General features: G+C 29.8%; 5 protein-coding genes and 1 pseudogene across 6 annotated transcripts; 5 read left to right on the top strand and 1 right to left on the bottom strand.

Annotated features, from left to right (window-relative positions):
* Nucleotides 1-48,525: 48,525 nt before the first annotated feature.
* On the bottom strand, nucleotides 48,526-52,339 carry LOC123259385 (SUMO-activating enzyme subunit 1). Its single transcript, XM_044719854.1, has 6 exons — nucleotides 52,137-52,339; nucleotides 51,611-51,782; nucleotides 50,298-50,554; nucleotides 49,145-49,308; nucleotides 48,871-49,003; nucleotides 48,526-48,785 (listed from the first exon to the last, which is right to left on the bottom strand). The coding sequence occupies exons 1-6, from the start codon at nucleotides 52,232-52,234 to the stop codon at nucleotides 48,623-48,625; spliced, it is 987 nt and encodes a 328-aa protein (XP_044575789.1). The 5' UTR covers nucleotides 52,235-52,339; the 3' UTR covers nucleotides 48,526-48,622.
* Nucleotides 52,340-53,909: 1,570 nt separating this feature from the next.
* LOC123259254 (protein C12orf4) lies at nucleotides 53,910-59,494 on the top strand. 2 transcript variants are annotated; one of them, XM_044719597.1, is made up of 9 exons: nucleotides 53,910-54,610; nucleotides 54,759-55,310; nucleotides 56,192-56,413; nucleotides 56,508-56,711; nucleotides 57,307-57,422; nucleotides 57,568-57,704; nucleotides 57,773-57,893; nucleotides 58,521-58,639; nucleotides 58,918-59,494. In XM_044719597.1, the coding sequence occupies exons 2-9, from the start codon at nucleotides 54,814-54,816 to the stop codon at nucleotides 59,155-59,157; spliced, it is 1,656 nt and encodes a 551-aa protein (XP_044575532.1). In that variant the 5' UTR covers nucleotides 53,910-54,610; nucleotides 54,759-54,813; the 3' UTR covers nucleotides 59,158-59,494. The 2 variants fall into 2 exon arrangements, with proteins under 2 accessions (XP_044575532.1, XP_044575533.1); XM_044719598.1 differs by lacking the exon at nucleotides 53,910-54,610 and adding an exon at nucleotides 54,640-54,682.
* A 324-nt stretch (nucleotides 59,495-59,818) lies between these two features.
* LOC123259481 (leucine-rich repeat and immunoglobulin-like domain-containing nogo receptor-interacting protein 2) lies at nucleotides 59,819-62,523 on the top strand. The gene is made up of 4 exons (XM_044720021.1): nucleotides 59,819-59,985; nucleotides 60,098-60,454; nucleotides 60,516-61,114; nucleotides 62,169-62,523. The coding sequence occupies exons 1-4, from the start codon at nucleotides 59,929-59,931 to the stop codon at nucleotides 62,452-62,454; spliced, it is 1,299 nt and encodes a 432-aa protein (XP_044575956.1). The 5' UTR covers nucleotides 59,819-59,928; the 3' UTR covers nucleotides 62,455-62,523.
* Nucleotides 62,524-73,149: 10,626 nt separating this feature from the next.
* LOC123258848 (homeobox protein SIX3) lies at nucleotides 73,150-115,326 on the top strand. The gene is made up of 3 exons (XM_044719090.1): nucleotides 73,150-75,326; nucleotides 107,930-108,331; nucleotides 114,754-115,326. The coding sequence occupies exons 1-3, from the start codon at nucleotides 74,647-74,649 to the stop codon at nucleotides 115,175-115,177; spliced, it is 1,506 nt and encodes a 501-aa protein (XP_044575025.1). The 5' UTR covers nucleotides 73,150-74,646; the 3' UTR covers nucleotides 115,178-115,326.
* LOC123260241 lies at nucleotides 107,055-107,141 on the top strand (annotated as a pseudogene).
* Nucleotides 109,115-111,372, top strand: LOC123258849. The gene is made up of 2 exons (XM_044719091.1): nucleotides 109,115-109,569; nucleotides 109,821-111,372. The coding sequence occupies exon 2, from the start codon at nucleotides 110,150-110,152 to the stop codon at nucleotides 110,720-110,722; it is 573 nt and encodes a 190-aa protein (XP_044575026.1). The 5' UTR covers nucleotides 109,115-109,569; nucleotides 109,821-110,149; the 3' UTR covers nucleotides 110,723-111,372.
* Nucleotides 115,327-144,179: the final 28,853 nt, after the last annotated feature.

Genomic DNA, 144,179 nt, shown 5'->3' with positions numbered 1-144,179 from the left:
ACAAGTTTATATAAAAATATAAAATAAATAATACTTGAGTTAGAGCTGAGTCTTCTAACTACTACCTTCAATTGTAATAATATATTATACTATATAAGTTTCAAATAATATATCACACTTAATAATATAATACAATTTTGTTTAGAACCTAAGTTACCTAAGTTCATAACTAACGATTCATTAAAGTTAGAAAAGTTTAAACTTATTAGAAACTTTCATGATTACAGAAAATTATAGACATGAATAAATAATGACAATTGCTTCTGAATAAATACAATTCCTGTATTTCAGGATAAGTAGCGATTTATTGAAACATTTAAGCATCGATCAACATCGATAATTCATAAATATATACTTAGAAAAAGTAAAACTCACCGCTTACTCCGTAATTTCATCCACTGTAATTATGTAGTAACAGAAGCGCTTGAATATTTTTATTACTAAAAGTTTCGATACTCGTGTCACTGACCAATAGTGATTTTATGTACATTGACATGCAACTTATATTTACAAAATTATTATATTTTTTTCTATTTAGAATAATACAACACAACAAGTAAAATTAGTAAAATTTTTTCTGTGTTGAGCAGAATAGAAATGAAATAAAATAGAGTAATTTATTTAATTTTTGACAAAAATCAATCTTCATAAGATAATAAACGCCGTATAAATTTATATACAGCATATTAATACGAACTACAATTGTAATGCGTGCAGCACGCGTTAGAATCGCGACATGAGGATTCCCAACCCCAGTGCAATGTTGTAAAAATAACGATGATACATATCTACGTTAATAATAAATAAAGCACGTACTGTGTCCTGTGTATGTACTTTAACCGTTTAGTGAGCAAGTATTTTTATAATATAATTAGCCGAAACTTAGGGGGCACGTGGATGCTTTCGCACGACATGTCATATGTCGCTTACGGTTTTGTCAACTTTCATGTCTAAAAAAACTGCCACTGCTACTATTATTTATTGAAGAACGTCAGAGCATAGAAGCCAAGCCATACATGCAAATATTTTTTATCGAAACCTGTTATTACGACAGTTCAAATTTTTTAGACTCTTGACAAATGTTTATTGGTGTATATAATTTAGTTAAATGTTTTATTTACTCAATATGCGACAAAATTTTTTATTTATGGAAAATTTTACGGTTTCTGAACAGAAAAATTGCTTTATTATTTATCAACTGTTCATATTGATCGATCTTATAAAATTTTTTAGTAGTATACATTTACCATCAGTAATAATATTATTATTAAATGAAGATGACATGGTCTAAAAATATTTTCAAAATATAATTGCAATAATATTATGCATAATTTTTAGTTGCAATAAATATTTTACATTATTTATAACCCCAAAAATAATTAATTTAAATTACCGAGAGTGTGATTTAACAATCAGTTATCAACTGTAATTTTTTTTTTTTTTTTTCAGAGGAAGAGAGGCCAAAAGATTCATTTACTGTAGCAGCGCTTCCAAAAGGTAACTATTTTCTCTAATCAATTAAATGAAATCTACACTGAAAAAAAAATTAACTTGATTCGAGAGGAAAATTCTTGAACCAAGAAAATAATTTTGAAGAGGGGAATTTTCTTGAATCAAGACGAAAAATTCTTAAATCAAGTAAAATTTACTTAAACCAAGTAAAAATTTCTTAGTTTAAGAATTTTTTTACTCAAATCAAGAAGATAAAGTTCTTCAAAATTATATACTTGATTCAAGAACATTTTTTTTCTGTGTACTGGATTAATTAGAATAAACTCAATTTTTTATGCCATTAGAAATTTTCTGATAACTTTGTAAATTTAATAATGGGAAAATATTCATGTCAATACTAGTTTAATCATTGGTCAGGTATTCAATCCATAAAAACATTATTATTCCGATAAATGACAGCATATCAATTACTAGAAATTTTTCCTCATAAATAGTAAGAGCATTAATTTTAGGTGACTATTCTCTCATTGAAACTAATATTTTAGATTATTAGAATATTTTTTAATTAAATTGATTTTCATACACTGATAAAAAAATTGACTTGACCCAAGAGCCAAACTCTTGAACCAAAAATTCCATATTGAAGAAAATGTTTTTCTTGAATGAAGAGAATAAATTCTTGAAACAAGAAAATTTTCTTAGACCAAGAATAATTTCTTAGCTCAAGAATTTATTCTCTTGACTCAAGAAAATCATTTTCTTCAAAATGGTACCTATTCTTGGTTCAAGAGTTTGGCTCTTGAGTCAAGTCAATATTTTTATCAGTGTAGTTATTATAAATATATATTTATTTTTAATAAATTGTAAAAAAGGTAAACATTTGATGTTTTTTTCGGTTTTTACATCTAGAAAATCTAAAAAACTGTATACAGTTTTTTGAATTAGTACTTATAAGTACAAATTTTTTTAATTTTATTTTTTAAATATAAAAAAATAAATGTTCATTTTTGACAATTTTGAAACATCGATATTCAATTGGTGTTATTAATAATTAAGTGCAAAGAATCAGGCAATGATTTATCGACAAATAAAAACGACATTGTAAAGTAATGACAAACGAATAAAAAAACGAGGAACGTTAAACCGAAAAATAGCCCACGATATGGACGTGATATAAAGACGAATGCCGGAGGGCTTTATCGGGTAGCGATGGATTATGGACGTACTGAATTTTGGGGATACGTGTATTGTGAAATGGGGTAGCGGATTTGGGTGACTAAATGTGATAATAGAAGGAGGAAGTTTATCCCAAAAAAGTCGATTTCCTGGAGCATCGCGGATTAAATAAATTTTCTGATTCTCACCCGTTCGTTTATTGGGCAGGAAAAATCTCAAAAAATAGGAAAAGTGGAAGCAGCCTTTGGAAAGAGAAAATGGGTGACTGATGCAGATCTGGAGTTTTAACGATGATCCCAGTAATAACTCGAAGCTTAACTGTGTTATGAGTTGCGGCCATTGCTCCAATCACCAATCATTGGTTATGTCCATACTAATTAACTAATGTTCTTCCGTATGTAAATTACCTTTTAACCATGCGTGTATAGAAAATCCCTCGGGCATCTACCGAGTAAATTTAATTTTGATTCATGGACTTTGTCACAGCGTATATTCTATGTTATTTATCGCTTAATCATTAATTATATTTCCCTTTAATGTTGACGAATATTAAATTGCTATTTTTTTTTATTTTTAACATTTTTTTTCGAATGAAAATTATTGAGTGACTAAATAATTGAAAATATCAGTATATCAATTATTTAAATTGGTTTTTTGAAAATTGGATCGGTTTCGGGTTCATTAGTTTTTTTTATAAATTTAATTTTGATTAAAATTTTTAGATTGTGTGAAATTTCTTTAATGATTCAAATAATTTTAATAAAGATTAGTTGAACAAATGAAATTTCAATCAATTTTTTTTTCTTTGAAAATCTCAAATTTTACCGATGAATAATTTAAATTTTTAAACCGAAAACTGTATTGTTATGAATGAAGTAGAATAATTTTTGAACTAATAAATAGTTTTTATACAATTTAAACTGAATTCTTCGAAATTATAATTGAGGAGGTTATAATTGAGGATGGTTTTACTTGTATCACTGTAGAGTGTTTTACAAGGGAGGGTGGGGAATTATTGTCTCTCCACTTTTTTCTCCGCAATATAATCTCTCAACCCCGTCATTATAACTCTCAACCACTTTTTCGTCCCCACCCCCCTGCATGTCGGGATTTTTTTCTTTCATGCCCGACACACATGTGCTGCGACTGTGGCCGACTTACGCGTTATAATCAGTACCTGCATTTGCATTACGGTCTTAAATAGTATGGAGGTACTTCTATAATGACATTTTACCTCCATAACTATATGGGAAAACCACAGAAAACCCGACCGGTACAGAGGCTGGCAATAAAACGCACATATTCTTAGTTTATAATCATTGAAAAATATTGGTGCGCGCCGGAATCGAACCCTGGTCCCACTCTTTCGAAATGCAGGTACCGAGCCGATTAGGCTATTGCCAACCTTCTTCGAAATTATATTTTTTGGGTCAAAAATTCATCTCAAAAATCAATTTTTTTTTCAGTGTAGAATATTATTCTTTATAAAAACAAAATTGAAGTTTAAAAGTTTCTATTTTTTGTTCAAAATTTTTACAATTGACTCGTCATTTAACACCGCTGAATGTTATTTATATTTGGTATTTACCCGACTTAACCATAAAAACGTGAATGTGAATGTAAATGCAAAAGCATGGATTTTATATTTGAAGAGTATTTTTGTACCGTGGATAAAATAAATTAAACCGGTTGACTGGATTTCAAGGGATAGAGAGTGGAGGCGCATTTAGTGCTTTGTGTATCGTCGCGTCAGATCGAGGCGATTTCGCGAATGATAGCACGCGATCATCGATACCCGGTGTGGGGTCAGAGGCGACTCTACATAACATATAGCCACGAGGATGGATGGTAGAAATCCATCGCCCAGCCATTCGTCCATCTACCGTACTAATCTGTGGTTCAGTCGTAAACCGTTTAAACTCCGTTTCGTGATAAACCGCGTCGCCATTTATACTACACTCCTACTATACTATACTGCATATTTCTCCTTCCATTATCTACTATCGCTCCTGCCAATGCGGGGATTGTTTACTCGAAATTATTTTGTCAATTGCAATTAATATTTGCAATAAGTCATGCGAAATATCTGATAAATTTCGATACTCTACTGTGCCATTGCTAAGTAATTAATTGCAAATAAATAAATATTTAGATTGGATAAAACAAATAATCAAAAAATTTTTACTCTTTTAAATTTCTGGACTACGTACTAAAATAAAATTTATTCTTAGTTGTGTGTTTGAAATTTGTTTAGAGTAACAAAGAGGTTTGGATAATTATTTCTTAATAATTGAAAAATGGAATAATTTTACATTTAAAGTATGCAAAATATTGTGCTTTTAAATTAAAAAGTTAATTTTATAAAAAATTTGAAAATCTTTTGGTTAATTTTTTAGTTTTTCAAGACTATATCTTTAGTATTCATCTTTCAGATTGTAAAAAATATGATAAAAAATCTTTAGCAAAAACAAAATTTCAAAAATCGCACACAGTAAAAAATATTGTGGTAAATATGGTCCAGACAAAATCAGTGTTAAAATTAAACACACTCTGTGTTATTTTAACACAGTGTTTTGAATTTGAAAACTAATTTTTTGTTGACCGTATTTAATACAGAACACTGAAAAAAAAAATTAGGAAAACGGTTGACCCTGAAGGCCATCCCTGCAACTTCCCGCTCATTTCGTACCTAAGCGCTTAAAATTGCATTTATGAAGTTTTTGAGCTCCTCGAGCTCAAAAATCTCATTAAAGTTCGATAAAATGCGATTTTTTTATTTTCAGAATGCTAGAACTTTCGAATGAATAAACCGATTTGCACGCGGTTAGCGGCAATTGATGTAGTTTTTTGAGATCTATAAATAATTTTCAACAAAAAAAAAACACTTTTTTCAATTTTTTTCGACAACGATATCTCACGAACGCATCAACCGATTCTGATGTTTTCGGTGGCGATCGATGCGGGTTTTTAAGGTTAAGAGCTGATAAGTTTTTGAGATTGATCGGTTCAGCCAATTCGGAGATATTCAAAGAAAATAAAAAAAAAAACCACTTTGTTTTTCACTTTTTTTGCAATTCCTCGAAATCTACTGGTCCGAATCGGTTTCAACTTACAAGAAATCTAAGTTTGGCGAAAAACTTTCGAATGACACCAACTGCGATCAAATCGGTCCAGCCGTTCAGAAGTTATAAGAGGTGTGCATACACACACACACACACACACACACACACACACACACACACACACACACACACACACACACACACACACACACACACACACACACACACACACACACACACACACACATATATATATATACATATAGACACAGTGACAACATCGCGAGGGTAGTCAGGGAAGCTTCCTATGACCTTAAAACGTCGAGATCTGATGAAAACTCGATTTTTTCAAAACAGGGTGAAAACAATAACTTCCTAATTTTTGAAAATCTTCGATTTTGTTAGTGGGAAGTTAAAAATGTCGCAGTGATTTTAAAAAAACACTTGTTTTCAAATCTTTTATTGACGATATCTTTTGAACTAATTAACCGATTTCTACGTTTTTGGCGGCAATCGACGGGGTTTTAAGCTCTATAAATTATGCTATGTCATCAAAAGTGATCCGAGAAGAAATGACGAAGTTATGTGAAAAAACACTTTTCGGTTTTCGGTTTTCTTTCGTTCACGCTATCTCTCGAACGAATCAACCGATTTTGATCGGGTTGACGCCGATCGGCGTGGTTTTTCAAGCTTAAGGGCGGATTAGTTTTTGAAGTTGATCGATAGAGCCGTTTAAAAAGATATTCCAAAAACTACTTTCAAAAATGATTTTTTCTTATTTTTTAAGATTTTTCAAGATTTCTTAAAATCTATCGGTCCGAATCGGTTCAAATTCTCAGGAAATCTAAGTTCAGCGTAGCCCTTTCGAATGGCACCAACCGCGATGAAATCGGTTCAACCGTTCAAAAGTTATAAGCGAGTCACATAGTCACACACACACACACACACACACACACACACACACACACACACACACACACACACACACACACACACACACACACATACATACATACATACAGACATAGTGACAACATCGCGGGGGTAGTCAGGGAAGCTTCCTGTGACCTTCAAACGTCGAGATCTGATGAAAACTCGATTTTTGCCAAACGGGGTAAAAACAATAACTTCCCGATTTTTGAAAATCTGAGATTTTTAGCGGGAAGTTAAAAATTAACTTGATTCGAGAGGGAAATTCTTGAACCAAGAAAATAATTTTGAAGAGGGTAATTCTCTAGAATCAAGACGAAAAATTCTTGAATCAAGTAAAATTTACTTAAACAAAATAAAAATTTCTTAGTTTAAGAATTTTTTCACTCAAATAAAGAAGACAAAGTTCTTCACAATTATATACTTAATTCAAGAACATTTTTTTTTCTTTAATACAAAAAGGGTATATAAGATCAAGACTCGTAACCAATAATTTTCTATTTTTTAAAATTGTAATTGTTCAAAGCAGGAAGTTTAAAATTTTAAAAAATATCTTAATAATAAACTTTATGAGTTTGATATTTTATAACTTTAATCATAGAGTAATAAAAGCATAAAAATGATACATTTGGGTAGCATTAAAAAGTAACTAGATAAATATATACACATATAAACATATATCTAAAGATAGTGATGTATATGGGCATGCGAAGGTGGTCAGTTCGCGAATTGCGCTGGACGTACAGTATATAATATCATACACAGAAGAGTAGAGTAGTATACTTTGGAAGCCGTAAATCCCCGAAACGATAGTGAAGCTAAAGATGAGGAAGAGAGAGAGAGAAAGAGTCTGGAGGCCACGCTGGAGCCATTTGGTATCTTGCGACTTTTCGAGTTATCAACAGTGGGTTTTATTAATGACAGCTAGACGACGTTGGCCCCGTGGCGGCTCTTTATGGCAGGACATAAACTCTAAACTGATTAACAGTAGCCAGTAGTTGGGCTTTTCACGTTCGCTACTTCTTCTCCTTCTCCTTCTCTTTCTCTTCCTCTTTATTCGCTATATATTATGCACTATACACGTATATATGTAATTGCGCGTTTCAAATATATATATCTGTACATAAATGTATCGAGTAGGTAGAATATCAAACTACCCTGCGCCTGTGGTGCCTCTCGTTAGCTATAGCCCCCAGTTTATAGGCCATCGTCGCTGGAATTAACATTGCCCAATTAAATTGATAGATATCCAGCCCGGTAGGTATTAAATCCTATATCCCTTAGTAAAATTGTACGTAAATCATTAATCTCTATCTATCTACATTGTTCTCTATATGGATTTTATGCTTCACTATTTATTGCATTTTTTTTACTTTGTTGCAGTGCATTCAATTCAAATCAAGGTTACTAGTATTATTATTTTTTTTTCTTTTGTCACTTACACAGAAAAAATAATTTACTTGAATCAATTGAATAATTTTGAAAAATTTCATCGACTTGATTTGAGTAGAAAATTTCTTAAACTACCCAGATAGCCATCGTGATAGTAACTTGCCAGAAATCTAATGCCGGAATTAGTAGTTAAATTGACGGCAAACGTTGTAGAGTACAAAGTGTGGGTAAATTGGCAGTAAATTTCCGGGGAACTTGAGTACAACTTGAATACAAAAGTTTACCTGGCCTTTATTGCCGTTAAGTTGTACGTAAGTTACCTTCTACATTACCTACAAGTTTTGCTGTCAAATTAACTACCAATGGCGACAGTAGATTTCCGTCAAATTGTAGGTAAATGTCACTCAGCAAAAACTTGCCGTTAACTTAACGTTAAATCGACTGCAATGGCTGATTGGTAAATTTTTGTCGAGTAACTCTGGCTATCTGGGTAAAAAATTCTTCTTGATTTAAGTAAATTTTACTTGATTCAACAATTTTTCGTCTTGATCCAAGACACTGAAACTGTTCAAAATTATTTTATTGGTTTAAGAATTTTTCTCTTGATTCAAGTTAATTTTGCACGACTCATGATGCGAAGCATCAGAGAGTGCTTTACGATCGAAAAATTTTTTTCGCCTCATTTTAGCAACTATTTTTAGTATTATAGCCTTGTTAGTTCACGGAATCAAGATATTTTGCATACTATTGTCGGGATAATTTAATGGAGATTAATTCCATACTTTCTAAAAATTGATTTACTGCAATAGAAACGGAAAAAAACATCAAAATAGGTCAAAAAATTTTCCTGTCCGTCATGTATGAAACCCCGGAAACACTGTAACTTGTGAAAAAATCAATTATTTGAGTTAAATTTTTGTTTTTTTTTTTTAATTCTAATCGACGATTGTAGGTCACTGAATGCGAATGGTTAATTAATTCAGTGTCGTTTAATTACAATTAATAAAAAACGAAAACTACAAGACTGTATATCTATATATATCCATGTAAAATTAACATGGATGGTGATATATCTATATCTATAGATATTATGTACATTTTATTCCACCAGGGGCGTTTGTGCAGTACTTTCCTACTACAGCTGTTTTTTCGGCAATTAATTTTGAACGACTTAAGTTTTTTTTTTTTTTTTTTTATATTTCATAATTAAATGAGCATTATGAGTCGTGCACTTTTGGATTTTCCAAACTTTTTTTTTCTGTGTACAAATGTAGATTTGAAATTGCACAATAATTATAAAATTTTATGTATATTTTCTCATTGCCATTTGGCCTTGGCTTTGACATGATTATAAATAAACTAAAATATTATTATTATTATTATTATTTCAATTTATTTCAAGTAATGTTTTATCTTTTGATGAATTTTTAATAATGAGCTTGTAGGAAAAAACGCATTAAAATTATTTGTTTTCAATAAAAAAACCACCAATTACATTTTAAAATATGTATTTTAGTAGAATTAAAAAAATGAACTACACCAAAATACAAAATACAATTTTTCTTGATTTTGAAATATTAAATTTCTTATATTTTCGAACTGAGTATTACCATTAAGATTTTCGCTGTTCATATTCATTTATGTGAAAGATAAAAATAAAGTTCTCAAAATTTTTGTACCCTCTTCCTACACGTGTCTATACTATAAAATACGCATCAAGCCTTGTAATTAAGTTATCTCTTCAGTGTTCATAATTACTCAATTTTCGGAAGACCTCAAGCTGAACACAAAGGCTTACTTAGAATAATTTTTTTAATTTTTCGTACGGCTTCATGATTTTTTCATATTTCCTAAAACTCTGTTATTTAAACGTCGGTTGCAAAGTAAATTAAGATATTAACGTTAATAATAGCTTCTTCAGTAATAAAAAATTCTCTTTCATATCCAATCATTGCTTTGGAAACATATAAAAAATTTATATCAAAAATATTGATACGATTTACAATGATTAAATTTTTATGACTTAATTTGGGGCAAATTAAAAAAAAAAGGCGTATCGATTATTGATGTAATTTAATTTTTACAAAATAGTTATTATAAAAACAGATAACGAAATTTTTTATTTTTATTTTAATGTTAAATGAATTTTTTTATCAAATTACAAAATTGATTATAAAAATTTTTAAAAGTTAAAAATAAAAATTTATTAGAAAGAATTAATTAATTTATAAAATATAATTAAAAGCTAATTGTGTCAAAGAGATTGTCGCACTAAAACGGACATTAAAGTAAATCAACAGGGTCAACAAGTAAATTGAAAGTGTAACGGGTAGTTAAATAGTTTAAGGGTCATAGAAAATGGAAATACCTGACTTGTCCTCATATATATTTAATTAATACTCAACACGCCCTTTGATCCAGTCGTTAAGAGATTAAAACTATTTTTTAAATAACTTAAATTCGCTGGGTATAATTATTTTATTAATTAATTGATAACAAAATGCTTTTTTTATCTTAAAAAAGAAAAAAAAAAAAAGTTCGTCTTATACAGTAAAAAATTTTTCGTCATTGTGTAAAGTGTAAAAATGTTTGTGTAGAATTTAACATTTTAGTGTGTAGAATTTAACATTTTAGTATGTTGATTCAACACAATAGAGTGTTGATTCAACACAGATTGTGTAAAAAAAGACAACAACATAAATTTTTGTGTTAAACTTGACGAAAAATTTTTTACTGTGTATCAAAAGATAATTCTAGAAGTAATTATTACAAATCGTGAACAGTAATTAAGCTACTTTCGAAGTAATAAAAATACCAAAGAAGCCGAAAAAAATTTAATAAAAAACATATGATTGTTTTAATTTTATGATTAATTTAAAAAATGAAAGTTTGAAAGTTTAAATTCTGTCAAAACTGTTTATTTTAATTTCATTTTTTTAATTTACTAAAAAGTAAAAAGACAAAACGTAAGCCAATTATCTGAGACTCTATAGAGTGAGTGCACTTAGCTGATGAGTGTTCTACAGCTGTACACGCAAATTACACGTTTTAGTTTGCATGTCATGGTGTATACAAGTATTTTTAATCTCCCAAAATGTTTTATTATTTGCTCATATATTTTATTCATGTTTTTTATTTAAAATCTGAAGAAAAATTACAATTTAACTTTCACAGATTTTAAAAGTTTAGAAAGTAATTAAATTTTATTGCTTCATAATTTTTAATTTAAAATTAAACTGGAATTTTTTATAAAATAACAATCATCAAATTCACAAAATTTTGTAACGATTAGAGAGATAAATTAACACTTATTTTAAAATTCATTAAAAATCAATCAGTGTACCTGTAATTAAAAAAGTATAAAAATTTTTTCTTATCAGTCAAAATTCCTGGGTACAAAAATACTCTTTGTATTAATTACAAGCAATTAATATTTCCAAAATTAAAAAAAAAAAAAAAAAAATCCAACGAAAATAATTCAAAAAGTAAAACATTTATCAACTGAAATGAAAACATTTTACACTTAAATTATTATTCAAGCACTATGCGATCCAAAAAAAAAAAACGACCCGCGATTTAATATTTAACTTTTTGTAAAAAATAATCGTCGAAACAAACAGACCGAAAAGATGATGTCAAAAATGATGAAAGTCAATTGATTTTTATTTCCCCGTTACTGAAATCCGCGAACAGCAGTTTAATAAAAAATCATTATGGTGCACCCTCTTTATCACGGCCTTCCTCTTCATTTATTTAAAAAAAAATGCGAATGTAAATGTCTCTGTTTACGTTTCCATTTTATTTGATATGGTGAGATAGTCGGAATGGCAAAGGGCTTAGTTGGAGTCAGACCACGAGAATCAAGGACTTTGTGGGGTCCCACAACGCCCACCTCGGAAATTCACCCCCAAAGAACCCTTTTGTAAAATAGTATAATAATATCATTGCTGTATACAGACGAAAAATATAAAGGGGTACTTATCCTTGCGTATAATACCCTCCTATGTGTATATGCATACGTCGAAGTACATGCATATATTTAAAATAAATATAAATTCGGAGTGTAGGTGTATTATTTAGTATTGTTGTACACTATAACCTACTAGCTATTAACTACCGGCCGGTCCATTATTGCCTTTTCAAAGTAAATTACAATTACCCCGATACGATATACGATACACGATTATGTCTGACTCGCGGCTAATAGCCGGGTTATGACTACTATGGACACGTGACCAAAAATGGTACTTAATGATTGGTTTTTCATCCTTTCAATCATTTTTCTTGTCTGTTATTTCAATTTATTGTGATTCTTTATGAATAGTTAAAAGTTTAATAAATGTCAACAATTAACCCGCAAAAAATTTTCTGAATTAAATATATAGATGGACACAAAAAAAATTATTTATTATTCTTTTTATGTTGTTTTAATCAAAAATTAGCTTGGTGTAAACTAAATTAGCTCTTTAAAAAAGGTTTTTTTACTTCTTACTTAATTCCTCAGACTCAACTCTCTTGTAATAAGAGGATTCAGCAATCATGCGCCACCTGTTGGATATTTTCAACGCTATTTTTGATCGAAAAATTGTATATGGGCATATCAGAAATTTTTTTCAAAAGAACAGTATAAAAATAATAAATTTTATCATTCATTGATTTTTTTATGAACCCTAAAGTGACGTTAAGCCATTTATGTTTACAGCTGTCGCCGTCAATTTGGTTAAAACTTTCACCAAAAAGCAACAATTATTTATTGAACATTATCCACTAATTTATAATAATTAAAAATAAAATAAAATTTTGTTAATAAATGCATGAGATGTATCTAAAGGTCTCGTCACGTTGCATGCGGTACATAATAAACGGGGTTAAAAAATACATGGATGCGTGCTGGACAATGGTCACTTTATTCGCGTAATTGACTCAATGGCCATTTAGTGTAGCAGACGATGTTAAGCAGAAGGGGGATCAGTAAAAGCAAAATAGCGAGATGGGAGTGTCTATTTTACTCTCGCTGTAATCAGCATCATCATCATTATCATTATTATCCTAAGTTATCTAACAACCATCGTACAGCAGATTACTAAACTAATAAAAAATACAGCCAAGAAGTGACAGACAAAAAACATGTTTTTTACAAATATCCGCTTAATTATATCATTAATATCATTTATTTCTTATCAGTCTTTGATTTTGATTTAATAAGTCGTACACTGAGAAAACAGTTCATTTAAATAAAATGAGGCTCGTTAACTATAAATAAATCTCTTATTTAAATATCACAAGAAATATTTATTTGATACAAATAAATTGATTTATTTGAGACAAAGTTACAGTATATTTGAATGAAATCCAGATTTGTTTATAGTTAACAAATATTTCTTTGGTGCTAACAATGATATATTTCAACCAAATCAGATTTGTTAACTATAAATAAATGGTATGTTTGAATATACTCAAAGCAATGATTTTTAGTTTTAGGTCAGGAAAGTAGTAAAAGTAGACATATCGAACGTTTGGGGTTAAATGGGCAATTCTTTTGGAATTATTAATTATACTGAAATTAACAATAATACTATAAAGTTAATCGACGTTTTTAATTTTTAATTTTTTTTTTTTTTATTTATTAAATTAGATCTAGAAAATATTTTTTTTAAAATTGCACTTATAATTTTTCAAGTTTTTTACGATTGAAGTTTTTTAAAAAAATTTCTTTTGTAACAATTTTTTCAATAAAAAAAATTCTAGAAATTTTTAGATGACGGCTAACTTAATTTTCATAAATTAACAAACATCTGTCAATTTTTAGGACTTTTATAATAATAAAATTATCACGAAAAAATTTTAATTAAAAAGTTCCACGTCTAAAAATTAAAAAAAAAATTACAAGTGCATTAAAATATGTGTTTTATCGTTGATCTGTAATAAAAATTAAAAAAATTGACAGCTGTCTGCTAACTTAAACATCATAATTATTAATGTCTATTATAGTTAACTATTTCAATCCATATTTGTCTAAGCATATATATATATATATATATATTTTATTTTATTTATTTCTACAAAAATTAAACAAAATACATTTATAAACTGAGTTAATTTTTATTATTTATTTTTTACAAATCACGTCGAGAAATAACAGTGGCGACCGTAGCGACACCAAGCGTAATTTACTTAAAGTGAGATTTGTTAATAGTTAACAAATCTTTATTTAAATGAAATAAATGAGTCGATTCAGTTAAATAAACCAAAACGAGGTAATATTTGATTCAAAGTAATATATATTTGAATAAAAGAAATTTGTTAACATTAAATATATATTTTTAATTTATTTCAAATAAATCTGCGCATTTGAGCCAAACAAACTGTTTTCTCAGTGTAGGTGAGTTAAAAAGTTTGACAAACTTGTTTTTAAAAAATTTAATGACTATTTTTAATGATTTCGATGATGATTTGACAATTTTTTAAGGAATAGATTTCATTAAAAAATCTGAAGAGATTTCCGTTAGATTAGAAAATTTTAATTTAATCCGTAGGATAGCCAATTGAATTTCCAGTCGGTGATACAGGCAGTGCTTAGGTTCGGATCACTGAAGAGTAAATGGAGGACAAAGTAAGCGTCTCTAGGAGGATGGACCCGAGGCTTTATCGACTAATCTCGTCGCTTGTTCCAAAGACACCGTATTTCGGTTTATATACTTATATTCTGACTCTCTCTTTTTGATCCTCTTTCTTGGGTGTTCTCTTTATCTCACTCGGCGTATATTGCTTCCGGTCTCTCCCGAGAGAGATTTTATATGCATTCAAGTGGCTCTAAACCCCCTCGATCCTAGACGAGTTCACCCCGATTGGCCATAGCTGAGAAACTAGTTTCGAAGTCGATAAACCTGAGCGTTAAAGTGCCTTTTCGTTTATATTATAAATATATATGTATATTGTATGTTGTATAGAAGAGTCTAGCAAACTTCTGGCTATATTTTTGCTTGAAATTTAATCAACTCCGATAATTTTTAGAAATTTCAATTATTCCACCAGTGAGATAGATTTCTTGTCTAATCAAAAAAATTTTCAATTAAATTAAAAAAATTAAATCGATAAAAAAAAAGATTTATTGTAGGTTAAAGAATCTTGACCGGTAAACGAAATTAATTTGTTTTTTATTTGGGAAGAGCATAAGACGCTGGATGTGATTATTGTTAATATTATAATATTATTGTTGTTGGCGTGGTCATATTGACAGTCCAGCTGTTCGCGTCCAATTAGCCTCGCTTGATAAGCTCAACAATACTCGTATTATTACAGAACAACCGTTCTACTGTCTACTCAACACTGATGCTGTGACTATATACATACGTTTACTTGATTCAATTATAATTTTTATCATCGCGGTTAAGTTATCACTTTTTTTATTCTTATTCATTTATTTGTCTATATTTATTGCTGTAAATTATGTTACAAATTTATTAATATTTGATATTAAGAGGCTATGACAATATGGTAAGAATATTACATTAAAAATTAATCATTAGTACTCTTGTTCAGATTCGTACTTTGAATAACTTTGAGATTCAAGTAAATTAGAATATGGGCGATCATCATTTTGAAGAAAAAAGTTAGGTAAAACCAAATGTGCATGCACTGATATTAAAACTACTTGACTCAAGAACCAAAATCTTGAACCAAGAATACCATTTTGAAGAAAATGATTTTCGTGAGTCAAGAGAATAAATTCTTCGCTGATAAAAAAATTAACTTGACTCAAGAGCCAAAATTTTGAACCAAGAATACTATTTTGAAGGAAATGATTTTCTTGAGTCAAGAGAATAAATTCTTGAGACAAGAAAAATTTACTTCAATCAAGAATAATTTCTTGACTCAAGAAAATCATTTTCTTCAAAATTCTTGATTCAAGATTTTGGTTCTTGAGTCAAGTTAATTTTTTTATGAGTGTGCCTTAAGTGCTCATGTCATACTATATGATAGTATGATAGTATGATAGTTAAATTAAAGGTAAATGATAATACACTGGCTTTTCACCAAAAGCTTTCCTCTTTTTATTTTGGATTTTAAAAAAATTTTTTAGTAAACTCGAATCGAAAAAAAAGAAAAATTAATTAATATTTGTTTATTTATTTTTTATTTCTCGTGCACAGTAATTATTTATGATGCGAACAAAACGCCCTCACGTGTTCCATTATATCAACTACTTATAAGTTGATGACGCTGTGAAAACTCGATTTACTAAAAAAATAAACATATAGCCGACCAAAATGGGAAAATTCGGTGTGAATGCCAATAAAAATGTTTTAATTACAACTAAACGAAGCAATATCAAGCTTTGATATTGAATAGGGTTCTTCATTAAAATTTAATGACAGAAGTCGTCTGATTTTTTTCAAAAAATTATTTTATATGTAATTAATATCAATTAAAAATATATTAAAAATTAAGATTTCTTATTACATTTCTTTAATGTCCGATAAGACTAAAAATTATAACTTTAGAAAACCCTGAGATATTTTTTTAAGGTAGCTAATTATAAAATTAAGAACAAAAAATTATCCCTGGAAGTGACTTCCAAAAATTTCCTATAAATTAGTATTTATTATTTGTATTTCCTTAAACATAAAAATACATTTAATTCATAAGTCTTCAAATTTATTCAAGCTATAAAAAAGTAGATTAATATCCATGATTACACAATCCGCGAATACGAAATTATTTTCATTTTTTCTTTAGAGCTCTGAGATTCTAACAAATGATTTTAATTTTCAGAATAAATAACACAATATATATTTTTTTGAATCCCTTAATCTTTCAACATAATTGCAATTTTGATACAACCAATAGAATTAACTAAAGTAAAAGAAAATTACCTGTCAAAAATAATTTTATAGGTACTAGTCTAAATTTTTAGAACATGAGTTGTGGAAAAAAAATATTGTAATGACAAATTATTTGTTTATAAAATGAAATACATTTGACAAACCGCCCACTACCACTTTAATTTTTATTTTGATAACCTACAGCACACTATTGCGCTCACATAACAATACAATAGTTCACTGTTGTAAAATATACATCACATTGAACGCGAATGTAAACGGTGTAGTAGATTTAATATTTGTACACTCTCATCACGAGTGAGCAACGAGTAGATTATAATACTAGAGACAAAATGAGAAGGCAACCGTGCAATGAAAGCACAATTACTTGATACTCGAGATATATTCAAGTACGCAAATAAAAGTTAAACCAATGCTAAAGTGGTATACAACATCTAACATATTCCATGTATGTTAGTACACTCTACTCATATCAATATAAATATATATAACATACGAAAGTCAGAAGTTGTTAACGCACGTGCGTATTACACAAGTCGTAGTACTACGTTTTACCCCTTCCATCATCCAAACACATGAACATATAATTCTCGAGTGGGAATTTATATTATATTCGTGCTGTATACTAATTATGGATTGGCCATATATTAGTGGAAAAAATATATGTGGACGAATCAAAAAAGAGTTGCACTATAATGTGAAGATTGCAAGAGAAATAAAATCGAATTTTTATAAATTAGCACTTGAATTTTAATTTAAACTAGAAATTCGAATAGCGCGCTACGCGCGCGCCTAAATTTTAACCAATAATGAATCGTGTCCCGTTTTTTGCGAGTTTCGACCTTTGACTAACTTTAAGACTTTCATCTATTTTATAATATAGGATAAAAAAATATTGAAATCAAATGCAAGTTTTGGATTATTTCAAATTAAAAAATCAAACTCCTCAAAATTATGTTTTTAGTTTAAGAATTTTGCTCTTGAATCAAATAAAATTTTTTATCAGTGCATTCTTTGAATTTTCTTGACAAGTAATGGTTGACAATTCAAAAACGTTTCAGATTTTCACAAACTTCTTTAAAAATCCAAAAACTTAGATATCAAAATTATATTTTAAAATTTAATTATACTTGTTTGAATTTTTAAGCATTTGTTTTTGAATTAAAAGAGAAACTTCAAATATATATGTTTAAAAATTCAAAAAGATGTATTTTTATTTTCATTTACTATTTGGAATAAAATATCGAGAACAAATTACAAATGTGTTTGTTAATTATGTTATAAAAAAAGTTCAAACAGTTTCTTTAACAGTGTAGGTAAAATAAACAAGTTAAATGAAATCAACAAGTATTAAATTATCTTGTCTGTCAGATATTAATATGCTCGCAGAAATAATGTTTGTATATCGATATCACGTGGTTGCATGACGTCACGCGGTCAGTAACATTACGTACGCGGCACTGACCTTACCTTAAATGCTCGATTCACTGGTGTGTGGTTCTTCGCGATCGCGATAGACCCCAAGGGATTCCCCTCGACTTGTCTCGAGACATCTGTCTTCCAGGTGCTCGACACCTTGTACTGTAAAAAAAGTTCTCGAGGAATCGGAATTTTTCACTATTAATTTTATGGTAATACTGCGACACGTGTGCAGCAAAAAAGCTTACAAGTCTCGGCAATTAATTTTTGCTTGTATTTTTAAAGTTGTCATTTTAATCTAAAGTGATTTTTAATTAATTATAAATAGTGAATTGCAGTCGATATTTGATTTAATGATTTAAGATCTTTTTATCACATATTGTCATATATTTTAATATTTTTAATAAGCCACATATTTTTAATATCTATATTTGTCACAAAATTTTATTTAATTTCTTAATTATTGAGATTAATGTATATTTTAATGATCGTCAATTTAAATAATTAATTATTTACTCATTAGTAAAAAAAAAAAAAAAAAAAAAAAAACAAAAAATAATTGGATAGTATGACATTAAAAATATATAAATAATTCATGAAATTATTTAGTGGAAAATAATTAGTTATTAATACATAAGAATTATGGTGAACATACGGGTATAAAACATTGAATTACCCGGCACCCCTCAGGCTTAAAGTCGGTATAAAACATATTTGTCGTGAAAGAAAAAAATAACAGAGTAGAGAACGCGCGGTGAGTCAGTGGATAAAATAAGGGAAAAAAATATCCAGATCGTGGAAAAACTGGGGGGTCAGGACGCGTTGCACACGTGGCTGAACACGTGTCTCCATACGCTTACACATACATGTATACATACAAAAAACACGACGTGTATGTCATCGGAGTTTATTATTTCCACCTTACGTACGATTAACTTCCCTTACGCATCCACATCAAATCCTCTTTTATTTTAATACTATTTTTGGTTTTTATTAAATGAATAACATAAATAAATTTATTTATGATGGACGCATCTAATATTGCCCTGTGCTGTTGAGGTAACTACTTTTTAGTGTTATGGGTTTGTCATCAAACATTATGCGTTTTGTTTTATTTTTCTTCTCACGCTTCATATAAAAGTATAAACAACATTCAATAGTTTTTTTGTTATTTTCCTTAAGGAATATTAAATAAAAAAAATTTTAATTTCACTGTAAGATATTAAAAAAAACATAATTTTAATTTCTGCAAATAGTTAATGATAAAATAAAAATAACAAAATTTATATTTTAAATAAACGAACAATTATTGATTGAGAAATTTTTACTGTCTAAAATTAGTTAAAAAAAAAAAAAAAAAAATTATAAAATTTTATTTTTATTCTCAAAAATTATTTTTTTGTAATTATCAAATAATTGTGGAAAAACTTTTAAAGGTATCGAAAAATTATAAGAAACCTTTTTTTGTAAAAAATTTAATTTTCTACTTTAATAATTTAAATGGTATGAATAGTACAAATCTAAAGACTTTATAGTAGAGAAATAATTTCATACATTAATAAGCAATATAAGAATACGTATATAATTATATAGTATATAGATTAAGATAGCCATAACAATATATAGCCTGGCATTGTGTACAGTTATAGACGGGATGCAGCAGCGAGTACCGGTCCCAGTAATTGCCGAGAGGACCGTGGTCCAGATGCTCCCCAATCAGTGGTTGTCCCGATTGAGGAGTATTCCGGTCTCCGGTGTTGTGTAGTACGTATAACAGTGTAGAGGTAGAGGGTGTAGGGTTATAAGCCAGTGGGAGAGCCACCGCTGCCGTGACCGTGTTGAGAATGCCCGGTTAGTTCCTGACCATACGCATGGTAGCACCGTTTAATTGGCACTGGACACAATGGATTATGGAATGGTACTATCCACTCGACGTCAGAACCATTTCACTCGTTTATCCCGTGCCGTGAACCTGACGGCGGTCGAGACTAGACGGTAAATGCGAGACGTCGAACGCCAAATACCCTGCTGTACCCTCTACCAGAGTAAGGTCTGAGTTTTGTCCGAGGGTGAACAATAATATAAGCGAAGAAACCGTAGGAGGGTAAAAGATCTAATCAAACAAATTCCTTTTTTGGGAGTCTTTGGTTTTTATTTACCGACTTTGATTGTCATTCATTACTTTTTTGTGTGTTATTAATTATTTATTTATTAATGAAACGTCATTTAATAACTTATTATGGATTAATTATTATTTATTTATGATTTAAAAAGTTTGTTGGATTATTCGATAAATTCACAGTGGTCATTTTTTAAAAAAGTAAATTAAATTTTTTTTAAATCGATGAGTACTTTGTGTTTGATGGGTTCTTTGAAAAAAATTATTAAAGCCAGATCCTCTACACTGATAGAAGGATTTAGTTCTATTTAATAAGATTTAGTAACAGATACTAAATAATTTAGTAACAAACCTTTCATTACCAAATATTTAGTAATATAGGTACTAAATCCTTTATTAAAGCCCATTTAGTTCAACCAAATAAATATTTAGGAGTATTTAACAACCAATTTATTGGCACTCAAAGAAATTAATTTTTTAGCTAATTTTAGCGTGTAACCCAACTTTTTAACTTAAAATAAATCAAAAAAATAATTTGAATGAAGTAAAGATATAAGGTATTATAAAGAAAAGACTATCATTAAATTATATTTTTTTGTTTGAGACATTTATAGAATTTAAAATTAAACAAGTTTTTAACATATCAATAACAGACAAATTGAAAAATGTATACTAAACTCCACTGAGGAAAGACGTGAATAGAAGTCATTTATTGAGAGTATGTGTGTTTTTAAAGGTTTGATAAATTTCCCAAAATCGAGCTAAATAAAATAATCTAAGTCAGTGGTTATGTATCACATAAACATTGGAATTAATAAAGCATAGCCATTTACCGACAATACTTACCTAAGAAATCCACAGATTCGGTAGAATCTGGCGCCAAGTTCCGTTCAAATCTGCTGTAAACGGAGCGCCAGACTACCGACTATGTTTACTGTAAGCAGAACGGTATTTTGAGGTTTCAAAATTTTATTTAATTCTACGGTACTTTTTTTTCCTAAATTGTATATTATAACAGTAATTCATACTTTATTTGACTGTTATTAATTAATTATATTCACTTATAACAATTAATCTACTTGAAATTATTAAATTTAATCAGCACAAACTATAGCAACGCAAAAATTTCGATCCTGACTTTTTTTCGATGGGCAAAGTGATCTGCCACAGACTAAATAGTTCGAGAATGCATAGTAATCTTTCATTAGATGGGAAACTACAGTAAAAAAAAGATATTTCACAGCTTGCATCTACACCCGCCAGGGTGCGCTGGAATTATTTTTACATGAGCTGTTGTTTTAAGGGGATAGTTTGCTATAAAAAATGAAACCAACGCGAGATTTAAGTTGGTACCAATTGTAAATTTTTATTATAATTACAAAAAATACTAAAATCCGAACAAAAACAGTTTCACTGTAAAAAAAATCGCGCCAAGTCCACGTTCATAAGACTATTAAGAAAAAAGAAATTTGTTTTTTTCTTTACAAAAATATTTAAAATAAAAAAATTAAAAAATCCAAGTAACCGATATGATTGTTTATGATTTTCGGAAATTAAAAAAAATTTTGTTATAAATTTAAAAATTAAGAAAAAAATTTTGGAACGTACTTGGTGTGCGTCATTGTGTATTTCAATTTTTTTAAAGTCCTAGTAAATAGATTTTACGAATTTCATTAAAAGTAAAATATTTTGCAACCGCGCACACTAAATATGTTCCAAATTTTTTTTTTAATTTTTAAATTTGTAACAAAATTTTTTTTAATTTCCGAAAATCATAAACAATCATATCGGTTACTTGGATTTTTTAATTTTTTTATTTTAAATATTTTTGTAAAGAAAAAAACAAATTTTTTTTTTCTTAATAGTCTTATGAACGTGGACTTGGCGCGATTTTTTTTTACAGTGAAACTGTTTTTGTTCGGATATTTAATACCTGTTACTAAATATTATTTGGTGGAAATAAATATTTATTTCCATGTAATAAGACTTTGTTTATATAAAGAAATCATTCGTTAAACTGTAACAAATAATATTGATGGGTACAAAATATTTATTTCTCCCAAATAAATGAATAAAAATTTTGTTACTAAATTAGTTTAGTACCCCATACTAAATTCTTCTATCAGTGTACAGGTTTTCTACAATTTTGGCACTCAAAAGTATAATCCATTTACTGTAAAATTTTGACAAATCAGCTATCCGTTAATTTTACACTCATAAAAACTTTTTTCAAATTAACTACAAATGAGACTAAAAAGCATCCGATTCAAAACTCGTAAATCGCCCGTAAACAAAATAAAAACTATCAGATAAAAGATAATTCCATTTATAAATCTAGTAACATAATATTCACTGCTCCAGTTCCCGGTTAAATTCAATAACGCCGGTCATATTGATAATGATCAACGACATAATTCTCTAATATATCTCAAATACTTTCCCTCTCTATCTCACTCTCCTCGGTCGCCATTTTTCTCAATATTTTATTTCTTCAGCTCCTATTCTATAAGATCGGAAACTAGGAGCCACTCAATTCAGTTCCCTCGCATTAAACCATCGAAAGGCAGTAACCGCCTTAAATTTATCGCCGGAGCTATTCCGCTGGCACTCACTGTCTATCCTAACCTCTACTCTCCTCCTCATTCTTATCTTTATCCTCACTAGCTTTTTGCTTGTATTATTATTATTTATACAAACACTCCGCTCTCGGTTCTAGACTACAGAAGGATAAATATCGGTAAAAAAAAAAATAAAGTAGAAAACAAGGAAAATAAAAATATAAATAAAAATTGCCCTGGACTATGGACAGTTGCAGTTAATACGGTAGACTGACCCACGACAATCGCCATCTTCTGAACTAGTCTCTCGTTACTTCATATAATCCTCGGTTTTATTTTTATGTCTTTTTTTCTCGTATTATTATCATTATCATTATAATCATTATTATTATTATTATTATTACACTCTTTTCTTTACTCGTTACTAAGCCATAAAACTCGACCCTTCAATTCGCAAGGATGACACCCTTCCACGCGATGTGAGGCTGCCGCTGATCCGAATAGGAGTAAAGACTGAGAAGAGACTACAGAAAATCCATCGGACAATTCAAAGTCCGTGTCCAGAGAATCGAAATGATAAAAAAGAGAAAATAAAAAAAATCAGAGACAAGACATAATTCAATAGGGTTCTTTGATTTTTTTTTTTAATGCTTATATTCATTCTCGCCCTCACCCTTTTTTTTCGCGTTACAACACACATAACACATAACGGTCAGTATTCAGCTCTGGTATGAAAAATCCATAATATAAAAATAAAATACGAAGCTTGGAGGCTTTGAATTTGAAATCCAGTGGAGGTTGGGCGCCACCGAAGAGATTGGTGTTGTGTAGCTTGGAATTGAGTCCAGAGATGTAAAAGGGCGCCAAGTGGTACAACGAATGAGAAATAGAGAAAGGACACAGGACACAGGACACTCATGTGTCATTTAACAGAAATACCTCCGATGCGACCGACTGATTTACAATCCACCCCACGACCCCTTTCATTGTCGCAGTCGCTATGCTAAATTTCCTTTTTTATTCATGGAACATTTTTTTGACTTTTTTCATTCCTAATGTAATTGTTTTTTGAGGTTATCTAATTTAAAATTACCAGGGAAGTTTTTTTTATTTTATTAAAGAACGGAATTGTTTGCTGCCATATAGAAGAATATTTTCTGGGTTTATTTAATTAGTTTTTTATCTGAAGACTTATTGAGGTAATTTTTTCGCGGAAAATTGAATATTTCCACGTGAAACTTTGTGGTAAAAATTTTTGATGAATTTTTATTATTATAAAGAAGATTAAGTTTGAATAATTAATTATGTAACATTGATTTATTTTTATTATTGCGAAGAAGCGGTATGGGAAATTTTTATCAACACGAAAATGAGATTTATTGGTGAAAATTGCCGTTTATTTATGTATTGCATTTTTTGTAAAGAAATAATTTTACTTTTGGCAGTCGTCGCGACAGTTTCGTACTTTATTTTCACAATTTCCACTACTGCTGACGTAACACCAAATAAATGTGTAACCGAGTATTTTGGGTTACATATTAGTTATATAGTCCAAGAGTTGTGGCCATTGCACATGGGAGTTATTTATTGTTTACTGTCAGGGTAGATACAAGAGAAAAAATTCATTTAAACAGTCTTTTTAATCGACTTTTATTTGAGAAAATCTAAAAGTGTCTTAACAATTTATCTGATTACACGAAGTGATGTGAAAAAATTGATTAATCAAAAAATCAATTGCTTGAATTATAAATTAAATTTTTTCCAACTTTGAAGATAGATGTAAATAATTGTTTTAAAAAAAAATATTAATTTAATTTTATATACAAAGAGTGAAAATTCTTTTTTAAAGATGAGATTTTTACTGTAAAAAATATTATGTAAAATCAACACAATTTATGTGTTAAATACGGTCCACACAAAATTAGCGTTGAAATTTAACACTCTTTATATTACTTTAAGGTAGTTCGGTCATTAATGCAAAATTTTAAGTTTTCGAAATTTGAAATATGGGTAATAGAATACGCATTACATGTGCTGTTGAAATTTGAAACCAATTGACCATACCAAAAATGAGATAATTGTAATTGAAAATGACAATTTAGCACAGACAGTATAAGTAGAAAGTGAGAAAATCATAAATATTAATGGTTATTGCATTGAAAGGATTTTAAGATCGTTTAAAAAAACTGATACCTGTTAGAATAATATATTTAAAATAATCCAAAGAAATTTTGAAAATTTTGACCATGTAGTTTTTTATAAATTGTTAATAAACTGTCTAGTTAAACAAAAATAATCATTAGTAAAAGCGAATCAGAGATAACTCGTAAGAAAGGTAGCACTAGCGAGTGAAAAGGAAAGAAATAACACAAACTATATGTCCCGACCCGATAAAAAATATTTATATATAATTATATATATTTATATATAAATTGGTTATATATGATTATATATGAAAAATGGCCAAATATAATCATATCTAATTATATATAACAATATTTAATTATATATTTATTACATCTAATTAATTATTGGGTTAATTTTATGGATAGAATATTTAATATGGTCCTACGCAATTCTGTGTAACCAATTAAAATGCAAAAAAAAAATATCTAGATATAATTTTATAGCTATAACACTAGCGGTCACCCATCCAACTATTAACCCTGCTAAATGCTGCTTAACTTTGGTGAACTCCGTGCGTCTTGAAGTATCTGTCTGCTGTGCTGCTGTCTTAGATAATAATGATTCTATGATCTACATAATGTATCATATGAGTTTATCATAAATGGAATATAAAAATTGATTTTAATATATATTTGGATAGTCATTATTCATAATTTATTTATTTTACCGAATTTCATTATAATATAACACTTATTTAAATAATAAAATAAATAATGATTTTACTATTAGGTAGTAGCAGAGCAGACCAAAACATCTCATAGGAAATGTGACAAATTTTGTATTTCAGAATTATTCAAACGTAATTATAAACATCATTTTACACTTTTTGTGATTACCAAAAAAAAATTTTTATGTCTGTTAATTATATATAAGCATATATAATTATATATAATTATATATGGGACTAAATACAATCTTGCATGGCTGTGTATTGCTCCATATATAGTCATATATAATTATATATGATTATATATAACCTCATATACAATTCCATATATAATCATGTATGATTATATATAATTCTATATAATTGTATATGGAACTATATATAATCCTGCATGGTTGTATATTGCTCCATATATAGTCACATATAATTATATATGATTATATATAACCTCATATACAATTCCATATATAATCATGTATGATTATATATAATTCTATATACTTATATATAATTGTATATGGAACTATATATAATCCTGCATAGTTGTATATTGCTCCATATATAGTCACATATAATTATATATGATTATATATAACCTCATATACAATTCCATATATAATCATGTATGATTATATATAATTGTATATAATTATATATGTGATTCCATATATAATCATATATGATTATATACAATTATATATAATTATATAGAAACATTTTTTCTCGGGGAGTGAACTACCTTAAAACAAAAAATTTTTAATACAGACTGTATTTACGCAAATACACAATATTTTTTACTGTGTTTATGAGTTAAGATGTACTGTAATGTATTGAATAAATAAAAAATTTTAATGAAATTATTTGATAAGAATGATTTAATTTAGCGAATAATAGTGTAGATAGGATTACATAGGATATATTCAGCAAACTCCAGAGAGATTAGATGGTTGCTTAGGGTGGAAGGCAAACGTACAATACATATGTACAATGCACGTCCGTTCGTCGGTCCGTATCCACAATGCTCGAGTAATTATATACCCAAGTGTCAACATAGGGTAGGATAATCAAGATAGTGGCTATGTATCACGTACCGGATCATCATCTTATCATGAAAAATAACTGAGCCCGCCCATCATCAATATTATGTTTTTATTTATGCACATATAATAATCGTTGAATTATGATAAACATTACTCTGCTTATTTTAATGGAAAAAGCGCTGATGCGTGACAATAATTGATAATTGACTATTAATAACTGGGCATTGACGTAACGCGTCATGTGGGGGTTTCAATTAAATGAAAGCAAGATATAGAGGGAAAATATAGTTCCATTAAGCGACAATGTTTAATCAGAACTCTAAAGCACGTATCACGATAATTGGCTTTGCTGTTTACATTAACGGTGACCGTGATATCAAAACAAGAACAAAAATTAAACAGAGCCAGTAATTGTATCGGGCTCGCGCTCACTCTCATCTGCGAGAAGGCTGCTGTGTTAAAAAGAATTTCTCGGTTCAAGAGTGCTGATGAGTAAGAGAGAGATCTCTTCAATGGGGTTCAACCTGGAGTTTAAGTAAACATGTCAAGTACAGTCAGTCCATTAATTAGAATACCACTACATTCGCTCAGAGTGTATATGTATTTTGCCCAGACAATTGATGTGATGTGTGATGGAGCTCGGCTTTCGACCAAGTGATTTCGCCCCAGGCGAGTATTTTTATGTGTACTGATACTTTTTATCATTGTATTTTTATTCACACCAGTGATCTGATGCATGGAAATTTAAGTTTGGATAGTCCGGTAAAAAATTATATTTGTTTTAGTGGATGTTTGGTTAGCAGATGGATGGTTGAAACTTTACGTTACAAAGAATTTAGTGAGAGCTTATTTAAAATACATTCAAGAAGGTTATTATTTTTTCAGTTATAATTGATAATAATAAAACATGTAGAACAAATTTTTAAATAATTTTTAATCTCCATAAAATTAATAAAAACTAGGGTTAGATAAATGTTACATAAGTCAAATTAAAGAAAATTTCGTCAGCTTCAAAGAGAACTTTTCGGAATTCAGCTATTGCTGATTGCTTCTCAATCAAAAGTTATTTAGAAATAAAATTATAAAAATCACGATTTTTATGATTTTTTGTAATTTAAAAAATTTTTAAGTGACTACCATTCCTAAACTAATCGACCAATTTTGCCCATCTTCAAACTCAATCAAGGTAATCGTCTAAAGAATATGTGTGACAAATTTCATCTAGATCCGTCAAGAACTGTAGATACAATCGTGGCAACATCCCACGTTATATTATATGTATATATATTTTAACTAACGTTATTTTTTAGCTTTGCTCGACTAATTAAGAGATATAACGACAAAATTCCGACATGAGGACCAATGCAAGAGATTGATTTCTATGAAATCTACCTAAAAATATCCGATTCCAGACAATATTTGTGACATTGATCAAATTTATGAGAGAATTTTCTATTTACAAATATCGATCTAAAATGTCTAGAAATCAGTTCTAACCATTTTCGCCTCATCCAATTCCTATTGGAAACAATAAGAACTGTTAAAAAGTCTTCTTTTGAATTCTTTAAATTTCTCAATAATTCCATTTTAATTTTAAATTATGTTATTTGATTTAATTTGATTCGATCGATCCTAAATTTGACTTTTAGTAAATATTCCAACCAAAAAATAATTCATCAAAATTCAATTGAATTATAAGTACAGATTATTATCATAAACCACTCTCATTCATGTCCTATTAGCAAAGTAAAAAAAATATCTCTGTGAATTTGAATATGTATGACTGAATAAGTAAAAATGTGCTTTTTACCTGGAGTCATAAGCTTTCCAGCTTTTAATAGCAAATTTTTTATGCACTAGCTTAAAAAACGTGATAATAATAAGCATAATAAAAAGTACACATATATATTTTAAAATTCTGGATTTTAGTTATTCTCGAGAGAGCAACAGGCCATAATGGAAACAAAGATTTTGTCATTACCCGAAAAGGTAAAAAAGTTAAGGGACAAAACGAAAAAAAAATTTCAAATAAATGACGTCGAATAGTCCCGTATCCTCTCGAGACTGAGCCTGGCATCAATATATGTCTAGATGTCTGTATATTTGTGTATAAAATATGAATATACATAGAAAGGTATTTCGACACTCATCTGCTAGCTATTCGACTCGCGGCGTCTAAAGTCTATATAGAAGGACGATTATATCCTCAGCTGTTCTAGAACAGGAAAGAAGATCCTTTAATGCGATACCTTAGCTGTTTTCCACTTAGAATGTCGCTTCTAAAATTGTTCTCATCCTTTTGGGAACCTCAGACTCACTTACACCTATCCGGAAATTGTACCTGTACTGTCTTCCTTTCAATTCTCCATTAAAGTAATGAAGACCGAACGATCGCTGCTGTGCATTGTAATATCGTTGATTCGTGGATCCGCCAAATTATTATTATTATTATTATTATTATTATTTTCCGTGGATTTTATTTTCATATGGCAGTTAAAACTTTAAACAAACCCTATTTGTGTCCTTTTACTCATGCCTCTTTTCATCCTTTTACCCCTTGTCACTCGCTATAACCACTAACTTAAAATATATACGTAATACACTCGGCGGCTGGTACTACTTTGGTGAAACACATTTTATTGTTTTCTTGCGCTTACTACCCACTCGTTTCGGTTATTAACTCTTTTTGCTTTACTCACTTTTCTCATCGTTTCTCTCCTTCACCGAAATTACAACCGTGACGCGGCAATATACTCATTTTTGCAATTCATCCCTACTTACGAATAATATATATTTTTACCCACTGTTTCAAATTTTTCTTTAGTTATTTTTCTTTTGTTTTTAATTTTCAAATAATTACCGGGAATTATAAATCTAAAATTATCCCATTAATTTATATTATTACAATAATTTATTTCCTACACTGAAAAAAAATCAACTTGATTCAAGAGAAAAATTTTTGAACCAAGAATATAATTTTGAAGAGGGTAATTGTCTTGAATCAAGACGAAAAATTCTTGAATCAAGTAAAATTTCCTTAAATCAAGAAAAATTTCCTTAAATCGAAAATTTTTCTACTCAAATCAAGAATATTAAGTTCTTCAAAATTATATACTTGATTCAAGAACATTTTTTTTTCTGTGTAGCCATGACAAAATTCTAATTGATATAAAATTTAAAAAAGTTTGGAAAATCCACAAGTGCACGACTCATAATGCTCATTTAATTATGAAATATAAAAAAAAAAAAAAAAAAAAAAAAAAAACTTAAGTCGTTCAAAATTAATTGCCGAAAAAACGGCTGTAGTAGGAAGGTACTGCACAAGCGCCCCTGGTGGAATAAAATGTACATAATATCTATAGATATAGATATATCACCATCCATGTTAATTTTACATGGATATTTATAGATATACAGTCTTGTAGTTTTCGTTTTTTATTAATTACAATTAAACGACACTGAATTAATTAATCATTCGCATTCAGTGACCTACAATCGTCGATTAGAATTAAAAAAAAAAAAATTTAACTCAAATAATGGATTTTTTCACAAGTTACAGTGTTTCCGGGTTTCACACATGACGGACAGGAAAATTTTTTGACCTATTTTGGTGTTTTTTTCCAATTCTATTGCAGTAAATCAATTTTTAAAAAGTATGAAATTAATCTCCATTAAATTATCTCGACGATAGTATGCAAAATATCTTGATTCCGTGAACTAACAAGGCTATAATAATAAAAATAGCCGCCAAAATGAGGCGAAAAAAATTTTTCGATCGTAAAGCACTCTCTGATGCTTCGCATCATGAGTCGTGCAAAAAAGCCATAAAAAATTTTTTATTCTTAATTTTTGCAATAATTTGTTCCAACTTAAAAAAAATCAAAACAGCTGAGTTTTAAATTGCATTGATAATAAAAAACTTAGAGGTTTAGAGAAATAAAAATAAAATTCTATTATTCAAGTAGAACAAAAAAAAGTGATCGCTATCGATAATAAACGCCTTTGATTTGAATGCTTGTTTTTATTCCGAATTGAATGAATCGGAATTAGTGAGTTTCATTGTAATAAAAACTCACCTGGACACCATCGAGAAATATATGTGGTTAATCTTGATGTATAATATACGAATATAATATTTTATTAAAGTGCTGTACTGGGATTTTCTATTTCGAGAAGTTACACACACGCTACTTGTGTCACGTCACATTCAAGTTGACACACGAAATGTCAACCAGGCAATCGCCAGGACATTTATGTACTTTGGGTTACTCGCGCCATATGTTGTGTTGGTCGCGTGCCTTCACGAGGGCTTTCCTATTCAGCTATAATTACCTACTTCACTTTAATGAACGTCTAATATTGTCCACTTCCACTTGCAAATATATATATATACAAATAAAAAAACCTCTTGGCATTATTTTTTTCGCGTCTTTTCTGTCTGCCGCTATTGACTCCCACTTCTATTATATACTTAACTATATTCTGTTTTATTGTGATTCTACATAGGCAATACGTCGTGTGCCGAGCTTTTGTCTCGACTGACTGATATTTTGTAATTATGTTATAATTCTTGTAATAATTACGATCGAGCCTCTTGTCAAATTGTTAATTTTCGATCAGGAAATTTTTATGTTATGGCTATTGGTTTTATCATAATAAATTTTTTAGAAATTAAAAATTAACTTTTTTGGCTTTATCAAAGTTAATCTAAACCAAAACTTATATACAATTTTAAAATAAGAATTTTTTTCGAAAAAATTCATGATTGTCAAGATTTATGAAAAAAAAAAAACAAATAATTAAGGAAAAATGTAATAAACATTTAAAGAAATTTTAAAAATATGTTTTTTTAAATGAATTTTTTTTTTTCACTAAAATAAAAGTCACATAATTTGAAGTAAAAAATTAAAGTGGAACAATTTTATTTCTGATTTTTTGGAAAAAGTTATTGAATAAAATTTTAAAAATTTATTTGTAAAAAATTTATAAAAAATGTGTATTTAACGAAAAAAAAAAATAGTAGTGATATAAATTTTATCGGTAATAAATTTTTTTTCAAACAATTTAATAAAAATAATAAATAGAAAATTTATCTTTCAATAAAACTCATGATAGCAGAAGTTATTTAATAAAAAAGTAAAAAAAGGTAAACGTAAATTTCCGATGACGAAACAAATAAAAATACGCCTTGAAGTTTATATTCAGAGACAGAGAAATCACTCTAGTATTTGAGTTTATCTGTAAAAATAAATAAAATAAAGAGCTAAGAAAGTTGATAGTAAGGAAACGAGCTGAGAAAAGTAAAGCAAAGCAAGTAAGCAAAGCGAGTGTGCCAAAATACAGTAGTTTCCAGTCGATAGAGCTACTACGAGCGCGAATACCAATATAGCGAATCTCTGGCCGTGACACATTGCGAAGATCGCACTTGGTTGCCAACTACGACAGCTTCATTCCTACATATCTCGAGCTCGAGTTGAGTTTTCCCATGTCTGTTTTCTATTCTGTCTTTCTCTTAGTTCTCCGCGATGCACAGTATATAAACCCCTTGCCACCCTATCAGTTATAGTCGTCTTTCAAACCATCCTAGCTTTTCTCATTCTCAGTGTACACCTATATATATCCAGGACGTATACTCGACTACTCAATGGGTTCTCTTCCTATTCTATTCCGTTGAATTTAGCATCCAGTTGCCGCTGCTATTTAAATGACAGCCTCTTCTACGTAAATCGTCTCTATTCGAATTCAAATGAGACCTCGTTCACATCATGCCACGCGTCATATACCTCTTCTATTCTAGTACCACCTACATCTTTTTTTCCGAGCTTCAACACGTCAAAATCCACCGCCTACTATCCTTCCGACCGTACATTTTTCCTTGTATGCACTCAAGTTCAAGTTGAGGGAAAAAGTTTTAATTATACGGAAAAAGCTTAGTCTTGAAAAAATTAGGATTTCATATTTTTTTTATCATTTGCCAAATATTTGATGAATAATGTCAAAAATACATTATTTTTAATGTGATTGAAATAAAAAATATTCATGTGAATGTATCTAATGAATTGTCAAAATTAATTATTAGAATAAATTATTATTCAATCAAAAGAAGTTTATTTTAAATTCTTAAAACTTAACTCACTTGAGAAATTCATCTTTCAAAAATTAAGAACAAAATTTTTTAAAGCTATATGGAAGGATTTTCTATTTATTTTTTGGATAAATCAACTGAAAAATTCTATTGACAACATACAAAAATTTTAGACAGTCAAATAAATTATACTTGATGAAAAATTTTTAAAAATAAAATAACTTGATACAAAAGAAAAATTTTTGAACCAAAAAAGTAATTTTTAAGAGTTTCATTGTGTTGAATCAAAACGAAAAATTCTTAAACCAAATAAAATTTACAAGCTAAGAAAAATTTCTCATTTTCACAATTTTTCTACACTGATGAAAAAATTAACTTCTCAAGAGCCAAAATCTTGAACCAAGAATACCATTTTGAAGAAAATGATTTTCTTGAGTCGGGAGAATAAATTCTTGAAACAAGAAAATTTTCTTAGACCAAGAATAATTTCTTAACTCAAGAATTTATTCTTTTGACTCAAGAAAATAATTTTCTTCAAAATGGTATTCTTGGTTCAAGATTTTGGCTCTTGAGAAGTTAATTTTTTTATCAGCGTACTTAAATCAACACGAAAAAAAGAAAACTCGAAAAATTACAGTATAAAATGTAAAATCGGTCCCGTCGTAATCGAAACTAGAAAAATTACAGTTTGAAATAACATTTTTCTAAATTCAATTTTTTTATTTTATATTCAGAGCTTTCAATGTAAATATTACATTCTACACTGTAATTCTTATAAAATCTGTAATAATTACATTTGAAACTGTAATTTTTCCAGTTTTCATCACGAAGCGCCACGTTGCATTATACAGGGTGTCCCAGAAGTAACGGACGCCATTGTAGCATCTGATAAACAAAATACAGTCGACGCTCTCTGTATTGGACCTCTCTGTGTTGACCGCTCTCTGTATTTGACCACATTCTTCTTCTGTATTTGACGATTTTACACAGCTCTTATGGACAAGGACGAGTCAAATACAGAGAATTGTCCTGTACGGGTGAGTCAAATACAGAGAGCGATGTAATTGAGACGAAAAGTCCTTAGCTATTTTTTAATCAGACGCATAGATAATTAATTATTAATTAAAATAACGTCCTTTTATGTGTTAGAGAGAGAGCACTAGTGTCCAGTCAAGTGCGTTCAAAACGAAGACGCTTGCACGTGTAAATGTGTAAGTAAATGTGTGACTACGTTAGCTATAGAAGCTAGTTAGTCATACAGTTAGTTGTGTCTTTGTTTGGCACGTACTTTACTAGACACTGGCGCTCTTTCTCTAACAAATAAAGAGACGTTATTTTTAATTAATAATTAATTATCTATGAGGTTAATTAAAAAATGGCTAAGGACTTTTCGTCTCAGAATTATTTTTTCCATCAGATGCTACAATGGCGTCCGTTACTTCTGGGACACCTTGTATACTGTAATTTTTCAAGTTTTCTTTTTTCCGTGAAGATTTATAAGCCACAAAATTAAAATTAATTTATTGATGACTGATATGAACTATGATTTATATATTCAATATTTTTCCATACATATGGTATGTTTAATTTAATACTGATGGCATAATAAAAACAATAAATATAATCCAAAAGTATAAACAAAAATAAATTAACTTTAATCAGATGCGAACTTTTACCGAATATTGAAGCATTAATATAAACATTAGAATGCTTGACAAATATTAGCCATCCAATTACGAAGCTCAATGAATACGCAAACATTATCAAAGCATTAAACACAATACTAATGCCCGAGCTAACTGGACCGGACAAGAGTTGGCAATTATTTGAATGGACAATATAAGGAGCAGAGTAGACAATATAAGTACACGGCTTAAGACTGAAACTGAGTCTAAGAAGCAGAAGCCAAGGGGGTGAGAAAGATGGCAATATTTCAACAATGAATGGCCACAGGGGACATGCGGTTGAAATTTGATTAGCGTTAATTATCACAAGGTACTCAGTGCTCTGAAGGAAGCCTTGACGCTACTCTCATCTGAGACTTGTGTTTGTCCGCTTGCCAGTGTATCCGGCTCGGCTAGCTGAATTATTCAGTTAATTTCCGGTAAACCGAGATTTCACCTCGTACTTTGGTAACATACATAAGTGAACAACCAGAAGTAGGATAGGGACAAGAAGGAACAAGAACGCGTAAGAGAAGAACATTATGGATAGATCTAAGACATCTCTTATCCTTGTCGAGCTGAATTGAGTTGCCTTGAGTTGCCTTGAGGATGAGGACAGTGACTGAGAAGACATCGTCGAAAGCACGGGTAACGGATCAGACCTAAGTACGTACTTAGCAAACCTGGAAGCACTGCCGGAGGCGCCTTAATCACGTAATTGCTCGCTAAATCCCGGAGGCTTGGCTCTTAGTGTAACCAAAGAGAGTCGACGGTGTATAGATGGATAGACGAGAAATTTCAAATGAGTCTATCTGCACTCCGAGACTAAAGGCGGGATAGACAAACTAAAGGTGAACGATAAATCCAGATGAAGATCGTGTAATAGAGATGAAGATGATGCATTATAGTTTGCTCCATCATATCTACTAGTGAATTCTATCTGCAAACTACAAAGTAAGAACAAACGGCCTCCGGCTCGATATCTTCTTACTTATTCATTACGCAGAGCCTTTACTTTACTTTGGCAATAGAATGGAAAATTACAAGAGCGCATCTTCAATGAGATATCCTACGTCAACGTGCCCTTGATTTCTGTTTCCGAGAATTCAAAAGTTAAAGGTCATTAAATTTATCTTTAGAAGTAGAGTTTTTGTTTTTATGACACTTTTTGGAGTTATAAGCTTTTTTATCAGATTTGTTTTTGCACGACTCATGATGCGAAGCATCAGAGAGTGCCTTTCGATCGAAAAATTTTTTTCGCCTCATTTTAGCAACTGTTTTTAGTATTATAGCCTTGTTAGTTCACGAAATCAAGATATTTTGCATACTATTGTCGGGATAATTTAATGGAGATTAATTCCATACTTTCTAAAAATTGATTTACTGCAATAGAAACGGAAAAAAACATCAAAATAGGTCAAAAATTTTCCTGTCCGTCATGTATGAAACCCCGGAAACACTGTAACTTGTGAAAAATCAATTATTTGAGTTAAATTTTTTTTTTTTAAATTCTAATTGACGATTGTAGGTCACTGAATGCGAATGATTAATTAATTCAGTGTCGTTTAATTACAATTAATAAAAAACGAAAACTACAAGACCGTATATCTATATATATCCATGTAAAATTAACATGGATGGTGATATATCTATATCTATAGATATTATGTACATTTTATTCCACCAGGTACGCTTGTGCAGTACCTTCCTACTACAGCTGTTTTTTCGGCAATTAATTTTGAACGACTTAAGTTTTTTTTTTTTTTTTTTTTATATTTCATAATTAAATGAGCATTATGAGTCGTGCACTTTTGGATTTTTCAAACTTTTATTTTGGTGGGAGGCGTTCAGTTTAATTTGATGATTAATTATTAAACTTTTGAGTATGGAATTAAATTGTTAAATTCACATAATAGTTCTAAATTATAAGATTAAACTTTTTAATAAAAAAGGATTCCATTTTTGTAAAAAAATTTTTTGAATTATAATAAATTAATTAATGATTTTAATTTAAAAAAAAAAAAAAATCATTGGAACTTAATGTACGTTTTTTTGAATGAAAATAATAATTAATGATTAAATAAGATTTGTCTAAGCTCTATGATTAATGATATTTTAGCAAAATAATCATAAAGAATGATATCCTGAGTTAATGAATTAATTTTATATGTATCGGAAAATATAGGGTGAATAACAGATGTAACAATCGTCGTATATTTCCAATCGAATGCTCTCATACAATGTCATAAGAAATTATTATATGCTTAACGACTTAGAGTTTGAGTTAATATAGCAATTAATGTTTCACCAGAGTTATTTCACGTGTCACACGAATAAGTTATAACAGAGGGTGTCCGGGGGATGCTGGTAGCAGTGCTTTGGATTATTTGTACCCTTGTCAAACGATCTAGAAACAGTTGAGGTTGAGAGAAATATCGCTGAGTTTTTATATATGTCCAATATACAGGGTACAAATATAAATATAAGTATAAGTATAAATATACATAAAGATTTAAGCTCCCTCGGTCTATTTATTCCCCACTCAATATTCAATAATTCCGAGTGTCCAGAGCGTCCAGTCCCCTCGAATAGGCTCAAAGTCATTTACAAAAATGTATCTTCCATTGTCTCTTTTTCTGCTGGGTGACATTTTTTGGCCATCAACAAAGCGCATTATCGTCCAACGTGGATAATATATATCCGAATCAAATCGGAAACCCGAGACATTACGTTCCGGTGGACGTCACCGCAAATCGAGGTTAAGCACTTCCGGATACCCCGAAACTTGTACAAAAATATCTTATATTGATATCATCACTATCTATTATGAGTGTACGCACAATAAAAGTTCCTATTTACTTTAATGTTACGGTAATTGCTTTGGCAACTGCCAATACAATTACCAGCGAGACTAATTTCAGTGAAATGTCGGTAATTTATGTGATGGCGCAGCTATTTTTACTACTTTTAAACTTTTGGATTTATTTTACGGATTTTTTATTCAATTCTTAGTCAATAGTCTCAAATTTTTCCTTAAAATGTTCAACAATAAAAGTTTATAACTAACGAATCGACAGAAGCATTCCTCGTAGGCACATAATTTGCTACAACGACGCCAGATGGTGTAAGTAATGAAATCTGACTACTTGCAACCATTTCGTGAACCCGTAATTCGACATGAAAATACTTCTTGGAATGTGTGTTGATTACAATTGTCAAAGTGATTTTATAAAACTAAAAGTAAAGTAATCAAATTAAATTTTCTAGAAATAAACATAAAAATATATCCGCCGAACATTGGAAATAATTAGCAAAATAAAATACATCTTCAGCCATTTAGGAGATGTATGTTTAGATATTATAAGCGAAGCTAACCTCATCTACCATGCAGCTATTACGAAACGCCTTGACAAATTTTAACGTTTTTATATCTGAGCATGATTGCAATAAAAAGTCGATGGCAAAAGCACTTGCCTTTTCGATTGTAGAAAGAAATTTCCATGCAGTGGAAAAATTGATAAAAGCAGGTACTGATATAAATGAAACAAAACAGAATAGAATAGAATAGAATTTTATTTGTATCACTGTGTTTAGTGTTTTACAAAACTGTTACCTTTTACATTTATATGCTTATAATTGAATATTTACTTTTTTTACCAATATCTTTGGTACACTCTTTTTTTTATAAATGAAACAACTGATCGAAACTGCACAATTTACGCAAAAATGATGGAACTTTTTCTCCAGCATGGAGCCGATCCTAATGGCAAAAAGAAAAATTAGGAAAACGGTTGACCCTAAAGGCCATCCCTGTAACTTCCCGATAATTCCGTTAATACCTGGCCGCTTTTTTGAGCTCTTCGAGCTCAAAAATACAATCTGTGTGTTGTTTTAAACTCTCTGAGCTCAAAAAGATACCTTTTCTATGCTTTTGAGCTCTTTGAGCTCAAAAGTCTGATAGAAGTTTCATAGAACACTATTTTTTGAATGTTCATACCGCAATAACTTTTGAATGAACCGATTTTTACGCGGTTGGCGGCATTCTACGTAGTTTTTTAAGCCTTATAAATAATTTCTAAGTTTCAATTGGTCAAACTAGAAATTTCGGAGTAACTCTGAAAAAACACTTTTTTCGGTTTTCTTTCGTTCACGATATCTCTCGAACGAATCAACCGATTTTGACCGGATTGGCGGCGATCGACGTGGTTTTTCAAGGTTGAGAGCTGATTAGTTTTTGGAATCGATCGGTTGAGCCGTTTAAAAGTTATCCCAAAAAAACCACTTCAGAAAAAATTTTTTTTCCTACTTTTTTTTAGATTTCTCCAAATCTCTCAAAATCTATCGGTCCGAATCGGTTCAAATTAACAGGAAATCTAAGTTTGGCGAAGCCCTTTCGAATGGCACCAACCGCGATGAAATCGGTTCAACCGTTCAAAAGTTATAAGAGGTTTACATACTTACACACACACACACACACACACACACACACACACACACACACACACACACACACACACACACACACACACACACACACACACACACACACACACACACACACACACACACACACACACACACACACACACACACACACACACACACATACATACAGACATAGTGACACCCTCGCGGGAATAGTCAGGAAAGCTTCCTAGGACCTCAAAACGTCGAGATCTGATGAAAACTCGATTTTCGAAAAACGGGGTAAAACCAATAACTTCCCGATTTTTGAAAATTTTCAATTTTCTTAGCAGGAAGTTAAAAATCTTGGTGGTTCGGACCTAATTCCGTTGGAAGAAGCATTGTATTTTGGAAACATAAACATGATAAGAGACCTAATAGAATATAAAGCGGACGTCTATTGTATCCATCACATTGAAAGTGGAGAGACAGTCATCCACAGGACTGTAAAATTTAACAGAAGTATAGATATGATTGGGCTGCTGATGCGAAACTACAAGGCTAATATCAACATAGTCTCCTTTACTAAAAAATCTCTTTTGTATTACGCCATTACGATCAGAAGTTTAACCACCGCGCAATATTTTATCAAATTAGGGATTGAGGTCAACCTGGAAAATTCTGACGGTGATACAACTTTGCAATACGCGGGTTACTATTTGAATGCTGTAAAAGATTCAATCAAGAAACGCGTCGTGAATTTAAGAGCTGCTGGTTGCTATGTCAGCAAAAAGAATCTGTTGGCCGTTGATTGGGAGTCTCCTTGTGTGAAATCCTTCTACGACAAGTGTTTCAGACGGATTGAGCTTATTTCTATCCTAAAACATTGAAGTATCAATTACTTAGAACTTTAGAACGGAAAGAAGTGTTAATTACAATAGAAGATATCATTTTTAGTATTTTCTATGGGGTACTATCGTATACTTTTGTTAGGAAATTGTTTTATTATTTGACTATTTTCATCAATTTTATGCAAAATTTTCTATGTTTTTAATTTATTGGACTAATTTATGTGAAAATATTTATGTAATCGATAGTAAATATGATTTTTAAGATGACAATAAAGTATATTCATTTTTATTGACGTATTAAACGAAAAATGAGTTAATATACCATTTAACCCTCACATAATTTAAGAAACATTATGTAAAAAAAGTCATCGTAGCGTTTAAAAAGCCCGGAGGGATGATACGAAAAAAATTCATACAAGCAGAAATGGCCACTTTCTATAAGAAATATATTACATAAAAGCAAAGTTGAGGCAGCGAAAAATAAAAACCAGCCAGAAGCTAAGTACAAAAAGCAAAAAAATAAAAGAAAACAACCCCTTAAGTCTCTTTTCTCTTAGAATCTTACATTCCAATAACTTTAACGTTATTTCAGGTTCAGATTTGCCTGAAATTTGTTTCTTGCCTCTACCAGAAGCCCATAAATATGTAATGCCTCAACTTCCATCTCTCTCTTTTTCTCTATAATTTTTCCTCAGCTCTTTTCTTATTTTTCCTCCACCTTTTTGGCTTGTAAAACGGTACGTGTTTGCAGCTTCGTAGGGTTGTAGCTTAAGGCAATGCGCTGTACTCGGTTTGGGATATATCGAAAAGAGAATGGGACACGCGGTAAATCATTTGTCCCGAAAGAAAACACAATGCAATATCAGAGACGTGCAGAAATATAACTCGGTTTTTTTTTTTTTTTTCATTTCTTGTTACCATGAAGACGGCGAATTGTGAACACCATAAGTCAACGTTATATTGCCAAAAATACTTTAAAGTGCCACTCAGCTTCTATGTACGCATATTTTGCACATATACCTTGGGATATATAAATTTATATGTGTTACATACAGTGTCGAGTGAATACATAGACGGTATAGTTGGAAGACATAACTCGGTGCGCCCTTTATGCTAAGGATGATATTTTATCACTGGAAGACGCTTTTGAGATTAAATCAACCGGATATTATACGTATAAACGAATAAGGTGACATAAAAGATGCTAATTAAATTTTATTTTCAATAAAAAAATTTTATTGACATTTTTTTATGATTTGTTATGTTGTGTGAGAATAAATAAATAAAGTACGTCGAGTTGAATTGAAAATGAAAAATATAAAATAGGTTAGTTGGAATTTCTCCCCTTTTTTATATTTAATCAGTTGTTGAAATCCTTCAAGAGGTCTTTTTGTGTACGCGTACAACAATTGAGAGATTCTTAATTAAAAGTTGCATGGTGCGTTGCAATTGTAAATAAAAAAAGTATGAAAAATGTGTGCTTGCGAACACTGTGCATGTTGATGGTGAAGCCAACGTTCGCAGGGAATGAAAGAGAAGATAAGTATCATTGGAAAGTAAAGTAACTCTCAAATAATACTCAAGATTCTGTATAATAGAATTGTAGTAGTTCCCCGAGGAAAAATTACTTTTTCTATCACTTTTTTAGGTAAGATAAATCTTCAAGTTATTATCAGTGTTATTTATTGTAACTTATATACGGAAAAAAATAATAAAATAGCAAAAAAACAGGAACAAAATTCGTACTAGAGTTAAGAAAACTAAAATAATGCTTTCGAAATCGAACAAAAGCTATGAAATATTATCCCTAAAATACTATACAGTACAACGCTGTAATTTATGATCTATGTACTTCCGGTTACAGTGAGATACGGAAAATACTAAGCTAGATTTTATACTTGATTCATTTTTGGTCCTATAAATTTTTTTTACTGATGAAATTTTGGAAGAATAATGATTTTGTTTTAAAAATATGAGTCAATAGACTGAAAAATTTGATAAAAGAGAAGAAAATTTTAAATGTTGATATAAATTCAGATCATGATTTTTTTAATGATACTAATTTAATTGCAAAAAAAAATTTGGTAAATCCAAAAGTGCACACCTCAAAATCTCATTTTTCACAGTATAATTGATTAAAATAAAATATAAAAAGCAAAATAAAAAAAATAGAAAACTTTGCTATGGTTTAGTGGCACCATAATTCTAAGGTGAAGAAAAAAAATACTACAATAAAATGTATAGATAGATGTACAAAAAAATACATAGTCATATATTAGTTTTTTATAAATAATAATTTAACGACAGTAAATTGAACGTTCACATTAATTGAGAAACTCCGTCGTGTGTTACTTTAGATGATAAAAAAAAATTATTCCGTCACGATCATTTTTTCAACCAATTTTCAATTTTCTTAGCGGGAAGTTAAAAACCAATTTCAGTTTTAAGAAAACTGCTTTTTTTGAAATTTTGAGAGTAGAGCACTACTTCAACGCTTCGCTTATGAGGCGTGCAATTGATTTTATCATATAAATACGCAAGAAACAAAATTTTCTTTAAATTATCTTGACTATATTAATGATATTTACTGATTGCTCATTAAAAACAATTCAACATTTATAGAATCTCCAAAAAGTATAATCATCCAATTCAACCCAAGACTGAAAAAGAAGCTCCAATTAAATTTTAATCTCGCAAATTAATTAAATCCTCGCGTAACAGTTACAATTATCCCTTAACGTCTTGAATATTTATCCGTCTAATCCATTTAATAATCAGATACTTTTATTTTATTTAGTAATCCAGGAGGCATTCTAGGACCGACAAGTCTATTCGGTCCGTCACGAGCCATTAATACAGAAGTAACATAAAGGAGAAAGAGAACTCAAGACCCGAATGCCATTTCCACATCTCGTTTACACAGCTCGGGACGGTTGTTCGGCATTAATTGCGCCGTAGGGCATGTCTTAATTGACAAAGGTCCTCCTGGACGGCACATTAAAACATCTCCATGTCTTTCAGCGGCTAAACATCCTCCCATTTTACTTTTTACTACTTTATTTATTTTTATTTCATTCATGTGAATTTTAATTAACCAAAAAATCTTAACCCGAACCAAAATTAAATCCACGGTTAAAAATAATTATTTCAGCAATAAAATCCGTGTTTTAAACCCTGGAAAATAAACGGAGAGATTTTGTACAAACAATATAGGTAATAAAATAATAGAAAGGATGAAAATAAAATAAATAATGATTGAGAAGCATGACTCAGACAATTATATCAAGTACATCATAAGGGTTTTTTATTAACCCACCACATGGTACTAAACAAAAGGGCCGATTTCATGAGGTCAGCCACTCGATCTGTCTAGCCAAACAGACAGTTACCTTTTATACAAGTTTACAAGCATACTAGTTAAGTAGATGACCCGCAAGTGCTTAACCATTTCAAAATGAATACTTCATCTTCCGTTTCAGTTATATTACATCTATATATTATTATTATTATTATTATTACTATACAATATATGTATGACTTTACGAGAGCTTTAGCCACTTCTATTCACCTTACATTCACAAAAATATATAAAAAGCTAAATAAATGGCAATAGTAAAGAAAAGTAGCGAAATTTTATTTTGTTAATACCATTTTCCCTACACACAAACTTTGAATATATTCATGGACTATGAAATATTTTATTTTTGCTTGGTTCATTGTTATCTTTAAAAATATTATTTTTTATTTTGTACTTTTATGGGTATAATATAAATAAAAATTACTAGCAACCTTGCAGTCACTATCTGACTGTCGTAACTTGTGGACTATAAATAAATAAAATTTTGCTTTATTAATTAATGACTTTAGTTAAATTGCATCGTACTTTTTTAACTATTGACATTTTTAAAGATATAAGCTCATCCCGATGTTACACTCATCAAGAGCTTTCATTTGAGTACCCACATGCATTTTGATATATTTTTCATATATACATATATATAATATATATAAATATATGAAAAATTGATGTGGGTACTCCAATGAAAGGTCTTGACAAGTGTAATGTCGGGATGAGCTTATATCTTTAAAAATGTTAATAGTTCACAAGATACAAGGTAATTTCTTAATTATGTATCTAGAGATAGAGTATTTTCGAATGCAGCCTAAAAACTTATCATCATAAATTGATTATCGGTGAGAATGATATGATTTGCAATGACACTAAAAAAATTGATTTTATCATATGACTATCCTGGAGACAAAATTTTTCTTATTCTTTTAATAATATAGATTTTAAAAATATAAGCTCATCCCGATGTTACACTCATCAAGAGCTTTCATCTGAGTACACAGATAAAAAAATGTTCTTGAATCAATTATCTATTTTTGAAGAGCTCAATATTCTTGGTTTGAGTAGAAAAATTCTTGATTTAAGAATATTTTTCTTGATTTAAGGAAATTTTACTTAATTCAAGAATTTTTCTCTTGAATCAAGTTAATTTTTTTTTCTGTGTAGCCACATGCATTTTATATATTTTTCATATATGCATCTATACTAATAAATGAAGAGTTCTTTTGTCCGGTTATACTGTAAAAACTACTGAACCGATTGGAATAATACTTATACCATAAGATGCAGCGTGTTTCGGAGAAGGTTTTAGTATATGATATGGTGGTGATTACTTATCCGGAACCTATATTTTTTTGACTTAGAAATAATGAATTTTTATTGTAACTAAATTTATTCTATTCGATTGTCATTTGTTTAAAATAAATTTTTTAATTCTATTGGTTATGTTTACATACTAGGCAGATTTCTTCACTTATGAGACCTGCAATTTCTTTAACTGATACTTTCAATGCTCACTAAAAATTTTTTTTTTCATATCAGTTATTATTCATTTTTGTAAGAAAGACACGGGAATGTTATAATGATTGTACATTGAAAGTAACAATGAATATTAGTTAGAATAATTACATGGATAAAAGGTGCATGCCAATTCGATAGAATTGGGAATCTGTGCAAGTCAAAACAATACTCTAATTAAATTTCAAGTCTAGATCTAAAAATGCAATTCTATAAAGCGTCCAGCGGAGCGGGCGACTAACAGCTAGTATATAAATATATGAAAAATTGATGTGGGTACTCAAATGAAAGGTCTCGATGAGTGTAATGTCGGGGTGAGCTTATATCTTCAAAAATGTCAATAGTTCACAAGATACAAGGTAATTTCTTAATTATGTATCTAGAGATAGAGTATTTTTGAATGCAGCCTAAGAACTTATCATCATAAATTGACTATCGGTGAGAGTGATATGATACCTTGAAAAGGCACAACTCCAGATCAAGACCTTTCCAACGACACCAAATTTAACCATAAAAACCCATTTTATCATATAAATACACTGGCTACAAAATTTCGCTTATTCTCTTAATAATATAGATTATTTTTTAGATCTCGTTCAATAAAATAAAATTATTTTAATTTTTTTATTTTGAAATTAATATTTTTACTGAACTTAATGGTTAATGTGTGAAGTAAAGTAAATTTGTAATATGGGTTGGTACAAATTGAAAATACTCGCTTACATTTCTATAAGGAATGTAATGTAAAGGCATATAAAAAGTTAATAAAAGTTAAAGAGAGTGTATGAGGCGATAAGATAACCGATAAGAGAAACGTGTGTCGCGAAATGGGAGTTGTTTAGTTTTTACATGGAAATCAACGCGTAAGAAGTTTTCTCACGTATCTAATTTTTGTGGTCATAAAGATGACATTATTAACACGAATCGTGAAGCTAAAAGCTTGACTAGACTGCCTTTATGGCGGAAAAGATGATTGTTTATTTGCAAATACTTACAATATAAAAATTGTTTGACTTTGCTTTGAATTAAATTTTCTAAAAATTAAGAGTTCAAGAAATTTAATGCGCATAATGGCTGTAATTACTTATCAGAAGTAAATAATTCGGGTATACCCGCGTTTAATTAATTTTTCTCCCCTCCGGGAGGAAAGCGTCAATTTTCCTCCCTATGCGCTACACGAAAATGCCGCTTTCCGCCTCCGTCGAGGAGAAAAATAGTATTCTCACCACGGGCAGGAAATAAGAAAGCCTTAGATCACATGTTTGTCGACCTCGGCTTCGCCTCGGTCAACAATTACATGTAATCTGAGACATTACTTATTGCCCTAGGTAAGAAATATACTATTTTTAACTTAATAATGAAAGTTAGTAAAGTACCTGAGTCCATTGTTACTGAGATAGTAAACAATAACATAAAAAATTAATTAAAGTGTCATTACTCAATGATAATTCATTTTTCATATAAAAAAATTTTTTACAAATACTATAGTACGCTTTACTATCTTTGATTTTATCTTAATGTTCGACATTATTACTTTATAGTACTTTGTTATTTTTTAATTGATAAGTAAATGGTCGATATTTCATTGATCCACAATAAAAAAATGTAATAAATTTGACATGCTATAAAATTTATTAAAAATATTAATATTAAAGCAAAATTATTACTGCAAAGTCATTTTTGAAAAAATGTATATCTAAAAAGTTTGCATGCAATTAATAAAATTATGGAAATTTAATTATTAAAAAAAAAAATTATTCTTTTTAGTTTTGATACTTGTAATTTAATAAAAAATTTGAAAAAGAAGTCCAATGAACTTGTATTTTGTTAACAGACGAGTATTAGTTCTTTGACCTAATATAAACTCTAGAACTCGAATCATCATTATTAAAAAATAAATTAATGATAATGACAATTTACTTTATTTGAAGTTGAAGCTTTTGATTGGACATGATGAATAAAATGAATAAGAAGTAAATAAAATTTTCAAGACGACAAGAAAAATTCCCGATACTGGTAGTTAAATATTAATGCGTAATAACAAAGTTGCCCGCATTCCACATTCCAGAAGCACCTACGTGTCAATATCGATCTAGTTAAGTACGCGGTGAGTACCTGGGGCCTGGGAAGAAGATTATAGCCAGTAGACAAGAGTACGCGACGGTAGACAAAGGTAGACGTCTAGGGTGACGGTCGCACTGGGGTATGAATAAATTCCGTAGGCTGACTCATGGAAAATAACAACGTCTGCGGCTGAGCTACACTACTTACCGTTTAACTATTTACGTATTTACCAGACTGTATGACTACGCTGCTATCATGTGTACACTTAGGTATTGACTGTTCTGTCAACTATATCTGACGCTAACTTATCAAAGACAAATAATAAAAAATTCATGGGAATTCACAGGATATAAGGTAAAAGACCCAATACCGGAACGATTTGACAATTATTATTATATATTTCATCTCGTACTCAATCAAATTAAACAAACTTTTCTTTATTGGAAATCTCAATCTTTTTTTTACATAATAAAATATGAATGAGACTTTAAATTATATTGGAAATATTGAAAAAAAAATGTTAATGATGTCAATAGTCTTAGATTTCTGACTTATCAAGGTCTCTTAATGGTTTTGCTAAGAAATCACTCGATGATCTTAAGCTCATAGAAACCTAATGGAAATACTTTTCACTAAAATTTTTTTTTTGTTATTTAAAATTTACTGTTCGTCTATTGGTACACCCAAAATGAGCTAATACCCAGTATCGGAACAGTCAGCCATATTGATATTATTTATTTACATTTACGATATATACTGTGTTGATTGTTTACATCAAGCTCAACAACAAAAGTTTTTGTGAAATAACATTTAATACAGAAAGTAATTTTATTATAAAAATTGTTTCAAATATTCGTAAATTTTAACTTGAAGAACAAAAGCAAATTTCTGTTTAGAAATTTTCTTTTTTACATAAGTGTCGTCAAGTATAATCTCGAATCGTTTATTTTTTTTTTTTTTTATTTTTAGTAAAAATGTATGTGATTTTTTAATATTAAATAATTATTGTTAGTTTCACTATGCATACATGTCATTTGAGGTAGTAGTAGGATGCCGAAAGTTAAGTCGAAGATAAAATTTTATAAATTAGTTTTACAAATTCAGAAAAATTCACATAAAGTATTATGATTTGTTAATTAATTATTTAATTAATTCTGCTTACGAAAAGCGGACTCTTTAGATTAAAAAAATTAGTTTTATTTATCGTTCCGGTATTGGGTCAGCCATATTCCGTTATTGGGACTAGGCATTTAAGGTGTTCCGATACTGGGTCTTTTAGACTTTTTCAAAAAACATGTTTTTTTTAATATTAAATTCGACAAAATTGATAAATTTAATTATTTTCGTGTAACTACATGTTTATTCTATATGATTGGATGAATTATTATTACTAATGAACCATTTGAATATTTTCTAAGTAATAAAAATCAGTTATGTACCCTTCGTCGTTCCAGTATTGGGTCTTTTACCTTATGTTAGTTTATTCCGGGAATTTTTTATGAAATTTTGAAAAAAGAAATTTTACAAAATATTTTTTTTAATTCTAAAAATTTGAATTGTTGTACTGGGAGGATTTATGGAAAATTTTTTAGGACGATCGGAATTAATTTAATAAAAATTCTAGGACTGCCGGAATAATTTTTGGAAAATCTAAAAGAACCGGAAGGACTACTGGGATATTGATTCTGAAATTATTATTGAATGTAACTTTGTATTTACGAATTATGAAAAAAAAAAATTTATTTACTTAAAAGAAATTATTTTTTATTGGAATTTTCAAACGGAGTTTCGTACGATACTGATTATTTTATTTATTTTACCTTTAGAATAAATAATAGTTTAATAGCCGAGCTGCACAACTTTGCCGCACATTGTGTGAGGGTTAAATAGGAACAAGTTGTTATGCGGAGGCTCTTTCTGGGAAACAGCCTTAATTATTTCTTGGCCCATTATTCCACCGATTATGGCACAAGTGGGGCTTGTTTGTGCATACAAATCTCCTCTGCAATAAAATAAATTAAAAATAAATATTTAAGTAACTAAAAACAAATAATACTAATCATTTTTTAAATAAACAATGAACTTACTCAAGTAAGTAATTAATCTTATCTCCCAAATTATTCTTTTCAATGATAGCACGTGCTTCGGAAAGCAAAACATTGCAATCACGTTCATTTGGAAGCGGATCTCTGCGATGTTTCTCACGATAGTTTAACAGAACTGTGAAATAAAAATTGATTGGTTAAATGTTAACGGTATTTATTATATTATTATTAATTTATTGTTAGTTATTTATTAATAACTTTATTAATTATTAATTTATTATTAATTATATTGTTGGAAAATAAAAAATTAATTTACCTTGGAATAAATAATAAGTCTCAGTATCTTTAGGCAGTTGTGTAGCATCAAGAATTTTATGAAATGGTACAAATGTTTCTTCGTTTCTGACGTTGACAGTAGTGCTTTCGACTTTAGACTTGTCTGAACCAGATTCTTTGGTTTTCTTTGTTTGCACTACTTCCCTGTAATGATAAAAAAAAATATTTATATTAATAATTAATAATTAAGGTAAAAGCACCAATTATTGACACTATAGAAGACATGGTTAGGATTTCATTTTTTTTTTTAACATATTTAAAATTAAAGGCCAGTTTTTCAATTTAAGATAAAATTTTATCCAAGATAAAATTATTATTGCCAGTATATTTATAAATATCAAATATATAGATATATTTTATCATTAGATAAAATTTTATCCTGGATTGAAAAACTAGCTCTAAGATTGTCCAATTTTTTGTTTTATATAATATTAATTAATTTTTAGAGAAACAAAATTAATGCTTTTTAATAATAGTTTCTCAAGTTTAATAATTAATTTTAATCGAAAAAGTCAATCGTCCGTTGATATTGTTAATTTTTAATACTTAATTTATTCATTATAAAAAATGCTTACTTTGATTAGTTTAAAAGATAATTAAAAATCAGCTATTAATTTGAATGCTTACTTAACCAAAATAATTTAAATACTTTACACTGTCGAGTTGTTTCAGAATACCAGAGTAAGCTTTATTATTTTAATTATTGAATATCATATATTTTTCTCAACTATTCATTTTTTTTAATCCTAAATTATAGTGATTATCTAAAAAAATGAACGATTGTTATTAATATCGTAGATAATTAAATAAGATTTAAATAAAAATAAGGTGTCAATTGGTGCCTTTACCTTACATAAAAATTAATTGACCAATTCAGTACGTTCTTAGTAAATTGATCCAATAATCCTCAAATTTAAATAAGTAATACTAATTTTATATAATAATAAGCAAAAAATTTATGATGCTGAAATCAGCAGACATCTGATAATTTTTTCAATTTTTATAAAAAATCAATGGTGACAAAAAAACTATTTTTAAAAATTCTTACTTGTGATTTTTTTTAATTTCTACGTGTAGAATTATTTTACTCAATTTTATAAAATATTTTTTTTACTTGATAGAAATAAACTCACATAACATATTCATGGATGATCAAGTCAGAGAAAGTGTAGCCAAATGTTCCCCAAACATCGCCGGCGAAAAACTTAACACCGTAGTTCCGGCAAATATCATTCAACTTTTTAAGCTGAGTGATAGTGCATTCAGATGCGCAAATGACGTCAAAGTCCTTGAAGTATTCGTCATTTTTACTGTCAACATGATCCTCGTCGGCTGAAACTTTTACCATTGGATTCAAATTTTGCGCTCTAGATACTGAAGCTGTTGCTCTCTGTCAAAAAATTCATTTATCAATCATGATTAATTTAGTAAAGTCATAAATTACCTATTACGTAATGTTATTATATTATTTATCAACACGGAACAATTATTGATGTTATCAATAATTAATCTATTATATTCTATTAATTAATTAATATCATATCTATATTATAATTAATATTATATTAATTTAATATGTACTCATTATATGACTAACTATCGGCCAATATCACTTATCTCTAATTTGGCTAAACTCTTTGAGAAAATTATACATACTAGATTAATAGAATTTTGCTCTAAAAATAACATTTTATCAGAGAAGCAATTCGGTTTCGTTAAAAATAGAGGTACAATAGATGCTCTTACTTTTACCACAAAAAGCATATACAGTAGAACCTCGCTAAGTCGAACCTCGATAAGTCGAAAACCTCCTTAACTCAAAGAAATGTTCCATTCCCTTTCCCTTAAAAGCCTATTAAATGCCTATTAAAAGCCTGTAAAAGCCTATTCTATGAAAAATGTACAAATACAAGATCTAAGTTACTAGTTCTACCAAAAATAAACAAAACTATTAGTACACAGAATGCTTATTATGTAGCAATTAAATATTATAACAAACTCCCTGCTGATATGAAAACTATAGACTGTAGTAAAAAATTGTTAAAAAAAAAAAAGTTAAGTTCCTGGATAAGAAACCTTAATGGTTAAGATGCTTAAAAAATGTAATGGAAAATGCGAGTATTTGATTGGATATTTCTTTTTCTGATAATTATTTATAATTTTGTATTTCTCTCTCTATAAATTTATTACTTTTTGTACTTATTATCTCTTTGCATTGTATTATCGACAAAAATTTTTTAAAAAGTATATGTATTATAAAATTGTTATTTTTGTACTGGTTCTATACACAGGTGTCTTTACACCTCGATATAATTCCTTACCAGATAAATAAAAATGTATTTAATTATAATGGTTCTTAGGGAGCACTTGCTCTAGGATCAAAATTAAATAAATAAAATAAATAATAAATAGAATAAAAAATATCAAATAAACTAAATGAACTTACGTTTGTACCAATGTCATTTCTAGTAACAAAAAATTGGGAGCATGAATCACCGGTGTCAACATTACGGTGATCTAGGAATGTTACTGACTTAACACCAGCAAGGATTATGTTTTTAGCAACTTCGGCGACGAAGCCATTCATTCCGATCAAAAGCACACGTGCTAATCGTAATCTGAAAACAAAAATAAAACAAGCTATTAATTTATGCGCTTAAAATAATTTCATGACATTAAAGTTAGCCGTCTCTTGACCATTTTTTAATTTTATTTATTAAATATTATAAAAATTTATTTTGAAAAAATTATTTACAAAAAATTTCATTTTTAATTTTTACACATCAATTTTTTTTGCTATAATTTATTTGTTACAAAAATTATCAAATAGTTGCTAAATTTATTTTCATAATAATTTCTAGATAATTATTTTATAAATTTCCATTTGTTTTAAATAAATTAATTAATTATTGATCGACTTTGATTATTGCTAAAAGAGCCGGCAAATTGTAGGTTATAGATTATTGTCTCACCTTTTCTGTGATTCCAAACCCCATAAACGGATTTGCCTGTCATATAATTCAGCTTCCGCGTCAGTAAGCATTTCAGTGCCGTTTTTATTATCACCCATTGTTTTATTATTTAATTAAATCAATTATTATTTATAAAATCAAGGATCAAAGCCAGATAAACACAAGCTGACGCTAGTTTTAACTACTGACTGAAGTATCATACGAGTTCAGCAGTGCAGCCAACGAGTTTTTAACCAAGAAATTTGAAACAGCCAATTGCATTCGCCCGCGCGTGCGCGTGCGCGCGCCATCTTACCAACATTCAAGGCTTGTTACTGGTCGTTGGTAGAAGAGCTTTGTTTTTCATCGGCTCAGCTTCTGACGAGTGTTAACCTTCTGAATGATTTGTCATTTGTCGTAAGCGTCTCTCTCTGCGAGTTGTGTACATTTAAATAAAATGCGGTTATTTTAATAATATTCACTTTACTTAAATATTTGAAATAATTTTTTAATATGACTTTGATTAATAGTTAATTTGTAGTGTTTCAAACTATCATGGCGTTTGCAATCAATCAAGTTATGGTTGCACTTTGAATTAATTTTTTTATTTATTGTCTTAAAGTTTAAAAATTCATTATAATTTGACGAATCACTTGACTTTTGTTGATTCTTAAATGATTTTTTTAAGAAATGACAATGTACTTGTATTATGAAAAGAAAGTTAGCCAATATCATGAAATTTTTAGAATTTTTTTTTATTAAAAAATTTATGACAAAAAAATTTTTTTTTAATTTCATTTGTAAAAAATTTGAAAAATTATAAGTACAATTAAAAAAATTTTTTTTTAATTTTAAATTAATAGATGAAGCAAAATTAAAAAACCGAAAATATCGGCTAACTTTATTATTATACTTGTACTTTTTAGTAGCAAAGAGTCAGAAAATGTTCGGGATATAAATATGATAGAGTTCATGATACTAGGAGTAGCTGACACAGGTAAAAAATTTACAATACTTAAATTAAGATACTTTGGGCATTTTTTTAAATAACTAAATTTTGGAAAACAAAATTTAAAAAAAATTTTTCAATTTGTAAAAAGTTACTGATAAATTTAAAAAAAAATAATTTTTTAGAAATAATATATTTGTTTTTATAAAAATTTCGAAAAAATTAATCTCTTGTAGTTAAAATTCATTTTTATAATGATACAAATGGCGTACTTTAAAAATCAACTTACTTTTTTTGACAAACTAGATAGTATTAGATAAAATGAAAATTAAATTAGTATATATTTGATCATTTTAAAAATTTTCGTAATAAGTAAATTATGACAAAAAAAAATTTTTTTAAAATTGACATGTAGATATGAAAATAAAGTTAGCCGACATCTAAAAATTTTTATAATTTTTTTTACTAAAAAATTGATGACAAAAAAATTTTTTTAAAATTTCATTTGTAAAAAATTTGAAAAACTGTAAGTGCAATTAAAAAAAAAAAACATTTTTTAATTCTAATTTAATAAATGAAGCAAATATCAAAAATGTCGGCCAACTTTAATATTATCATGTAGACATTAAAAAAAAAAATAAAAAATTCAATATTTTAAAAATAATTTTTTGGAACAAATTTGTTTGTTAAAAAAAATAAAAAAATTGTCAAGTGACAGCTAATAAATTTAATGTCATTTAGATGAAATAATTATTTTTGAGAAAGTACTTGGTCCAATTTTGTGTAATGTAAAAAATAATAGTCGAGTTATTTATACAGTCACGTTCTATTACTTTTGCAGAATGGTGATAAAAAGTGTTTAGCATCAGTGATTGACAAGCAGAATGTAATCTATTAACTTGGAGCAGACTTCGATTCCTGCAACAGCAAAGCAGTTTGATCATCATCATCATCATCATCATGACCACCATAGTCATCTGGCATCGGCCGGTAGGGAAATAGCAGTTAAGTGATGTATTTTAGCTGATGGATCAACCCTTCTGCATAATATTTCTCTACCGAGGTTTGTTAATGCTTTCAATTGCATTTCTTTACAATTCTGATTGATGCATGCATATTATATATCCGAACTTTCCCGCTTGTTCTGTCGGCAACATCGGATGCGATTATAAAATGTTGAAAAGATACACAACATTACTTGATACAATATTTTTGTGAATACTATTAATATTTTATAAACATAATTAATTTTCATTGCATAAAAAATGATTTTTTATAAAATTACTGAAATCTAGAGAAAATTGTAATGTTGGTACTTGGAATGGGCGTAAAAAAAATAGTAAACATTTCAACTGTCAAATAATTTTGCAATAATTCCATTGTACAAAATGGTTTTTTATTTAAGACAATTATTTAAAGTGTAACAATTATTTTTGTAGTGAAAAAAGTTTTTAATACTCAAGAATTAATTATAGTTTTTTTTATTTTGATTTTTATTTATTTTCGTCTTGTAGGTTATGTTACCTACATGACAGATATTATTTTAGTAAGTAAATTATTTAATTATTTTCCAATTAACAATTTTATCTTACTTATCATTTTTGATGATTAAATTTAGGTAATTATTTTTTCTTAATCTAAAGTAATTTATTGAAATAATTTTATAAATTATTAATTTTTATTTATTTTTCTAGGACTGAAAGTGCTGGGGTTCGAGATTATAATTTAATTAATTTATAAATAACAAAAATGTCTGAGGACTACCAAGAAAAAATATTTTTATTCCAATTTCCCACTTGTACGACCAGTCAAAATTACACATTGGAAATACCACTAAAGATCCCATACAATGGATCAATCAAAGAGTTGACATACCGAATAATGAGCGCATTCAAATTGCCTTGTTATGTCGAGAAAGATTTGTTAGATTCTCTGGAGCAGACAGTAAAAAACTGGACTCAAAATTACTATGACGAGCGAGACGAGAAGTTGATAAAATCCGCCAGGAGCGGAGAAATAGATTTAGAAAAGATAATCAAAAACTGGGAAAAGGCTTACAGAGAAAAGACAGCGGAGTATGCTCAACCCATGGGGACTACTGACGAGGAATTATTCGCGGCAGCTTACCATAAACTCGTACACTCGCCTTCCCTGGAACCGATTTTACAAGCTGAACACAAGTATGGTAAAGATGTTACTGATGTTATTCACATTAAAAACTCGGAGTATGATCAGTTGACACAAAAGTAAGTTTTTTGTAAAATTCAGTTGTCAATAATGATTATTAGCCCTCGGAGTACACTGGGGGTCATTTTGATCCCAGAATTTTTTTTATTCTTAGATATTTCTCGAAATTAGGTTCTTAATTAATTTTTTCAACATTAAAAACTATTTAATTCAGAATAATACACTGATGAAAAAATTAACGACTCAAGAGCCAAAATCTTGAACCAAGAATACTATTTTGAAGAAAATAATTTTCTTGAGTCAAGAGAATAAATTCTTGAGTCAAGAAATTATTCTTGATTTAAGTAAATTTTTTTTGTTTCAAGAGTTTATTCTCTTGACTCAAGAAAATTTTCTTTAAAATGATATTCTTGGTTCAAGATTTTGGCTCTTGAGTCAAGTTAATTTTTTTTATCAGTGTAATGATTGTATTCAAAAGAGCATTGTTTTACCTGCCAAATGTAACCAAATGTAATAACCTGAATTCCGATAAAACACGGAAAAAAGAAAACGTGAATAATTACAGCATAAAATGTAAAATCGGTCCCGTCGTAATCAAAACTAAAAAAATTACAGTTCGAAATAACATTTTTCTAAATTCAAACTTTGAATATTAATTTTCAGAGCTTTCAATATAAATATTACATTTTACAATGCAATTCTTATAAAATCTGTAATAATTACAATCTAAAATTGTAATTTATCTAGTTTTCATCACGGAACGCCACGTTTAATTATATACTGTAATTTTTCGAGTTTTCTATTTTCCGTGAATGCATAATTTTAGAGATATAATTCTTCGAAAGTCAACTGGGGTCAATTTGACCCCGTGTGTACTCTAAAGTTCTATTCAGAGGTGTGTACTCCGAGGGTTAATTATTGGATGTTATTTTATCTTCAGACAAACAGAAGAAATGCGAGTAGCTGTTGAAAAATTAGAACTAGGATCGACTGAAAAATCTATTAATGAAATGGCTGCAAGACATTTTGAAGAGCAAAGTTTATTGCAAGGTCACTGGGGATCTAGAATAGACGCATTGAAGTTGGAACAGAGGAGACAATATCGCAATTGGATCATGAGATTACTTGAAGAGCAGCAGACAAATATGCTGCCGACTCCAGTGTAATTTTATTTAAATTAAAATTTTTAAATTTAAGACTTGATTAAAAATAATTGACCGAAAAATTATTATTTATGAAATTTTTTCTTTAATTAGAGGATCGCCAGTAGTTCCAATGCCTTTTGTACCAGAAACATTGGAAACCGTAGAAGCTAAGGAAAAAATAAAAACATCAGATTATCCTCAACTGGAAGAGAGTTTCACAATCCACTTAGGGTCACAAATGAAGCAGATGCATAACATCAGAATTTTAACCGGCGATGTTTTAGATTTCTGTCGCACTAAGAGTAATTCTGCAAGGTATTTTTTATTTATTTAAATCCTAAATTTATAAAATAATTCACGAGTTACACTGATAGAAGGATTTGTTTAGTTAAAAATATTTGTTAATATTTAAAAAATCATTTATTAGAGTCCACTTTTTAGTCCTTAACAAATATTTCTTAATATTTAAAAAGATTTATTAATATTTAATAAATGAATATCAGATTTATTAAATGCAAAAAAATCATTTTGAATACTAAGAAATATTTGTTTAATACTAAAAAGTGGTCTCTAATGAATGATTTGTTAAATATTAACAAATATTTTTAACTATAAACAAATCCTTCTATCAGTGTAGACAGACACAAAAGTAAATTTGTATCATAATATAATATGTAATTGCGTTTGTTAGCCTATACATATTATGTGTATTATAAGCATAAATTATATTAATTTGTTAATCTTATCGCTTGTTTATCAAAGTTCCATGTTTACGAATTTCTATACAGAAACTTTTGAAATTTTTAAGTACCGCTATCTCAAACTTTATGATAAAAACATTAAATTGGGATTAAAAAATCTAAAATTTCATTTCTGATGCATAATAATTAATATTAATTTATTTTTTAAGTATGGAACCAACTCCCCAAAGATTGCAAACAGCATTAGGACTGTACTCAAATGATTTGTGTGGAATTGTCGTTCTAAGCGACAATCATCTAGGAAGTTACTCTGGCATAACTAAAGGTTTCAATACGAATAATTTTAAGCATAAATTTATTGCTATCAATTAGTATAAAATTAATCTACTTTATCGATAAGCATAAAAATAATTTACGCAATAATCCATTCAACCATCACAAGACTAATCTCGATGAACTTTTATTCGTAGAATTATCAACTATATGCCAGCTTACTACGGAGTTCCATTTTCCATCAATGGAAGAGCAGTTGGAAAAAATACGTGATGATGTCAAAGAAGCTGTCGCTTGGAGACAAGCTCATCATAAAGATACCAACGATTTACCAGTAATTTTATTTAGTTATTAATTTAATTAATGATTTAATGTTTCATTATTTTATTATCAATTATACAGGTCAAAAAGTCAACTTTGAGTAAGTCATTACAGACTGGTGATGTTTTTATTACAAGACATTCCAATTTAGCTCAGGTTCATGTTGTATTTCATATGGTTATTAATGATTCACTTAGATCAGGTATTTTTTCAATTTATATTTTTCATTGACAAACAGATATTAATAGTATATTGTGTGACTAGGGATGAAACAAAACGATTTCAGACCAGTGAAGTTGCCTGCCCGAGCGAAGCGAGGGCTGGCATCACTCGGTCTGAAATCGTGTTTCATCCCGCGTCACACATTATATTTTTCATATAAGTTGCATTAAAAATGCTAGTTTCAATGTCTGGAGCCAACCGGAACTAAATAGTTTCAGACGAACAGCGAAAATACCATTTTATTATGAAACATAATAAAATAGAAAGTAATAGTTTATTTTTTACCAAACATTATTCGTAAATTGACAAGTTTTCTTTTATCATTCTTATTTATGCTTAATAACAGAATTATAATATGTCAGTACAGTTAACGGTTAGAATGACAATTATAAAGGTATAAAATAAACAAACAATTGATAGGATTGAAAATAAAGCTGCAACTTCACCTCGCGGACAGAAAATCGTCATTTTCTGTCCGCCGGGAAGAAATAATTGATACCTGCCCGGCACAGTCGCATTGGTCTGAAATTGTCTAGTTTCGGTTGGCTCAACAGGCATTGAAACTCACATTTTCAATGCAGGTTATATGAAAAATTTTTTTTTTTAGGAGATATAAATTCAAGACATCCAGCAATATTGGGGTTAAGAAATATTTTAAAAACAGCTTGTTGTAATGACGTTACAACGCTTACTATTCCCGTCTTATTAGTACACGAAATGACAGAAGTATTTTTTATTATTAATATCTTTATTTTTATTTATCACTCGCACAAGGTCTTAAAACTTGACCTTGAATAATCAAAAACATTTATGATAAAAAGTTGTAAATTTGCAATTAAATTAGCAAATTTAAAAATGATCCAGTTGTTGCATAAATACAATTGTAGATATTTTTTTCTGTAATTTAAAATCTGAATTTTCTTGTGCGAAAATTTATTTATTCATGATTATAATTTTTTAGTGTTATTAATGAGGAAAATTTTTTTTTTTTTTTTTTAACTTAGGATATGACAGTAGCCTGGTGTACAAAGCGCGCGGAACTTGTTTACAAGTGTGTAAAAGGCTTTATGATCGAAATGGCATCATGGGGAGGAGCTGAACTCAAAAATTTACAGTTCCTTGTACCCAAAGGCATGTCCGAAGAAGTTTTTGGGACTTTGGCAACGATGTTACCCAGTATTTTCCGTGTATCTAATCCGTTGGTATTCAAAGTATCCAACGCGCCAGTTACTCCGAAAAAATAATTTTATTTTTACTGCTTTTTTAAAAATGCTGGGTAGATTTTTTTTAGTAAAAAAATTTAAAGAAGTATTATCACGAAATTATTGAAAATATACAAGAAAAATCTGTGATTATTTGCTCATTTTTTATTATAAATATTAATTGAAATCAATGAAGAGTTTAATTAAATTCAGTGCAAGAAGATAAGATTGCTGAGTGCAATAAATAATTATAATGAGTGATTGTCACTTCATTTATAATTCAATTTTCAATTCATCACAAATTATATTTCTTATTTTTTTTTTATTTTAATACTATTACTCATTAATAAATTTTAAATTGTAATTAATGTAATGTAATGCTCATATATTTTATACATGTATATAATAAATAAATCTATAAAACGCCATAAAAATACTTATTTTAGGTCACCATCATTTGATAAAATTAATTGTCGGGAAACAAAGCGAGAATATAATGAGATAACACTAGAGAATAATAGAATAAATTTTTATTTAAAAAATAAAGTTTGAGAGATGAATTTATTTATAGGAATAATATAAATATAAATAATGGGTATTTATAATTATTATCACGTGTTATCTTTAAAAAATGGTACATTAACCCCACAATAATGAACTTATGACCTACTCGCCAAGTCTCGCGCGGATCTTGAATCTCGGGTTTTAGTTTTAAGTCGTCATTCCTCGTTAAACTCATTGGACTTAGATCCCGAGTTAATCGGGATAAAATTACTTTAATTTTTCAAATTTTACTTTAAATTTTAATAAAAAATGTGGTTTAATTTTTTGGTTTTTGTTGTGTGTATTTTTGGTGTACAGTCGACTGTGGTGAGTGTTTATTTTAATTTATAAATCAAGTTGATCGAATTAAATACTGAAATTAATTTAAATGAACTAAAATTGTCAATTTGTCTAAATTTAAAATAATTCATAATTGCAGGTGGATTTATCGCACAGAGGATTAAAAAAAGAAACTTTTTTCGTTAAAATTCAGCAACAGTTAAATCTTCATGAAGTGACGGATTTAATATTAAAAGGAAATCAATTTGACAGTTTCCTCGATTGTTCAACGAATCTAGATCATTTGAAATCGTTAGATCTAGCAGAAAATCATTTGCAAAGATTTTTCTTTCTTTGTAAAGAAGAGTATAATTTGGAGTATTTAAACGTGAGCCACAATCATCTGGAATACATCGACGATTTCGCGTTTAATAATCGAACGTCTAAATTAAAATTGCTCGATCTTTCGTGGAACAAATTGAGTGTCATCAATGAAACTATGATCGAACATATGAAGGTATTTATTAATTAAAATTTCTAATTTGAATTTCAAGTCAATCATCTATTATTTTTTCTAGATCCTGGAGTATTTATCAATAGCGCACAATCCTATTAATGATATACACGAGAACGCCTTTATAAATCAGCAACATTTAGTGCATCTAGACATGAGTAACGTCTCAGCTTCATTTATACCAACTTCATTATTAAGACCGCTGACGAAGCTATCATTTTTGAACATTTCGTTCAATCCAATCGATACTTTGCCTTTTTTACCAGCATTGTTGACAGAACTTGATATCTCGGGTACAAATATTCTATTCATCAGCGAAATTTCGCTGCCTCATTTGTCGCGGTTCCATTTGAACCACATGCCGAATGTAACAGAAGTTATATTAAACGACTTGGAAAATATTACCATGTTGGAAGTATTGTCATTTGAGAACTGCAAAATGCTTACGGAATTCCGAATCTGGCCTCCTAATAGCAGACTTTTACCACATTTGAGGTACTTGTCTTTAAAAGGAAGTGCTCTGGAGACACTGGATGAAAATCTGAAACCGATTTTGCAGAGAACGGCTGTTGTTGATCTTCAAAATAATCCATGGCACTGCGATTGTAGGATGCAATGGATAAATCGATTGAATCTTTCCAACGATCTTAGTCGTGAAATCAGGTAATTTAGTTTTAAGGTAGTTGTAGCGTGATAGGTATTTCAACAGAAAATTATGAAATTTTTTTATTGAAAGATAAATATATTAATAATTCACTACCAAAATTTCAGATCAATTGACCGCACCGTTTTTGAGTAATTAATTTTCGAAATTGTTTTTTTTACACGTAGAGGTATAGAGAGATGGTAAAGTTAGTATGAAATCTTCCATACCACTCGAGTGGGCCAAAGATTTCATACTAACTTTATCATCTCTCTATACCGCTACGTGTAAAAGATGCAATTTCAAAAATTAATTACTCAAAAACGGTGCGGTCAATTGATCTGAAATTTTGGTAGTGAATTATTAATATATTTATCTTTCAATAAAAAAAACTTCATAATTTTCTGTTGAAATGCCTATCACGCTACAACTACCTTAAAAGAAGGGTTTACATTTTTTTTGTCTCTCGGCCTCTATTGGACAAAAGAAAGTATCTCTGTCATACTTGTACAATAAATGGAATCTTAAAATACATTTTATGCATAAATAAATGCAAATTTTAAAAAAATCGCTTCATTCTTCGACAGATAATTTAATTATCTATCGAAAAGCGAAACGTTTTTTTCGAAATTTGATCTTATCGTGAGCAAAACACGTTTAAAAATTAAATATTAACTGCTCTTTTAATTAATTAACATTTTATAGCTGTTAATTAATTTTTACAGCGCAATATAATACTTAAAAAAAATAGTAATAAAAGCTCTATTCGGGATTTTGGTCTTAGGGTGTAATAAAAATTCTCTACAATCGGTATTAAAGATTGCTTAATTGATAAATTGACTTATCGTGAATTTTTGTCGGTAAGTTTTTTATTTCTATTAAAATCCGAGTGATGTCGCTTGAAGCTCTTTGAAGCTTTGAATAGAGTTTTATTACTATCAATGAATATTACAATAAATATTAATCAACAGTTAAGTGTTGAATAAATTTCTAATTATTGAATCAACCACGAATCAATGAAAATTTACAGATACTGTCATAAATAATTAATAATCAAAATATAATTAATTACAGATGTAAAACACCAGAGGAACATGCAAGTAAATTATTATCAGCAATACCAAACCGCGAGTTAATATGCGTTGAAATATTAAGCTCAGCTTATCTAGCAATATGGACATCAATATCGATCATAATACTCGCACTCACCCTTGCCGGAATGTACCTCTTATGGCGAAGTCCTCTCCGGCAATGGATTCTCCCGAAACGCGGGGGTGACACAGTTTCATATAAAAATGTAAAGGAGTCCTCAAACGATTTGATAAGAATTCTAGTCACCGATGACCACACCGAGGATTGAAGATTAAATTCGAACAAGAAAAAAATTGTAAAATATGTTATTAAATTATAGGTTTTGTTTTTTTTTCTACCTGCGTTGCTTATTTATCCACGAAAGGTTGAGTGTCTTAAAGGGCGCAAACAATAATTTATAACGTATTATTCAGCGCGTATGGATCTGAATAGATGCTCAACATTGACGTTGATGCACAAAAGCCAGAAAAACATTCTGATTTACGGTTCATTTAGTAAACTATTACCAAAGCGAACCATAATCACAGCCCCATTTCACCCTATCCTTACACGAGAACAACAAACGTGACTCTGTGTCTTCACTGTTACTTTTTTCCTCTCCGTTGTACCTAAATTTAAATTGAAATTGTTGATACGGGAAAAGAAAAGAGATAAGAGAGAGAAAGAAGAGTCAAGTCGAATCTTTTGAATGAAAGTTCACCGTGCGAGCCATTTCCTACACTTTCAATCAACCAACCCCTTTAACAAATTACTGTGTACTTTTTTTAGCTTCAACGCAGTCGCAATATTCATATATATATATATATTTTTATATTTATATGTATGAAAAGATTTTTTACCACAAAAGTAAGGGTTGACTGCTTTTAAATAACTTCAAGGATTCTTCATTTTATTAAAAAGTATTTGTCGATTTTTTCTTTTATTTCATTTTATTAGACTATAACGTTACGATCCATCAAGCAAATTGATAAGCTATTTTTTGAAAAACTCTACCCATGTTTATAATTTTATGAAACGAAATTACAATAAAAATTAATTTCCTTTGTGGTGGATAAATTTTAAAAAATCTTACCACAAAAAATTTTATAAGTTAAAATTTTTAAATATCAAAACTTTTAGACTTTTAAAAAATTTAATTTTAATAACAATACTCAATAATTAGATTAAATTCAAAACCATAAAAAATTTATCGTATCACATTTTCAAATTATTGATTTTTAATTTTTTCTTTATCGTCATTTAATAAGTTAAGAAAATTTCAAAAATATAATTTTAATATACTCTTATTAAAAAAACTTTTCCATGCAATGCAAATAATGAATATTTTTTTTTATTCTGTGGTTTGAGAATGGTCAGATAAAATGCGTTAATATATGTATGGATATATGCGTATTAAGATCGTCAGAAGCCTTGACATGAACGGTGATCGCGTGCGATGTAGCGATGAGCCTTTGTGCTAAAGTATGATCTTCCTACGGGAAGCATATCGAGTTACACGTTATACGTGTGCTCAAACCCATCATATTCATATTATCCATATAGTATGTATTATATACTACAGAAGTGCAGTGCATAGCAGTAACAGTAAGCTACTTCATCATATACATAATATAATACAAACACATATATGTTAAATTCGCTGCTTATGTGTTATACGTATACAGAGCCCGTATCGGCTCTCGATTTACAATATATAAAGTCTGTATTGGGATAATATTGCATACCAATGTCATATTTGATGACCCGATATATCTAACCGTACTTCTTTCTTTGTATGTGTTATATATATATATATATATATATATATATATATATATATATATATATATATATATATATATATATATATTTATATATTATACCGCTGCGAAGATGTTTTTAATTTAATCAAAAGCTTGAAAATGATTTGATTAAATGCAAATTTTTCTTACATACAAATAAAATTAACTCCGAGCTCAAAAATATAATTTATGTGTTATTTTGAACTCACCGAGCTTAAAGAGTTAGCTGTTCTATGCTTTTGAGCTCTTCGAGCTCAAAAGTATAATAGAAGTTTAAATAAAATACCATTCTTTAAATTTTCAAACTGCAATTACTTTTGAATGAAAATTTTTTTTATTTTTTTTTACTACAATACTTCTGTAAATCAATATAAATATTAAACACATTCTATCAACAATCCGAACATTAAGAGCACAATAATTTTTATTGTGCATTTTTACTGCTCAGTATGAAACTGATAAATAATATTTAAGTCTTCAATTATCAAATACAGATTATGAAAACACATATTATACAAATAAGCGAAAGTATTATTAATAACTCATAAAATAGTAGAATATCCGTGATTACAATAAATTTATAAAACGAATTGATATTTTTTCCAATGAAGCGCGAGCGTAGTGCGATCCTGTAAACAAATGGTGTTATAAAAAACAAAATGAATAAAATGAAATTAAAGAGCATTGTATCGGAGATTGTGGATGTGAATTGTCAAAAACCACAGTAATATGGATATTTTGTTTTTTAATGGCGGTGGTGACGTTGCCAAGTATTTTTTGGCCAAGGGGATTTTATCTGATTAAACCGTCATGGAAACATGGGGTTACGCGTGTAAGCTGGGCTATACGCGCGTCCATGGGGAACATCGAACAACTGAATAATGAAAATAAAACCCACGATGTTATCGTTAAGCACTGAGGGATTACCAACGCATCAGCGCGTCCCCGATGAACTTACTCAGTGCGCAACGTACTAGTACTAGTACCTACATGCTACACTTTATACTCCACTCTTGTATGCTATCCGTACACTCCACCGTTAACGTTATACATTCTATGCTCACTTCCAAGTAAATCTATCACATCGTACTTTTACATCTATATGTAAATATGTTTTCAATTTATTTACATGATAGTCGGAAAAATGTACACTCGAATTCCGTCAGAAAATATCAAACCTTTTTTTGCCATATATTTTTTAAAATTTCAATTTTAAGAAAATACTTCGCTTTTTTTTCTTTATTTTTCTTCACTGATTAAAATTGTAACTTTATTTAAGAGAAAAAATCTTGAAATGAAAAATAATTTTTAATCTAAAAAAGTTTTCTTAGCTTGAATAAATTTTACTTGATAAAAAATTCTGTTAAAAAATTTTTTGTTCCAAGATTTTTTTTCTTGAATCAAGTTAAATTTTTTTTCAGTACATTTATTAATTTTTAATATACTAAGTGAATAAAATTTAGCGATGAATTAACGCTAACGCATTTACGATAAAGTTATCTCCCATACTATACGCCTTTCTAATAAATACGTACCATGTATTCTGTATTATGTTTATATATATATAATATAATGGAGGACGACCTAACAATAATATTAAGCTCAATCCATTGGTACAGTTACGTGTTGTATCATTGTGAGCACCCTTCCCAGAGCGTCAACACTCAGCAAATCATCCCTTGTTGCCAGCAGACATTTAGTATGATTTAGTATATACATCAGCCATCACCACCAGAAAATAAACTACTAACTATATAGCAGTATATATGAGAAAAAAAAATAAAGAGTATTTGACTAGTTTTAGGGGTAATGGCCGAACACATATCAGGCATTATTCCAAGGTGTGAAGGTTTTGCCCGCAAATACTTGGACAATAAGTATAAGTATGAACGAGTAGAATGTAGAATGTGAGATTCAAAATATAATATATTGAGTTGAAATACATCACAAGAGAGAGTAGTTATAGTGTGACTAGTCTATAGTATTGAATACGGAAAGCCGCTTACGATTGGATCAATGCCGACCGATCTATACATCCTGAGTGTGATTCACAGGAATACAGTAGATCTTTCAGAATCATACTATTCTGTTATGTCTGTGTCCAAGTGTCTGGTATGGAGAATGCCAAATCGCCAAGAATTTCGGTAGCTTAAGTACATTATTATACATAGTATATATATTTTGTGCGTGGTCCAAGTCCATCTCATGCTTTCTCGCCTTTTTATTTTCTACCTAAATATTTTTATAATGGACATTATCCACGCTTTAGATTTTTGAATGAATTACATATTGTCGTGGTACTAGTGATCCGATTTTTGAGATACTTATACACTGGACTGGACTCAGTGAAATTAAGTCTTAGAAATGCGACACGAGGCACACGTTCTTATTCATTTATTTAGATTTGGTTTTTAGTTGAATAAATTTGGACAGAGAATTGAAAATAAAATACGAAATTTTTATAAATAAAAATACAAAAAAATTTTTCATCATTGAGTAAAAAAAATTAGGGTTAAAATATTTAATTCAAATTACTTTGATGAAAAATTTTTTACTAAATTTTGAAAACAATCTAATATTTAATAAAATTTCCTACTTGATATTTCTATTTTTCTTTTTCTTTCAAAGCGCGTTTCCATTTTCCATTACTGACATTTAAAGCAACTTCAATAATCAAATCAACTGGTTTAATTTCTCCAGAGCTCGAGTTTAAAACAAACTCAGACATACATCAGTCCATTAACTTCAAAATTTCATTTAATCAAAACCCATTTATGTCTGTATAATGTATCTGATCTGAATTTGCATCTAAATCCCTTATACAAACTCACAAATGTTTACTATAAAAATAAATTCATAAACAACTTGGTAGAATTAAATTTTTTTCGGCTAAAAAAACAGTGATAACTTTTTGAACAAAAAAAAATGGATAGGATCACTGGTCCCAAGAGACAACTTTTCGTTAGCTTTTCTCACCGTCACCGTCTGTTGTCATTCTTGATATGTATATGTGTGTATAATAGTACGCACTGACATTACGGGAAGTAAAAATACAGTTAATCCCAGTCCCTTGGCAAATGGTCACGTTCTTGAAGAAATATAACTCGGTCCTCAAAGAAGAGAACAAGAATGAGAAAAATAAAAAGCAGGAGTAGCAAAAGCACCTGAGTCTTGTCCAGAGTCATCTCACTCAATTTTGACGTTGTATCGTAGATTTTAAAATTTTCTATACCTACACCACTCTCTTCAGCAGGTTTGGTCTCCGTAATTACTTCCAGATGTGCCAAAATTTCATCGGTATTTTTTCCCATCACTACCAGAGTATACGTTGAATGTAAATTTTTGTACGAAGCCAAATACCAAAACTTCAGACTAAAGATTTAAAGGTACGCATGTAAAGGAATCTATACAATTAACACCAATACAACAGCATTCAGCTTTTCACAAAACTGAGAGCTATGCACTTTACATCGCCTTATTATAAATTCTCATGGTCAAAAGTATCGTATCTTTCTTGATTTTAAAAAGTACCTTTACTTGTCTACGGGTATTAAAAATTCATGAGATATGAGACATGAGACGAGAGCTCAAGATACCTGCATAAAGTTGGTCCTGGACTATCACGTACTTAAAGTACTGGGTACGCACTTAAAACTCGCACACATAAATCCAAGTAAGACTCTACGCTCAATACTCTTTAATTACTCTCATGGTCTTGTCGTAAGGATTTAAAATTCGTTTCACAATATCTACCCATGATCCAGCCCAGGTATTGATTCAGTTGAGTGTATTTTGTATTGTATTTAAAGTTTGCTGAGTGTATTACAGTATTAGGATTGGAAATTCCCCGAGACTAAGATCAATGACTGTTTATTTGACCCCTGACAAGCACACTGGGTAAAAAGTACCCACCCCAAAATTTTATTTCATTATAATTCTTTGTGTATATTTAAACTTCGATAGTATTTTTATCTGTTTCAATTGGCACTAATTAATTTAATATTATATTTATTTTATAGAGAATTTTTTTAGCTTTCATTTAAAAAAAAAAAAATTCTCTAACTTTATTAGGGACCAAGATATTTGAAATTGAAATATGTTGGGTACTTTTCACCCTCAATGCCTAAAGAGGTATACGGTTTAGATGTGTGCTTGTCAGGGGTTAAAGTTATTTTTGGAAAAAAGAATCGTAAATACCTGCAATATGCAACAATATTTATAAAAAATTTTTATTATTCCGATTATTATTATTATTATTATTATTACGACACTGGAAAAAAAATTAACATGATTCAAGAAAAAGAATTTTCGAGTCATGAAATTCTTCTTGATTTAAGTAAATTTTACTTGATTTAAAAATTTTTTCTGCTTAATTTAAAATGAAATTTTTCAAATTGTTTTTCTTTTTTATCATTGTAATATTATTATTATTTTCATAATTTGAAAATTATTCATAATTAGTCTATATTTAAAAATCTAAGCTCCTATTAAATTATATTTAAATTATTTTAATTTTTAATACAATTTTTGCTCATTAAAAGTAAAGATCATTTCGAAAAAAAAATTTGAGGAGATCCAGGTTCGACTCCTGGCTTGGTCCTGATTCCTTAAATTTTTTTCAATATAATGTTTTCTTCCAATGAACAAAAATTGTATTAAAAATAGAAATATTATTATTTTTTTCCGAGTATTGAAGTATAATATAATAAGAGATTAGTTCCTTGAATATAGATTGATTTGTCAAAGTGGAAAATTCCATTATTTTGATTTTATCGAATAATTATTTAATTTATCTATTTGATTAAGTTCAATTTGATTGATAGCAATTAAAGCCTTAAAAACCAATCAATTACTGGATAGATATAGATATATAATAATCAAGAGTAAAGAGGATACAAGAAGAGAAGCGATGTATGAGAAACCACAAGTAAGAAAAACCACAAGTAAGAGGATGGAATATTACAACAAACACCTTGGGGGTCTTTAGTGACTATTCCTTTACGTAACAGCAACATATGACATATTGAATGTTTATACATATTACATGTATTAAAACTATATATGGTTGGGGAATAATATCAAATTCCCGGTCCCAAAGCACTTCCTCCGTCTAGTTCTTGGCGCCACTGAGACCAAAAGCTCCTTCGTCATATTCTCCAATATTTTCATTAAGTAATAGATATTAATGCATGCTTTATAAAAAATGTTATTCTTGTCATATCCTTTTAACCTTGGGAAGTGGAATTTTTCTATTTGGTTTATTAGGTACACACATGTTTTCATTTTTAAATATTTAATATCGTATTGTCGAGTACGAGACCGTGGAGATGAACATAAAATGATTGCACATTAAATTTACGTTTAAACTTTACGATTCATTGGTACATGGTATTATTAGAATAAAATCTATAATACGCGGACACATATTTTATATATAAATGTGTGTATTTATATTATATGTGAGAAAAAAACAGATACAACGGGTAACAGGAGAGTGTACAATAAAATGATTGTATTTGAATTGAAGCGTAAAATTATTGGTACATCTGTGGAATGGATTAAAAGCACAATAAATTCAATATAAATAGTCTCCAATGATTGAAATAACCGTCCGCAATATTAATACATTAAATTTATTAATTTAAATATAAATTAATGACAATTTTTCATTTTTTTTTTTAATTTTCATTTATTTAATTTTTAACTAAAAAATACACTCAAAATTTTTTCCTTTTATTACGCCTAAAAAATTTTTTTTTATCAAAATTTTTTTATAATCTTATTTTTTTTTTTTTTAAATAAAAAATTGATAAAAATTTATTTTTTTTGTCAATCATTTCGAAGATTAAATATTAAAGTAACATAATTTCTTCAAGCTAACTCCCGTCTCCGCCTTCAGAAATTAAAAAAATTATAACCGAGCATATTTCCCATTAGCCCTCATTAACAACTTTACTTTTAAAAATGCAGTCAAAGCCCCATAGATAAATAGTACCACATAATATTTCTCCTAAAAAAATGAAAAAGTTAAACAAACAGAAATTAAGTTGCAGCGGCGCCACAACAGATGCATTTTGTCATCTTGAGCAATTTAAACCTGACACATAACATATCTTTCTTCTATTTCTCCACTATACATCCTACTTATATATATGAAACATATAAAGTATAAAGTAGTAAAGAAAATTTACCTCAGCCTCCAGCTCGAGCTCGAAATTTCAACGTTTATACACACACTCTGTATAAATCTCGTTCCGTTTCTCTCAGCGTTCTATATACTTATATATATATATATATATATATATATATATATATATATATATATATATATATATATATTCATAATACAGTATACCAGGAAAGCTTGAGTTGGTTATAGCTTGGGAGCATGGGGTTGGATGCTCCCGGGTCTCCTGAGCAAACATCTTGGAGTAGAATGCCGAGACGCATTTCCTCGGCGCCACTTGCATCGCCAAGTTTACAACCTAAATTGACTTCTTGATCCAGTGACAAGCTGGCAATATTAAACTCACTCCTCAGTCCTACAAAAATCACCGAGCTTGCAAACTTTCGACAAATTTATTTCCCCTTACTAAATTATTTCAACCGAATTTACAGCTCCTTATTTGTTACATAATATATATTATATTTTATTTTTTTATTTTTAAATTCAAATATCGGGGTACTCAAAACCTGCTAGCTTATTTATGAGATCGACCCCATTAGGAAACCGTTAAATAATGAAACCACCACATTATTTGAGTTCATAGTTTGCGAAACTTAAAGCGGATTATCCTCAGTACATATAAATTTTTCGTGTGAATCGGCCTCATCTAAATTTACTTACATAACTTTTATTTTTAATTCCAGTATTTAATTCTTGCCTTTAGAAAATATTTAAAGATGCACTTTAAAAGTTTGGAGTGAATTTTAAATCTTAATTTGCTATTTGTAATTCAAAATTTTTTTAAATTAAATCAATCAGTTGACTTATTTTGAATTTTGAATTTTTTCCCCCCTCTCAAAAATTTTCTAGAACCAAAATTATTATCAATCATAAACTGCAAAAATTCTTAACTAAAAAAATAAAATTTCTAAAAATTAATATGTACAATGAAGTCAATAAAAATACAAAAATTTTAAAGCTTACCAAAAAAAATCTACTTTTGAACAAATCCGTGTTTACTCCCAAAATTTCTGCAGTGTCTATAGGATTAAAAAAATTTCCCACGCAACAAACAACAGACCCAAACCAGCAAGTGACTAATTGGGCCCGTATATTTACTTGCCATTTAAACCATGCCTGCGCTTCAGGGGTCCTTTAACTATTTGCTGGTTGCCTATTGTCGGTTTCATCTTTCAGCTATCCTCAGCTCTTCTCTGTATCTGTTTTCCTATTTTTTGTCAGTCATCTTCGGTCTTAGTCTAGCCATTCGGAGTGTAAATTTAGGTACTGTATAGCGTACATACAGCCCATATTCATCCGTTGTCTAAGTCTAATCACTAACTTCAATTGCATTTTAGCAACCTAAACCAGGGCAAATCCGTCGTCAACAGAGACAGATCTATCCACTAATACTAATACTTCGGCTAACTCCATTTAATATTTATACGCTGCACTAAAAGCCAAAGAAATAGGCTTTTAAATCCTCTTCTAACTCAAAGATTCGGTGTAGGTGTGTTTTAAATTTTCCCAGTTCAAGTCTGCTCTAGAACCTGGAACATTTGTTTTGGATTTTCGATGCCAATATTTTAAAATATCATGCCCTATTTTATATTCAAAATTATACAGTTGTTTTAAATTTGGCTTTTAGTTACACTGATAAAAAAAAAAATTCTATTAAGAAAATAATTTTGAAGAATTAAATTACTTTGACTCAAGCAAAAAAATTCTTCAATTGCGAAATTTTTCTTGGTTTAAGTGAATTTTTATTTTTGCTTGTAGATAATTTAATAATTTAAAATTAATTACTTGTCAGTTTAGAATTTAGCATGTTAATTGCTTCCATATTCACTGCAGATTTCGCATCTAAGCTTATGACATGACACTCCATTCATTCTCTGATGAAGTCAAGAGTCCAAGTGAAGTTTTGAAAAAAATTTGATAGATTGTTACTCCGGTCATAAATGAAATGAACATTTATAACATTTACAACTGGAAAAAAAGAAAGAAAAAGAAGAATATACCGTCATGTCTTTTGGAAAACTTATATGCATTATAATAAAAGGTATCTTGGGTAAATTACTTCCAGATGTTTGTTTTGTACCTCCATGTCCTTTTTTCGTATGGTATATTGAGTACTTGTCTCTTGTCGAATCAATGTATCCACTTCAACCTTCAGTGCTAATGTCATAGATCCTTTCACAGCCTTAGTATGAGTTTGTATTTACAATATCATGTTTGTTACACGTCTTTTTTTATTTAAAAATAGTTTTTTATTTTTGTTATTATAGAATAATTGAATTAAATTATTATATAGTGGCAGGATTGTAATTCATATTTCACTGAAATTTGGAGACTGGAAATTCGAATATTTGGCAAGACTGGATCCGGCCGGAGGGATGGAGAGTCTGATGTATGATTTTCATCCCTGTGTGTGATGTAGACTGCATACATAAATCCGCGATATGGATTTATGCATGGGATATGTATACAGCACGCTCAATAAACCGTGCATGTTGTAAAGTATGTGCGTCGCGACATTTTGGCATCGAGACAAATTTTGATATCTGCCGACGATGAATTTATTGGAATTTTTTTTTTGTTCGGTGTAAATATATTTTTATATCCAATGATATTTGGTAGAAAGTTTTTTGTATAGAATTTTGAAAATTTGAGTTTTTTAAAAAATACAATAGATAAAAAATTCAGTTGGCAATAATTTTTCTGATTGATTTAATTATTTTAAAGATATAAATATCATCAATTGATTTCTTAATTTAATTTATAATATTTTTGATCATTGAAAAAAAAATTCATTTGATTTAAGAAAAAATATCTTGAATCAAGTGAATTATTTTGAAGAATTTGATTATTTTTAATCAAGTAGATAATTGATGGACTAAAAAATTTTTCTTAATTTAAATAGATTTTCTAGAACAATTTTTTTGGTTTAATATTTTCCTCTTGAATCAATTTAATTTCCTTATCAATGTGTAATTTTTCGATTTTAATCAAAAAATTAAAAAGAATCAAAAAATTCGTTTTTCAACGCTCCAAAACAAATTCCCAATTATAAACCCTAAAAAAAAAATCAAATAGTGCCAAATCTAAAAATGCCTCCAAAACAACATTATCTATTAATTAACAAAGCCCAAATTTATCATAATCACTAAGACTGGACATAAACATGCACTATCTAAAGTTTATGTGGCAAAACGTAAATAAAAATTATGATTGCCGTCTCCACTCCAGTGAAATATTATCATATCATTCTGGAAGTAAAGTGTAAGAGTGCAAAGAGTAACACATAAGGACATGAACACTTTTAGCAGCATTATCAGCGTGCTCAGTGATGGTGACTGCTGACTGCATCATATTTAACCCGTCAGCAACTGGCACCACATATTGTATATATAGATTGGCGAGAGTTGGAGGTACAGCGTTGGACATACGACATGGAGCAACACCAATATAAATAGAGCATACTAACAAGCAACAACACAACAGAGAAACCTCTACTCCGGGATAATACCGGGAGCTTTATTCCCAGTGTGGGGATAATTAAACTCGCACAATACCGAACGGTAGTCAGGAGTGTACAGGAAGAATAGTTGCCATGACGACGAGGATGGGATCCGGCCAATCGGGTTGAGTTCTCTGGGCGTGGCCTCCTGATTGGCTGCCCGGAGATCCCCTCGTTTACTCTAAAACGCAAAGCCAGGTGTCTCTAACGTGGGGGTGAATCCCACTCCTGGTAGTTCCTTTCCTTTCCTTTCCATTGCTGGTAGTGCGGAAAGTATAGAGTAGTGTGTATGCTCACTGCAACGCGACCTATGTAGGTAGGTAGGTAGATAGATAGACAGCGGACAGGGGGTAGGGGATAGAGGATAGAGGAACGAGTGCGAGATATAGGAGTATAGGAGTCTGGGTACATCGGGACGGACAAACGTATCATGTGGGGCAGGGCTGAGCCCGAGATGCCGGGTTGTAAATGAAACCAGTTTGCTATCCGATACGATCGAGGCAACAGTAGGTCTGCTGCTTAGCTTCCCGAAGAGATAGTTTACCTGATTTCATATCATATCCTGCCTACCAAAACAACCGAACCTATTTTTGTCATCACCAATTCGAGCACATTTGATCATTCGCTTCCAAAAGGAACATCAGCATCGGTTTTTTTTTAAATTTAAGTTATCAATCAGTTTGTTGTGATTTACACCAGTTGGTTGTCGGAATCAAACGTCAGAATGCCTTATAGCTGATGTCTGATAGTTGGTAAAAAATAAATAAAGTTTTATCGGTTTGGATTTAAGTGATAGAAAGAAAATATGTTTTGACAACTTTGGATTTAAAGACAAATTTTGGAAAAGTGCTGTGTAAATGTTGATAATAAGTCAAAATGACTGACTCAATAAATGTGGTGAGAACCTGAGCAATATGATAACGAAAACGGGAGGAAATAGTAGTTTGATTTTGTGTAAATTAAGAACTGTCGTAACTAAAAAAGTGATCTTGAATGTATAAAGTTGGCTATCATCCGTACCATCGCAAGATGTCAGCAGTAGCACCAGCTGGAGCTGGATCCGCAGTGAGCAACACTAATGGCCCGATAGTCCCAGCCCCAATGTTCGCGTTGCCCACATTGTCCTTCACGGTCACCCAGGTGGCAACTGTCTGCGAAACCCTGGAAGAAAGTGGCGATATTGAGCGACTGGCAAGATTCCTCTGGAGCTTACCTGTCGCCCATCCCAACATCCAAGAGCTCAATGAAAACGAAGCGGTGCTGAGAGCACGTGCTATTGTCGCGTACCACTCGGGGCATTATAGGGAGCTGTACTCGATATTGGAGCGGCATAAATTTACCAAAGATTCCCATGGAAAGCTCCAGGCGATGTGGCTGGAAGCTCACTACGCGGAGGCGGAAAAGTTGCGCGGAAGACCACTTGGTCCCGTGGACAAGTACAGGGTGAGAAAAAAATTTCCTTTGCCCAGGACCATCTGGGATGGAGAGCAAAAGACTCATTGTTTTAAGGAGAGGACTAGATCTTTGTTAAGAGAGTGGTATCTTCAGGATCCGTATCCTAATCCCGGGAAAAAAAGAGAGTTAGCCGCTGCGACGGGGCTTACGCCGACCCAGGTCGGGAATTGGTTCAAAAACCGACGGCAAAGAGATCGCGCTGCTGCTGCTAAAAATAGGTATGTTTTCTTTTATTTTTTAAAAAAGTGTTTTTTAAATTGAAAGATTAAGTATTAAAAATTTTTTTGTGCTTGATTTTATACTAAAAAGTGTTTATTGAATTTCATTTTAAGTCACAGGTAATAATTATTGAACTTTTTTTAATGATACTGACAATTTCTAAGTTTTTCATTTAATTTATCAATCAAATCTATGGCAAAAAAAAAATTTTTTAATTTATTAATATAAAAATTTTTTTCTTAAATTTTTATAATTTGGTTGTTAAAAATTATTTTTAATTTATTAATATAAAATTTTTTTTCTTAAATTTTTATAATTTGTTTGTTAAAAAATCTCAAAAATTGTCTTTCTGTTAATTAATGAAGTCTAAAATTAATAATTGTCTAATGAAATTCAACAAAACATTATCGAAAAATTTTTTGTGCTTCTTAGAATCAAACAATTTTTTTTTTTTTAAATAATTAGTTTAAAAAAAATTATTTCAAAACTGTGACATTAGATAAAATTTTAATCGTTTCGAATTTCTATAAAAATGTTATATTCCAATAAACAATCGAAAAATTTTGGAAGTATTAATCGTAAACAACAATAAAAATGAAATAACAATTACGAATGATTTAGCGGTTCGTCCCTCAAACAAAATAAAAGTTCCCCGATTAGATGCGAAACGAATATGCTGGCTAAGTTGTGGCGTGTTATCCTTGACAAACAAGTACATGTATTATATAGAGTATAGAGTTTTTTGGGAGTAGAGATTGTTGTACCCATTAGAGAATACGGTTCATACCAGCAGTAAGTTTCTCAGTCCCCTATGTGATGTCCTAGTGATGCGAAAACTACGAGTACTAGTAGAGAAAGTGGAGATAAAAGGACGAGGGTGGTGTAATTTCATTTAACTCGCCGACGGAGGGTCGCTGCCGACGGCGAGTTCTCTCGATTTTCAAATTATGTATCTTTAAAATTCAATTTCGGAGCTTTCTACGGTTATCATAAACCAGCCCGGAAATGTGTCTTAACCTCGTTTTTTATAAAATAACCACTGAAAAATAGTTTTTAATTAATTGTCTTTAAATTTTCATTTAATTCTGGTCTTTTGTTGCTTCTGTTTCTTTTTTTTTTAGATTGCGATAAATATATATTATTTTAGACATTATTATTGAAAGAGCATGCATTGTTTTCTTGATTACTTCTATGGTTCCCGGTACAGGTGGCTTTGTAATTTGGCACTATTTTAGTCATTATTCAATTATTTGTCAGTGACAAAAGATTTTCAACACTGCCGGTTTCTGAAAGCTTCTAAGTCTAAACTAGCATATGATACAATATAATAACAATAAGCATAATTAGAAGTACTAGCATTATATTATATTATTATTGTCCTCTTGCTGGGTGCACCGGAATTTGCCTGCCAGTGATTTATGTCTGGAATTTCCCAGGGAAACTTTCTTAAATATACGGGTCTTAAACCATTACTTACAATCCCCAAATAGAATTGTCAATTGTATAGGTCAAGAGGTATCTATTAGGGATGGGCGATGTTAGCAAAAAAAATCGACATCGGACTATCGATTTTCGAAATTTTTCACCATCGAACCATCGATGTTTTGAGAAAAACATCGAAACATCAATTGTAGATATCGATGTTGAAAATGCGCGCGAAAATTCGAAAAAATTATACTTATAACCAAATTTGGCGTAAAAAGAAATAATTTTTAATTATTTTAATTATTATTGCCCTTACACCCTCAAAATTTTGACTAAAATCCAAAAAACCCTAAATAAGGCAAAAAATTGCGAAAAACTGCAGCCACAGCGATGAATAAAATTTTGTGGACCTAGATCAAGCATGATTTTTATATATTTCAATTCACTGAATCTGAATTTGAACGTTAATTAGCCCGTTGAGCCGTCAAAATTTGAAAAAATAGCAAAAAACTAAAAAAAATGACAATAAATCATGAAAAATCGAAATTATCAAAATAAAAAAATTTTTTGGATTCAGATTGAGTATGATTAAAATTCAAAAAAATCTCAAAAACCAAAAAAATCGGGAAAATTAAAGTTATAAATAAGAGAAAAAAAATCTATTAAACATTTGTAGATCATTTAAAGATTAAAAAAATTCGATACAATCGAACGACAGACTGAAATTCGAAAATATGGTTATTTCGTTATTTTTGAATTCTAAGATCATATTCCAGCTATGAAAATGCACTTGCAAGTCATTAACAATTGTGTTTAATAGATTTTTTTTCCCATATTTATAACTGTGTGGGGGTCATATCTTCCACCATTTTTTTGTAAATTAATTTAAATAATTATTATTTATAATTATTAATTTTAATTCATTATCAGTTATGATTATTAATATTATTTAATTATTATTTATATTTATTAACATTATTTAATTATTATTGTTAGCATATAATTATTTAGTTAATTATTATTATTATTATTATTATTATTATTATTATTATTATTATTATTATTATTTATTAATAATAGTTAGTTAATATAGTTTTATTTAAGTTGAAGTTTTTCTACAACGATATTAAGTATTGTGTTAGAAAAGCCTTAGTTATGTCGCATCACCATAAATTATACCAGATTATAATTTACTTGGTGATTCCAAACAACTGATAAAATCTCGTCTGCTGCAAGAGCATTTTTGGGAAATTTTATTTTATTATAATTGTATTGCAAGTAATAAAATTCACATTTGCAGCTGACCCTAATAAAATTTATTCTAATAGGATGAGAAATATGTGAAATTAGTCGATAAGAAGCTTAAGGATTTTTCCCAAATATTTCCACAAAATATTCTCAATAACATACCTTTTTCTAAAGAGCAATTAAGGGATTAAAAACTCTATACCTATACCTATATATCTATTTCTCTCTCTCTCTCTCTCTATCTATCCCTTTTAACTAAAATACTTCTACTTTTCTATAATTTGAGAATCTATCCTGTACATGTACCTACGTATATCAATTCTATAATTTGTGTGTACCTAAAGAATCATTCCTGTACATGTACCTACGTATATCAATTTTCCATACTTACATACAACTAAGTACTCCTACCCTTAATATATTTTCTATATACTTCCATCGAGTACCCCCTACCCCAGGAGAGGTCGGAGGCCGAGATGGACACTTGAAAATTTTCAGTTCTACCGAGTGACCCCCAAGCTTCGTATCGGATAATCGTAACTTCACCTCGTTTTAAGTACACGCGTGTATTAGCAATTAAAGATATTTAAATAAAAATTATAATTGTATATCTTCGTTTACTTCACTAAATAACTCAACGCCCTTACATCCCAAAACTGTAATTTTTACGATTTTTTTTTTGGTATTTTCAGATTTTTTTTTTAATTTTTAGCGCGCGCTAAAAAATTTCTAGTAGAAATTCATTTCGATGTCGATGGTTCATTATTCTACATCGACCATCGATGTTTCGATTCCAAAAAAAATCGACCAAAAAAATCGATGTTTCCCGGAAAAAACATCGATAGTCGAAACATCGATGTATATCGCCCATCCCTAGTATCTATATCCTTCTGGTACAGGTAACATGAGGTAGAAGGTAGAAGGTATCTATGACCTGAAGTATCTCTTACTCTCACTGCAATTGAGGTATGAAGTACACATTACTTGAATAAGTACGCCCGGATTCGTACCAACTATAATACTGGGAAAATTAAAGAATTAATAATTACTATGTATTGGCTTGGAAATTATTACAAAAGCAATCATTGTCCGTCGATACTATAGTATATGATAGCTTAATATATGATAGCTTATTGTTCGAATTTCAGTTTCGATCTCTGTTAAAAAAATATATGCTAATATATATAGTAAGAAAATTCCGGGGAATGAAATTGATAACGAGAATTAGCTTTCATGTTACACTGAATTTTTAAGCCGAGATTATTTAAATCTTTTACTAATGAAATAGTTTGGTGGATATAAAGGCGTTCTGAAAATTTCGGGTAATATAAACGGTATTTGAATAACTTTCAATTGTGTTTTAGTCGGATTTTTATTTTTGGATAATTTTAGGTGTTCGTTATTTTTTTTTTTTTTTTTTTTTTTTTTTTTAAGGAAATAAACAAGTATTTCTAGGTTAGAAATATTTATTATTATAGTAATTGATTTTTATTTTGAATAGTTTTTTATTTTTAATAACAAGTGAATTTTTTGCATAAAATGAATTTTTCAATTCTATAAATTTATCATGAGTAGAATTTTTTTTTAAATATTTGATTTTGATTTTTTTTTTTGGGTAAAAACTAAAAATTTTTTTTTAATTCACAAATAAATTTAAAAAAATCAATTAAGGTAAAAGCCCCAATAGATGATCATCTACCAGTATATGAGCACTCCATGTATTTGTATACCTATATTTGTGAATATAGATATACAGATACATGGAGTGATCATATACTGGTACGTGATCATCTATTGGGGCTTTTACCTTACCATAAATTAAAATTTAAAAAACTTTTCATAACATTGAACTAAAAAATCTAAATTGTTTTTATTTGAAATTACAATCTTAAGTTTATAATTTATAAAACTTATATATAATAATACCGTTCAAATTTTAAATATTTTAAAATTATTGTAATTAAAAACAAAATTAATATAATAATATTAATTATTATAATTAATATCATAATGAAAAAAAAAAAATCATATTAAAAAGCCAAAACATTAATCTAAATAAAAACTGGTCATATACTCAATAAAAAGATCCATAGTCGAAGTTAGTAGATGAACATATATTGACAGTACTTAGCAATGTATAGAGGATAAAGTCCTTGGGTATGGATTGAGCGCCGAGGATAGGAGTTACGATATGGACACACAAGTATATAAAATCCCGAGTGCAATTTATATCTGTATATTCTTATAACCAGAGTACGAAAAAGAGAGTATATTTTCGCGGTCCAGCGAGCGAGTTATTCAATATGCTCAGCCCCGAAAGCCCCGGAGCAATCTTCCTATATATTCTTCATCTATCTATACAGCACATATTGCACATTTATATACTACACTCTATACCATCCATACACCAGTCTATCTCCGGCAGCAAAGCACTAACACTAAAATCTTTTCTGATCTCATCCCATATTTCATATTTCATATCCTCCGTCTCTGACTCTATATCGTCTATGCTTTTACGAGTCTCCGTCATATCAATCCTGGTCGTTGAATTTTCTTAACTTAATCCACAATATTTCATAAATTTTTATTATATTTAAAAAAAATTACTTCACAAAATTATTGAAGTTCTTCACAGTTAAAACTTTTGTCTTTAATCAACGCAAATTTTAGGTTAAAATATTATTACGGACGAAAAACCAAGTATTCATCATCTTTTAAGTGTCACTGATTAGATTTTTTCCTATAAATAGTCTCATGTCAATACTTAGACTGTTTACTTTACTTAGACTGTTGACGGTTAAATTTTTTTATTTTTAAAATTTCATAATTTTCAAATCAATTCATTATGAAAAATATAACTAATGTCACGACAAAAAAAATTAAAATATAAAAAATTTGTTAAGAAAAAATAAAAAAAAAATAATGAAATTGTTTAAAAATTATTAATTTATTGGAAAAAATAAAAAAAGTTTAATTTTGTTATTTTTATTTAGTACAGAAAAAGTACACAAATAAACTATAGTTCACTGTGATTAATAAAAATTATTATATTTTTTATCAATTTATTTATAATTTAACACAAGCTTTGTATTGGTTTTTAATTAACACAAAAAGTTTTATTGAAAACCGAATTACTTTTTTTTATTAAAGATGAGATAAGTAGCACAATAAAAATATTCCTTTAGCACACAAAATTTTCAACAGATCATTTTCGACTCAATATTTTCACTATTTTAATTCTGCTTTCTGCTTTCTTTTTTCCCAAAATGATACAAGTTAAAAGTCTAAAGACTAGACTAAATTTCAAAACTTGAGCGCCACAAAAAAGTGAGAATCCTCACAAGACAATGACCTGAAGTCTCGGGTATTAGAAATAACCCGCGGGCCACGTATATCCAAAAGACAAAGACGATGATTAATTTCACGTTGGATGTCTAAGGATCATTAGTGACCAGACTTTATTCCATGACACCTGCTCCAGCGCTACAGCTCTCCTGGCTTTGCACACTAAAAACAAGAATATAATAACAATAACAGTACAAAAATTCGTGCCGGCGAGTGTCTGATGAATTATTGCTGTGTTATACCGGTTTCCAACTTTAAATCAAATTCTCGAATATATTTTTCTTTTATTTGCTATTATTTTATTTTAATGCTAATTAAAATTTCATTTTTATTCACTTAAAAATAAATTCTTTACATTATTCTTGAATTTCACTTGAATTTATTTGTATGTCTAAACACAAACACACACACACACACACACACACACACACACACACACACACACACACACACACACACACACACACATTTCTAGTCACCACACATGCTCTTAATTGCGAATTTACCAAGAGCTGTTTCAGACAGGATATTTTTATCCTCAATAGAAAAATAATTAGTCCCATAGTGACATATCCACATGGACTACCGTCCTGTCATTTATGATCATTATTTTCTCTTTATATAGTAACTAATTAACGCGTAATACAAAAGGAGAGAGGGGTTGAAGCTGTCGATCTTGGCCGTTATGTTTGATTTTTTCTGGAAGCTTCTCGCCCTATATTCACACCACAGCATATTACGAAATGAACTAATTTGTTGATCAATTACATTAAAGTTCATCATCACGTCATCTTGTTTTATTTAGATCATTTTATCCTCACCCTAATTAGAAGTTATCATTGGTATGCAACCCTAGCTCGTATTGCCACTTACAAGACATTGATTAATTAACTATTTGATTTACATTAGTAAAAAATTTCCACTCTTCAACCCTCAAATAGACATTTTACTTTTTTTTCCATGGAAATTATTGAAATTAAGATTTTTATTAGGAAGTGGAATTTTTCACATGAAACTTACGATGTTGACATTGTAATTTTTTTCAATTACACGGAAAGATATTTTCTTTAAAAATTACAATTAAGCCACGGTAATCGTGGGGCATTTTCAATCAATAGTGAGTCATTCCATGTCAAATCGACCAATAGTTGGAATCGACCCCTTTCAATTTGGATAAATTTTGGTCACAAGTTTTTTTTTATCATAAAACGAAGTTCTTCCAAAGGAAAAAAAATAGAAAATTTTTTTTCAAAAAATATGCAAATTCAAAATTTCGCGATTTTTCCAGTTTTTCAATTTTATTTTTTCAAATATCTGGAATGCTATTATAGATACAGGAATTGCCTTTCGTTCGTTTAAAAGGGGACACTTAGGGGCTATTGAAAAAAAATTCTGAAAAATGCCAAATTTGTCCAATTTTGAATTTTTGGAAATCGTCAAAAATGATGATCGACATTAAAATTTCGGCTCAATTTATTTTGTTTAATACCTTGTTCTGATCTTAAAAACCCTGAAATTCTTAGAACTGAATTTTGTTTTTATTTTTTTTTTTAAATATGAATTTTTGAATTAAAAAAAAAAAAATTAAGAAAACGGTTAACCCTGAAGGCCATCCCTGCAACTTCCCGCCAATTTTATACCTAAACGCTTGAAATAGCACTTATGACGTTTTTGAGCTCTTCGAGCTCATAAATACAATTTTTGTGTTATTTTGAGCTCTCCAAGCTCAAAAAAATAGCTTGTGTATGCTTTTGAGCTCTTCGAGCTCAAAAGTTTGATAGAAGTTTGATAAAACACTATTTTTTGAATTTTCAAATCGCAATAAGTTTTGAATGAATGAACCGATTTTCACGAGGTTGGTAGCATTCGACGCAGTTTTCTAAGCTTCATGAAGAATTTTCAAGTTTAAATTGATAAAACGAAAAATTTCGGAGTAATTCCGAAAAAACACTTTTTTCGGTTTTCTTTCGTCAACGATAACTCACGAACGAATCAACCGATTTTAACCGGACTGGCGGCGATCGACGTGGTTTTTTTATGTTAAGAGCTGATTTTATTCCAAAAAAACCACATTTGAAAAAATTGTTTTTTGTAGTTTTTTTGCGATTTCTCAAAATCTACCGGTCCGAATCGTTCCAAAGTATATTCCAAATCTAAGTTCAGTCAAGCCCTTTCGAATGGCACCAATCGCGATCAAATCGGTCAAGCCGTTCAAAAGTTATGAGAAAAATTTTTAAGTGAAATCCATTGTGCATATTTTATTTGAAAATAGTGAAATTCTTCATTTAATTTGAAAAATTCTTAAAAGGTGAACTCTTTCTCTTTATCCTCAAATTTTATTTTCTAAATTCGCGATTAAATTTTTTGAATCATAATTATTACTTAGCAAGAGTAAAATTCCAATAAAATAATTTCTTTTCGGTTTTATCAACAACTTATGACCATAAAACATCTGATCACCAACATATAACCTCCGAATCCGCGCATCCATTGATAATTGACAATAAGAAAAACAACGCGGCGAAAGTCAAAGATATAAATCGCTGATTGAGTATGAGTTTGCTCGTTATGCCGTGGAGTTAAAGGTCAATCGATACTCAAAGTATCCGACACCGCTGATCGAGGTATGTATACATACTTGTATGTACAAATGTACATACAAGTAACAACATATTACGAACTGTTGTCCGCCGATTACGTTACAATAACGATTATTAAGGATCCTTCTCGGTTTCCAATGGCTGGGAGCTAGGCAATGTCTAATTTATTTGGATATCTCGAGTAATATCTGTAATTGTTGTCGATTATTCGATGAGGATGATGGAGATGCTGTAGGGATTTCCTCGAATATTTAACAGACTGTACCACCTGTGATATTGAATTCCAGAGTATTGAATATCCAGTTACGGGGAATAAAGGAAAATAAATAAAGGAGCCAAGAATGAGTATAAGAAGTAGAAGAAGAGTTTCTTTCCAGGTACCTTGTACTCGACATAACACGGAGCTCGAATCGAATCGAGGGCATCCTCACTGTTTTAGAGACGTGTTAGTTTGTGTATAGGTATAGGTATAGGTATAGGTATAGGTATAGGTATAGGGTATAGTAGGATATTACTGCTGGTGCGGGTGTATCAAATGTCCCATGTGGTTTCTCGTCGTCTATGGTGTCCAGCTACCCCAAAGGCTGTTTCACGGTTAATTAAGCGGCTGACAATCTGACCACGGGACGGTTTAGCGGCCTTATATTAACAAAAAGAGCCAATAGAGAGAAGAAAAAAACAGAGATGTAGATGTAGACGTTGCTTTATTTTATTTTATTTATTATAAGTATTGGGATGATGAAAAAAATGCTTTCAATTCACTGAAGAATTCTTGCGATGATGCTTGATATGTCTGAAGGTTTACGTTACTGAAATTGATACTACGGTCATTGTACCTATACTAACCGAATTGATCAGGTTATTATTATATTTATATTTGTACATGTAGAAAGGTTTGTTCTTTGTATTTGATTTAATAGATAGTACCTTTTTATTATTACATCGAGCTGAATTTGGCTGGAGGTTTTTTACGTCTATATTATAGTGAACAAACGATCCTACGATGATTTAGCAAATTTGTTCGGGTATTTGAAGGTTCTTGTTCCTTGGCTCAAGGCTTGGTCGATGATACTCGATTGTTTTATGTGAGCCGTTAAATTATTAGAAAAATATGTTGTACATTGTCTATGAGGATTCATATTTTAATGATTAATGATGTTTTAATTTTAATTTGAAAGTTAAAAGTGTATGTGCTTGAAAAAAATTCATTATTTTCGATTTTGAATTTTTAATTAGTTTATGATTGATAAAAGTAGTTATTACAATGATAAAAAATTAATTTGACTCTGAACTTTTTGATGAAAAAAATTACTTTAATGTTGTGAATTAAGTAAAAAAAAAATTAGAAAAACAGTTCACCCTAAAGGCCATACCTGCAACTTCCCGCCAATTCCATTCCTGGGCGCTTAAAATTGTATTTATGACATTTTTGAGATTTTTGAGCTCAAAATATAATTTATGTGATATTTTGGGCTCGCTGAGTTCAAAAAAATAATATTTCTATGCATTTAAGCTCACCCAGCCCAAAACTATGATAGAAGTTTCATAGAACACTATTTTTGGAATTTTCAAACCGCAATTACTTTTGAATGGATCAACCAATTTTCACGCGGTTGGCGGCATTCGACGCAGTTTTATTATATAAGATATTTTCACGATTTCTCTCGAACTAATCAACCGATTTCGATCAGCTTGGTGGCGATCGACGTAGTTTTTCAAGCTTAAGGGCGGATTAGTTTTTAAAGTTGATCGATAAAACCGTTTAAAAAATATGAAAAAAAAACCACTTTCAAAAAAAAATTTTTTCTTACTTTTTTTTAGATTTTTCAAAATTTCTCAAAATCTATCGGCCCGAATCGGTTCAAATTTACAGGAAATCTAAATTTGAGGGAACTCTTTAGAATGCCGTTTAGTAGATTCCGATCGGTTTAGTCGTTTAAAAGTTATAAGCGAGTCACACAGTCACACACACACACACACACACACACACACACACACACACACACACACACACACACACACACACACACACACACACACACACACACACACACACACACACACACACACACACACACACACACACACACACACACACACACACACACACATACATACATACATACATACATACATATAGACATAGTGACAACATCGCAGGGGTAGTCAGGGAAGCTTGCTGATGAAAACTCGATTTTTGCAAAACGGGGTGAAAACAATAACTTCCCGATTTTTGAAAATCTTCGATTTTCTTAGCGGGAAGTTAAAAATTTTGTTTGATTAGACTTTAAAATTATTAAAAATGATATCATTAATTCGAAAATTTTCTCTTGAAACAAATTACTTTTTTTTTATCTACACAGTAAAAAATTTTTCGTAAAATTTAACACAAAAATTAGTGTTGATGACTTTTTTTACACAATTTGTGTTGAATCAACATACTAAAATGTTAAATTCTACACAAACATTTTTACACTTTACACAATGACGAAAAATTTTTTACTGTGTAGCCTATAATTTATTTTATTCTATTTACACTGCAATAAAATTTGACATTGAGAATAAATGAAAATTTGTTTAATCTAACAATAAATAAATTATTTTCTATCAGCAAAAATTAAATTACGATAATAATCATTTTTACGAATGAACAAATTTATTTACAAAACTCCATCACTTCACGATCCATTTGTTCCACATGCATAAAAAACACGTAACACGTAGTACTGACATATATAATGACATGATCGTTTACTTTACTAGCGACTCATTAATTAGATTTTTTATAATTTATCACAAATTCTGATACTCACCTCGATCAAATAAAATAATCACACCTTACCTTGTATTGAATTTGATAGTCTCATTAAAAAGCGATTAGCAATGAATGTTATTTACAATAAATAATAATATTACTATAATAACTATTACAGAAAAATACAATAGTCATTGTAAAATAGTTTAGGGTGTATCGGAGGCGGGAGGGGGGTGGATGGATTTTAACGCAAGGGCAAATATACGTCTGCGAAAAAGGGTGCCGACTGAAAGGCAAACAGTTTAGCTGGAAACAATTGACTGCAGATTGAAGAGGGTCGGGTAGACATCTGACGATCGATCTGCACGCGTTCTAGAGCTCTAGACTGGATGTTGAGGTCTCTCTTTCTCGTTCTTTTTCACATTTAATTCTCTTTTAGTTTGGTTGTCTCACGCCTAGCCAAGTTACATCTGTTCGATCAAAATAGATTTCAAGTTTTCCAGAGCTAAAGAGTTGTTGTGTTGTGTGTTTGAATCGTGTGTGGGTTCTTGAGTTCTCTAGATGTGTGCAAGCATCGACATCCACGATCGGCAATTGTTGCCACCCTGTTGTGGAATCATCCACCATTCGAATCGGCTCTTAAGGGTCAAAAAAGCTCAACATACTTCTACTTTATGCTCCGAGGGTTATACTTACACGCAACGGTATTTCATAAGAAGAATTTATATTTTATTATTTAATACACTTTAGAGTCTATAGCCTTTATACTGAGACTAGTGATTGCGATTACAAAGTATAATGTAGAAGTAGAAGAGTGTGTTTCTAGATTACCGCGGTGATGCGACGCAATACCCTTCCGCGTGTCTAGCGTGTCAATTAGCCACGGTGGTGTACCGAGGTGGGAAACGTTACGGATTTAAACATAACAAGTTTTATTATACATCTACATATATACATAGGTAGTTCAGATAAATTAATGCTTATGAGTATCTGTATATGTAACTTGTTTCATACACTCTACACGTGTAACCAACAATCATGTCACGATCGTACGACCGATTCATGATAATAATTCTAATCCGAGAAAAAAATGAAATCTTTATATAAGAAACCGAACCGTTTCGGATCACTTTCGGTTAATAGCTTCTTGCGAGCACTCTGATGTATCAATCATCATTTAATCTCTACGTTAAATTGATTCTTTTTTTTTTAATGCTAATCAAATCCATTTTTTTAAATCAAAGTTATTATTATTATATTTTAAAAAATTTTGAACTTTAAAAATTGTTTTGAATTTCTATATTTCACATTGAAAAAACGTGAATATAAGTATTATAAAGCTTAGACATGAAAAATTCAAAGAGTCAGTAATTAGCTGTTTCACAAAAGCACCGGCATGTTGAACGAGAGTAGCCACTGTGATGATTTGTTCAAAAATAAAATCTAAAAAATAAAAAAAGCGAGAAAGAGAGCGAAAAAAAAAAAGGAGAGAATGTACACTACTATAGTTATAGTAGATGAAATCCACTTGGTGTTGGTGATTTGTCTGGTCTGAAGGACTGGACCCTGTCTTTTGTTAGACTCCGTCAAAACAGTATTGTCCTGAACTAATGATCCTCATCTCTTATCTCTTCACCATTCTTAAGCTTTTTTTTTTAGTTTTATTTTGTTAATTTAAAACGTGAAACAACTTTTACACGATTCTACATTCTCTAAATTACTTTTTTAACCACAATATAAGTGTATCTTATTATTATTATCTAGTTAATGACCGGTGTCAAAAAGTTCCTAAGAAATTGATTTTTTCTCTCCTTAATCTCGCTTAATTATTATTATCAGTTGCCTGGATAATTGAATTTAATGAAAGTTTATTTAGAGTTTAGCTTTTGAGATTTATTGGCTGCAATATTAAATCTGGGTGATGAAATGAGCATTATTCAAGTTTTAAGTGTTTACTTTGGCTTATTCCTTATTTAATTTTTTTTTTATCAAAAATTAAATGTGGTATCAAATTTTTTAATAATAAAATATATCTTAATGTAAAATATTTCATTGCAGTGATATAAATAATTATAGCGAGAATGAGATACAGTTTTTTTGAGGCGTGCAATAAATACAGAACAAGATCTATAGTGCGTACTTTATCCATATTGAATAAGTGAGCGTGTATCCAAATATAAATATAAATATTGAGCAAATATAAAATTTAAATTGATAAGATTGTACGTAGGATTTGTAGGCGAGAAGATCAAACGAGTGTGTAAACATACTAAACAAGTGTCACCATACCAGTCACTATAAGGCAGCATACAAGAGATGCTGACCTGTCCCTTGATTTTTTACGCTTTTTCAATCGCTCCACTATCTCAAATTCACCCTTACTATAAAAACAACTTTATATAGATAGATAGATATAGATATACGTGTGCATATTGAGTATACTTTGCCTACAGGATTAGCATTCAGATTAATCCGGTTCTCCTTTTAACGCATACACGTTTGTCTACAAGTCCAAACACAAACAGAAAAGTCTAATGTTAAATTTAAATCTAAGAGGATCTCGTTTTAAAAGGATTTCATAATATAACTATTGTTGTTTTATTTTTACTCAACCACTTTCAATCAGTGATTTTATTTTTTTATGATTTATTGATAATTTAAAAAGTAATAATTAAAAATTAATAAAGTCACAGGGTCAATGAACATTATTTAAAACTCGAGTAATAATAAATATTGTAAAACTTTTTTCTCGGGTCTTATAAATAAAATACTCGTAAGATTGAATCGTTTCGTGTTTGATGAAAATAAAGCGGTAATCTTAACATTTATAGGTTGTTGCAATAGTAAGAGTAAGGCTCACCCTTCGTTATTTAATATTCGTCAAGTCATCGTCTAAGAAATGAAACAAAAAAATAACTTTTAAAAAATATGGCGTCAAGTACATTATGTGTATATTAAAACACAAGACTCGGCTGGCTATATATACACACACATATATGTGTATATTAATATATATTTGACAAGATGATGTTTTGAGCGTAACATTTACATAAGTATGTTCATTTTGTGTATATTCATCTTAAAGACTAAATGAGCCGCACCATAGGTGCCGATTCTTGATAAAATTTATACCGATATCTTCTACTCATATATGTATATATTTATCTATACATGAGTGTAAAAGTTCTTAGATCATTTTGGGTTCTAAAATAAAAAGATCGATATATATTAATATACTAATATATATGTATATGTATGAAGAGGCGGATTAGTTAAGGCGTGATTAACTTGTCAAAAATCATGGAGTCATGTTCCGAGTTATTTATTATTAGGTGGATAGTGATCGCTGTTAACAATCGATCAGCTCTGCAATCAAGTTATTATTATTTTTATTTTCACCACATGCACGTAAATAATTAGCAATAATAATTGTAATAATTAATAGATATTTTCTTAATTTTATCACGCTCATTTTTTCATTTTTCATAGATCAGAGAAAACGAACTTCGAACAATTTTTTTTCAGCAAAAATATTCATTATTTTAATTCTTCGTAAGGATTCAAAGAAATTACATATTTTGAATTGTAATTTGCAATTTTTTATTTTTAATCAAATTATCTTTATGCGTTCTTTCCTACACTGAAAAAAAAATTAATTTGATTCAAGAGAAAAATTCTTGAACCAAGAATATAATTTTGAAGAGGGTGATTGTCTTGAATCAATACGAAAAATTCTCAAATCAAGTAAAATTTCCTTGAATCAAGAATTTTTCTACTCAAATCAAAAATATTAAGTTCTTCTAAATTATATACTTGATTCAAGAACATTTTTTTTCTGTGTACGTCGCCAAGTCTTGAAAATTTTTTATAAGGTCAAATTTCTCTTTAAAAAATTTTATCATAATATAAATAATAAAAATTAAAAAAAAATTAATAATAATAATAATAATAATAGCTAAGTAAATAAAGTAAAAAATTTCACACAGTAGCAGTAGCACAAAAGTGACAATTTGATAAATGAGAGACTGTGTCGGTGGATTTATAATATATTTTTTATCTAAATTTAATATTTTACCGTTGTCCCTGTCACCAGACGATAAACAATAAGTGTACAAAGCTGACGGACAAGATATATATTGTAGAGTCTCCGGTGGAATGATAATTTAAGCGATGACTCTCAGCTTCTTCGCATTCAATTACTAAATAATTGCCGGACGGAGAGGGAGTCGATGATGATGATGATGATGATGATGATGATAATGATGATGCTGATGATGATGAGAGCTTCTGCTGGGAGAGGAGAGAATAATAAATACAAATAAAAAGTTAAAAATGAATCTTCATACCTATATACCAAGTTATATTTTATTATTTTTATTTCAACCCTCGACTCATCTCGTTACCGCGCGAAAATCGACGGATGACCGTGACTTCTTGTAAATTATAATCCAATTTATTATTGTCATATTTAATGGCGTATTTGCCGGGAGTTTATTATTAAATTGAAATTATTTATTGTTTTCATTTTATTATTTATTATTTATTATTCATAGTGTTAATTAAATGGTTTAATTGTTTTAATTTGAATTATACGGCGAGCAAATTTTTTATTAATTATTAATCATTTCACGATCAAAAGTATCTTTTGTTATTATTATATTATATCATTATTTATTTTTCTTTTATCTGGCTTACAATAGATGTATCCGAGACGTGCTTATTAAAATTTTTGATGCTGATGCACAAGTCGGGAACGACTTAGTCATCTTTAGAGTATAATCATCCTGTACTTTTAACCTTGTACATAACAATCGCATAATGAAAACCTAAAAATTTAATAAACATTTTTAAAAAACATACATAATTTTTTTTTTAATTTAAGTCGAAGAAAAATGTAAATTTTTTTAGGTAAGACTTAGTCTTAGTATAAATATATACGTATTATAAATATACTTATGAGACATTTATTCATAGAGGGTTATCGTATAAACCACAGTAAAGCTAACAGTTGAAATGTCGTCGACCTTAATTATACCGAGGAAACGACGTACGATTATTTCGTGACAGCAAGGAAATCCTTTCGAAATTTATATCCATAGTCGTGAATTTATTTCGTCATCTTAAGAATTAATGAATAGATTTTTTGCCGTCTACAAATTATATCTGCTTTCATTCTATGGTTGGTTTTAATTTTTGACACCATTTTGACGTTTATGAATACTGTTGAGGGTGTTAGTGCCTGTGTCTGAAAGCTAATTCGACATTTTCTATCAAAACTTTCATTTATTAAAGTTATGATGATTTTATTTAGACTTAAAATTTACAAATAAATTTGAAATTCAATTAAAATTGAAAAATTTTTAATTTACCCAAAAATTATCATCAAAGTTTTTTAAATTGATAATTCAAAATTAAACTAATAATTAAATTTCATTAAGAATTTAAAATTTCAAAAATTGATCAATTTTTGTCTGGAAAATTTGTATATATCGTCGCGGTAATAATCAGGGAAGCTTCCTAGGTCCTCAAAACGTCAACATCTGTTAAAAACTCGATTTTTAAAAAACGGGGTGAAACCAATAACTTCCCAATTTTTTTAAATTTTCAATTTTCTTACCGTAAAATTAAAAATTATTAGCACAAATTAAGAAAACATTAAAAACTTCGTCAAAAAATTCAAATTACTTTACAATCTAGTGTATAAAAGACACTCTTAAAAAAAGTTAAAAACACGTTAGTAAAATATTTAACCAAAACATAAAGGATCTTTCAGGGGATCACGTGATCGCGATGTACGTTAAAACGTGAAATTAATCGGAGCCTCGATATAAAAGATAGCCAGTATAATTACTTACCAACATTACATTGGATGATGTTACTATCTGGCATTTTTTTATCTCCTCACACCGACACATTTATGTAACACACATACATTTTTTTTCTGCCGTTATTTTCGCCGCGTAAATGCATTCACCTTGATAAAAATCTATCGTGTATATATATATATGCGTGTATGTTTGCATTGTTACGGAAATGAGGACACGTGTATTGTCCAGCAATATATTTTTAATATTTTCAATGGAATATAATACTTTTAATAAAATCTTAAATAAACAAACTGAATCCTTAAACATATAAAAAAAAAAAAAATAAATTACATACATAAATCTCGGGATTGCAATGGCTACAAAGTTTCTCGTTACAATTATTTTTTACTTACCGCTCAGCTTTCTCTGATCTTTCCCATACTCATAGCCTTGCATATTACATACCATCTACATATATGTTGTGGATATGTGATATGTATTTTATTTATTGAAAGGGAATGAAAAAAGTAATCAAGCAAGTGAGCTAGCTTGTACCTCTGCTCTAAGAGTATATAGTTGGTGTAAAAGAGACTCACCTGCAACTCTGGAATCGATATCATGCCAGGTGTATAACCTCGCGCATGCTATTGACGCTTAACTCCGCTCCGCGGGCTATACCTGGAAGCCCTGTCGACGAGAATAATTTCACACTCGGTTTCACCGCCCACAATACGCCATACCAAGTAATACACATATGACTTTTATCAAAGACTATTTTCTTTATCCTTTATTTATTATACAATTTATTTGATTAATTTTGGTTAAAATTATAATTAATAATTAGTTTTTGATATTTGTCCTGAAAACTATTACACGTTGAGTAAATTCGTTTAAAATTCAACTCAAAATGATTGCTACACTGGAAAAAAAAATTAACTTGAATTAAGTGAAAAATTCTTAAACTAAGAGAATAATTTTGGAGAGTTTCATTGTCTTGAATCAAGATGAAAAATTCTTAAATCAAATAAAATTTACTTAAACCAAGAAAAATTTCTTGGTTTAAGAATTTTTCTATTCAAATCAAGAAGATGAAGTTCTTCAAAATTCTTTACTTGATTCAAGTAAATTTTTTTTTCTGTGTAGAATGTGCAATTATTTTTTTTTCTTAACGAGGTTAGAATCCCGTGAAAATATTTTTATATCAAGGGATATATGGTCATCTCAGGTTACATATCAGAATAGGAAAATTGTTTTCTATTTTTTTATAAATATTAACATTCTTGTAATGAGACAATTCAATAATCATGTGTCACCTATAAAAGATTTTATATACAACTTGTGATCGAAAAAATATATACACAGAAAAAAAAATTAACTTGATTTAAGGGAAAAATTCTTGAACCAAGAATATAATTTTGAAGAGAGTAATTGTCTAGAATCAAAACAAAAAATTCTTGAAGTAAGTAAAATTTCCTTAAATCAAGAAAAATTTTCTTAAATCAAGAATTTTTCTACTCAAACCAAGAATATTGAGCTCTTCAAAAATATATACTTGACTCAAGAACATTTTTTTTTCTGTGTATGAGCATATCAAGTCATATCAAGACATGTATAGATATATCAAGTCATATCAGAATATATGTAGACATATCAAAAAAATTTTTCATGGGCATGTATGAATAAATTTATGAAAGAATAAAATAATAATAATAATAATAATAATAATAATAATAATAATAATAATAATAATAATAATAATAAAAGGATGAGAATAGAATCCTTATTACAAAAATACAAATACGAATGAGTATATAAAGTAGAAGAGAGTAGAGAGTAGATTGAAGCGGTGGTGGTGTATTTTATCGAATTTGACACTTCAAGAAGCCGGAACATTGAAAAGGGACCGCGTAATATCAACTCGTTGTTACTCGGTGGGTTTTGTTGCCAAAGTTGTTGTACTAGAGGAAGATCGTTGCCCCGAGGGACTCGGGGACTCGCTAATTTCCACTTTGGACTTTACGATAGTGCTCCGAAATAAAACCAGATAAAATCGCCGTCCTAGTCAATTCCCGCGGGATTTTCATAAGTTTTTTTTTTTTTTTTTTTTTGTCAATTTACAATAACAAGTTAAGTAGTCCAAAAGGAAATAAAATAGAATAGAAAAGAAGGAAATTTCATACCACTATTTACTATTTTGTGTGGTATATTAAATTATTTTGCAGTACTCAACGTCCACGCGGACTCAATAGAGTGATAGATATTGACGGTGTCGATTGTCGATCAATTGAACTGAACGGTCGACGGTCGACAGTTCTTTGCGGGTATATTATATATATGGGTATATGTGTGTATGTAGGAGGTCAATTTATCGTTCAAGAGGCTATTCTTGACGCGAAATTGCCTGAAATTGGTTTACAGGCTCTATGGAAGCACACTACTGCATCTACACGGCTTAGAAATTGATTCGTTTCTCGAGCCAAAGAAAACGGAGACCCGCGAGTCGTTTAATTTTTCCACCCTTGGTCCGTTCAAAATCACTTTAATATATACTCGAAACGTTCAGGATATTTTTTTACGTGTATTTACAATTCACTATTGTGCAAATCATATTTGGTCAATTTTTCAAAGCTATACTTTATGTCAGAAAAATTGACAAATAACATAATCTTATAAATTCAGTTTATTTTTTCTTTGTCGCAACTAGAGTTTAGGGACTATAAATGTTTTTCAAAAGGTTTAGAATATTTTAAGTCCTGTAAGTTTAAATTCATACTTGGAAATTCTTGTTCAACCTTGTTCAACCAGGAACATAATACTGAAATTAACAGACATCTGATCATTACGTTTAGTTTTATTAAAATAATTAATTGCTAATACAAGAATAATTTTTTTTATTAATCTAAAGCTTAAATTGATAAAATTAGTAGTTTTTAATTAAGTTAAAAAACATTAAAATAAAAAAATTTCAGTAGTTATCTCCCATTACAATTGAGTAGCTTCTTCCAACACAAAAATTTCTCGACCAGCTTTAATAATAATTTACAACTTGCTAATGAAAACCATAAATCAAACCATAAACTGTAGAAATAAAATACGTCAACAAAAATGAACCACTGGCAAACAAATAACGAGTTCAGTAGCTCGGATTACTTTGATAAAAGAACATAAAACATAAAATCAAATAATTATATGTGATAATGAAGACAACAGGTTCGATAGCGAGTTAATTGTTGGTAAACGTGTCGTAAATCTCCGAAACGAAGACATTTATGATGGGTTTACATCCCTTATGATTGAGTTTTAAATCATCGCGTAATTTACGACTGATCTTATGTGTAAAAACTTTATACACATAAAAAAAATTTTTTGTTATAGCCATATCAAGTAATATATGAGAATTAAATAATTTTACAGTTTTTTCTTGTGTACATCAGCTGAAATATTTTCTTGAACAAAAATTAGTTAAGAATTCAATCAAACTGAAAATTCTTGTCGGATAAGCTTCTTAGGAGAGTCAAGAAATAAATTTTTATTCTGTAAATCAATACCTTAAAATTAATTATCTTGTACTGTAAGACGATTTAGCAATCATGCGCCACCTATCGAAAATTTTCAACACTAACTTTTATCGAAAAATTATAAATTGAGATATAAAGTCATATCAGGCCTGGTGGGCATATAAAAAATTATATATGAACTTTTTAAACCATATCAGAAATTTTTTCACGGATAAAAAAATGCATATTTTATTCTATTTTATTCTGTGCCATGAATAAAAGCACATCGATCACGGGTCGGCGTAATTGATAATACAAAGTGATCTGATGCGTAAAAAGTTGTGATGACAATGAGTTAGAGCAATCGAGGAGGGGTATGGGAACGAGAATGGGGGTGCCGTGTATTATCCATTACATCGAAGCTCGGACGAGTGACAAAATCTTGGCTGGTAACTTAGTGACATCCCTTAGGGTATGAAATGTTACCCCTATCGTCCAACGATATCCCTCTGTGCTACTTCGGTCTCTCGCAGTCGCAGATCGGTCAGTGGTGCATGAAACAGTTAAGCATCGACAATGTAAGCCAATCAAGAGACTAAGGGCGGCGGGTATATCACTGTACCGGAGTCCCGTGGTAATCGTCTGAAATTGCGTTAAATTTAAATTTTTGCTCAAGCTCGTCACCGTTCCTGGACTATCTATATATATAGATAAATATATAATAATATGCCCTGTAGCTCACCCCAATACGGAACTACACTCTGTACCGAGCTCTACTCTGTTCTCTACTCAGCCTCAGGGGATTCGTGTCTTCGATGTCGAGTCTTTGATGCCATAGGAGATCTACAATGCTTGCCTGATGATTGGTTTCACATCACAAGCGGATATATTTGCTATCTTTAAACGTAAATTAGTTTATTTTTATTATTTTTCTTGTTCATTCACATGACTTAAAATTTTTTTACGGGTTCAATATGATTGTTCGCGAAAAAAGTTTTAGGATCTTTTCAAAGAATTTTGTAATGGAGAGATTAATTCCAACAATTTTCTTGATTATGATTTTAGTTCGATTTTTGGTAAATTTTTTTTTTAAATATGAAAAATTTACAAATTTTTAATAATATTTGTCATATCGTTTTTTTTTTGTAATTAGAAAACAGAAAAAATATGAGAAATTAGTGTAGAATCATGTGAACATATTTTATTAAAGATTTTCAATAGACAAAAAATTTTTATTAATATATTTATAGCATTAATACTAATTCAAAAATTTATTTTTACAAATTTGAATGATTATTTAAAAAATAAAAAAAATCTAAAAAGAGCATTTTATCGACAAGGTTTTCAATTACAAAAATTACTTCGAACCTCAACGAGATTCTAAGTGTGCACAAATCAGTGCCTCAATAATTCCGTTTGAAGGAATTAAAACTCAGAAGCTCAAATTATCTGGACTAATTCACATTATTCACATATACATAATATATAATATATAATACATCTACTCAGCCGAGCGTGAAATAATACACAGCAGATCTTAGAGGGGTGGGATGAAGATGAAGAACAAACTAAAGCAAATAAGCTTTAAGCAAAACGAGCAAACCTCGTCGACTAAAAGGCTTACCGAGTAATTTGCGACGGCTTAAGGCACGCCGGCCAGCCAATCTGGTCCTCCCTCTTTTCCCCGTTCACGTGTGAAATCTTATACCATCCAGCATAATACATGACTACATCCAAAATCCAGCATCCTGCATCCTTTATAAAGGATAGCATTAGTTTTATTCCCAGCGAATTCTCCAGTCTCCGAAAAATAACCATTATTCGTTCTCCCGTTCAACTAATTTAACAGAAAAAAAAGATATCTCGGTTCAAGAACGATATTTTTGCTTACAGAATATTTGAAAGGAATGTCTTAATTAAAAAAAAAAAATTAGAAAAACGGTAGACCCTGAAGGCCATCCGTGCAACTTCCCGCTAATTCCATTCCTAGATGCATAAAACTACACTAATGATGTTTTTGAGCTCTCCTAGCTCAAAAATACAATTTATGTGTTATTTTAAGCTCTTCGAGCTTGAAAAGATAGCTTTTCTATGCTTTTGAGCTCTTCGAGCTCAAAAGTCTGATAGAAGTTTCATAGAACAATATTTTCTTAATTTTCAAACCGCACCAACTTTTGAATGAATCAACCGATCTTCACGCGGTTGGCAGCATTTGACGCAATTTTTTTAGTTTCATGGCGAATCTTCAAGTTTGAATTGATAAAACTAGGAAATTTGGAGTAATTCCAAAAAAACACTTTTTTTTTGTTTTCTTTCGTTCATGATATTTCTTGAACGAATTGACCAATTTTGACTGGCTGGACGGCGATCGACGTAATTTTTTTATGCTAATAGCTGATTAGTTTTTGAAATTGATCAGTGCATCCGTTTAAAAGTTATTCCAAAAAATGTCGGAGTTATGTTAAAAAAACACTTGTTTCCAAATATTTTATCGAGGATATCTCTCGAACCAATCAACTGATTTCTACGTTCTTGGCGGCGATAGACGCAGTTTTTCAAGCTCTAAAAATTATTCTATATCACTAAAAACGATCTGACAAGAAATGACGAAGTTATGTCAAAAAAACACTTTTTTCGGTTTTCTTTCGTTCACGATATCTCTCGAACGAATCAACCGATTTTGACCGGATTAGCAACGATCGGCGTAGTTTTTTAAGCTTAAGGGCGGATCAGTTTTTGCAGTTGATCGATAAAACCGTTTAAAAAATATGAAAAAAAAACCACTTTCAAAAAAAATTTTTTTCTTATTTTTTTTGAGATTTTTCAAAATTTCTCAAAATCTATCGGTCCGAATCGGTTCAAATTCACAGGAAATCTAAGTTTGAGGGAACTCTTTAGAATGCCGTTTAGTAGATTCCGATCGGTTTAGTCGTTCAAAAGTTATAAGCGAGTCACATAGTCACATAGTCACACACACACACACACACACATACACACCCACACACACATATAGACATACAGACATAGTGGGAAATTAAAAATATTCTTGATATTGAAACCTTTTCTTAAGTTAAATAAAAAATTCCCATATTTTTCAATAAAAATATATTCAGGCTTAATTTAAAAATTAATTATTTTGAGTGGACAAAATTAATTTTTTTTTAATTCTAATTTTTAATACAATTAGCTTGAAAAAATTTTTTTTGAATCAAGAAAAAGGACTCTTTCATTCAAAGAAAAAATTTTTGAAGACTAATATGTTGTTGGTTTAAAATAACTTTTTTTTCTGTGTGAAAATAATAAAGACTCATCCCGTCGGATTTTCGATCGGTAATTTGAATTCGGAGCATCGTCTAAGCAAAACAAAATAAAAAGGCACTTACTAAACGGAACTCTTTGAAAAATGATCCAGATTCAATCGGTTGTTCCTTTCCACCTTGTGGATCATCCTTAATATTAAAGAAGCTAAAGATAGTGCGGCTTCTAGTCACAAGTCACAAGTATCCGCTTCTATCTCATTCATCGTTCTCTTCCGTACAGTATTAAGTATTATATTAAAATTACCCGAAATGGAACCGAACACGGGACAACAACTTCGTGTGGTTTTACGGGCTGTCGCCCAGAATTTGCTCCACTCCGCGAATTTCGTTGGTGAATGCCTAATTGACCGTGCGAGAGCACTGCAAGTATAAGTAGAACCTTCTTCTTAGGTTTTTGTACACTTTTATAGACACACTTTTTCTAATATTATTTTTTACCTTACATTTGATATATAACGGTTAGATATACCTGTGGGCACGGGTGGTCGTATCGATTTCTCATTCTATTTGGATTCGTCGACAAAACCGATCCGATTACTCGGTTACGTCCTATCCTCCGAATTTTTAGATATAGATATCCTATTTTCAGATTTTTTAAGAAGGACCATCCATGTATTAAGTCACGCGATTTTCCAGATTTTTAGACCTCCTGGTCACGTTTTTAACTTTTTTTTACTTTTAATCCAATAAAATAAAATTAAAAAATTACTTCAATTCAAACCAACTAATAAATTAATTTTTCAAACATTCTTTATCCAGTATTCATCAAGATTAATTCTTCAATTTAAACTATAAGCTCCGAAAATTTATAAAGAAAAAATAAATTTTAAATCAAGAAAATAATTGAATATCTTACTTTTAATTACGCATTAAGTTTCTTGAGTTAAAAAAATTTTTCAAGATTATTTTTCTTGAAAAAATTCATTTTTAATCTGTCTAATTAGTTTTTTTCTTATTATTGATTTAAATATTGGTCAAGTGAAATTTTTTTTAACATTGTCATATGTAGTCTAATTAACTAAAATTTTTTCTTCATAAGTTCAAAATTTAGTGACCTAATGTCCTTGATATCAGTCCTAAAGTTCCGTTGGTCAGCTTATAAATTTAAACTATAACTATAACTAGCTCGGGTGTCTGACACTTAACCGATCTATATAAATCTAGCGAGATGGGTGGTCACGGGTTGAACAAGCCGGGGTATTGAGTTCTATTGATAAATTTATAATTCGGTGCATAGACCTAGAAAAGGCCTTCAACTTCCATATTAGATGAAATGAGATGATGTTGATGTTGATGTTGGTGATATTGATGGTGTGCTTTAAATTTTTATCGAGTAACTAAATTTGGCCTGAGTGTTTAAAACTGAGCAAAGTATGGGTCGGCAATCCACTTGGAGACCCTTATAGATATGTATATAATATTCATCAATCTCTTGAGTCGATCTCGTTGATGACGGGCTCTTTAAAAGTGACGCGTGCGCCTTTTAGTGAAAAGACATGACGTAGCATGTAGTTATTAGTAGCCCTTGGAAACAAACGAAATGTTTTATTTTATCAACATCGGAAATTTTTGGAGAACGGAGAAAAAGATAGGGGCTTTGTTAATTTATCTGATGGGCAAGCTGTGAGCTAAGAGCTAGCTGAGTGAAAAGGTGAAGGTGAGATCGATTAGACTGTAGCGGGTTGAAGAACAGCCATCGATATCCGGGAAGGACGTCGAGAGCTTCCAAGCTCACTCTCGACTAGAGTATTTGCCCTCAAACTCAAACATCAGCCAACACGAAAGCACGGCGTACTTGTGCCTTCTGCGATGTATGTACAGAGGTATTAAATTGTATGGGAGCTTAACGCTGAACAAGACTCATCACTTTGGCCCTCGAGCAATGCTCAGCTCCCAAATAATCTTGTCTTCTTTTGTCCACGCCCGCTCGGTACCGGTGATATATTTCTCTTGCAAACTTTAATGCTTACACATTCTCGACAAAACCGAATCGCTTTTTGATTGCAACATTTATTATTTACCAACAAATCAACGGGATTTTGATTTAAATGCAGGGCAAGTTCGTTTGTTTCAAGACAATATGCTTGAAAAATTTGTTTCTTTTCTTTAAATGTTTTTTTCTTTTTTTGAAACTTGGTATGGATTTAAAAAAAACTATTTTTCATTAGTTCAATTATGAAATTTTTTTAAGACTATTTTCTTTATGTTTATTTCTTTCAATTCCTCAAAACTATTTTCTTTTAATTTGTTGTTTTTAATTTATCAAATTTATTTTTATTACATTCATAAAAACTATTTCTATTTTTTAAAACAAAATTTTTATTTTTATTTTTCACAATTTTCCACGACTATTCTACAATACTCTTGGAGCTACTTATTATTATTTTTTTATTAATTTTATTTTCCAATTTTCTAATTTAATTTTTCTTTAGTCTATTTTGAACCAACTTCTCAAATTTTTTTTCCTCTTCAAAAATCCTCAAAATTATTTCTTTCCAATCTACCTTCAAAAATTCGTTAATTCTTTCCAAAATTATTTCCTTGATTTCTGAAGCATAAACAGATATTATCTCGCCCACATTTTCCTAAAAGAAAAAAAAAAAAAATTGTCTATAATGCTTCCGGTTTCCATGCAACCGAATGACGATCTTTTTCCACACCAAGTAACGGCTTAATTAAGTATAAGCATCAGCCCAATTTGCGATTGTTTTCTTTACAATGTTACCATTCATCGCATACATTCATTCCTTTAAGAATTAGAATGTTTACATATACTAATCTATTTATTTTAAATATTCACAGACCTGTGCGCTACTTGTCTTTATACACATTATATTAAAATTCCCACACATAATACAGGACATACCAAAAAATGAATGTACCATGTTAAATTCGATCGTGCGTACTGTTAAATTGCTGTGATGTCTAGGGTCTTAATTATACCGTCGTTTATTTCGGATGGCTGCTAAAAGGACAGATAATTTTCCTGGAGATAGACACAGACTAAAGTGAATGAGAATGAGACAAGACCGGGATGAAAACTTGAATATATATCTATAATAATAATAATGTATTCAAGAATAGTCGAGTGAATGATGAGTCTTGTTCATCTCTCATGTTGTTGAAACAGAGGCGCCCTCGAGCGAGGACAACGAATTTAACGGTTAGGTCTTGTCTCATAAAATTCACCTAAAGACAACAGAATTACACATTATTATTATTATTGTTATTTTATGTATAAATATATGTAGTAGGTAATCTCCGGATGCAGTTACCTTCACAGGATGTTGTACGGTCACTTTCTAGGATTCAATTTTAATTATTTCACAAAGTTACTTACTCTCTATACTCTTGAAAAACAAATCTGTGGATTTAAATTTTAATTTTATGAGAAAATTTTCACGGGAATATCTTTCTCATGGATGATGATAGAATAATAAGTAAAAGGGCTTTGTAGACATAAAACAAAATGTAAACACTAAAAAGTTGTAGCTTCCAATTTAAAAGGATGATACGAGGAAGACATAAAGGAAATTCGGTAAAAAACTGTTTGTATTTAATAACTTTTAGTTTGGTTTTTAAAATAATAAAATATCAATTTACTACACGTATTTTCTTTGCAAGACTATAGTGTCTCTTTGGGGTTCAAGTGGTATGTAGGATATATATGTATATATATAGAATAGTCTTTGTAGTTTTTGTATTGTGGATTTATCTAGAGTAAAATAGGACGCACTTAAAAGCGGTCAACATATCGGAATTCACCGACAGGAGTGAAAACTTGTGTAAGTGAGGAAATGGATATAATAGGAAATATAATAGACAAGTGGCTTGCTGAACAAACATTTGTCGCATTCTCTGCAACTGGTCTGCTGTTTTGTGTTGAAAGATTTTAAAAAGATGTATTATATACTTAAACTTTTAAGTAAAGTGCAGCTAAAAAGTTGCCCGATCGCAATATCCGATAAAATCCTGCAAATCATTCGACTACCTGTTCTCTTCACTCGAATGGTAGAGGTTCGGCCACCATTTTCAATGTGTTGAGTATCGCCAGTCGAACGCGGTTTTTATTTTGGACACTGCTGCGTATTTTAAAACTCTGAAATAACAAAATTACCATCTGTTATTTTCGTTTGAGTTTTTAAAGGCACATGTTGCATAAAAAACGTTACGTGGTGGTCACTTTTCATAAGAATGTAGATTGAGTGACTTGGAGAAATTTTGAAAATAATGATTTTGAAATTAGCAAACACCTGACTATTTTTTAGTTTCATTTAAAAATAAAGAAGCTTTCAAATAATTGTGGAAAAAATTTTTAATGTGAATTTTTTAGTTAAATTTTTGGTAATCATGTCGAAGAGTAATATCAATTTTACAACATTGTGAAAATTTTAAAAATTATTGAAAAATAATTGCATCAAATCGTGGATCAAAAGTAAGAACTTACAAATTTAGAAAAATTGTTAAAATCACGACATCAGAACTTACTTTTTTTTAATTTGTTCAATTTTTCACATTAAAAAAAAAATAAAATGATACTTTATAAACTGATTTGTAAAAAATTTAAATAAAAAGTTGAAGAAATTATATTCTTTAATAATTTTTTGGTAACTTCAATATTTCACCCAAAGTTTGAATTTCAAATTTTCATAAATAATTTTTTTAAATAATGTTTCAAAAAATTTTGGACATTTTTTATTATTCAAAATAAAAAAATAAATTTCACACACAAAAATTATCAAAAATTATTCATACGATTCTAAATTAAAAAAAAAATACAAATTTTTCTAGTTTTAATTTAAGAAATTATAAGGAATGTTTTGAAGTCTTAATAAGTGAATAAAATAATAATAAATAAAATAAAAGAATGAGCATCGGATACCCCATAGTATAAAGCACACGTGTAATAAAAGAAGGAATAATATGATCTAAAAGAGAGTTGAATGTATAAAACGTTGGAGAAAGAGATGAAGCCGTCAGAGTCGCTGGAAGGGGCCATATCGTTTTAACGTCTCTATTAGCGGCTATTAAAAACGAGCTGGGGATGAAAAAATGCCTGGGGGTCGGGTGGGGTGTAGAGTAACGCGAGCAAGTAAGAGCAAGTAAAGAGCGAAAGAGTAAAAACTATTTTATCGTACTCGGGTACGAATACTACAAGATAATAATAACAATAATAACAATATAGCAGCGATAGTAAAAAATGAAAAAGAAGAGAATGAGAAAAAGACAGGGTGCATGCATGGACCGTTTCAAATCGCGCCTCTGCTCGGCCGTCGTTCCATTCCGTCGTTCACATGAACGATGCACACCGTGCCGAGGTATCCAGTTACCTTTTGTCGTAGGCCAAACCGGGCTCAGATTTTTCGGCGATACGTACCCCCATTGTGCATCTGGGTATTTAGCCGTATACTGTTATGTGCCAGGGCCTGTACCCTGTGCGTAGTTCAGCTAAAGGTGGACAAGGGACTCGAGACGAAGATGCGGAAATTTTGTTTTAGGGGGGAAAAACCAAAATCCGTTCGGGTGGTGCCTATATATACTAATATAATATGAAAGTAGATATGAGCCTTTTTTAATAGTGTACCATGACACGTCGGCCAGATTCTGTTAAAATGATATCCCGTTCTTTGCACTCTAGACCTTTTTATTCTCCGTAGGGGTGCTTATTATTTTTATAACATTGTTTATTTTATTTGAAGTCAAATATTATTTTGTTGCACAAAATTTATTAATTATTTGTTTTGTTATTATTTATGACAAATTTTAGAATTCTTAAGACACTGAAAAAAAATATTTTTGATACAAAAAAATCACTTTCAAGAAAACTTAAGGGGCACCCCTAGTGTGGCAGCCTAAAAAAAGGCGATTTTTGGGAATTAAAAAAAAAACTACTGTATCCATTGTTTTAAAATTTTAAGGGTATATTTATATATATTTTAAGAATACACAGTAAAATTTTTGAAGAAAAAAATTAAATATTTTTTGAGTTACACGCGATCTCTGAGGGCACTAAAAAAAGAAGGCCTTCCACTGCTGCAGTGATTCCGACCTTCTCCGTGGATCAAACCAAAAAAAAAAATTCTCGTTGAACTAGAAGGTATTGTTCGGACAATGACCTACGGCCAAAAAAATATGTTAAATATTGACAAAATAGCGACGTTTTAAAAAAAAAAAATATGAATTTTACCCAAAATTTTGGTCGTTTTTGTTAATGAAAAAAAAAATTCTTAAATACGCTCAAATTGAAAATCTTGAAGCAAAAATAAAATTTTAAATCAAATAATCTCTTAAATCAAGTAATTTTTTTTTTTGGGTATAAATATTTTTTTTCTTCAAGAATTCTAGCAAAATTTCATCTTGTGAATATAAAACGATATTAACCGTAAAGTTTAAATTCGAATGATAGGTTCACCGACCGAGTAAGCGGCATTATATCCCGTCCATCGTAATATAATTGGCAGAGACCCGTGGACTTTAGTACGTCCGGTGATATGCTTTGAAAAAGCGTCTTGTCATCCCGCGTAAATGCACGCGCCGTTACCACACGCATCCGGACAGTGCACCTGATACCCAATTTTACATTTACACATATGTATTCACAAATTTCGTGCTACCGAATTTCGGTTATTTTTTTCCATCATCTCTTATATCCTTAATTCACTTTTTTCAATATATAACACATGTAATAGCAGATACAGAATAGCATCAGCGGTGTCTTTGGAGTAAAAGTCCGCAGCATATAAATGCCTTCTTGATTTGCTACACCCTTCTCGTTAATTTTAAGTGGTCACGTGTGAAATGATTAATTGCCGAATTTAACATAAAATTATTTTACGATCATAAAAAAAAATTCATAACTTCCAACAAAACAAACAATTTATTTGAGTTCTTAAAAAATTAATCAAAACTGAAACACTATTGTAATCTCTATTGCAAAAATGTAAATGTACAAAAAAAGCAATTTATAAATAATAATAATAATAATAATAATCAAAAGTTTGTTAATTTATTTATCGAAACAAATAATAGTTAAATAAACGAGAGTTGACACTCGTTTGATGTCTGATGGCAACTGCATGTTGCAAAATGTCAAATAAAATAAACTACTTGAAGCTCAAAAAGAAAAATCCATAAAGACTGAAAGCGATAAAAGACGGCTGTTGAGTTTCACAGTAACGAATATAAGGGACAGACCGATTAGTAATGAAAACAGTTTATATTTTTTGTCTTGTTTTATTTATACTTTTACTGCCATTTGTGTTTCGTTCTCGAGTTTCATTTACGCTCTAATGTACATCAACGGGAGTTTATACTCAGGTTTTTAGTTTTTTCTCCTTTGTTTTTTTTTTTATTTGTTTCAACTCTGCCGAGAGATGGGATCGATTCAGTGTCGCCGACAGCAGAGGAATTGTAAAGTGGAAGCACGAATTGTTTCTTCTTTTAAATCATTTGTATATACAACATTCTTTTTGAGCTTAATTTTAGTAATACAAATCTTTATTTTTTTTTTTTTATTATTATTGTTTTCGATGTTCACTGAGAAAAAAAAATACTTTTACTCAATTAACAATTTCTTGGTACAAGAAATTCGATGACGATCAAATATTCTATTATTATTAATTATTAATTTCTGAAGAGAAGAGCACCAATATTTATCTTTGAATAATAGATAAACAAGAGAATAGCTTTATTTAAATTAAATAAAAATTATTTTAATCAATTTAACAAGTTCTTGAACTAAGAATATATTTATTTTAAGATTAGCATGACCCCTGCGCAAGGATGACACGCAAAATCGTGAAGCGTTCCACATTTTTACAAGTATAAATAATGCTGTGAAGCAGGAAAGAATAGGAGTTACGGTAATTATATATTCTTGAAAATTTTCAAGAACATGAATTTTTGTATCAAGAAAATTTTCTTAATAAAAGTTTTCTTTTTCTCAGTGTAATTCAACATTTTTTTGGTGTGAGATACTACCAAGTCATTGAGTGAACCATTTATTTACTTTTCAATTATGTAAATACATATTATAAAAATAATTTATATTTTTCAACTCATAAAAAACTGAGTTGTAATTTATGAAACTCATTTTCTTACAATTTATTTTCTTGGCTCAAGATTTTTTCTTTAAACCAAGTCAATTTTTTTTATCAGTCTACCAATGTTCAAATTTAACTAATATAAATTTACAAAGAAGCTCAAAATAAATTTATTTGAGAATGTAAAGTTACTCTTTAAAAAGTAATTTTTTAAAATTAATTTATGAAAATAAAATACGATAGGCGGTACTTTAATTACCTCTTCTGCAGTACAAGTATCGTAGTTAATTATTGTAGTGTTATGAGCAAGTAACGAGCTGTAAAGCGATTATTATTAACACTCTGTTACTCAGTAAGACAAGAGCTGGGAATGTGTCGACATTTAACACCTCGCACTTTAAATAAAATAAAAATATCATATCTTAAATCTTGAGAAATAAGCAACTTGCATAAAATTGTAAATAAAATTATTTAAAATTCAAGAACAATAACAATAATTTTTAAACAAAAAATTCTTTTGAGTAAAAAATTTTAAATAGAAGATTTTTTATAAAAAATTCCAGATTGCAACAACAATCAGGCCCAGGAGGTGCAGGTTCTAGACGACCCCTCAGTCCTGGAGGAGGAAGCGACTCAGAGGACTCTGACATATCGCTCGGTGGAACTTCGCCACCCTCGCCGTCTTCGACCCCGCCATCGCAGTCCCACCACCAGCCTTCGCCAGTTTCCTTGGGTCCGGTGGCACCTCTTCCACCCCCAGGTCTCGGATTCAGGTACGACCCGACGCAGACCCAGCTTCGGTTCAACCACATGACCGCCTTCAAGTTTCCACCGACGGGGTTCAGATTCGAGCCCCACAGTCCGCAGCACAACCACCCTGCGATTCCGAACGCGGGAGGAATCTTCCGGCTGACCGAGACCAGTCCTTTCCAAGCCGTCGGGCCCAGGGGCGATCTTGGCTCGAGGTCTGTATACCGAAATATGGTTAGAGAACGATATTTGCATTTGTAATTTGTAAATATTTATTGTAAGTTTGTACTGTAGTTTCCTATCCTCTGTAGATAGTTTTATTTTTATTTTTTTAATTTAACTTTTTGTACCTAGATTTATTTTCTGATCCTGATCCTTGTAGAAATTGCTTATATTTTTATTTTTATGTTTGTAGAGTTTAGTGATTATAACCACACGGAGAAAAAAGTATTGCTATTACCACGATACAGTATAGTGATGATCACAATCCCCGCATGACTATACTTTAGATGAGCATATGCCCAATCTAGTGGATCGTGATTATCACGATCCACATGGATTCGGATATCGAGCGTCTATATTGCTATGGTTTATAGATGATTAGTTGTCTTTAATTAAATATTAATTATATTTTATTGCAGATTATTATTTTTTTGGTATATTATTGTTATTAACATAAATAAAAATTCCTTTTGTAGCTTGATTAGTTAAAAATTTTTGTGTAGATTATGACAGTCAAGAATTGGGTTAGGTTTATAAATGTTTAGATAATGACTTACAACAGTATTGTTGAAATTTATCTTATATGACTTTTTTTTTTTACAAATATTATTATTATTAGCCTAGAAATTTGAAATATCGAAATATTCATTTAAAAGAAGCAAATATTTTTATCATAAGAAAAAAACTTTTAATGGAATTTTTACTCCTTTATAAAAAAGACTTTGATGAAAACAAAAATTTTATTTATTTAATACAATATATAATGTACATTATATTACACGTCTCGTTCTCGATGATAACTTGTAGTAGTACTGATTATGTGTAAACCTCACAACGTTTAGAGTTTAAATTTGAAAAAATTTTGGCGCGCTGTGCGCCATCTATAAGCTATAACTTACCTGTTACCGACTGATTCTCCTCATATTTTTTCGTTGTGCGTAAAGCAAACACGTTTACGAGTATCATAAAAAATTAATTAATTAATTAAATTTCAACAATCCGACTATTCAACGATGAAGAAAAGGAAACACTCAAGATCATCATCAAGGGAAAGACACAAAAGACATAAAAGTCGAGACCGATCTGATGAAAGTTTGCAAGTAATGCAAAACCAAATAGATAACCTCACTAATATAGTGAGTACACTGGTGACCACAATAAGTAATAATAATAAAAAAGATCTACCAGAGAAAGAGAATATATCTCCACCTGAAAAAAAATCCTGATACTGGTGAGTAAAAAAATTTATAGCTAAAAATATTCCACACGAATATTTAAGCATAGCCAAAATATCTACACGATATTTGGCTGGTCATACTCTCGACTGCGTTCAACAAGAACAAATTAAGTCTTGAGTTGCACAATAAGTGCGGGCCTGTCAATAAGACAAAACAATTCATCTCTTTTAGATTATAATTCTTATTGAAAGAATTATTTTACTAATTTATCTTTCCTTTCTCTGTCCTCTGTTCGTATATGCAGCTCCAGTGATCACAAGTGACGTTGTCACTCCAAATTCTGACAAAGAACAGGACAACAGCGAAGCTGTAGACCCGACAGAGAAAACTGACAGCAGTGAGAAGTCAGAGACTACAAAAGACTCAGTGGCCAAGGAGGAAATTTTAAAGATTTTAGGTGATGACTCCAACTCGTCAAAACAGCTAAGGATCGACTTTCAACCTGAATTAGTCACTACATGGACTAAATGGACGCAGGAAGGACTGCCGGAGAAAACAAAGGAATCAATCCTAGAACTTTATCCTAGGAAAGGGGTTTTGTTTACAGAAGCCCCTAAAGTTAACCTAGAAGTCATGCCGGTGCTGTCAGAAATTGCTGTCAAGAGGGACAAGCACTTCCTCGAAACTCAAAACACTGTAGGCTCCGCATTATCTGCGTTAGGAGCAGCAATATCGATGGTTTTAAATAGAGAGTCAGACGAAATTGATCAAGAGAAATTTCTTGAATATTTGTCTCATACGGGACAACTACTGACAGACGTATTCTTTCAACAGTCCGTTGCCAGGAAGTCATTTATTACACCTCTGCTTTCTAAGACTATAAAACCAGCGATAGACGCCTCTAAGGCAGATGAATGGCTCTATGGGAAAAATTTCACAGAGCAAGTGAAAGAGGCTAAAACCATAGAAAAGACTACAGCGGGCATAAAGGCCGCAGATAAACAAGCAACAAAATCAACCTGGTCAAAAAACAAAGATCAGGGAAACGGGAAGAACCCACCTGCGAAGTACAGGCAGGTGGGTCAATTCCTAAAGAAACCAACGATCAAATTCAGGAGCCGCACGCAGAATACGTCTCAGAGCACATCACAGAGTTCGTCGAGACAATACAGCAAATCGAAGAGCCAGTACACGTCGAGGAAATAACTGACCAGGTAATTGCAGGTAGACTGAAGTTTTTTGTCCAAGAATGGGCAAAAATTACTTCAGATCAATTTATTTTAAATTGTTTGAGGGGATACCAAATACTTTTTAAAGAGCCACCATACCAAGATACTCCACCACCAGAGTATCATGGCAATGTCGAAAGAGCAGCTTGTACGTGCAATTATTAACAATAAAAATTAATATGGCCAGAAGATAATAATTGTTGTAACTAAGGAAATAAAATAATAAGAATAACTAAGATTGCAGGTTATTTACGCTAAACATCTACAAGTTATCATCGAGAACGAGACGTGTAATATAATTGTACGATCAAACGAGCCCGCCGAAGGCGGGCGAAGTTCGATCGAAATTATGTTACACGTCTCGTTCGAAGATGATCAGTCCCTCCCTACAGAATCCCAACTATTTACCCATGATCATCTTCCTTTCTTGGCATCTTTTAGCATTACCAAGCACGTTATTCTTATTAACAAAAAAAAAAAAAAAAAAAAAAAAACGAGGAATCTCTGAACAATATGAGGAGAATCAGTCGGTAACAGATAAGTTATAGCTTATAGATGGCGCACGGCGCGCCAAAATTTTTTCAAATTTAAACTCTAAACGTTGTGAGGTTTACACATAATCAGTACTACTACAAGTTATCATCTTCGAACGAGACGTGTAACATAATTTTGATCGAACTTCGCCCGCCTTCGGCGGGCTCGTTTGATCGTACAATTATTTTTCCTTATCAACGCAGTAGAATTATATACTATAACCACGGACACAGCATTAACACAGTTAACATAGGAAGATTTATTTCTTTACTAGCCTTCAAAAATCGACATAAGTTTTTCAAGATTTCACTCGAGTAATTTATCAACAACCCAATCATCTATATCGCTATTATTATTAATTCACTAATTTATGTAATTATCACCATTTCATCACCAAAATTGTAAACAAATCCACTCGTAAGTTTCAGACTTGGTTATGCGTGGTGGCGCTGGAGGCGTCGTGGATCGTGATAATCACGATCCGTTTCGTCGTAGTAAGGAAACGTTTCTTTATGATCGCAATAAGTTTTGACATATTCACATACCATGGCAAGTTAATGTAAGAATCCGAAGTATTGAGTGTATCAGGTTATAATATTGTGAAAATGACAATATTGTTTTGAGCTTATCACAATACTACGATCACGATCCACTGGATTGCTACAATAGCAATACTTTTTTCTCCGTTCAACATTGATAGAAGAATTTATTAACTCTTGATAAATTAATTTAGTAAGAAAAAATTTATTAATTTATCAAATATACTAAGAGAAAAAAATATTGATATTAAGAATGTTTTTTTCATCTTAAAATAAATACAGAAAAAAATTAAACTAATAAATTTTAGTGAATTTATAATAAATAGTAATTAATTAATAATAAATACTATTTAAAAAAAAAATCATAATTTTAATAGATAATTTATATTTTTTATTCAAATTTTACATTTCAATAATGATATAAAAAAAAATACCATTTTAAATTCATGTTTATTAACAGTGTATTTATTGTGTTTATCGAATAATTTATTAACTGTGAATAAATATTCATTAATTATTCTGGTGTTGAAAAATCATTAAAAAAATATTAAGTTAAAAAAACTTATTATTTAAATTTTAAAAAATTCTTTTACACGGAGAAAAAAGTGTTGCTATTATCACGATACAGTATAGTGATGATCACGATCCACGTATGACAATACTTTAGATGCGCATATGTCTAATCTAGTGGATCGTGATTATCACGATCCCCATGGATTCGGATATCGAATGTCTATATTGCTATGGTTTATAGATGATTATTAGTTGTTTTTGATTAAATGTTAATTATATGTTATTGCAGATTATTTTTTTTTTAGTTTTTTCGTATATTATTGTTATAAACATAAAAACGAATTCCTTGTATAGTTTAAAATTTTTGTGTAGTTTATATGACAGTCAAGAATTAGGTTAGGTTTAAAAATGTTTAAATAATGACTGACAGCAGTTGGAATTTATTTTATATGACTTTTTTTTTTTGATTTTTAAAAATATTAGCCTAGAAATTTGTATTATTGTTATATTCATTAAAAATACGCAATTATTTTTATCATAAGAAAAATATTTTTTAATGGAATTTTTATTTCTTTATTACTCCATGTACTTTATAAAAAAAATAACATATTTTTGCGTAAAATAGTATGGGATCAAATTATTTATGCTAAAAAAACCTTTTATGAAAACACAAATGTTATTTATTTAATACAATATATAATGTTCATTGTTTTTCTTTATCAACGCAGTAGAATTATATACAATAACCACGGACACAGCATTAACACAGTTAACATAGGAAGATTTATTTCTTTACTAGCCTTCAAAAATCGACATAAGTTTTTCAAGCTTTCATTCGAGTAATTTATCAACAACCCAATCATCTATATCGCTATTATTATTAATTCACTAATTTATATAATGATCACTATTTCATCACCAAAATTGTAAACAAATCCACTCGTAAGTTTCAGACTTGGTTATGCGTGGTGGCGCTGGAGGCGTCGTGGATCGTGATAATCACGATCCGTTTCGTCGTAATAAGGAAACGTTTTGAGATATTCACTATACAGTTGAGCGTGGTATTCAGTATTCACTGTTTCGAGCATAACTGTATTCGTATGGTGAATATGACAATACTGTTTTGAGCTAATCACGATACTTCGTTCACGATCCACTGGATCGCTATAATAGCAATACTTTTTTCTCCGTGTATCAATGAATAGTTTTTTTTAGTAGAAAAAACTATAGTATTAGTGCATGAGTTATTTTTTTTGTATATTAATTTAATTAATGTTAATTTTGTAAATATTTTTTTTAAGTGTCTTAAATGTAGTGAATGAATGTATGTAAATTAGTTGTAGTTAAAAGTAGTTATAGTGTTAATTGTTGATATGATGACAGGGTAAATGTTACTAACAAATGCAATCAATCAAGTGAGAATAACAAAAAGAGTTTTATTTATAAATATATTTATATTGATGATATTGAACATGATAAATGATAACGCATGAATATTTATTATATATTAAAAATAAAATTATAAGTGATAACTGATAATGTACTGATAATGATTAAAAGTTATTTAGTTAGATTAAACTTTTATCGAACTGTCATTTATTATAAATTAAATGAATATTGGTTAAATAAAATATTATCGAAAAACACTTTTTGCCCTTTTTGTTACTACCTTCGATGCATGCATGAAATTTTGTGACTAAAAAAATTTTTTAATTGAAGGATAAGAATTTTAATGTTATCTTTTCGAGCTCAAATTTTTGATACGCATAAAAATTAAATAACTTTTGAACTAAAAAAAAATCAAGTAATTTTGATATAAATTTTTTCAAAGTATTAAAATTTTTTAAGTTGAAGCTTGAATTTTAAAACAAGAAGAAATTGAGTAAATCTAAGCTCACATTTTCTTTTGATTGTAAATAGCTGATGATATTTCTTAAATCTTTTGATTGTTTTCACTATTCTGTTAGCGAAATCTAAATATTGTTATAATATTTATTTAGATATGTTTATACTCTTACATGTACTTTATATTCTTACATTTTTGTATTTTTGCCATTCGGCCATTGTTTGGATTGCCTTGGCATTCAAATTAAATAAATAAATAGAATTTTCAAAATATGAAAATTTCTTAATTTTGAGATTTAATCTTTAAACTAAAACAAAATATTAGATAAATTTGAGCTCCAATTTTTAAACTCAAAAAAAAAAAATTACGCTAATCTGAGCTGAAATTTTTCAATAAAAAAAATTCTATTCAATTAGTGCTTCAATTTTTCATCTCAAAATATTTTTAAAGATAAAATATCATATCAAATTCTTGATAGAAAATTATCCTTAAATTTAATCGCTTCAATTTTCGAACAAAGCAATTATAATTTGTAAAAAAAAAAATAAATAAATAAAAATAACTATAATCTTATAGATTACCAGACCCATTGGGTTTGCCACCACCTCGACTGCACCCGCACGAGGGGCTCCTTCACCATCCTCACCACCCACAGCACCAGCTGCCAGAAGGAATCTCCCGACTGTCTTCCGAGGGATCTCGTCTGTCTGACGGCGGAATCTCTCGTCTCTCGGACAGTCTGAGCGAGGCACACAGTCCTCCACTGGTGGCGACCAATCTCTCGGTAACAGGCCCGCTAAGAGTCGCGGTTCCGAGTCCACACACGCCCTCGTCCCGCGGAAGTCCACCTTCGAACCACCAGACACCTTCGTCTCAGCAACAGAACCAGCCGTCCTCCGCTCCGGCAGCTACCCAGGGACTGATCCGCGTGGTGACTCCTCCGACGCAAAGCAATCCGCCGAAACCGCCACAAATTCACAGGCCATTCTCACCCGCGTGATACCTCAGCTCAGTGAGTTGTAATTTGTAATTTGTCAAACAAATAACGCCATTGAGTTGTCAATAATTCATTCAATTATTTAATAATTGAATTTTTCCCATTTTTCAGACATTTAATGTTTTATTTTATTTTATTTCGTAGTCTGTAAATATTAAATGAATAAATAAATTATATTATATATCATATAAAAAATAAAAAAAAATTTAATTAATATGAGCTTTTAGGCCAAGCTTTTGCTGTAAATATTAAATTTTTAAAAAATTATCGAGTAAATTTTTTAAATTATTTATAATATTTAATGGAGGAATAAGGGTGTATATTGTGACGCTGGTAGTCCTTTAGGAGATATTTGGTCGCTCGAAGCACCAAATGTTTTACCTTATTTCTTATATTATTAATTATTATAATTATTATTGTAAGTTATTAAGTTTATTATTAATAAAAATGTTTCTTTGAGAAACATCGATCGCGCAATTATCTTCTAGATTATTGTAAATACTATTATTATTAATATTATTAAAAATAATTTATTAATTACGAAGGATCACCGCGAGTGAACTAGTGGAATAATTATAATATTTAATTACTAATTTGAATGGTGAATTTTCTTTTAGTAGAAAACTTGAGGTAAAATGAAAAATTCTTTGTATGAAAAAATTTTTTGGAATAAATAAAAGTATTTGGACATTTTAGTAAAATTTGTGACAAATTTTTTTTTTTAATTTTACACAGAGAAAAAATGATAAAAATACCTATTATTTATAAGAATTTTTTTAAAGCTTACACAGTAAATTTTCCAATAGTGAAATTTTAAATTTTATTTTTCTGTTCAAAAAGAAAAACTATCAATAAAATTAAATATACATAAACTCATTCTGCCTCAAATTTAATTTTAAAATCCGCAAGAGATAAGACTGATTCGCGGTGAAATAAAATTAGTGATTCTTTGATATGCAACAACGAAAATTGTTGTGAATTTTGTGCAAAGTGGCAAAAAATTAAAAATTTAGAAAATTAAATACCGAACTTTTCTTTAAATAAACAACTTTTGTTTAACGAAACAATTGTAAAAATTATTGGAGTAAAAATATAAAAAACAAACAAAATCAATTGTAAAAATATAAAATGATAAAACATGAGTAAAGTAAAGAGTAAAAAAAATGTTGCACTAGTTAAAAATAATTGTATAGGTAATTCTTTATAAATATTGAACATACGTCTAGATATATGCATAGATTAGGTCATAAATATAAAAATTATACATATTATATATATATACGAAAATTGAACAGAAATTATAATAAACAATTATTATTATCATTAATTATTATTATTATGATGATTATTATTACTATTATTATTTGCGCCTGTAAATAAATTCACGCGAAAATATATTAACAAATTATTATAAATAAAATGGAGTGCTTATTTACAGAACCAATATTTCCTGTTGTGTATTAGTTATAGTTATAATAATTGAAATAATATTAAGTTTTATGTCGACACGAATTGACATGTGGGCGTGGGTGTCACTTACTATTTAAACCAATCACAAGTCTGGCATTGCTTGTGTAACCGATCCCATAGGTTGACGCGGCGCCGCAAGCTCATGATATGCTAGTAAAAAGTTTGTATCAACATTATTATCCTGCGCATGCTCCTAATCCTGAATTACGCAAGGATGAACAACTACCCTACAGTACATTTTTATTGTTAAATTTACAGAAGCTAAAAATACCTGGTTTAAAAATATTGTTGAGCTTAAATTATGAATATTTCGTCTGCAATTATCAGTGGTAAGTAAAGTAGCTTTTAATAAAAAAAGCAATGAGAAAATTGAGAATAAAAGTTCTCAAAATTAATATGCAATGATAATAATTAATATTTTGCTTTCTATAAAGAAATTTCACTAGTAAAGATCGAGTTTTGAATTTTCAAACAATTTTTGGCCCACATTTTTAGTATGCATGTAAATTATGAGTTTTAAATTGAATTCATTGAATTCGATGTAAAACACCATGAAAAAAATTTACAAAAACAATATTTTCAATACATATTTTTCATATTTTAACACATAATTTTTTATTTATTTTTTAATGAAAAAATTATGAAATTCTTTGACATAAATTTCTTGGTTTCAGATTTTTTTCTATGAGATAAAATTAATTTTTTCAAAGCAAACCAATATTCTAATGGAAAAAAATTTTCCATTGTTGTAGTAAAAAAATTAATTCCTTTTTCATTAAAATAATTATTAACCCCAAATATGTCGTTTAATTTCATAGATATTATGATCATGATAACAATAACGATAATTTTACCGGTCTTCGTCAAAATTTGTCTCTGACACACTCGTGTCCAATCTCTATCTCTGCCTCTACCTTTACATTCTCCATCCAATATTTCAACGTATGTCTCCAATCGATCACCACCACACAACACACAACATACACATCGACAAAACTAGTATGAACTCCCTCCATGAAATGTCACCCTCTTCCCCCCATTATTGTCGAACGTCACGCTTTCCGCCTCGGCTGGGCGTGTTTTGACAGTTGCTGCTCTGACACCTCTAGCACATTCATTAAAAAAGTGGTTCTCACTTCCACCGAGCCATCCTCTGGCCACCCAGTTCCAAAGATGGCTTTTCAAATCCATGAAAATTAACCCGTCAGATCTCCAGAGCTTCAAATTTCCTCCAAAGTTTCGATTCAAAATCAAAATTATATATAACAAAATCATGTGGATGATTATATCAAAATGTGAAACTAGATATTGAAACAGATGATTTTAGAAAGTTGAGAGCCACGAGCCCAGCTGTCCGGATTTAGATGTTTAGGATAATGTGGTCGGATATACAACTAAATAATCTAGTCCAGTCTGCTCCGTATTAGTAAGTGCCAAAAGCCCCGTCAGTATATTATATTTACAAATTGTCTGTTTAGTTAGAGAAGGACGGGTGATATATAATGTATATACATATGAGAATATTATTTATATTAGAGACAGACATAAATAAGAACTAGAGCAGTCTATGCACTGTCAAAAATAGCGGAGTGGATGATTTTTAATTGACTTAATCCCTCCGAAATCGAATTGACTCAAAGAAGGATTTTATTAATATTATAAAAAAAGAGTAAATTCCTTATTTTTTTTTTTTTAATAAAAAAATAGTTGTCATTCATTTAAAAATTACAAAATGCGTATTTAGAAATTTCAAAAATTCATACACCCTTTTTTTCTTTGTTTGATACAGCAAATAAATTTCAAAATTTAATTCAAATTATTTCAATATTTTTTTTTAATTTCTAATGGTAACGTTTTTTGATAAATTCTTTCTTTAATAATTTAATTGTTAAAAAATCATAAAAATTTCCATTAGTTAGTTGATTAAAATAATTAATTAAATGTCGTAGCAATATCAATAATTTATTATTTTTTATTTTTCACGTTAAGATTTATCAACAAGACACCTTTAATATGAGGAAATTTTTATCTTACAGTTATTTGAAAATTTATTTTATTAGTTAAACGATAAATTGTAATAAAAGTACACAGAAAAAGAATTAAGTTGATTTAAAAGGCAAATTCTTGAACCAAAAATATTATTTTGAAAAGTTTTACTGTCTTGAATCAAGACAAAAAATTCTCGACTTTAATAAAAACTTTTTAGTTCAAAAATTTTTCTCGAGAATCAAGCTAATTTTTTTTCAGTGTCAGGACTTTTGAAGCAGAGTTGATAATAAAGAAAATATATGAGTTTATAACTATTTTGTAGGGTCTAGTGGTTATTTGTAGACAGATTCGACACTTTTTACAATAAACTCAATCATAATAGATCGATATATCTTTTGGTGTGTGTATAATAACATACATACATTATACATATGCCTACATATTTATCCACATTGTCTGTAGGATGGTATGTCATATATTATTCACCTTTTCCATCGGATTTGCGCCGAGGAGTGTTTAGAAAAAAGGGAGTAGAAAGAGACAAAAAACGAGGACGATTATGACGAAGATTATGCCCCAGGTATTTGTTGTGCTACACATTGAGGGTCTCGAATCTCGACGTGTCACGAGCTCAAAAATGCTAGAGGGGTAAAAGGTGTGAAAAAGCACCGGGTAAAAGATGAAGCTGAGGCTATTAAAACCAAGATATAATACTAAAGTATTAGTATTGGTGTTGGTTTGAATTTTAGAGGGTTCATTGTTGCGGTAAGAAGTTTTTCGTATTTTGGTATTATCCATTGTGGAGATGAATATCGGTGAAAAGCTAGACGGAATTGAGCCGGGAATTGTCGGGGCTTATAAAATTCCTCGGCAGGTCGCCCCCGTGGTGGTGAGTCCACTTCTTCCGGCTATTGGAGACGCTGGATCATGCTCTCTTGGGTGCTCGAGGACGCGGGATAATTTTAAGAAGACGCTGTACACGTTATCCGCCCAGAATAGAACTTCATTGACGTGCTTTACTTTTTCAGATATTGAGATATATAGGTGTGTATTTGGGCGAAGAGATCCTTTGGAATCTTATTTGGACACAAAGAAAGCCCATTCTTTCTGCGGACGATTATGAAACTGGAGCGCTAGGAAACTCTTCGAGGAAGCTGCTAATGATGTTTTTTTGGTAACTTGGACCTGATTTTTGGGAATTTTTTTATTGAGGAATGCAATGCCGGGAATTGAAGCTGATTTTTTATCTAACTTCATCCTACACAGAAAAAAAAAATAACTTGATTCAAGTAAATATTTTTCTTTACAATTTCAATCTTTTCGTAATTAAAAAAAAAAAAAATTATGACTTAGATAGAGATTGATAAAATCTCCATTCAAGAATTTAACCCTTTGAAAAAAAATCTTGAAACAATAAAATCATATTTTTTCCTACGAGTTTTTTTTATAAATATTTTTTTTGAATCAAGTTAATTTTTTTTTTCTATGTAGAAGTTGGAATATCGCAAAAATGCAATATAACTTAATTAAGGAGGTATTGCGCCAAGAAAAAGACATCAATAGGTTATGGTTATTGGTTTCTTTCTCACACACTAGTGCTACCTCTTTTTACAGACTATCGCTCACTTACTTCCACTCACGTAAAATATCGAAAGTCACTAACTTCAAACATTTCTTATAAAAAAATGAATACCGCTCGTTTGTGTTATTTCTGATAAAAAATACTTGTTATAACTTCAATTAAATATTCTCAGTTTTTCAAAAAAATCCTAAGAAAAGTATGGTTGTTATTCAATAAAATGTTCACTCTAACTACGGTCAAGTTAGGGAGTACATGTTAAATATACGATTTTTAATTGCTAATATTTCAAAAATTAGCACCGCAAGGACTATTAAAAAAAATTTATTCGCATAGAAGACACTTAAAAGTACGTGTATTAAAAAATTGAAGAATATTGTAAGAAAAGTGATTTTGCACAATACCTCCTTAAGATTCTCTAGATAGATAATCGATATAAAACCTTCTTAAAAGACGTTCCTTAGCATTGTAATTTTAGATTGGTGTAAATTATATTGTATTTTTAATGTAACTTCGGTTTGTAGAGCGATTATAATTTTACAAAAAAATTTTAAGAATGCATTTAAGTCATTAAGTCATTATCACGGCCGAATACGCCAATAAATTTCTTAAATCATTTATGATCACATTTTTTTTAATATTTATAAAAAATTTTGACTTTCCTCCAATTTATCGATTAACCTTCGTTTAACTCGGTAATTTCATCACTTATTACTATTTCTTTTAATTAGAAGGCAGTCGACAACTACTAGTCGTCGATACGCGTGATGATAACTAATATAATTGCAGCAGTAAAACGAAGAATAATTTTTCCCAGCCGATAGGAGAAGCTGCCCCATTAGAGTCAGGAGTCTATAAGTGGGCTGTGTGTGTACGTTAAAATATTATTTGTGAATAGGGTCACGAAGTTGTGTATAAAAGTACGCGTATGGAACGGCGACACACCCCCTACCATTGAATTTTCGTAGACGGGATATACTTAAATTAAGCGTACGCCGGTGTCACATTATGTCCTCCATGTATTCTAATACCAAGTTATATCTAACCTTTTATTAACCCCGTGTGAAAATACTCTGTTGACCCTCAGAAGTTGCTTACGTATTATTATGTATACACACACGAATTTCGAGACTGAAAGCCGATCTGATTATTAAGGAAATCAATATTATAGTGATTATCGAAATTATTGAGCACCAAATTTAACAAAATTCTATACGGATTTATTTTTTCTTTTTCACGTACAATACCTTACATTTATTAATTAAATTTAATTATTTCTCTACTTCTCTTATTCGCAGTACTTCTTATTATAATTATATAATTGTTATCTTTAAATTCAAGAGTCCGCCCTTATAATTGATTTTCAAGGACTATCAATGATACTAATAATTGTTATTTGAGAGGACAAGTCTTCATTGATTAATTCTTCACTTTCATGTCTTCCAATCTTATAATATCGCTCCCAACTTTATTGACAAAAGATGGGAATTTTATTTAAAAAAAAAAAAAAAATGCGAATACGGAATTTTGAGACTAAAATAAATTTTTATTGAGTTGTAACAAGTTTAATAAGTCAAATTATTAACAAATTCTTCAAACGATTAAACTAAAAATTAAGCTTGTATATTTATATATTTTTCCAAAAATTTTAACTTTTGACAAATTAAGAAAAAAAGTTTTATTAATTTTTATAATCTATAGATTTGAATTTTGCAATTTTTAAACAAATAAAAATTATTTTTATTCAATAAAAAATAAAATAACAAATTGACTTCGTATTTTGTTATTTTGAACACAAATATGATCAAATTAATTGAAAATCATTAATTCCACAGATTTTTTATAGTATAATTTTTTTGAGTCGAGAAAATATTTAGAAAAATACAAATTTTCTTGTTTCAAGAAAATTTTTGCATGCTCCAAAACAATTTAGGTCTTTGAAAAAAATTTCTTAATTTAAGTAAGCCATTTTTTCTTTGTAGCAAATAAAAAATAAATAATTAAAATGATATATTGGCACACATAAAGCATCCTGGAATTTTTAAAGATCATATCGAATTTCCAATACCATACACTGGATACTTAGAGTACATACTACTCCGGATGTTTCAGGCGTCACTGCCCTTCCGAAGTACTAAGCGGCTTAACGCGGGGTTTATGTTATACCGATGGGGTATCTCCTAACTATAACTCCATACTCTATACCACCAAGTTCTACCTCAGATAACATGTATATATATAGACAAAGGTCTTATGTATAAGTAACCTATACTAGTCTGACGTACGTCGTAATATCTGATCCCTAAGATACACTACAGGATACACATATGGTGGCAATATACTGACAGGACTTGGAACCACAACTAAACTCGTCTATATGGTTTATAGTCCCTCAGGATTCGTCTCTAGAATGTATAAATACATAGCACTTAGGCTTTCCTCCCATGATAATTTAACAATTATAATTTAAAAATTTTCCTTTTGTACAATTCTGAACTTTGAAAATTTCAACTAAGTTCATAATTTAATCATTTATTGTAAAAAAAAATTTTGTAAATTAAAAGCTAGATAATTTTAAATGGAAATGATTTTAATTTGGTAATTGAACGTAAACGTGGCGTATGTAAATGCAGGAATTTGTTTGGGACGGAAAAGAGTGTTAGTAGAGAGATACTTATACTTATAGAGTTGAAAACCGCTGACAGAAGCTCGGGATTAAGGGAGCGAAAATGCTATTATTGCAAGGGGTATGTCTCTCACCCTCTAAAGTACTAAGTAGCCCGGTTAAGTATGTTGTTTAAGCTAACACTGTAAGTAACAATCCCTTGGAGAAATCGTTGTCTTTTATACTATCGAGCTTTCACACTTTCTGTCCTAAATATATAATATGTTTTCAAACTTCTATAATATATAAATATATATTAACAATTTATACATTATAGACATTAAATGAATATTATTTGATATCAACGAAATTTTATTGTTAATAATAAGTTTATTTGCTGATTTTAGATAAATGCAGACTTATATATTTTTTTTTAATAATCTATATTATTAAGAGAATAAGCAAAATTTTGAGGCCAGTGTATTTATATGATAAAATGGGTTTTTATGGTTAAATTTGGTATCGTTGGAAAAGTCATGACCTGGAGTTATGCCTTTTCATGGTTTCATATTATTCTCACCAATAGTCAATTTATTATGATAAGTATTTAGGCTGCATTCTAAAATGCTCTATCTCTAGATACATAATTAAGAAGTGACCTTGTATCTTGTGAACTATTGACATTTTTAAAGATATAAACTCATCCCGATGTTACACTCATCAAGACCTTTCATTTAAGTACCCACATCAATTTTTTATATATTTATATATATTATATATATCGACGGTCTAATTAGCAATTTGTCTAACTCCATATTTTTTAGAGGGTGATTTTTTAACATTTTGATATAGCAATAATCCAATTATAAATTATTTGAATGATTTAAACATAAATATTATATCTCTATTAGATATTAATGATATTAAATGGTTTTTTAAAGTGATAATAAATTTTGAGCTAATTGTTTTTTTCGTACAAATAGAAGATTCTCTAAAATGGAGTTAGACAATTTGCTAATTAGAACGTCGATATGTATATATGAAAAATATATCAAAATTGATGTGAGTACTCAAATGAAAGCTCTTGATGAGTGTAACATCGGGATGAGCTTATATCTTTAGAAACGTCAATAGTTAAAAAAATACAGCGCAATTTCAACGTAATTAAGAAATGACCTTGTATCATGAGAACTATTGACATTTTTAAAGATATAAGCTCATCCCGATGTTACACTCATCAAGACCTTTCATTTAAGTACCTACATCAATTTTTCATATATTTATATATATTATATATATGAATATATGAAAAATATATCAAAATTGATGTGGGTACTTAAATGAAAGCTCTTGATGAGTGTAACATGGGGATGAACTTATATCTTTAACAACGTCAATATTTAAGAAAGTACAGTACAATTTAACAATAGTCATTATTTAATAAAGCAAAATTTTATTTATTTATAGTTCACGAGTCACGGCAGTCACATAGTGACTGCAAGGTTGTTAGAAATATTAATAATCTGCAAAAAAATTTTGTTATGTGAAAATACAAAAAATGTTGAATTTTTATAATGGAGCATTTAAAAATTATTTTTTTTAAGGAAGAAAGTAAAAAAAAAATGAAACCTTGAATTAAATGTTAGTATATTTTCTAGTCAGCAAGAGTTAATATAAAAAAAACATATATCTATATATATAAGAAATGGAGGGAACGGTAACAGACGTATAATTTCCCCTTAGCTTTGAATTGAACGGCTCTCAGTACTTTCAACTAAGATGAGTGTAACCGGCTTTCGAAGTTTTGCGAGTAAGGAAGCTCATTAACGAGAGCTTTTCTCTTTTCCGGCGTCTTATTCTCCAACCTCTTTTCAGAGCACTAGATCCGGCAACTCTAGTTCAGTACATGCCTACATTTACCGCAATATACACATATATACTTCTATGTATATACAAGGGAGCTCATGAAGCATCCTTTCCACCAGTCAACCAGTCAACCAGCCAGCCATCAGAATATACCCTGTTATTCCGTTATTCCTTGTGGGGTGTGGTGTGTGAGTGTATAAAATCACCTTTACTTACCCCGAGTCGCTCCAGTCCGCAATATTCCACGAGCAGAGTTCATTGTGAAAGGCCTTACTCTTACACTAAATATACTAAAACTCAGTACTGGGTACTCTGTACTTTAAACTCGAGGAAAAGAGAATAAGAAAGCCCAGGTACTTTGAATTTAAAGAATTGGCGGTAACCAAGCCAAATTTATTATTTACATAAGTACCGAGAGCTTTTAATGGCTGTTGAGTTGAGTTGAGTGAGTAGAGAGTTGGCAAATTTTCTCTTACAATTTCCCTGGCAATCTTATTCATTCAAATAAGAACTGTTTCGTTAAAGAAACTTTTATTTAAAGACCTTCTCGTTATCTTTCCTTCTCGTTATTTATTTATTTTTATAATAAATTATTCCTTTGAATTTTTAAGTCATTTTGTACTTTGAATTTAAAATTTTTTTACGAATTTCTTTGTGCTGAACACACTTGGAAAATTTTAACACACAGGAAAATAATTAATGACAATTTTTTTTCTACGTTTACATTTTATAAAAAGAAAAATTTGGAGGTCAAAAGCTTCAAAAGTTTATTCATAAATTCACGAATTTTTCATTTTCAATTTATTATATTCATACAAATTTTTAGGACATAACATCCTAAATTTTAAAACTTTAGAAAATTTTTGGTCAAGAAGTAACTCTAAAACCATCAAATTCTTTTTTTTTCTGTAAACATAAATTGGAATTCAAAATTGGAATCAAAATTTTACTCTACAGAATGTTTGTACAGAAGGATAAAAATTTTATCCATGTATCATTTCCGACATCCGTATGAGAAATTGCTGATTTTTCCAACCAACAATTTCCATCCGTAAAACATAAAAAATTCCGCAAGCACATACATGAGTATGTATGTGAAAAGTTTTTGTAATGCTCTGGATTTTATCGCTCGGAAAGTTTTACAAATCAAGTGTCTGGGTTTTCGATAGAAATACAAAACAAAAAACAAAAACTATCAAAGACAAAAATAAAAGCTCTTGAACGAGGAAAAGAGTAGCAGCCGGATTGGCTTCAGCGGAGGTGTAAGCGAGAAGAATGAGCAGCTTGCAGTGAGTCGGGTGTTAAAGGGAAGGAGAGAAAGGAGAATGAGTAACGAAAAAAGATGAATAAAAAAGAGATAAAACCTCTACACTTCCGGCGGGTCGATCGACACCGCGAAATGTGGGTGATGCAAGCGCGAAATAAAGGGCGTGGTTTTAGCTGGCTGCCGAGGATTGGCTGCCAACTTGGCACTACGGTCGATACCAACCGCCTATATATTCCGCGAGAGAACCTGTACATCTGATACTCCAAACTCCGCGCACACTTATACACTAGACTACTCAGATCCAAGTAAAAGGCTCTCATCCTCATTTCGATATTCATTACACTTAATATCCACATTCATGCTCTACCCTTCTCTGCTATCAATCACTTTTTACTCAGAGAAATTTATTACCTAAAGCTTATCAGAATTCTGTGTAAAATTTATCAACTTTAGAAAAAAAGATTTATATGGACCAATAAATTTAATAAGAAAAATTCAAATAATTTTGGCTTAAAAAAATTTTTCTGACGTGAAAAAAATTTTTTAAGTCAAAGATAACAATTGTCTTTTTGTTTCAAAAACACAAATTCTTAATAGAAGGATTTTTCTCTGTACAGTTCATCAAACTAAAAAATAATATCAGATAAACTTCTGATGAGAGTTAAAATGTTAATTTTTATTTTTAACTTTATACCTCAAATTTAACTCCTTTATAGTGAGACAATTCAACGATCATGCGACCTCTGTCGGATATTTTCAAAACTACATTTAATTAAAAAATTATATATGGACAAATATAACCATATCAGGTAATATATAGGGATACCAACTCATATATGACCAGACATACTCAATTTTTATATCAAAAATTATACATGGACTTATCAATAAATTTTTTGATTAAGGAAAAAGCCCTATTAGTGGCACTTTTTCTTTCAATGCAAAAATGTTCCAGTTGGAATAAAAATTAAAAATTTTTTTCATCTAAAGGTCTTAAAGATTATAAATAATATATTCATTATTGAAATTAATGATTTAATTAATTGAATAAGTACCAAAATCAAAGAAAGTGTCAGTAATGGGGTCCCTGTCACTAATGGGGTTTTTTATTCTAGTTGTTTTGCGCGTAGGAGGTTTTCTTCAAGAAAATTTTACTTCATCCAAGACTGTTGTTGATCTTAATTAATTTTCTTTGCTCAGATAAACCATTTTTTCTCTACCCAAAATTAATTTTTTTCGTGTAAAAAAATAGTTGATAGTATAGTGGGTTCTGATAATGAAGGAGTTTGATTGGTGATTGGAGATTCTATCCGATGAGATGAGTAATAAAATAAATGAATAAAGTGGAACAAGGCGATACAATACACTACCACCCCTTGTATATCCTCCTATTGAGTACAACAATGCATGATAGATGAGAGTTAATCGGTAAGTTCCTCTCGGCAATGCTAAACTAATCCATTGTATTATGTATTATCATTATTCTATCAACCATCAGTTTGTGTCTGGTAGACACCTTCTATCCAAATCTATTTATAGTTATCAAAAATATTTTATTTTCATTTACTTAGTCGTTTATTTACAAATCATCCATCGTATTTGATTTGAAGCTCTTGAACAAATTGAATTTCTATCTCTAATCAGAAAAAATTTCACGTTTGTTGTACAATCTCAAAATTAACAGAGCAGTTACACAAATTTTCTTCTAATTAATAAAAGATTGTAAAAATATTTTTTTAAAAAAGTTTAGCTCTAATTTATTAATTTTATTTTACAACAAATGACAAAAAAATAACAACAAAGTAATTGTTTTAGCTTTAAGAAGAAAATAGACTAAGATGGACTTTAGTGAGAGCCACTGAGAGAGAGTAATTCATCAGATGAGGATGCCGAGTAACCTGATCCACCATAAAGCAGCATCACATCCCTCAATTCTCTTCATCACGGCTATATATAGCTGCTATCTTTGTCATTGTTCCTCTTCCAAAATTGTCTATAATTGTCTAAGCTCTCGTCTTTCGTCTTGTACCGATTTCAATTCCAACGGAGTCAAGTCACCGCGGCCAACAATATCAACCCGCTCATCTTTAATTTCAGTCTTTTATTTCTCTATCTACCGTCCAACATCCAATATCCCACATCGATGTACTGGATCCAGTATCAAAATTATAAGAATTTACATTTTTACAATCAACTACACGGATAAAAATAAACTGTAATAAATAACAGTCGATTTATAATAAGTAATGGTCGACTGCTAAAAATTATCATTTCAAACAGTAAAATCGTAATTTTACTATTCACTTTATAATATTTACCATTTAAACGTTACAATTTACTCTTTACATGAAAGAAAATACTATTTCAAACAATAATATTCGCTATGTGAATGTCTAAAATGTTAAAGTATAATAATTAAGAATTCAGACTTTGATATTTATCATTTCGTACCTAACAAATGATCTTATGATGTGTTAAAAGTATAAAATAAAGTTAGTAAATTTCTAATACAAGCAACGTCAATATTTACTAAGTAAAATGGTAAATTTTAAACGCAACGCTACTCTCTAAACATGAATTAGTGAATATTCACTTATTCCAGTGAATTTTCACTAATTCATGTTTAGAGAGTAAAAATCAAACTGTAATTATTGACTTGCTTAGACTGGTAAAATGTATATTTTAAAAATATAATTTTTATTGTTTCAAATGTTAAATTCTCCCAGAGTGAGACCCCCTTCTCCTTATTTGAGTTCCCCTTCTCCTCATAATATGGACTAAATATTGAAATGGCAATTTTCACTGTTTGAAACTGTAATTTTTTAAGATGAGAGAGTCATTATTTACTATAGTGACAGCTACTAATCACTTATTTTGTATATTAAATTATAAATTGTGGCTTTTATACTTTCTACATTAAGTTCTGTAATATTTATATTTTTGCCACCCCGATGTCCGCTTTACTGTTTGAAACTATAAAAATTAACCAGAATCCGAGTGAATATTACAATTTACTTTTTTCCGTATACACTAAAAAAAAAAAAATTAACTTGATTCAAGAGAAAAATTCTTGAACCAAGAAAATAATTTTGAAGAGGGAAATTGTCTTGAATCAAGACGAAAAATTCTTGAATCTAGTAAAATTTCTTTAAATCAAGAAAAATTTATTTAGTTCAAGAATTTTTCTACTCAAATCAAGAAGATTAAGTTCTTCAAAATTATATACTTGATTCAAGGACATTTTTTTTTGTGCACTATGATCAGTGATCACCGAATTTGAAGCATCAAATAGTACATGAACTTCGAAAAATAGTGAACTGCTATTACTATTTTTTATTGTACGATGAAGTAACTGAAGTAAATATTTTTTTAATTCTATTACTTTGATGAAAAAAAAAGTTTGACTAAAAACGTTTTGAAAAATTTGATTAACTTAAAACAAATAAAATTTAATTGATTAAAAACAATTTCTTAGCTCAAGAATTTTTCTGTTTAATTCAAAATGATTGAATACTTCATTTTTTAAATGTAATTTCCACAAAATTCGTAAAAGTTATAATCTGATTTGCAATTTGTCTAGTTTCTTTACATGAAGCGCCAAATCATAAAATAAAATGTAACTTTTGAATTTTTTTTTTCCGCGAGTGTTTTAAGAAAAATAATTTTTAAAAACCTGGAAATTTTCATCTCTTTTTTGCTCGAACAAAATCACGTGCTTTGTCATGTCAAGAATAAGATAAAGTTACCAACCAAAACGAATTGAATATTCTTCAGTCTACATATGTACAGTCTTTATATTTTTTATTTTTTTTTTTTTTTGAACGTCGAAAGTGGGAAGTTAACAACCAACAAGCAATTCCATAGTTGATCTGGATAACTCAACACAGTTGGAGCTGACAATCAGGTGCCGAGATGATTTCATCAAGCACCGCTGGATCATCATACTTTGTTATACCTCGATAAAAAAAAGACACAAGGGCTTGTGCAGAATTTAAAGTGCATGACGACTCTATAAAGAATAAGAATGTGCAAAAAAAAAAGAAAGAAGGAGCCGAGAAGGACAAGAGTAATGTGGAGGAGGTAAATAATAAAAGCGGGAGAAGAGAAAAAGGATTGCCGGTGCGGAATTGGCTTGTTGATGTGTGAAGAATATAATTCCAGGTGTATATAACTAAATGTATGGATACAATTTGTATTGTATTATATAAGTAGTGACCGAGTGCGAGGGGATTTATTTAGCGCGTCGACTTGACGTATGATGATAGTTTTAAAATAAAATAAAGACGCCCGTAATAATATCATTATCTCGGAGTGGACTTAGCTCACTTTGAGTAATGTTAGTTAAGACATTTACTGGGCAATCGCCATCAACCCGTTATTACCTCTGACGATGTGCAACAACTGTTTGTTGAATTGAACTTTTGAATTGTCGACACGGCTGTCACTTTACGATGAATCCTCTCATCATCTTCGAGGCTCTTCTCTCTCTCTCTCTCTCTCTCTCTCTCTTGCTTTCGTATACTTTGTAAGTACTAATACAAGTACGTACTATGAACATCAACAATTCACCTTTTTATTACCCGTGAAACTATCAGTCATTGTTGATAAGAAATATTTTGAATTCCTGAGCAGAATCTCTACATCTGTTGTATAAGAAATAGGAAGTATTTTTTGTAGAAAAGATTTATTATTTATTTCATTTTGTTGAAAATTAATTTTTTTTGTTGTTTCAAAATTTTGATAGTTTAAAAAAATTATTTTAGTCAGGAATTATATTTGCAAAAAAAATTTAAGAAAGTTAGGCTTTTATGGTGTTGAGAATTTTTTCACATTCTTAACACTAATAGTTTTTGTTTTAGCAAAAGTTTTATAGACAAAAATAAAGTTTATTCTTTGTTGAGTGTCTAAATTTTTTGCTAGTAGCAAAAAATTCGATATAGTGGATAAAATTATTTGTTTGAAAATTTTATCAAAAATATTTACTTAAATTTTCTTTAAATAATATTTACTTCTTTTAAATGTCTGAATTTTGTATAAAGAATTTATTTGAAATTTTAAATTTTTAAAATAAAATTCACTAATGATCCTCTACAAAATTATAAAAATACACAGAAAAAAAAATTTACTTAAATCAAGTAAATAATTTTGAAGAAATTCATCTTCTTTATTTGAGTAGAAAAATTCTTAAATTAAGAAATTTTTCTTAGTTTGAGTAAATTTTACTGGATTCAAGAATTTTTCGTCTTAATTCAAGACGATAAAATTCTTCAAAATTATTTTTTTGGATTAAGAATTTTTCTCTTGATTCAAGTTAATTTTTTTTTCAATGTATCTTTATAATTTAAAATATCAGAATAAATTTCCTAAAACGTAAAACACTTCTAAATTAATAATTGACTGATCCTTGAGTTTAATAAAAAAATTTGCTTGCAGAAAAAGATTAAAAAATTTCATCCAAATTCGATCAAAATTTTTCGTATATTCATAAAAATTTTTTTTGAAAATGACAAGTCAAATTTATTAAATTTTTTTCAAAGTTAAAAAGATCTTTATTTTTCCGAGTAAAGTAACAACGTCGGTATAACACGTGCGATAATTAAAGTTAACCGCAGTACAGGGATATATCTAGCCTAAAGGTGTCCATGTCTCATCGCATCAAACATATGAATGATCTCTTTCTCCTTTTACACATATATAGCGGTTAGGTGCATTTAAAAGAAATAAAACGTATAATGTGTATATGTGTATGTATTTACATGTGTATGGGTATCATCAGCAAAATCAGGCCTGGAATAGTAGTGTATTAGAGATGTCGATTAATTTCTTGGGGTTCCCGTGGGCGAATTTCAGCTGACGAACGTCGTCCGGACATGCCCTTAATTAATAACCGAGGCAGCTGGTCTCTGACGCTGACGTCATTACTGATGAGACTTTTTGCTCTTGAAAACTTAACTCTGACCGAGACAGACATATAATAATAAACTTTTGTCCTCCTCTCTTCTCTTCTCTCCTCATCCTACATATGTGTACGTGTTTTCATTTTTCATCGTTCTTATGTAGTATTATCTTCTTTTCAGCTCACACTTTTGAGATATCGAAGGCATTTATCAACTCGAGCACGCACCACTACAATCATCTGAACCTTGTACCTTTACTTTACTTGTACTTAATGAAGCCGTTGCTTTTATTTTTACAGATCTTCTCAGGATCCTATTGTCCGACAAAGTTTAATAAATAGTTTATGTCAGGTGATACTCTCAATTTGATGAAAAAGTATAATTTAATACTGATCATAGGATTTTTTTTTAATTTTATTTAAGTGATTTTTTAAGACACATTTTACAAATAATTCATTACAGAACAATTTTTTGTCATAAAAAAATATTTATTATTTTTATTTTTCCAAAAATTTGCCTTCTGGATTATTGAACTAAATTTTCATAAAAAAATATTGATACAAATTAAAAATTTTAATTTGATGAAAATTTTTAAGATAACTTTAAAATAAATAAATATATATTTAAATTTTTTACTAAAGTTATGAATGATTTTACAATTAAATATGAAAAATCTACCATTCTTAGACGATTTGAATTTTTTGATAAAAAATAATAAACATTAAGCATAAATTCATTAAAAAAAAACTTTTTCTTTCCATTGACCAGCCAAAATAATTTATGAAATTCATTAAAAAAATAAATTTTCCCCAAAGCTCTCTGTTTGAAGTTGCACGTAAAATTACACACACATGAAAAAGTTTTAATAATTCTCAGTGATGACCAGGATGTAAAAGCAGACGCTTTTGGCTCAAACATAACATTTCTCATCCAACATTCATCCCTTCTGCGAATAGTCAATGTCACCCTGTGATTTCTCTTATCCACGGATTTTTATCTCCGGATTTATTTTATTTTCTTTATTTTTTACCTTTCCTTAGACTCTTCTGCTCAGATAGATGCTGTTCACAAGAGCATTGTTCTCACGTTCGAACAGTATAGTAGGCGTTACATTACGTTACGTTATGTGGAGCACTTCCCAGCATACGGGATGACGCCAACTCAGTGCAAGTGTGCCAGCGCGGATTCCGCAAAAGATATAATATATAATATTCCACCTACGCACATCTATAAACTATAAAATATCCAAAGAAATTCAATAGACGGCTAGAAAATTGTTATTCTTCTTTCCATGCAGACGCTCAAAATTCAAAGAACGCACGGAGACTTATTTTTCGACGACATTAAAATCAAGAAAATTTTTAAAGTCAAGAAAAATTGACAGACAATTTAAGTCTTTAAATAACAATAAAAATATTAAAAAAAAAAAAAATAAAATAAAACTTTTTTATGTACAAATAAAATAAAATAAAAGATTAAACTTTTTCTCAAGCTCATGAATTTTAAATTCAAAGATTAAGTTTTTATTTTTATTTAACGTTACATAATTTCGCAGTCTTTTCTGAAAAAATCCACCGGAACAAAATGTAAAAGTTTTTTTACGGATTACTGAAAAAATAACGCTAAGTAGGATTAAATTAGGAATTACCGGAAGCTACTTTTATAAACTTAAGCAAATGTATTCTTAAATGCATCGGAAAACGCGAATGTTAGAGCTTTTGTATAAGTAATAATAATGTTACGAGAAAGCTCTGATAAAATTATGCAGTCACTTTCAACGAATGGAACTTTTTACCGAGTTTTGGGCATAGCACACTCATCGAAATTCGACTATCGAAATATCTGATGATCGCACCGCTGTGTAATATAAGTGCATATCGTGTTTTTTTTTAATGCGTGGGATAGATGAAGATGAGTGACGAGAACCTTTGGTGGGTATGTGGCTATACTATATATATATATATATATATATATATATATATATATATATATATATATATATATATATATATATATTAACTATAAAGATCTAAACCAAATCCAATCCTGATTGACGTGAGGGAAAAAAGAGGGGAAACTATCATGGGGATTATCTCTGGCGCCACAAACACCACACGTCTTTACGCTAGTATTTATTTTTTATCCTCATCCTCATCATTTTCAGCTCCGGATAGTCATATTATACGTACTAGGTATATGGATGTATACTGCATAAATGCTGCTCATCGACCTTTAGTCTTTAGTATTTGGTATTTACATTTCTTATGACTTTTAGTTGTAAAGAGGCTTAATAGTGAGAAATAAGTCAAAGTATTATTGTTTTTTTTTTTATAAAATATTTTTATAAAATATAATAGGTTTTTCAAGTTAGGAAAATTTTTAAGAAAAAATGAAATTTTTTGAACACGAAATTCTCATTAAAATTTTGAATTAAAAAATTATATTTTAATTAAAATAACTTTCGACTGTAAAAATAATTTTTTAAGTTTATAAATTTTGAAGAATTTTATTGTCTATAATCGAATAAAAAAATTATTGAACCAAAAAATTTTCTTGAATTAGATTTACCAAAATTTACTCTGATTTTTTTGGTTATAAGAAATTGTAGAATTAACCTATTCAAATTTTAATTTTCGTCGCGATGATCTTATGGATTAAATTAAAAAAATTTCTCAAAATAAGTTTGTCAATTTGAAATGAAAAAAAAGCAAACTTATCTAGCTTTTAATCGAAAATTTTTACACTAATTTATTAAAGTCTAATGCAATTTTTTTTTTTTATTTAATAAAATGAATTACTGACAAAAAGTATCATGACGTAATTTCTTTTTATAATTTATAATTTTGATATTTGATTAACTTGAAGGTAATGCAATAATTTTCCAATAATTAAGAATTTTTTTATCTACATAAAAAATTGTTCAAAAAAAAATATAGTTAATTATTAAAATTTTGGATATAAAAATTTTTTCGCTTTTTTGTGGCCGAAAAAACAATGAAGCTCTACATCTAAACCCTTGTCATAATTTTACTTCAACTATAAAATTTTCTTTTCAATTCAAAGTCAACGCAATAAAGATTTTCTTGGTTCAAATTTTTTTCATCAGTACTTTGTTGTTAATCACAATATTGTTAATTTATTTGCTTATTAATAAGTTAATGGATGTAAATGAAATATCGAAAGTATTAAAATAAACAAAAGAAAATAAAAATAAAAGGGCCGTGTATGAGTATGAGAATGAGTATGACTTGCAAGTTGTTAATTTAAACAGCCCAGAGCTGGTATCGGAGTGTGTCTGTGATTCCGTGTTGAGTATTCACATGCTTACCCATTTCGAGAAGAGATGAGAGATGAGAGTTTAAATCGTGATCTGAAGAATGTGGAGACACCGGAGAGGAGAGTTTTGTTATGTGCGTAGAAACGTGAATTCGATGTGAGAGGAAAAAGTAAGGGGGTAGCGGAGGGAGGGCGAAGAAAAAGGAAAAGAAGAAAAGGCAAGGAGTGATGAAGAAGAAAGACAGAGAGCTCTTGAGTGGATCCTCTGTCTTTCTCTTAATACTTATACTCATCTCTCGTCATTGGGTATGTTTGCCCACAAACAATCCTATTCAACGTAAGCTCAGATACACCTCTTCGCTTTTATTCTCAAAGTTTTTTACTTCCTCTTCAGCTACTGAGTTATTTTTGTTTTTATTTTATATGAGATACTGTCGAGTTTATTCGAAAATTATTTTTTGTTTGACAACTAGGTATTATTAATTCATTTTTATGGTGACTGCTACAACTCTTTGGTTCAAGTGTCATTTCATTTCATTAGAAATCAGTCGTATGTCTTTTCTATTAAAACAAATATTATCATTCTTGTTTATAATTAATAATTAGTATTTATTTTAAAATTTGATCTTAGTACCCATGGTCTTCATGGTTGAGTATTTTATAAAAAATCAAATTTTTATTGTAAAGTAATTTTTATAGTTCATTGATACTATTAGGGTAAAAAAAAAATTTTTTTTTCAGTTATTAAAATAGATAAAAAAAGTTTGGAAAATCCAAAAGTGCACGCCTCATAACGCTCATTCATTTTTTAAGAAAAAATAAATTGTGTAACTGATAAAAAAAAAGAAAATTATAATTAAGTAATTTCTTACAGAGTATTTTTTTTTTTTTTAAATATCAGCGCCCTTTTTTCTTGTTATATGCGTACGCAGTCTAAAAAAATCTAGCTTTATCAAGTGGCGCCATAGTTTTCACATGACAAATAAGAAAAATTCGTTTGTCTTTGTACGGTTATATCGTAATAAATTTTAATAAAAATTCAATTTAAAAAAAAATACGTAAACTAGGCTACTGATATGAAATACAGACCCAGTTCATCGCATTCGTAAACTAATAAAAAAGGTCCGGTCTTGAAATATCAATTTGTTCGGGAGTAATCATTGGTACATCCAAAATGGGGTGACATCCGGACGTCCACGTAAAATTTTTTTCAAAACGTTTTTTTTTTCAAAATAGCTACATGAAATGATTTTAGAAAGTAAAAGATGGTTTGATTTAAGTGTTTTCTTCGTGTACATCTACTTATATTATTGTATCAGTAGAATATGGTTGTGATAGAGACATTTAAAGATCACAAAATTGCTTGACCTTGACGAGTCGAGTATAAAGCACAACCTCACGCGCTTCGCGCTATGAGGCGTGCAATATTATAATTTAAAATAATGATTTCATTATATATAAGAAAATTACAAAAAGTTACTCAGTTTTGAAATCTCTAAGACTATTGAATCGAAAGGCTTGAAATTTTATAAAAATATATTATTCTTTTCTGCTATGTAGAAATCAACTAAAAATAGATTTTATAAAATTTGACCTCCAAAAAAAATTACAGCAATGTCAGTTACGAAAAATTTACATTTTTAAATCGAAACTATTCCATAGAATTGAAGTTTTATGACCATATTCAATAAAGTTTCTATCTGCAGATCAAAGAATTTTCGATTAAATTTAAAGATATTATTTATCAATATAATCATTTTGTAGATGAAGAAATTTTTGGGCAAGTTTCATGATCATCTTTCTGAACATGCTTTTCTGCAGATCAAGGAGTTTCTGATCAAGTTTCCTAGACTTTTTCCTCACGATATTATTTTCAGATTAAGAAACTTTTGGACAAGTTATATGATCTTTCTAAATATTCTCATACGCAGATAAAGGAATTTTTGTTCAAATATATTTGACCATTCCCGTACTATCTTCACCAGAAATAACTTTTCTATCTTTAAATAAAAACTGTCCGCTCAATTTAAGACAATAAAATTCTCCCCAATAATTTTCTTGGTTCAAAAGTTTTTCTCACAAATCTAATGAATTTATTCATCAGTGTACAACTGCAACTATTCCAAATAAAGCTTCTGCAAAAATTGACCGATTAAAATAAAAAAAAATGAGAACCTTTCCTTTATTTTCCGCCGAAAAACAAAATAAAAAATTCCAAAGATAAACAAGTAGACATTTGGAACACAGTGGAGCACAGAAGCAATAGCAAACCTTAGCCCATGTATACGTATACGGTTATATAGATATATAGGTATATATTAGATGATGCAGATGAACGAGAGAGGACCTAGGGATGCACGGTTAGTTAAGGCTCGTGTTTGCCGAGCGAGTTACCCTAACCCAACTCAGGCGGTTAGCGGAATTAAACGTTCGACGGAGGCTCGTTAACGTCATGAATATGTACCCTCCTACTCTCTGGATTCTGGATTACTCTCTATATCTATCTACTCTACTCGGCTTCTAACCACCAACACATTTACTTCTCAGCTCACTGTGCTTCGGTCTATCGTCGTGCGGATGATGCTGCTGGAAATGTGTTGCTATTGCTACATGTATGTGCTGCCTTTCTCAACTACACCACACCAAACTGGATACCTCAACAGCACATTCATCCAACACACCCGGTTCTATCTCTGTCCTTTTTTGGTCCTCTGTATCTACTTCTACATCCGTCTAGTCTGTATCTGGTGTGCCCTTCGTTGGCACTGTCGATGGATGGAGAATGCCTGGCCGGGCTACTGTTTGCTAGTTAATATTCATCAATCCCACAGTTCAGGAATATACCTCTACCTCTATCTCTTCCCTGGCTACCGAACGCTCAGTCCCAGTGCCAGTGCCAGAGACCGTCAATGATTTCCACTACTGGTTATGGTTATGTGCTTATGCTTATATTAACAGAATCCCCGTTTGATCCTCCACTCCACTCCACTCCACTCTATTCTACTCTACTCTGCTCCATTGGAACGAGGAACTACTCAAACCACGAACTCGACCTTGAGATTACTTTATTAAATCCGGTGATAATTATGAAAGGTAGTTTTTTGTAGGCTCTCTGTTTTAAAGAGCTTGAGATCAAATTAAACAGCGATTGTGGTTTGATTATATTCAAATGGGACGAGATCTTGAACAACGTCTTTGGTTTAAAGAAAGTTTTAACCATGGTACTAAGTTTTAAATTGGAAAATTGTGATAAGATTGTAAAGAATAGAGAAATATAAAAATTAATTTGATTCACAGAAAACTCACGGTTCTTTGAATGATTTTAAAATTTTGATTCTTTTAAATTCTAAAATATATTAATGATCAATTTTTCTAATGTAAAAGTTAATTTAGTATATATTTGTGCGAAAATTTTCATTGATATTAATTGAGTAATTTTATTCACTGTATAATATTCATCCCTTATTAAAAAAAAAGATTTAAAATGATTCGAAATAGCTCAAAGCGATTAAAAACGATTCAACTTGAGAAATTTATAGATATACATTTTGCATGGGTTGAACCGTTTTAAATCTTTTTTTTTAAATAAGGGATTGTGTAAAATATATTAAAAAAACATCATACATAATTTTTATGATTTTTAGGAGAAAAAATTTGGTAAAAAACTTAATTATATTTATTTTCAACTCTTCGGTAACGAGACAATTTAGCGACCATGCGCCACCTGTTGGAGATTTTTAATACTACACTTGATCAAAAATTAATATAAGAACATATCAGGCCAGATATCAATATATCCGATTTTTTTTAATCGTATCAAGCAATATCAAAAAAGATGTAAATCAAAGACGACTTTGTATTTAACATTTAATATTAGCGATATCGATAGCGCAACCTTAATTCAGCAGAATTCAAATAATTTTCAGCAACTAACATTAAATAACAATAAAAATGAAACACTCCGAGAAGTATTTCATCAGATAGCCTACTTACTTCAGACAGAACGTGATAGTAGCCAATAAAGTCTTAAAAAAACAAAACTAATATCAAAGAGTGTGATGGACAAGTGGCTGGTGGCTGGGTAGAAAAAATAGCTCCAGTTTATAAAAAGTTGACGTGACAAAGATCGATGAGTTGTATCTAGATCCAGGACGGCTCGGCATAATCTGATCCTTGTCCGCGTATAGATTGTTAGCCTCGCAACGTCTTAATGTTCGTTATCCGCTGGTCATTTATATAAATAAGAAGCATCAGCGATACCTGACTACCGACGCGTACCAACAGCAGCCGTGACTTAACACTTTGCATTATCCTCGATATACGTGAACACAAAATAAAACCCGAAGGATATAACCACTCGTGACTGTTAAATCCTCCTCGTGTCTTGTATCGTTAGTGTCCCTTTCAAATGTACATTTAGCATCACTCAAACCGAACCATTTTTTCACAAACTTTCTCAGGCTCATGGCACATTCATCCTTATAGCTTAAGTTATAGCCGAGAAGAGGCCAATTAATGCGACCGTGCTCATCACAATCCACAATAATAAATAATAACTCTTCTTCTTTTACATTAAACAGTTTTAATCATATTCACGGGCAAAATCCAGATAAATGATTAATAACACTATGAATCAATCCTGGATTAATTATTTTAATAAAAATTTGACAATTCTTGATGTTGTTGATGTTGATGTTGTTACAGTGGCCGGACTTGCATTGTATTCACGTATATATATTCATATTTATTGATGATAAAAGAGCGTTAGTTGGCAGCAATAACCGACGACATATGCGAACTGTAAAAAGCCCTCATGCTCATAAGAACAGGTCATCATAACACTTGATGATGCTCATCATCCCCTGACAAAAGGAGCCCCTGAGCAAATAAACATTCCGACGAATAAATAACCAGTTACATGTTACACGTATGCTTATTTTTTGTGCTACAATAACCAGAGAAGCATATTGGAAGCCTAATGCCCAAAAGCCCACGTCTCATGCCTGATGCCTCAATATGATGTATACATCAGTCGAATCGAACATTGGAGTTAAAAATGAGTGAACGTGCCGGAGGAAAAAATAATATAAATAATGTGATAGACGGATATAATAACAGAACCACTTACACATTTGCCTGGGTATGGATTCAGGCATAATAATGACTTGATAGACCTGTTTTAAACAATTGATTGTTGGGGTGTCCCGGATGACAATTTTTTACCACTGGCGAATAAATACTGCCGTCAATTTGTTTTGTCAGCTTTTGTTGCAGGAAAGAGTTTTTTATTATTCTATGCTCGAATTAATATAATTGATACTTTTGTTCCGGGGATGGTCAACTGGACACGCGTCAAATTATTCAAATTTTGGTGTCTGATAACAAATAGTTGTTTGAATTAAAAGTTATTCAGTCGATTTTTGATTCATTTTACAGTTTTAAAAGCTTAAACGTCATATGTCTTGGTGATAAATTAGTTGGTTCTGTTTAAAAGAGTATTTAAGTCTAGATTATTTTTACATACCTTGAAAATTCAGACATTTATATGTTTTTAAAAGTATTTTTAAAAATTTCAATTATTTACGAAATTATAGCTATTTTAGTGATGCAGAAACTAAACTTGTTAAATTGAAACTTAAAAATCTCTGTGTACTTTTTTTTTTTAACTACTATTTTTAACATAGTTGACATGGTTCTAATGAACCGATTTACTTGAAACTGGGCATGAACCTTCTCAATATATTTTTTATATTTCCTATCGGAATAACATAAAAATTATGATTTTTTTTTTCCAAATTCTCTAACTAGCTGAAAAAAAAGAATTTTTTTCTTCTCTGATATGAAATTTATTCCAACAACTTAAAAGATTTGAATTTTTTTTTTTTTACCATAATAAAATTGTATAAGCCCATGCCCATATTGCTAATCCGATGATTAAAAATGAATTTTGTTCAAAAGCATATTAAACATTAAATCCGAGTCGAAACAAGTTCCTTAAAAAAACCAGAATAGCAAACTCCCTAAATCCTCCTTTTACAGGACTAATTAATTTTAACCATACAGCCACTGTAACTTGCATGGACGAAAGTTTTTGTGGTAATTAAAATTTAGTTCTTGCTCCATACCTCCTTTAAAGAGCTTAAGACTTTACTGGTATTAAAAGATTACTCGACCGAAAACCCGACAAATGTAGAAAAACATCGTGAAAATTTAACAAAAGACCCAAAGCTGTAATTTATTTTCCCGAGACCTATGATCTATCATCTACGATCTAAGATCTAGGATCTACTGAAATTCTAGGGTTACAACAGAATAAAGGGCACGAGAGTGCAATTAACTTTTATGTTTTATTTTTCAAGAGGTGTTTTCTGCAAGGTGCGAGAATAAAATGAAAAATGAAAACATGGGTTGAAACTCGCTGGCCACCTGACTCGTGTCATTGCCATGAAATTGTTGAATAGTTACTGCCACGATAATTCAATTTTTATAGCAAGTAAATTAATAAGACGTATCATTGACGTACTGTTATATCTTATAGCTTATAACTGTCTATGTCATAATTGAGAGAAGGTGTAGGTGAACATTTATGGACGGCGATACCGAAAGTAAGAATTCGATGACTTTAAATTTGTGAGGATGAATAGTTATAAAGAGGGTCGAAGTATATATAGATATAAATATAGTTATATTATAAGCAAAGGTAAGATATAATAAGGATCGATGCACTGCATACAGGACTGAAGATTGGGATCCCCGCCGAGGCGCCATCGAGTTAGGAGTTAGTTACCCGTGAGCTCGTAAATGAAAACGAGATAATATAATCGAACCGAAATACTACGCGTCATGCAGAACCCAGAACTCGACTCTCAACTCGGATAAATCGTTATTAATTGAGAGGTTTTCAGCCGGAGTTTTGTTTTGCTTCTTTATAATCTTCATCAGCTTCACCTACTCGTCATTATTTTTTACTTACCTCGTTTCTGGCTCTCCACCCCTTTTGCCTTTTACCTTCATGCACTCACTCATATCTTTCATCAGTTAGACTTTACTTGTATTGTTATTATTATTATTATTATTATTATTATTATTATTATTATTATTATTATTATTATTATTATTATTATTATTATTATTATTATTATTATTATTATTATTATTATTATTGTCATAAAGTTTAGCTAGATTCTCAATCCCACCGCCTCTTTTTGACCTTACTGGTTTTAAAACTAGATTCAGTAGCCGATGATGAGGTAATTGTGGGCTTTTTATACCCAGTTGAAAAAATAAAGTGTGAAGGGTTATTTGTGATGAAACGGGTATTTAACTTCTTTTAAATCTTTTTCATTTATTTATATTAGATTTTTGAATTTGTTAAATAAATTACGAATAGTAAAATAAAATTTTCTGTTAAACGTAAAGAGGCTTAGAATAATTATTAAGCATAAAGTTTTGTAATTATCGTATTATAATTTTTTTGGAAGTTTAGTTTTGACTGAAATTTTTTTTTAATAATGTACTTTCCGCAAAAAAAAACATTTTTGAACCCGAATATCATAAATCTAGTTTAATTTTTGGTAACTGATTTCTTTAATTTAGATACACATACCGATTATTAGAAAAAGATTATTTTTGAAGAATAGACACAAAAATTTTAAATAAGCTACTTTCTATGAAGAGACTAAAATTATAATGTACTTATAGGTCCATAAAATACAAAATGTATACGACAGTTTAAGAAACTTACAAAATTCATAATAATTGAATCATTCACTGATAGAAGGATTTATTTGTATTAAAAAAATATTTGTTAATAGTTAACAAATCATTTATTAGAGACCATTTTTTAGTATCAAACAAATATTTCTTAGTATTTAAAATGATTTGTTTGTATTTAATAAATCAGATATTCATTTATTAAATATTAATAAATCTTTTTAAATACTAAGAAATATTTGTTAAGAACTAAAAAGTGGTCTCTAATAAATGATTTGTTAAATATTAACAAATATTTTTAACTATAAACAAATTCTTCTATCAGTGTTGCTTAGAAATAAAATTTTATATGATTACATTATTTTTGTTGAATTGACGTAAATTCATTGAAATTAATGTAAAGAAAGAAAAATTTTTAGGTTTCAAAATTTTCTTTCGAATCAAATTAATTTTTTCAGTATATAAAGTCCCAAAGTTTCGAAAAACTTCTTCTAACTTTCCAATGATTGAACGATCCAATGTAATACATTTCTTCCAATGTTCATAAAATCATCTCAAAAAATCCACCATCATGACGATATTTGTTCGTACGCAAGGACTTAACCATAAATCTCAGCAATGAAGCCCGCGAGCCATTCCGAGGAAACAAATAAAGGGTTATTTTATTTACCCGTTAGATTACTGGGGTGCGAATATCGATTGACACGTCAGAATTAATATTTGACAAGCTATACCCAAAATCCTCTCACCACCTTAGTCATAATTCATAATACAATTAATAATTACCAAATAACCCTCAAAAATTTCATTTATTCCACACTATATCCTACTCGAAGTGATTTTCGAGTTCAAACAACAAAGCTGGAAATGCAACACCTAACACCTTTTCTAACTACTATACCAAAACGCCTGGAAATGACACTTTGCCGCTGTAACTAGCCGTCTGGAGGTTGGAGGGAAGTCTTTGTAATAACCACAGCATCCTGAGGAGGGCGCTAGGGGTCTTTGCTCAAGGCGTTGCCTAAGGTACCCAAGTTTTCTCGAGGAACTGTTAACGCGAATCCTTCTCCATCATAGGCTATATAATTAAAACTAAAACTAATACCTTGTGTATAAATGTACATGTATATGTATATTTATATAATAGTAAAATTAAACTTGTAACTCCTGAATGGGTAGTGGGTTCAGTGGCACATCACACTACACGGGATAGGTTGTTCCAGAGTGAAAATAAGCGTAGGCGATATCACGTTACGTAGGAGCCTTTGATCTCACGACACTTACAATTTTCACAGGCTGTGCGATACACCCCTATTTTGCTTGCGCCATGCGAAGCTTTAATG

The sequence above is a fragment of the Cotesia glomerata genome, linkage group LG2 (genome assembly GCF_020080835.1).
Source record: "Cotesia glomerata isolate CgM1 linkage group LG2, MPM_Cglom_v2.3, whole genome shotgun sequence".
Taxonomy (NCBI): domain Eukaryota; kingdom Metazoa; phylum Arthropoda; class Insecta; order Hymenoptera; family Braconidae; genus Cotesia; species Cotesia glomerata.
This window is presented reverse-complemented; position numbering and strand designations above follow the sequence as displayed.

Bases quoted from the DNA above. Each gene is read 5' to 3' on its own strand.
- LOC123259481 (XM_044720021.1), top strand. From the start codon at position 59,929: ATGTGGTTTAATTTTTTGGTTTTTGTTGTGTGTATTTTTGGTGTACAG. The intron at 60,455-60,515 runs GTATTTATTAAT...TATTTTTTCTAG, and splicing joins CTATGATCGAACATATGAAG to ATCCTGGAGTATTTATCAAT. The intron at 61,115-62,168 runs GTAATTTAGTTT...AATTAATTACAG, and splicing joins GATCTTAGTCGTGAAATCAG to ATGTAAAACACCAGAGGAAC.
- LOC123259254 (XM_044719597.1), top strand. From the start codon at position 54,814: ATGTCTGAGGACTACCAAGAAAAAATATTTTTATTCCAATTTCCCACT. The intron at 57,423-57,567 runs GTTTCAATACGA...TTTTATTCGTAG, and splicing joins TTACTCTGGCATAACTAAAG to AATTATCAACTATATGCCAG. The intron at 57,894-58,520 runs GTATTTTTTCAA...TTTTTTTTTTAG, and splicing joins TAATGATTCACTTAGATCAG to GAGATATAAATTCAAGACAT.
- LOC123259385 (XM_044719854.1), bottom strand. From the start codon at position 52,234: ATGGGTGATAATAAAAACGGCACTGAAATGCTTACTGACGCGGAAGCT. The intron at 51,783-52,136 runs GTGAGACAATAA...TTTTGTTTTCAG, and splicing joins GGTTTGGAATCACAGAAAAG to ATTACGATTAGCACGTGTGC. The intron at 49,309-50,297 runs GTGAGTTTATTT...TTATCATTACAG, and splicing joins ATCATCCATGAATATGTTAT to GGAAGTAGTGCAAACAAAGA.
- LOC123258848 (XM_044719090.1), top strand. From the start codon at position 74,647: ATGTATAAAGTTGGCTATCATCCGTACCATCGCAAGATGTCAGCAGTA. The intron at 75,327-107,929 runs GTATGTTTTCTT...AAAAAATTCCAG, and splicing joins GCTGCTGCTGCTAAAAATAG to ATTGCAACAACAATCAGGCC. The intron at 108,332-114,753 runs GTCTGTATACCG...ATAATCTTATAG, and splicing joins AGGGGCGATCTTGGCTCGAG to ATTACCAGACCCATTGGGTT.
- LOC123258849 (XM_044719091.1), top strand. From the start codon at position 110,150: ATGCCGGTGCTGTCAGAAATTGCTGTCAAGAGGGACAAGCACTTCCTC.